This window comes from Zingiber officinale, chromosome 8A, assembly GCF_018446385.1.
Source record: "Zingiber officinale cultivar Zhangliang chromosome 8A, Zo_v1.1, whole genome shotgun sequence".
NCBI lineage: Eukaryota > Viridiplantae > Streptophyta > Magnoliopsida > Zingiberales > Zingiberaceae > Zingiber > Zingiber officinale.
In genome coordinates this window covers 43787847-43932025 of record NC_056000.1, presented here as the reverse complement: position 1 = coordinate 43932025, position 144179 = coordinate 43787847, and the positions used below count along the sequence as shown (strand labels likewise).

Below are 144179 nucleotides of genomic sequence, written 5' to 3'. Positions count from 1 at the left end.
TTCTGAAATTCGTAGGTTCAACAATGAGACAATAATCAAGAGGTCGCTGTGAAGTCTAACATTCTTCTACATCATTATGATGTAAGGTTTATCTCTTGATGCGTTGATTAAATTGCCATGTCTCTTTCACTTCATTTTATTAAATTCTGCTAAAGTATCTTCTTACCTCTTGTTTGTCCCCTCGACGGTGCATTTAGCAATAGAATAGTATAATTCAGAATAGATGTGCATCTTAGTAATGCTTTATGATTTTGGTGATCATTCTCACTGAATGGTTTATTTACACGGACATGTCATTGATCACTTACACGAGATGGTTAATTAATTTACTATCTTAAATTTCTGGACCTAAAGCAAACTTCAAAATGACAATGGTGAGGTTCTATTTCCTTAAATTTTATTTAAACGCCACAAATTTTGACAAAGCATAAATCAAGCTGAGCTCCTTTTCATCAAAAGCTTTTGTAAGCTTTTTTTTTTTTTTGTTGGTGTTTTTGTGCATTTATTTCCATCAAGTAGGTGAATTTTTTGCATGACATTTAAAGCAGAAAATTTACAATTGCATGTTTTGAAATTGTTACTTCAGCTAATGCAAGCAAGGCTCTTTATGATTTGGTTTGTTGCAATGGACATAAATGAATCAGGGATAATTTTGTACAGATATCATGTTGGTTTTGTTGCTCTATAATGTTCTACATATCATAGGCTTTGATTGAGAAACAATGGTTGAAATTGTACAGCCCGACACTTGATTGTTGTTGCTGACCTTATTAACATAGAATGCTTGGATATTTGTGTAGTGAACTTGAAAATTTTGTTACTTTCTCCCCTTTCTTTCTCCACTTATTCAGTTTTTAAAGGTTACTATCTTGGTTACTAGGCTGCTAGCAGCAAGATCCGATCTTCCACTGGCTAAGTGCTTTACACACGCATGTGCTCATGCACACATGCTGCTGCTTGCTTGCACGCACTGCTTGTTTCGGTCAATCACTTGCGCCTATGATCATCTGCGTGAAATTTTCTCCCATGTTCATGCCATTTCACATGAATTTCGTTGTCGTTTTCCATCATCCTATTTGTGGAGTAGTAACCATCATCTATTCCTCCTCTTAGTGTCAGCGCTCGCACACCGCTTGCACACTCATTGGTGCTATCTTCCTCTCCCTTCAAGAAAATTAAATCCACTTGTTAATCAGGTCAGGAGGTCCTGCAGACATTACTGCTGTGATTCTCCATTTGAAAATGTACAAATACAATAACTAAAAAACGCCATTATCATACCATGCTTGTAATCCAATCTCCTCCTTTTGCATGCTGCAAGGAATTCTAAGCTGTGTGAGCTTTGCTACTACCAGCCTCTTTGTGAGTCGACAATCTGTTGATGATTGCTACTACCAGCCTCTGCTCACATCAGCGATTGGTGCCTCACACAAATACAAACTTCGCCCTTTTAATTTGAACCTTTACTTGCTTCCTAACTTAACCATCCGCATGCTTTATAAATTATTTCTGGACCTTTGTTGATCTTAGGCATATGGAATCCTTGGATGCATGCTCATGAACCCTTTAAATTATATTTTGCTTGCATGTGAGTACTATTCTTTTTTTCATTATTTTTATTTCAAATCCTTATTTTTTACTTCTGTGAGTCAAGCTCATGTTACAAGCTAGACAAAATGTCTATGCTGGCGGGGGCCATTGTTACACTGTTATTGGTCTAATGTGTTCAGTCATGCATTAGTACTTCTAGCTCACAGTTTAATCACGAGTCTATATATTACACTCATGTAATGACTATTTGATTGACGCAATGGACTGTTCCCTTTCTCTTAATTTTACGGACTAGAAAGTATTCAAACGATATTCTCATTAGAAAAGTAAATTATTACACCTGTGTATATAGGATCCTTATAATACCTTTTACTTGAAAGCTAGACCAATAATTTGAGACTAAACTATATAATATGAATATTCTCCCTCAAATGGTAGTATAGTGTTTGATTGATGTCCAGCTTTTATATATCTATACATTCCTCCTCAAAATACTAGAGCCTTTGGATATATTCTCTCTTTGTTATGTAGACATTTCAGTCTGAATAGTTCTGATTTTCATAGACAATTAGAAACATTATAAACAAATGGAGGTCCATTATCTTCTCAGTCTAGTAACAAAAATGTAAAGATCCTGAAACATAATACCTACCAACTTGTGTCTGAAACATTGTAAGTTGCTTTGGAATATCTAATGTTCTAACAGGATAGTAGGTGTTCTTGAAAGAAGGTGTCCAATAATGTCACACTATTTTCAACATCTCTTTTGTGTTTACTAATTTTGACACTTTGCTTTATAGCTCCTGACAACAAAGAACATTTAGATTTCATACATCATGTCAAAAGACAGTACTTCTGCAATCACCATTTTTTACTGCTTGTTCATTTCCGATCCGAATTCTTGTCTGTTGCTGTGCTGCGATTATTGCCGGTTGAAAGAAAAGTAACTAATATGCTTCTGTTAGGCATTCGATTGTCTCCTGTCGCCAAGCACCCTGCCTCCATCAGTCAAACAAGAACCACCACTATGCCTGGAGACAGCAATGGGCGAGGAAGGTAATTCAGAAAAATAAAATGCACAGTTGCTTTTAAATTCATGTAATCATCAAACCTATCAAAACTATGTAAATAATCTCAAATTACTGTTTCCAAACGAAGTGAGCCATTCTCATGTAGGGTTCTTTCTGGCGTAATGGATGACACATTGGGCCACACGTTTTGTGCTTGCCGAGCATGTTGTCAACCAATGGACTTTCACTTCAGGAACAAGTGTTCCACTACCTATTCAAAAGTTTCAAGGTAATCGATGTTCCTAAATAGTTTTGATTCTCAGTTTCATATAAAAAAAAGTGTTCATGCCCGTTTGGTATTTAATTGATGTGTATTGATAATTTATATATTATTTAAATTTCCATTGTGATTTTATCCTTTTATTTTTATATTTATTTATATAAAAATACAATGTCTTCTAAAATCAACAAGTTTTATATTATTCATAAAACAATAAAAAAAAAGAAAATAATGATAGTATTGCTAATTGAGGTTGGTAATAATTGGAGTTTAATAAGAATTTTAACAAATGAGTAAGATAGATTGAGCATGAGTGTAACTGATTCAGTCGATCGTGCAAAGTGAGAGAGAGGTCTTATTGCCTTCATTTGCTCTTTTACTGATGTAGTTACTTGAGATGCATTGTCTTGTCCTATCTTGTGCCGATTGTCTATATAGATCATGTATACTTCACTTCTCTACATCTTTCTGTCGCACATTCATTTATTACCAGCAAACCTCATAGCTCTATTTACCATCTTAATGTGATATTCCTTTGAATCTAACTAATTCAATTAAATTAAATTCCTGCACTTCTATCTGAGAAAGATTGACTACATCTACGTAATGTTCTTCCAAATAATTTAAGCAATTAATTATGTGGATGCCTTAGACCTCCACCTAGTCATCTTCCAAGCTCAATATTAGAGCATCTACATCAGTATCCTCATGCAAAATCTAAAATTTAAGGTAAAAAAACTACTTTATTAAATTTAGATATTCATTTTTTACTACATAATACATCAGCTTCCCTATAATTTACCATATATTTATTTTTTTATTATTTTTTCTCTTTCCTTCATATTCTTTATTATTAGATGGAGGAGAGATGAAGGAGAGAGAGAAATTTTTTATTATTAAAGGGAGGAGAGAGAAATAATATTTTAATATTTAGGGAATGGAATCCATTCCCTAAATTTAAAGAACTACTATTCATGAAATGTATATTTAGGGAATGGGTAGGGTAGTTGATGCGGATGTTTTTTTAATGCAAAATGTAAAATTTAAGGTAAAAATTAAATTTAGAGTAATTGATGTGGATGCTCTTATTCACATCTATATCAAAATGTATTAAATAACTCTCTCTCTCTCTCTCTCTCTGCAAGCTTATCCACAAGCTGAATCCAAATGTTAAATTGTGGATGGTAAGTAATTTGAACTCTTGTAAGAGGAGAGAGAGAATCAACAAAATACTCAACTTTAACTGTTTGTATATTGTCTTTAAATCTTTATCCTCTTCTTTGTTTATTCTTTTGTGTTGCAATCATATATTTCTTCTCAAAATTTACTTTACATTAAAAACAAGAGCAACTCAAACTATAATCCCATAGATTTTACTTCTGGTGATTGCAATTGTATACATTTTGTTCTCGCATTACTAGTTACAAAAATAAAAATATAACTTTTCCAACATGCTGATTTTGATCTTCAAAAGTTATTTTTCATAAAAAAAAAAACTAAGGGGGTGCTTGATTCACATAAGGGAATGTGAATGAGAATGGGATTAATAGAAGTGGGGAATAGGAATGGGAGATTTCCCATTCCCCTCCTTTTGCTAGGGAATGGTTCATTCCCATGTTTGGGGTAATGAATCCGTGGGATTCACCATTAATCCTCCCAACTAAACATCCACTTTCAATCCCTTTCTCATTCCCTACTCTCATTCCCTCCAACCAAGCACCCCCTAAGATGTGATATGATATTATAGGACATATAATTAATAAAGGAGGGTAACAAATACCATTAGCAAGCACATTTCTTTTATTTTTTTTCTTAAAATATTATATTTGATATTGTTAATTCAAAATGATAATTTTTTATTATAATGATTTATATATGAATATGTTAATCCATTTTAAAATTTTAAAAACACATTATGTAATATTATACAATATGTTAAATTGAAAATATGCTATAAAACTGAAAGTGTAAACATGAATTATTAAAATTGGAGTTCTTGTTACATTTAGTCATCACCTCTTCCAAAAAAATAATATAAATTAACGGATGAAATTTCCACATTGAAAAAAAATCGTGTTCCAATAATTGCGGTTTCTGTTCTAATAATAATTGTAGGGCAATTGTTCATTCGAAACAAATACATTAATGAACTAGTATTTTTCATGAATTGCAACGTAAAATAATGCAATGCCTTGAATCTAGTGAAAACAATTTTTTTAATGTTTAAAATAATTGTGATGCTCTACTGTAATGGTGAAGTTGTCCAATATAATTGGAACTCAGACAAATGCCGAAGATCATACACGGACAAAAAGTTTGTCATCAAGGTTGTAACATGAAAATGTCCATGAACCATCTCTTTTCATCTTCCACCTTATAGGGATATTACAATAGAATAGAATTATCATGAGGCAATGATGTAATGGTTAAGTCTCCCAATAAACAATCAAGAGATTTAATATTTGAATCTCAATTACAATACACTGTAAAATATTTTTCTTCTGATGATGAATCTTTCATGATCTAGATTGATCGTTTTAGGATTAATCGGTTCGAAGGAGGTGGACATGAACATAGAAGAAGGGAACATCATCGGAATGATTGTGATTACCAAAATAGTTTAAATGTAGCATTGGGCTGGTAAGAAATTCAGTTCGTCATAACTAACTCGTACGTATTTGATTACCAAAATAGTTTAAATGTTGTATTCTGATCAATTAATTATCCATTCAAATCTCTAAACACTGTACAAAAGAAAACAAGATATGTTATTCTTTTTTAAAAAAATTATGATTATCATAAATCTCAATTCATCCTTCACAAAACTACTAGTAAAGAACACGGTAAATCGGTAATGTAGTGTATTTTAATAGATGAAAATAAATTTCTCGTAGTATTTAGAATTAAATCTGAGACTTAAATATTTAAGATTTAATTACTTTGTTAAGGTAAAGATCGCAGCTAATTTATTTTCAGGATTAATTATTTATGGCAAAGAATTTCTCTATATTAATAATTGACTAAAACACTTAGCGAGTGTTAGTTTGGTCGAATTTCTACAAAGTGCTTCCTAGATTCTAATTACATATAAATATTTTTGAGTGTTTAAGCTAATTTGATGTTTTTTATTATTTCTGTTTTTTTATAATCTAAAATTAAAAGTTAACATTGATGTCTTTAATAAATTTTTTATTTTACATAATTACTATCGCACTTTTAATCTAATTTCTCTACTCATTCACGCTACTTCTCAAATCATTTATAAAATTTTAATCATATTTTATTATAAATATTTACTTTTTAAATAATATTTTATATTTTATATAATTTGTATTGTGGTTGTTAAAATATGGGTCATAATTCATTTGGTCGTTAATTAAGTGCAAAATTTAATTCAATTGCTATTTCTATCCCCATTTAAGCATTTCCTTGTAGTTTGTAGTGTGAGAAGGGAGGGCCAAGACGTGCGTCACTGTGGCCCTCCATTACTCAAGTTAAAATTAGGAAAAAACAAAATCAAGATTGAGTTCTGCCCTGATTCGGCACCAAGTCCTTTCCCTGACTCGGTGCTTCAGTTTAGTCAAGGCCGAGTACTTCTCCTAGATATAAATGACAGAAGTCCTTTTCCTGACTCGTCGCTGGTATAAGAATTATTCTAATTTTTCTGAGTAATCTCACCTTAAGTAAATTAATCTTTACATTCTATCACGACGCCCATGATCACATAGATCAGATCTTCCTAGATATAAATGATTTGAATATTATATCTCTTGAATTATTTTACAAACCTCTTGACTTTGTCTACCTTATTTGATAAACTTTTTTTCCCTCTGTCTATTCTAATACTTTTTTACTTTCAATAATTTCTTTATCTATCCTCTTGCTAGTAGCATGCATGTCTACGATTTATTTCCTCTGCCCTCCCTTGTCTCGAACTCCATGAGAAGAATTACTTCATACGGATTAATGAACCAACTAAATTTGTTGAGACAATCTACCAAATCAAAACATGAAATAAGTAAGTTTAATAAATATAAAAACAAGCATTCAATGAGATAACTTATATCAAAAAAAAAAATGGCAACTTACCAACAATACAAATTTATATTATCTCCATTGAGATTTGGACCACAACCTAAGGAAGAAATTTTAGGGCAATTAACATGCAATGACATTAATTTTTTAGAAATCTATGCTTGTGTCATAATTCTAATATTCTTATAAATATGTCATCAATAACATTCAGATCGACAGATTATATTTTTAATTGATATCAATTTCGTTATCCTAACTGATTTTGCAAGTCTTGACTTATTTACCATCTTTGCAATCTTCAAAGCCCCTCAACAAAATGGGAAGCACTTTTCATCCCGAGAGTCCAAAATAACTCAAGAATATACATACACTTAGTCTTAGAAGAAAGTTACAAATTTTCCAATAGCTAAACCCTGGTCATCTTCTGATTGATGCACAACCAAACTTTCTTCATCATTATTTTTTGGTCTACTTGAAATGTTGTACTCATAAAAACAAGATCAGCTCAGACCAAATAATAATTTCTTTTGTCAATTATATTTACACTAGAAAAAAGAAATTCTTAGAGTTTGAATTTTGAACCAAATATAAATTACTTTGATAGAATTTCACAATAACAGTGAGTCATCAGATTTTTTTTTTTAATCAATTTTAGAGAACTATTGTCTTATTCACTAAGATTTTCCAATCAAAATATATGAAATTACACATGAAACACCAACCAACTCATCCCTCTTGATATTTGATAATATATTCTAATACAATCTACAAGATTTAGAATCATGGATATATTGTATCTCAATAAAACAATCTAACAAATTTAAAAAACATCATTTAGTATTTACCTTGCATTGCAATTGTCTAGCGTTGATAGGAGAGGAACCACTAAACCAATTCAATGACTTAACACGGAATGTCTGTCGCCTTTTATCTAATGAAAAGTAATTTCTTGATTAAGAAACAACATTGTCATGTACAATTTTTTCAACAACATATCTATAATGATTGATTCAAGTAATATGAAATTGAACTAACCATTAGCCATAAGTTATAGTTGAATCATGTAATGCAGTGAATATCAGAAAATAAGAGAGAAGCATTTCTATCATCGGTATAATGTTGATGCAACGATATGAGGCAACAGAGCAAGATATGTGCAATGGCAATATAACATACCCAGGTACACCAAGAAGCCACAGACCTTGGCGTTGACCAATAATGTAGAACCAAGTCTACGGTGCCTTCATAGGAAATCTCCAATTTCAACTACAACCAAAATTCATGCGAGGCGGCCGCCTTGAGTGCAAGGCAACGGTGCACGTCCATAGGCGGCCAAGCACAACCGTGACGACCTCGCGGACGCAAAAGGCGTGCGACCTCGCGGTCGCTAGAGGTGTGCGACCTCACGCCAACAAAAGGCGAGCGAGCGAGGAAATCCCCAAGAATGATGAAATTGCTATGACGAGAGAAAGAAAGGGAAGGGTTGATTTAAGATACGACGAGAGCTCAGGCAAAAAAAAAAACATATTAAGAAAAAAAATAAGGGCTAATAAATTTTAGAGGAAAAAATAGTCTATAGTATTTGTGAATATTGAGATAGATTTATAAATCCAAGTCTATTTTATCACAAATTTTATTAATTTAGAAACTATTTTTTTACCTCAATTTTTTTTATATTTTAAATGATATTTTAAAAAAAAAATTTTGAATCTATTATATTAATATTTTTTAAAAAATTATATAAAATTTTATTTCAAATCTATTTCATATTTCATCTCAAATTTCATTTTATACGTTATATTTTTAAAAATAAAATAAATTTATCTTCCTTAAATTTTAAATAAGTTTTTTTTAACAAAAATACGGTCTCACATTCTATTTATAATCTATATTATTTGTTTTTTTAATAAAAATTTATATATTATTTTGTCTTGAATTTGTTTTAAATTTTGGCTCAATTTTTTTAATATTATATTTTATTAAAGTAAGATAAATTAGTGATTTAGTAGAAAATCAATTTTGATTTATAAAATCAAACATATTTAATTTCTGTTTTAAATATTTGTTTTTAATCCGTATGTATTTTTGTTTATTAAAAATTATTGACAATTTAGTCTCAAATTCATTTTAAATTTTCTTTCAAATTTATTTTTGTATATTATATTTTATTTAATTAAAATAGATTAATAATTTCATAGAAAATCTGTTTCTGATTTACTAAAATTTGAAATAGATTTTAATTCGATTTTAGAAGTCTGTCTCTGAAATCCTGTTTTCTTGTAGTGGTAATGCATTAGGGTCCTTATGTTTGACCAAGTATGAAACCGATCATCCTCACCCCAAATGAACACCCTACTTTAGGATTGTTCGAGCAAGACTTGAGAACTTTACTAGAAGGCGATCAACAGAACCAAGCAATGATCACTCCTCTATCCTAACTCCGATAGTCACATTATCTTAATTTAGACCGTCTTATTATCTCCTGGATCTTTCAATTACTACCCCGTATCAACTATTTAAGCATTTTCTTGTAGTGTGTGGAAAGAGAGGGCTAAGAAATACGTTAGTGTGATCCTCCAATACCCAAGTTAAAATTAGGAGAAAAATCAAGGTTGAGTTCTGCACCAAGTCCTTTCTCTGACTAGGTGCTTCAGATTATACTTCTCCTAATTAACTGACATAATTGAATTGACTCAAATTCCTTGATGATCGAGTCCTTATTTAGATAGTGCGTGCATGTAATTATGAAGAAACTATTACAAATTAGTTTGATAATTTAAATTTTTAAGATTTGATTATTATTTTTTACGACTATTTTATGTTTAGAATTAATTATTTATGGCACGGAATTTATCTATATTAATAATTGGTTAAACGAATTATTCTTTCCATAAATAATTTATAGAAATATTTACCTAAATTATTTCTTTCTTAAAAAGAACTCGATGATAACTATATTAATCAGCAAACTCTTCCAATCAGAGGGAGCTAAGGTTGATCGATCGTTGGTGACCATGGAGACTGGCAGCCGATGTCGCTCTGCAGTGCCTCCTCCGTCTCCCCTTCTACTTCATCTCCGTTGCTCGGGGCATCTGTAGGCGATGGAAGCACGAACTCTCAGCGTCGTCGTCCTTCTATCACCTCCGTAAGGCTACCGGCCTCACTCGCCCGTCTTCATTATGCTCTTTAAGGGAATGCCTTCGTCCCCTCATTATAGGTGGCGTCTAGTCTTTTACGAGCCAGCCACGGATGCCTGGGGGATACGGTTGTGACGACGATAGCCTCCGCGGCAGGCAGCCCTGCTGGCATGTTGTGGTCGTCGGGGCGAGAGCTGGTGCTGGTCGGCTGGTGGGACGAGTCATTCTGGCAGGACGTCGCCGATGTCAACATCTACGATCTAGTCACCGGCGACTGACGTCCCGGGGCTCCAATTCCGCGCCCCCTACAAGATGACTGCCGCTATGCCGTCGGGCCACGAAACGTGTTCGTAACGTGCTCGAGGGATGATCCATTGTCGATGCTAGTTTACGACACGGCAACCGACGCGTGGATGGAGTACGACGTGGCGACCCAGTGGCTGAGGTCCTGCCCCAGGTCGGGGTTAATGTCGGCCGCCAAAGTCGCCGCCTACGAGGAGAGAATGATGTACGAGAAAGTGGAGGTGCTCACATGCATGGTGCAACGGCGACAAAGCGAACCTGTGGCGGAGCTTGGGATTGTCGCCGAACGACTTGACTGAATACATCCGAGATTTCTTTGTCTTCCAATTTTAAGTGTACTAGAGCTGTTTCTTGCAATATGTCTAATTTTTCATTTTTTTTGTTTTAAAATTATTCTAATTTTTTTTGTCAGTTTATTTTTTGTTTTTTTGATTCATTAAATTGTAAATTTACAGCCGTAATGGACAGAATTGTCAGCCAATAAATAAATAAATAATTTGGTAACTAAAGGAGTTATAATTTTATAATATAAAATTTAATACATAATTAATTATGATAGTAATTTAGTCTATCCAAGGTGTAATCGAGCCGAGTCGAACTCTTGAATATTTAAATTTGACTCATTTATAATCGAGTCGAGTTCGAATTTTATTGAACGAATATATTCATACCTCATGAGCTTATTCGAACTTTTATCGAGTCTAAACGAGCTTAATAAATATAAATTATAAATTTAAATATTCATTAAAAACTAAATTATATATTTAGAAAAATTATAATATTCTTATTAAAATTTATAATTTTATTCTAATAAATAAATTTAAAATATTTATCTATATTTTTCATAAGTAAAGTATAAAATCTATAAATTCAATATCAAATTTATTATTTTTTCATTTAAAAGTTGATTCATGAATTTACTAACGAATATGTTCATCAGCTAACAAGTCGAGTGATCTCGTCCGGAAGCTAAGTCAGATGAAGGCGAGCCTCGATGTGTTGGAGGTTAACGGAAAGTCGCTGTGGAGTCCGATCTACCTGGCACTCCCCGGAAGGGTTCACACGGACGAATGATGAAGGGTGGTGACCAGGATGATGACGCTAGGGCTCTGCGCACACTCAGACGAGCCCCCGAGTCGTCAGAGACCATAAACCAGGGAAATATCCCCGGGTCAGGCCCTCCGACGCTCAAGTCAGGTACTTTTTCTCCAAAAGCACAGACAAAGGACAAAAAGTAAAGATGAGTGAGAAATGACGAGTGAGCCTCCCTCCATAAGGGACAAAGCATTCCTTTTTATAGTGCAACGGATGTTTCTGGGGTCTGGTGGGTATCAGGGAATGTCGGTTGTCAGGCTGTCTGGCGGTGAATGACATGCGACACCTCCTCATATGCCGACGGCAGAACCAAAGGGGTAATGAGCCCCGACTGTTAGCATCTTCCCTGACACACTGATTATTCTCTGACAGACAATTACAATTCCCTTGCTTGCTTGTCCTGTAGTGTCTGGCATCCTCCGCTCGTGATTGCTACGCTGGGCCTTTACATTGGCTAACCCCGTTCTGATATCTTACTAACCCCGATCTGACATTGCCTCCTGACCTGTGCTTCTAACCTTGTCCTATGCATCTCCTATTGCAGACCCCGACCAGTCTTGTCTCCTATTGCCATTGCGTGTCGAGCCCTGTATACCTTGGTTCGGTTCTGTTTATCCCTACTCCCAAGCTGTACGTCTGACTTCGTTTATCCCGACCTGTATGCCTGCTTCCAACTTTGCTTATCTTGGACAATGAGGATATAAATTCTGACATGTATCCTTGGCTAGTACATCCCGACCTGTACGTTTTATCGATCTACATATCCTGAGTCATAAGGCTATAAATCCTGACCTGTGTGCATCGGTATGCTCCCATTAATCTTGAGTTCCGACCTGTGCTCTTTGATCCCTTTATCCCATGCCGTGAGGATGTAAGTCCAAACCTGTAAGCCAGATCTGTAAACCGACCTGCCTCTGTCCTCCATAATCCATGGTTTGTACATCCTGACCTGTACGCTAGGTCTGTATACCGACCTGCTTCTACTTGTTGTTATCCATGGTTTGTATGTTCCGACATGTACGCCAGGTCTGTATTCCGACCTGCTTCTGTCTATTGTTATCCATGGTTTGTACGTTCCAACCTGTACGCCAGGTCTGCATTCCGACCTGCTTCCGTTCTCTGTTATCCATGGATTGTATGCCCCGACTTATACGCCAGGTTTGTATTACGACCTGCTTCTGTTCTCTATTATCCATGGATTGTATGTCCCGACCTGTGTCAGGTCTGTATTCCGACCTGCTTCTGTCCTCTGTAATCCCTGGTTCGTATGTCCCGACCTGTACGCCAGGTCTGTATTCCGACCTGCTTCCGTCTACTGTTATCGATGGCTTGTACATTCCGACCTGTACGCCAGGCCTGTATTACGCCAGAGGTCTTCCTTTCCTAACCTTTACTTGGCCTGTGGGCTCAGTCCTTAGCTGTACCTGGCCTGTGGACCCAGTTCTCCGCTGTCCCTGGCCAGTGAGCCTAGTTCTTGATTGCTATCGAGGTTAGATCTTGTCCAACTTGTAGTCCTCTCCTTTGACTGCCCCATCAGCTGAGACTTTGGCCATGGCCACGCAGGCTTGACTTCTGACCTCCACGGGGGCTAGACTTCTGACCTCCACGTAAGCTTGACTTTTGACCTCCACGGGGACTGGACTTCTGACCTCCACGTAAGCTTGACTCCTGACCATCCTGTGGTCTTGACTCCTAACCACATCATCTTACTGGCCCCACAATCATGTACCGTATCACAAGTCTCCCCCTCAAGTCTAGTCGAAGGAGGCTCTACTCCGACTCACTAGACCCAAGCCCCTTTGTTGCCTGACCTGGTTCTCGCATCCTCTGTCGACCTGTTCTCCATCTATCTTCTTCAGAATTTCTCGTCGTCCTAGGAGATAAGCGGGATTGTTCTGTGTGTATATTAATTATTCAACTTTCGAGCCTACTTTTCTCCTATAAATGTTACACTGTTTTTCAAGCGTCAACTCAAGTTTCGAGGAAATCCCTTCAACTTCTCCTTCCTTATAAAAGGTCCGAGTATACCTTTCTCTTCTTTGCCTCAAGATATCCTCTTGTTAATAGAGCATTAAGCATCCATGGAATCTGCCACGGAATCCAGCGAACTTGCTTCTTTGCGTCAGCAAATTGCCCATCCGACGGAGTTATTGGCTCAGAAAGAAGAAACCTTGCTGGAGATGACTGCGAGCAGAGATCTTCAGGTGTCCCTTACTCATGAAATGGAAAACCTCTGGCTGACCGCCAAATCCAGAACCCGGGCCGAAATTGCTCTCAGACTTAAAGCTCAATCGGACTTCCAGAGTCAGGTTCACTATATCATCTATTTAAAGATGAAACGTGAGGACGAGGTGACCCTCTTGAAAGAGGAAGGACAGATCAAAGAGGAGACTGTCGACCAACTGAAGCGCGCCCTCGATCTCATTAAGGAAGATCTAACTAGAGCTCAAGCTCATCTGGCCAGGAAGGATCAAGCCTCTGGATCTGGTAGTAATGTAAACCCTTAAAAAATGTTCCCCTTGTTAACGAAATAAAATATGTTTCTTGGATTTTGTTCATAATGTAGCCCCCTGTCCTCTTGTTCTGGTATTGTTATGTTTCTATAAAACACCTACGTTTCTCTAACATTTTTAGCAAAAATAGCAAAAATAATAAGGCTAACCTGCTTACCCCACCTTCCTCTTACCTCACTACATATGATCCCCAGGCTTGAACAGCTAAGACACTTGAGAATATGCCTGTGAATTTTTATATTTATCAGAAACAATGAAAATATGGCTTACTGACCGGTTAGTCACGAGAACTTGGCTTGCTGTATTTTGCTTCGGTGAATATAAGGAGTGCTGACCGAAAAAAGAAGTCCTTGGGCGTGAGAGCTTAGCTCACTTATAACTCGCATTGGGGCGATAGTCTGGGACAACCGACCGGGAAGGTCGTTGGACGTGAGAGCCATGCTCACTTATAACTCGTACTGGGGTGAGAGTTTGGGACCCAACCTGGATGGTCGTTGGGCGTGAGAGCTTAGCTCACTTATAACTCGCTCTGAGACGAGAGTCTGGGGCCCGACCTGGACGGTCGTTGATCGTGAGAGCTTAGCTCACTTATAACTCACACTGAGGTGAGAGTATGGGACTCGACCTGGATAGTCATTGGGGGTGAGAGCTTAGCTCACTTATAACTCGCACTGAGGCGAGAGTTTGGGACCCGACCTAGATGGTCGTTGATCGTGAGAGCTTAGTTCACTGATAACCATGATTTTGGCTATATTATTTTGAATCATAATGCATGTTTTTATTGGTTTATTCATAGTTTAATCTCACATTAGCATCATATCTCAATATTGCATTTGATTTTGGACCTAATTACAAATTAGGTAATTTTCATGGTATTTGGTGCTAATATTTGATTCTTATTTTGTAGGCATCAAAAGGGTCATGGACCCGATCAGATCAGGCTGCATTTGGGCTCAAATCAAGGGCTAATCAAGTCGATCAAGCCTCGGAGCATTATAGGCCGTTCATCCAAGATTGAGCAGATCTGAGCCATCCGTTGAAGATCCGGCTCATCCAACCTAATGAGGGACAGATCTGAGCCATAGATGAGGATCCAGAGGTTTTGATCCAGATCTGAAGACATCACAGCCGTTGATCAAGCCAGAAACGACCTGGACTGTCCGATCAGATCTGAGGAGTTTAAAAGGCTTCGCGTGAGAAGCTACAGTTGAGCTCGGTCGTGATTTCTGTCTACAGTGTCTTCGTTCTCTCCGTGTGACGTTGACGCTCCCATTCCTCAATTCCAGATTCGATTCTTTTTCTTCTCCGACGACGGCGATTCTGAGCTGACGACGTCCATCTTCCGACGATCAGAGAGTGTTTGAGGGAGGTTTCTCGGTGCGCCGTGGGTCTGTTCATCGCCGTGATCCTGAGCAAGGGAGGTTTCTTATTCAGCAATTTTCACAGTCACCAGAGCTTGAGGGGAGGTTTCCGATAGCTTCTGATTATCTTTCCGATCGTCAACCCTCCATGATTTGAATTGGGATCACCTAGACTTGTGAACTCTGAATTTAAGTTCAGTTTTGAAAATATGCAATCCGATGTGCTGACTTCCTGGAGATTTCGGATAGTCAGGAATCTGAATTCAAAAGTTGGCACCGTTGCCGGGGAAACAACTAGCAATGTGTGTTTATTTTAGATTGATCATTGATTGATTTTATTTGTTAGCATATTGATTGGTTTGATTGCTTATTCTTTTTGTATTTTCATGTGGACTTGTTCTTGAATCTTTAAGTGCCTTTACTGTTCATGTTTTCATGAGATTGAAACTTTATGCTTTTGAATCTTCTAATTTTGTTTGCTAGTGTTGTAGTGAAGAACAGGAGATTTTTTTAGCATGGATCCATATTTTCATAATTTTAGAGGCGGAATGGAGAGTTATCAGTGTTTTCAACCTGAGTATCAATTTTACCCAAACATGGATCAACAAAATAGGTATGAGTCATTTAATAATGATTTTAATGCTAATTGAGTGGATACTTCATGTTTCAGGTATGAAAGTGCACGAGGACAATTTATTGAGTCATATCCAGCTTACCAAAGTTCATATGGGTTCTAAGAAGTTTCAACAAATTTTATGCCACAATATTTTCAACAAAATGACCCTCAGATGGATGAGTCAACATGGAAACTCAAGGAGATCATGCAACAAATGAGTGAGCATCAAGAGCAGCAATTCTCAAGGATACAGAATATACAGAATCAGTTAGATCAGATTGCATCATCCATTCATCAGTTGCAAACACAAAACGCCAGTGAAGAAATGGATTGTGGAGATCTTGTCAGGCCTGACACTGCATCTACTTCTTCATTAGATTCTTTAAGTACTTTTTATTGTTGTGATGATGTAGTTGAATATAATTTTGATTCTACTAATGATGTTGCTCTAGATGTTGTGAATAATGCAGGAAGTGAAAATTTAATTGTGGAAGATGATTTAAGTGTAGGGGAGTGCTTACTGGAAGCATTACCTCAAAAACCGCCAAGAATTGAAGATGTAAGTGTAGGGACTTGTGTTATGGAGCCAAGTACCCAAGAATCACTACATGAGAATGAACATTCACCATAACAAGAGCTTGAGCCATATCTTGATGAAGAGGAGGTAACAATCACCACTCCAGGTACCTTTCAAGATGACAAGGTTAGTGATTTTTGTGATTTATCAGAAAATTCCATAGAGGTACCATTTGTTAATTTCATTAGTTGTGATTCAATTTTTGATAAATTTTATACTCACACTAATATTCTCCTATTTCCTTTTTATCCCACATATGTGTGGGAGGTTGCTTCTTTTGATGATGTTGTAGGAGAATACAAGCTTCCGGAGTGGATGCTTGAACTGAACCGCCTCCGTCCTCAGAAAGAAGTTGCAATGGAAAAATGAAGAATAAAAAGGATATGATTGGAATCACAATTCCTCCACTCCCGAGATGGATTCTTGTTCTCAACCTATTTCAACCACCGGGAAATGAAAGGGGAGTTGGTTCCAATTTCATTTGCTTTTGCAATTTTGATTCATGCTTTGTTAATAAATTCTTTTTGTGCAACTTTCTTTAGTTTCATAATTTGCATTCCACACTTTACTTTCATACATTGCATTTTGTTTAGTATATAGCATTTCAATTGGAATAAATTCTCCCATAATTTTCTAAGTAATATTTTTAAGATGGTAAAAGCTTCTTAAATTTGATCATTAATTTTAGGTCATGTGACATGACTAATGCTTTTCTTGCATGATATTGGTTAATTTGGTGATGGATTCCAATTCGATCAATTAGGCATGATTGCATGAATATTACCTAGAGAGAACCACTTTAAGCCTATACACTATTATTTTCTTTGTGTGACATGTTCTCATAGCAATTGAAACTTTAGAACTTGCTTAGTTTCTTTTCAAAGTCACAATTGTTGGTTAATTCTAGGAAAACGTACCGGTTCCACTGTACAAAAATTTTTGTACAAGTGTCGAACCTTTCCTTAAATAACCTATTGTGTTCTTTAGAAGTTAAATTAGGAATCGCAGACGGAACTTAACATCATTGATTCCAAATTTAACTTATCTGTTCTTAATGGTTTAGATTTGAATCGCAAGCGGAACTTAACACTATTGATTCAAATCTACCTAGATTATTAATTCCATAAATATTAATTTCCAAAATTGGCTTCCAGGACTGCATGGCGAGGCACATGACCTTCTTGGATATGGGAGCAACCACCACCGCCTAGGCAAAGCCTTTTAAGGAAAGCTAATATTTATTTCCTTAAATAACTCTAGGTTAACCAAAAGGAACAATCGAAACACAAGTTCGAAAAAGAAGAAAACACAAACTCGAAAAACTAGATCTAATTGCCTCTTGTATTTAGAATTCTTACAAAAAGAAAAACTAGCATGATGCGGAAAACAATTACTAATTATACATTCTCTTTGTATGCTAATGACCTCGAGATCTTCTGTCGTATTCCTCGCCTAGCCTTGGACGTCGTGTGGGCGACGATCTTCCAAGATGAACACCACCCAAAAGAGCTTCTCCTCTTCTTCTAAAATCTGGCCACCACCACCAAGGAGAGAGAGCAAAAGGGAAAAGAGAAGGGAGAAAAAAGAGGGCCGGCCACTTGAGATATCCAAACCAAAGAATAAAAGTTGTGTCTCATGAAGCCCCCTTACCCCTTCTTTTATATTACTTGCCCAAGGCAAATAAGGAAAAACCTTTTACAAAAAATAAAATCATCCAAGAGTTTTTCCTTTTCCCTTTTTATTTTTCCTTTTCTTTTCTCTTGATTGAATCAATCACCAATCAATAGTTGTGATCAATCCTATTTGGTTTAGGATTGGGATTGGTTTAATCCTATTGACCGGCCCTTGCTTGGGCACCAAGCAAGGTGGCCGGCCACAATTAAAAGGAAAAGAAAAATAATTTTTTTAAAAATTTTACAAGAAGAAACTCTTATAAAATTTTACAAGCTCTCTTTCCTAAAGTAGGAGTTAAAAAAGGAAAGTTTCTAAAAATTAAAACCATGTTTTAAATTTAAAAACTCTCTTATAAAATTTCCTTTTTAACATGGTGATAGAAAATTTTAATTTTAAAACTTATCTCCCTTTTTTTTCTTAAACCATGAGGATGGTTAAAAAAGGAAAGTTTTAAAACTTTTAAAACACTCTATTAAAACATGTGGCCTAATTCAAATTAGGAAAGTTTTAAAAATTAAAATCTCTCTTTTAAAACTTATAGTTTTCTACAAAGAGAAGATTTAAAAAATTCAAAACACCCCTCCTATTTGAATTTATCTTGGCCGGCCCCTACAAGCTTGGTCACCAAGCTATAGGGCCGGCCCCTATAAGAGGATGTGGCCGGCCATTGCTTGGTCACCAAGCAATGGTCCGGCCCCCTTCTTGGACACCAAGAAAAGCCTTACATTTGAATGGACTTGAGGCTATAATGAGGCTACGACAGTGACCTAGAGGAGAAATTGGTTTTGGCCTTCCGATGAGCTTGAGTATCCCGTGCTCGCCCCGAACACACAACTCAAGTTCATCGATAACAACTCATTCCACTAAAGAGTTATTACCGTACTACCGCACCAATCCCAAATTACATTATGGGCTCCTTCTTATCATGAGTGTGTTAGTCTCCCTATGTTTAAGATTACGAATGTCCACTAATTAAGTAAATTACTGACAACTCACTTAATTAATATCTAGCTCCAAGAGTAGTACCACTCAACTTTATTGTCATGTCGGACTAGATCAACCTGTATGGTTTAACATGACAATCCTTATGAGCTCCTCTTGGGGACATTCTCAACCTAGATTACTAGGGCACAGATTCCTTCTATAATCAACAATACACACTATAAGTAATATCATTTCCCAACTTATCGGGCATATTGATTTATTGAGCTAAACCTCACCCTTTGATAAATCAAAGAAATAAATATTAAATATATGTGCTTGTTATTATATTAGGATTAAGAGCACACACTTCCATAATAACTAAGGTTTAGTTCTTTTACTAAGTCAGTACAAAAAGAACATACCTAAATGATCCTACTCAATACACTTAAAGTGTATTAGTGTAATTTATTAGTCAAGATAAACTAATACCTAATTACACTACGACTATACTGATAGTTTGTTCCTTTCTATCTTAGTCGCGAGCAACTGTTTATAATTTATAGAGAACCGACAACATGATCTTTTGAGTGTGACACCACACTCCATGTTATCTACTATATAAATTAATTGAACAATTACATTTAACAAATAAATGCAGATATTGACCAATGCGATTCTTTTATATCAACAAATAAATGTTTACAAAAACTAGGCTTTTAGTATACACTCTAACAACAATATCATAAGTATGCATGGAAATTGAGGATTTTATCAATTTTGTTCCCCATACATTCCAATTCCTTTCCTCATAATTTTCTTGAAACATTCTCATCTAGCATTCTTAATCTTAATTCTCTTTGCTTGTCATATTTCTTTTATTTCATTGAGAGTTTGGATGAATTGCTTGATGAGTAAGGATGTCCAAGATTTTAAGTGTGGGGGAAGGAATATAATTGAATTTAAAATGACAGAAATGGATCAATATTTGGAAAATGTTTGAGCAATGACTGATTTTAGGAGGTGTTTATGGTGCAAAATTCTAAAAATTCGTTTGTGAAAGAATGGCTCTAATGTTCTATGCTAAATGTGTCTATTTCTTGAGTCTTATCATGTCAAAAGCAAGCTATAGTTGTTTTAGATTTAGAGAGAGTTGATACTATATTGATACATTCAAAACTCTAGGAGACACATAATGGAAGAATATGTTGATTGATTAATTCTGCAGAGATGAGAAAGAAACTGAAATTGACAGAAGTTGATACTGTTATGGAGTTCTGAAATTGCTTGGCTAATTCAAGAACTTAAATTGAAGAAGAGAAACAGATTCAACTAGTGAAAAATCAATAAAGTGTGAAAAACTTAGAAGCAGTAGCAAGAGGAAGATGCAACATCAATGGTGTGCCAATATTTAGAACTAAATAAGAAACAGTTGTGGGAAGTTGTACATGGTTTTGAGCTAGGAAGTTAATTTCGTTTCATGATGGGAATTTTAGAGATAGGAATTGTACAGAATTGCAAGAGTTAAGAGCTGCCCAGTGGAGTTGAAATGAGGAATAAAAGGAAGGGCAAACCAGCACGCTGCTGTGAGCCGTAGTTGAGGCTGATAATGATGTATCAACTTGGTATTTCTGACATGTTAATCCATTAAAGAAGCAGTTGAAAGCACTGTTCTATAGGGAAGAAATTTTTAAGTGACAACATCAACACCAACACAAATGTGGAACAAATTAAGATGCAGATTGAATTTGATTCAGAAACTCTGGAATTCAAAAGTTTCATGAGTTAGAGTTCTGAATTTGGTGATTGAGTGCTGAACTTAATGTGTAGTGGAGTATTGGTTGCAAAGGCTAAGCAGTGGCAATTGGTACAAAGACAAGAATGTGCAGAAATGGCTAAGCAGAGGCTGTGTAGGAGAGAATTCAGATTGCTGAATTTTGAAATTATTCAACTTTGAGAAAACTGGAATTCTGATTTAAAAGAATGCAAAGAATTGAAATGGAATCCAGGTCATTTTTGCTGGATATGAAGTTGTAGTCCAGAGATCAGGTGGGATCAAATGTAGAAAAGAAATGGTGTTAAGTATGAAGCTGGAATTTCTACAAAGCAGAAATGCATGTAAGTTAATGTGCAGGGATGTACTAGAGTATGTAATGAACTCTTCGATTGGAAGGAATTGAAGGGCAAGCTAATTGTGATTGAATGCTATGAGGATAGTCTTTTGGAGGTTAAAGCTTTAATGTTTGGCCGGAATTTCCAAGTAGATCAGAAAAGAAGAAAATGCAGCAATTTCTGTACATGAAGAATTTCTGTGCAATTTTGAAATAAGAGTTATGACCAACTAGAGTTGATAAAATCTGGAAATCTTTGGAGGAAGAATTGATAAGGATCTTAAGAATCTAAATGAAAAGGAATTGAAATTTTTAATGGCTAAATGATGATTAGTTGACATGAAGTCAGGAAGCTGCACAGATAATTTGAAATCTGCACCTAACTGTGGTATTTGGAGGTTATGGGCAACTGTTCATTTAAAAATAATTGAAAGCTAGTTGTTTGAAGAGTCTTGTTACATGCTGATCTTGCTTCTCTATAGTTTACAAGATTTAAGACTGAGAATTGGATGAAAACAAAAACACGGAGCTGGAAACAAGTTGGAAATTGCAGAGAAGATTCTGAATTTAGAGTATTAATTGTGTGTCAAGTTCTTCTTGTAAACATCTGATCAATAAATGATGCAAATGAAGATCTTTATTCCTCATTGACAAATGGTATTCAAGTTTCAATAGTTGAAAATCTGGAAAATTCATGAATTGCATGGTTTAACTCCATTTCGGAGACCTTATAGCTGCTGAAGAGAACAACTTGAATCTAATTATGAGCATGTTAAATTGCTGAACTTGAATCCTTAGATCTTTGAATTTGTTTGCTGTAATTACAGAAGTAATTCAGAGACAGAACCTGGAATCGTCTAGTTGCACTGCAATGCACTAAATTAGTAGAATGAGTTTGACAAAGTGAAGGAACGAATGGAGCTGAATACTAGATGTAAAAAAATGCAAACAGACAGGTTATGTTTTGCTGGAAATGAAGTTGAAATTCTAGAGATCATGAGAGATTAAAATGCAGGAATTGTTAGTTGATGTGTGACGTATAAGAGCAGGACTTCTATTTGTTAAAGTTGTTTACAGAAACTAGAACAGAACAGAGAATATTATGCAATTTTGCTGTTTTCTGAATTTGAAGCTGCAGAATTTGAAGGGAGCAGGATTCGAGATTGATTGGGGGAGCATCATTTCACTTATGAGGCATTGGAAGGAAGTTTCATTTGATCTGAAAAGAAGGAAAGGAAAGGATTCCTTGAATTCCAGTTTCTGAAGCTGAAACTGAAATTTGTGAAGCTGATTCTTTTGTCCAAGTTTCTGATAAATGGGATTTCAAGGGAATTCTGTTAAGATGTGTTCTTTACTCCATGCTAAACCCTCCATGATTTGAATTGGGATCACCTAGACTTGTGAACTCTGAATTTAAGTTCAGTTTTGAAAATCTGCAATCTGATGTGCTGATTTCCTGGAGATTTTGGATAGTCATGAATCTGAATTCAAAAGTTGAATTTCATGTTTCTTTGAATTCTGAAACTGCAGTAATGTAGTTGTTATTGAGGAAGTTTAGAAATGGGAATTGTCTTTGAAATGAATTGAAGTCTTGAATTGCTGAATCCTACTGAAATCAAAATGCTGGAAGTCTTTGAGTTTAAATTTAAATATGAAACAATATTCTTTAATTCTTTTGAAGTTGATTTCTCTATCCGAATTTCTGATAGAAGCTGTATTGTTAATTTTTAAGTGGCAAACCTGTCATTATCAGAATTTGGAATTATCAGAATGCAGAATTAGTGTTGATAGATGCAGAATCTGGAATTTTCAGAATGCACAGCAGGGCTACTGAATTTGTAATATGATTAATGATAAGCCTTGGAATGTTAGTTGTAGTGCCTAGTATATTTGATGTTGGCAACCAATGAAGATTTTCTTGAGTATTAGTTATTCTATTTTGTTTAGTTTCTGAAGAATTACTACAGAAATAGAAAAAAATATATTATGCAGAGTGATCAGTAGCTGGAAATGGTGTATCTACTTGGATTGTACGATGTGTTCCATTGTCCGAGACGGCCAATGCTTTAAGTGTGGGGGAGGAAATTATTCTTCATGATTTAAGATTATTTTTGAGCTCCCAAATGATGGAATTGAAGTGTAAGAGCTGGAAAAACATAGTGAAAACAGAAAAAAAAAAATAGAGAAGAGGAAATGGCAAGACAAAAGAGTATCAAAGTTGGAGATTGAGTATCAAGATTCTTTGTTAGTCATCAAATTGAAGAAGAGGTTAGCTTGATGTTTTGAATTGGTAATAACAAATGGTATTCATCTATTTTCACATCAAAATGGTCAACTCATCAAGTATATTCCTCCAATACTCTCATTTTCTTATTTTCTTCATTAAATACTTTTCTTTTGTCATTTTTATTCACTTTCATTGTTCTTTTTGCTTCCATTTCAATTCTTGTTGATAAAATCCTTTTGATTCATGTATGCTATGTTTTATAGTGGTGGAGAATTAGAAAATAAGCAAGCTTATGGTAGCGAAATGTTGTGAGTGACATTGAGTGAGCTCCACTAATATGCATTTTTGAGTGTGAGGGATAGAATAGATAAATCCCTTGTGAGATTGCATTTTGCTTAATTTTTTCAATTGGATTGAAACCACCATACCTACTGATTATTGTTTGAATTGTATTCATGATTGTTTGTGATCTTTAGATGAACTTAGTTAATTACTTCTTACCATCTTCAAGGTATTGCTAGGGAATTTGTTTGGAGATGATTTTTAGTTTTCTTGACTTGAATGGGACGTCCAAGGCTAAGTGTGGGGATTTGATAACCATGATTTTGGCTATATTATTTTGAATCATAATGCATGTTTTTATTGGTTTATTCATAGTTTAATCTCACATTAGCATCATATCTCAATATTGCATTTGATTTTGGACCTAATTGTAAATTAGCTAATTTTCATGGTATTTGGTGCTAATATTTGATTCTTATTTTGTAGGCATCAAAAGGGTCATGGACCCGATCAGATCAGGCTGCATTTGAGCTCAAATCAAGGGTTAATCAAGTCGATCAAGCCTCGGAGCATTATAGGTCGTTCATCCAAGATTGAGCAGATCTGAGCCATCCGTTGAAGATCCGGCTCATCCAACCTAATGAGGGACAGATCTGAGCCATAGATGAGTATCCAGAGGTTTTGATCCAGATCTGAAGACATCACAGCCGTTGATCAAGCCAGAAACGACCTGGACCGTCCGATCAGATCTGAGGAGTTTAAAAGGCTTCGCGTGAGAAGCTATAGTTGAGCTCGGTCGCGATTTCTGTCTACAGTGCCTTCGTTCTCTCCGTGTGACGCCGACGCTCCCATTCCCGAATTCCAGATCTGAGACTCAAATTTCTTCGACGACGGCGATCTTAAGATTCCGGCGTCCATCTTCCGGTGATCAGAGAGCAGCCGAGGGAGGTTTCTCAGCCGCGATTTCGATTCTATTCCAACACCACATTCCTGATCGGGGAGGTTTCCGATCAGCGAATTCGTATCCACCAGAGCTTGAGGGGAGGTTTCCGAGAGTTTTTTATCCATTTCTGATCTCCATTCCGCAGCTAACTAGGGTCGATTTGGCCGACCGATCTGGTTTACGATTTCTAGAACTTGAGCTCTGTTCTTTGGCTGGTGGAATTATCAGATGGATGTGAGTTTGAGGGGAGATTTCCAACAGCTGTGAGTATCTTCTGGTGATAGTTGGGAGCTTAGTCGATTGTCTGTTGGATGTTTGAGGGGAGGTTTCCAAAGTCATATCTGTTGACAGCAGATTGGAGGAGTTTTAGTTCCGGATTTGGGGTTGTGGAATGCTTTAGGTTTAGGTTTACTTTGAATTGTTCATCACTTGGCTCAGATCTATTGATCTGATTACCTTTCTTTGCAATTTCTTCTTTGTTTCAGTTTTCTTATGCTATTTCAATTCTGAATTACCTCTGCAATTTCAATTCTGCTTAAGTTCTATAATCCAGATTGTGATGCATTCATTTGCAGTTCAGATTTGGATGAATTTCTGCAATCCAATCCATGTTACAGCTACCTAACTAGTTTGCAATAACTTCGGCTTTGATTGTTATCTTTGTTCAAGTTAATTTGTTTGGTGTTTGAATTTGATTGTTGAAATAGATTCAGATCATGAATGGGATGCTAGTTTGATTTCTATTAGTGTGTTCAAACTTTAGGAGTTACTTGGTATTGAGTTTGCGAATTGAAGATGAGCTAATTGGATTATTTGTTTTAATGGATGTAATGAAATCCAAATATGATTGAAGTTAGTTTGATAAAATGAAGTGGAAGATGTTTGGATGAGAATCACATTTCTTTGAGCCAATTTTAATTTGTTTTAGTGCATATCTAAGAATTGGATAAATTTAATGTGCAATGTGAACCAAATGGAAAAGTTTCATTGATCTTGTTAAGGTAAGAATTTAATTTGAATCAATTCTAGAGTTTTAATACATTAAGTAGTTAGCCTTGGAAAAATACGACTTGGGACTCCTTACTACGACACTTGTCTTAATTTTAATGAGTTTCCAATCTTTATTAATTTGATGCGCCTCGTGACATACAAAAAGGCCAACACCACTCACTTATAACTCGCACTGAGGCGAGAGTCTGGGACCCGACCTGGATGGTCGTTGGGCGTGAGAGCTTAACTCACTTATAACTTGCACTAAGGCGAGAGTCTGGGACCCGACCTGGACGGACATTGGGCGTGAGAGCTTAGCTCACTTATAACTCGCTCTGAGGCGAGAGTCTGGGACCCGACCTGGATGGTTGTTGGGCGTGAGAGCTTAGCTCACTTATAACTCGTACTGAGGCGAGAGTCTGGGACCCGACTTGGACAGTCGTTGGGCGTGAGAGCTTAACTCACTTATAACTCGCTCTGAGGCGAGAGTTTGGAACTCGACCTGGACGGTCGTTGGGTGTGAGAGCTTAGCTCACTTATAACTCGCTCTGAGGCGAGAGTCTGGGACTCGACCTAGACGGTCGTTGGGCGTGAGAGCTTAACTCACTTATAACTCGTACTGGGGTGAGAGTCTGGGAACCTGACTTGGACGGTCGTTGGGCGTGAGAGCTTAGCTCACTTATAACTCGCTCTAAGACGAGAGTCTGGAACCCGACCTGGACGGTCGTTGAGCGTGAGAGCTTAGCTCACTTATAACTAACTCTGAGGCGGGAGTTTGGGACCCGACCTGGACAGTCGTTGGGCGTGAGAGCTTAGCTCACTTATAACTCGCTCTGAGACGAGAGTCTGAGACCCGACCTGAACGGTCGTTGGGCATGAGAGCTTAGCTCACTTATAACTCGCTCTGAGGCGAGAGTTTGGGACCCGACCTGGATGCCATGAAAGACTCTTCTTGGTTGGTCTAGAGATCGAGCTGACAATTGCTAAATGGCCAATGAAGCTTTCTTGAAGTTCTTGCCTTGGTGATATACTCTGGATGGGCGACCAGCAATGTTATGCGTGTGATATCTCCTACACATATCTCAAGCAAACTCCAATTAGATAGGTATTTATTTATATCTTATCCGAGAAGGGCCAAATTCAAATTCTTGTCTTTTCGTCTTCCTTCCTCTTTCTCGAGGTAGCCTCCTACTCATGACGCATGGTCTTGCTTTTCCCAAGGCAACCGCATGGCTGCCTTTCTTGCTGACGTACGACCTACACGCGCCGACATGGTGCCATACAAAAATCCCTTTTGATGATTTCCTTTTCACATCTATCATTAAGACCTTTTTAATGTCTTTCCTAGAAAAGCGACACGTGTCCCAAGACCCTATAGCATTATTGTAGATGATGAGCGCCTTTTAGCACACTACCCTAGATCCAACAACTCCAGTTACAGTGTCCTCTTCCCTTCTTTCCATGCTTCCGAGGAGTCTCTCTTTATAAGCCCTAAAGGCTGTCCGTCGTTACCTTCACATCCCACTATCGTTCTCTGGTTCTGTCGCTTATTGTTCCCTCTCTTCAGCTCGTCCCTGATCGCTGTTCGATAACACTTCCACTCCCCGTCTTCATCTTCTTCCTTACTCTAGTTCCCAATGGCGGAAGGTAACATAGCACCTTGGTATACGTATTACATTTCCGACATAGATAATAGTGATTTGATGATGATTCGGGAAAGCCTGCATTTTCCCCATGAGTATCGACTGTGTGCTCCCAGATCGACAGAGCATCCTTCTTCCCCACCTCAGGGCTTTGTAACATTTTTCAAGGATAAACTTTTGGGAGGTCTTCGCTTTCCCATTCATCCGATTTTCTCTTCTTTGTATCAGTAGTTCCGGGTTCCTCTTTCCCAGTTCGCCCTAAATGCTATTCGCGTCATCTGTCGCATGGTCATCCTATGTAGAGTGTACCGAATTTCTTTGACTCTCGAGCTCTTTCATCATTTTTATTCGCTTAAGAGGTCTGAGCCTGGGATGCTTATGGTGCAATCCCGGTGGGATGCAAGTTCTTCTCCGATATGCCTTCCTCCAACAAAGGTTGGAAATCCCGCTTTTTCTTCATCAGACTACCCGAATTAGTGACTTGGCCAACCCAATGGCGCCCTGCTCTTCCTATTCCTTCAGAATTACCAGAGCATCGCCATCAGCCCGAGCGCCACACAGCCTACTCGCAACTGAAAAGAGTCAGCCTTCTCTTATCTATAATATTACGGGAAGGCTTTTTGTACTTCTTTGGACTCAGCCCAGTCCCTGCGGCCATAGGAGCTCCTCTTGGTAAGACACTACTTTTCCCTCCACCGGTCTTCACTAACTAAAGTATTTCCTTTTTGCTTTGCAGAGTCTGCTATGTTTCAGACCCACTCCAAAAGATCAGCTCGGGTACCCAGCAATCTCCTGCAGGCTATGGGTGCTAAGGTTGCAAGGAGCCTAGCTACTCCTTCTGCTACTCTTTCTCACGACCCATCAGAGGAAGAGCCTTCAGAGCATTTTGTCCCCTTGCCCTCGCCCGCAAGTCTTTCTGGGGTTGAACCCATAGCTTTGGCGCCCGTCGCTGAGGAACGGGCCCCTTCTCCTCCCCCGGACAAACGCCTACGACTCCAGCACAAACGCAAGAGAGTCGCTCCCTCAGTCCAGTCCTCTCCTTTGCTTCCACCCGAGCAAGCTTCTTCTCAGCCTCCCACAAATCAAAATCAGATAGCAAATTTTCCATACTTCTGAGGATAGTCATTGGGCAATACCGTAGTAGCCTTTTGTTTCTGGTAAGATCACAATCAACAATTGGATGTGCTTCTCTTCAATCCCTGATTGTTTAAATACTTCCATTGAGCTATCCTTAACGTCTCTCAAAGCAGCATCCAATTGATGAATATGAGCAAATTTGAAAGGGACAAAAGGTATTTGCGTGATAACCTTTAAAAATTTTATGTAAAATCAACTAGATTATATAAATGTTAATTAAGAGAAAATTATAGTGATTGACGTGAAGCATCCATACCATTCCAATGTCATTACACATGGCAATCAGCTTGTCACAAAAATTAACTACTTCATTTCGTTGACGTGATGAGAAACTCAAACATGTCCAATAATCAACAGAAGCACCATACACCAATTTCTGCGAAGCAACAACACCACCATGTTAAATAATTAGTCAACAGAGAGAAGTACCAGACCTATATATCAAAGTGCAGAAAAGAACAACTGAACAAGAAGTCACAAAAAAAAAAAAAAACCATGTTACCTTGTTTGTCATGTTCCACTGACCATTGGAAGGAATGAAATAGCTTTCTCTTCCAGAATCAATATATTTTAGCTGTAACATTCCAAACAAATCGATTAAAATAAGTTAACTCATAGCATTAGTAACTAGACAGAAACAATACATATCCGAGCCAAGAATTTCTACACAGGAGTAAAATATTTAGAGGGAAAATACCCTAGGAGCTGGTAAAATACGAGCTTCTACAGTAGTGGGCTCATTATTCTTCATCGTTAAGCCAAATTCCTTCGTGAATTCATCATTATTGTAGTCGTTTTGTAGAACCATCTGACAAAACACCGTCATGTAGAAGTTACACTAGCAAGCTATGGAAATCTTTAATGTAATTATATTAAAAGTCATCTAAAAGTTTTAATTTTACAATAGTACTTTGAGGAACAAGAACAATGCGCTTAGTATCACAAACCTCACAAATGCTCTGTATTCTTTCATAGGGCAACTCGCATGCGTTTCTCAATATTGCAGTAACTTGTTCCACATTCAGATTTTTGGAATAGTGTTGTCCCTCGACAATATTGCAAACCTGGACTTCCACAAATCATTCAGTGAAGAACATATCTTTGAGAAAATTAGCAGATCATATATGTACCTCCATTGGTAAGTAGGTTGGTTTACGCTCACTCCCAACCAATAGGAAAGGCCATGAAAGACGATTCAAATTGCAATCATACCGTTCCTTAAAGTATTGGACCACTGATACCTCTTTTTGTTTTCCTTTGGGGAGAAACCTAGGGAACAAATTCCCTCAATATAGAAACAATAAAGATGAACACAGTTTTCAAACAATCATGGAGACCGAGAATGTACATTAGTTGTTCTGCTGGCTCCCTTGTCAATCCACTAATCCTGTGTCGTATTTTTAAACCTTCTCTGTGATCTACCTCAACCGTTAAACCGATTAAGACTTGCTTGACCTGTCAATTTTTTGGAGTTCATATGAATGATAAAATGTGTAACATCAACCAAATAAGATTCCATTAGATATGTATTGATGATATCGATTAAGAAATCGATGAAAACGATTACAGAAACGAAAGTTTATGACAATTCATAATAGATTGGCATATGAAAACCTTAGCTATGTTTCGATCAGATAAGGGCGCAGCTGGCCGCTTAAGAAGCTTATTTACAAATTCATCAACTCTAATGGGCTCATAGAAAGATGTTGTAGAGATATCTGCAGAGAGAAACATGTTATCTCAAAAGCCAAGATAACCATGGTAATATGCATAACAAGGAAAAAATAAACCCATTAGGATCAATTAAATGTTAACACAAGGGATCATATCAAAAGACAGAATATATAAAAGCCTTTCATTCAAGTTTTGTTTTGACATTCTCCCAGACACTTAATCAACAAAAAAAAAACATGAAGTAATACAATTGATGACATGCAACTTAAAATTTTAGTCGCAATATTACAGCTCACCTTGTATAATGGAACACCCTAGATGAATTGATAGTTTCCTCAAACATTAAAAAAGAATAAACACGGTAATATAATCTTTCATAAGACATAAGAAATCACGAATCCTAGGATTAAATGTTGCAAAACAGATAAACCAAAGCACACTTCTAGTAAGACTTACCTATGTTCAAAGACAAGCCCATTTGTGTTGGTCGAAGGCTTTGATAGTAGCCCCTCCAGCATTCTAAACCGTATTCAATGGGTTCTGGATTCCTAAAACTCGGGGAAAAGAAGGAATGTCCTACTGAAGAATACCTGAACCAGAACTAGTTGCAATGAAAATAATAATAACTACTTGAGAAAATTGTACACGAAAAAAAGGAAACATGGAGTACTTTAAAAATGGCGTCTCCATTAGAACAATATTCAGAAATTGAAGGACTTCTTGATATGACTTAGTGTTGTGATCAACTAAAAAGTCGTTCATATTAGCTATGTTGTGGAGTCTTTATAATACTTTATGGTCACATTATATTCCCTTGGTGTCTTGAACCACACAAAACCACACCATTTTAGCAACGATAGCAAGCATATTAATTAGGGGTGGGAAAAAATACCGAAATTTCGGTATACCGTACATATCGTACCGACATTTATCGAACTATATCGATTTTACGGTATATCAAAAATTTCGGTACGGTAAAATATCGTATCAAAATTTTCGGTATCGGTATCGGTTTATGATTTTTAGTGAAATTTTCGGTATATCGTACCGATACCGAAAATTTACTCTAAATGGTATGAATATTAGAAATTCGATATACCGAAATTCGGTATACCAAAATTTTGGTACGATATCGGTATAAAAAAATTTTATACCGTATTTTTTGGTAGGTAACGGTATGGGAGTTGGTGGTTATGTATATCGTACCAAACCACCCCTGATATTAATTCAGATGAGAAATGGTACCTTCCATCTCCATGTAATAAAACCTTTATCTCATTTGAAATAAAAGGAAAAGCAACCGCTGTATATAGGAAGCTCCTTCCATCATAAATTATAATTCGATTTCTGGTGCTATCCTTGGACAAATACTTGACAATCTGAGAGATCATTTGCTTATTGATTGCAAAAGATTTCGACATGGGCTCCACACTCAATTAAAAATTTCACAACAGTTAAAACAGATACACACATTCAAAAGAGAAAAATAAAATAAAATCCTATGGTAAATAGATAGCCAACTTTTTTCTAGTCTACATCAAAACAAGTAGATTGTTTTGTTTAACATATTAAACTTTGTCATATGTTGTCTCATATTTGTGAACATAAACTTTGTTATGCTTAACATAAGCCATATTTGCCCAAATTATATTTGGAATCAACTAATTGCTAGATGTATGGCAATTTCAGTAGTAAATATTCAAATTAATATATTTTTGTGACAACTATTAACCACGGAATAGAGATCGAAAAAACTTACATTATACTGAAAAAACTTAGTATCCGCAACTGTACCGAGAAAATGGTTAGCATCAACTAAACATTTTCTTCCGACTATGCCTAAATCCGGGCGAGACGCAACATTTAGTAACTTCCTTACTGGAGGTTCCGCCAACGGCGGAGCTTGCTCCTTTGCGTCGATCGGGAGCTGTCGGAGTACTTCTATCGAGAAGTACGGCGGATCGCCCCGGCCAATGCCACGGTGTCCTCCTCGCTCACTAGACATCGAGACCAGGTTTAGGGTTTCGATTTAGGGAGGCTGGAGTTGATAGAGAAATGAGGCGAACGCAGGTATCGAGAGCAGCTCCTACGAACTGCAGAGGAGGCGCGCGGCAGAGGAAACTGCAGAGGAGGCGCCCGTTGTCTGTGTTCTAATATGAGCAAGCAGCCCGAAAATACAATTACTACATGCATATTTTAATTTAGTAACTTTTATAAAATATATTTTTTTGTCCCAACGGCAGCCAGTTGAATAAAAGACAAGACACAGATTTATAACAGAGCATGGATTAATTACCTAATTGAAATCCTAATTGAAATCATAGTGATAACATTCAAATTAACCACTACACTCCACAAATTAACATCTATTTCTAGGTAATTCACAATATAATTAGTAACACACTGGTACATACTTAGGACGCTAGCAAAATATAATTATAGCGATTAGTTAATTAATCATCATGATTAAGTTATGATAATTAATGTTATATATATAGTGCTTAAGCTAATTAAGAGTTGACTGCCTGGCAACTTTTGCGGACCTCGCCGGCGCTGCCCGCTGGCGGTGCCAGCCTCCCCCCATCGAGGCCACGAAGTCCTTGAAGAACAGCTAGCTGCTCGTCTGCGGCGTAGGCCTTAATTTGTGAGCACGCCCACCTCCCCTGCTTCCCCTGCCAGGGCCTGGTCCGACAGAAGCAGCCCCTCGCCGGCAAGCCCACATCGAGGTGGACCAACGACGAGGCTATCGTCGTCGTCCCATTCGACAACGTTGATCCAGAACAGAGATGATGCAGGGACTGAAAGAAGATGCGATCTCCGGCGCCGGCGAGGCGGAAGGCGAACGTGGAGCAGGGGGCCTTGCCGATGGTGCATGTGGGCGCCGGAGAGCGCGACCATGTCTGTGGCTGAGAGGCCGACGTTTCAAACTTTTGGAGCAGGGTGGCGACGCCGGGCACCGGAGATGGGAGGCTGGTGGTGGCCAAGGACCAGCTAGCCACGGTGTCGTCCTGCACCGGACATGTCGGTCCTCCTGACTGCGTGAATTTCATGATAAATTTCAAGTGCAAAATTTACAAAAATTTAAGGTGTAAAATTGACATATTCGGAAACTGCGAAGGCTTAAAGTGAAAATTTCGCGGATAGATAAATAAATACCAAAAGAACAGAGTCTCAGCAGCGATGGCGAGGAGATCGGCGCAGGAAACCGTCTCCGGGCAGGCCATCTCCAGCTCCTCCTTGATCTCCTCCGCCACGTACACGTCGAAGCCCCTCAGCAAGTTCGCGTTAGGCTTCACCGTCTTCTCCCCCACCATCTCCGCCGTGTCGTCCAGAAGCACCGACGCGTCGCAACCCTGAATCACCACACAGATCCAGACGCATTGATCAAATTACACGAGAAGATAAAAGAGAGAATTAAAGGAATGAATCTGCGATGACGAGGATGACATTGACTAAGCAGTCGTGAAAGTGGAGGCGGAGGGAGGCTGCCATGCGGGCGACGTCGGCCACAGCCCGCTGCACGTCGGAGAAGATGATGGCCTCCGCCAGCTAGCGGGCAACTGGTGAGGGTACACGTCGAAGTGCAAGGAACCATCACTGCCACCGCCACCGCCAATGCATTCTTTGGGAGCTAAGTCTTCAGGGCATGGAGAGGAGTGGGTAGAATGATACGACGCTCTCCACCGCCACCGCATTCTTTGGAAGTCTTCCAGGCATGGAGAGGCATATGTAGAATGATACGGCGCGTTGTGAGCCGCCCCAAAGGTAATGTGACAATCAAAATCAAGGTGATATGATAGTTAAAGTCAAGATGATATGATGGTCAAAGTTAAGATAAAGTGACAGTCAAAGTCAAGGAGTATATATCTGAATGAATCACTTTTAACGGGGATCAGCTTCCCATTCCTCGTGGCAGGGGCTCATAGAATAAGCTCGATCGGCCCTAGAGCTGGTCGGACCTCCAAGGCCCAGCTCCCCACTCATAAGCAGGGCTCCCAGCATAACCCTGATCGGCTTCATAACTGATTAGACCTTCTTGACTCAGCTCTCCACTCATAGATATGGCTCCCAACATAAAGCTTATCGATCCCAGAGTCAGTCGGACTTGCTCTAGGAGACAACATCGTCAGATAATCGTAACCACATGTCAGAGAATAATGAATACTCATCAGGGAATATTCTGCTACTCTAACATATAGCAGCAACGGAACCTTCCTCTGCCTAAGAGAGAGCTGTCATACATCCTTTATTACCGATATATTCTGACACCAGACATTCCCTGACGCCTCATTATTGCGCAGGTTATGAAAGATAGTATAAAAGGGGGGATCCTCTCCATCGGCTAGGTATGTGTACATGCGAGATTATGCAAAAAGAGTTCATTATTCATCACTACTGTTTATTACATTTTTTTCTCCTTCACCTGCTTGATTTAAGTATTGGAGTACCTACGCCGGGGACCTTTTTTCTAGCCCGGTTACTGATGTTTTTTCCCCTTTACTCTTGATATGCAGGATCTAGCGTGATAACAAGTTCGTTTCCTCTGAGTCGTCTCACAGTCAACATCGAAGCGGCATAGTCCGCCTCATCATCTTCTTCGATTTCAAACCAGATCAAATTTAGCATCATCTATGGAAATTTCACCTGAATCTAAAAAGAAAAGATGGAAGAAGTTTGACAACTCACGACCGTTACGTTGTCGTAAGAAGACCTGGAGTTACTTTTAACCACTCGAGCACAAAAGTTGAAACAATAGTAGCCAGCAGCCGCTAGATATCCTTTGTCGAATGATCATGCCATATTAATGACCAGACAACACATTGAGCGAAGGGCCCAAGTAGAAGGGCTAGCTGGTTTCCCAGCTGTGCCTCCCCCAGTAGGTTTCATGCAAGCGCCTACACAATCGGTCAACCTTTCACCCATGCCCCCATCCTCGCTCGTATACCACCGAGCATTATTTTACACGCCCTTCAATGATAGGGGTCGAGTGGATAATCCCTAAGACTTGAGACTGCCCTGTATAGCAGGTGCCCAAGTGGATCTCTCCTGCAACGAATCCTACTTGTCAAAACTGTTGGTGCGGGAAGTATCCGATGATCGAACCTCAGTTTTGATAATGACAAAGAGATTCAAAGTTAAGATTCCTTGTTATCTAACGTGGTTAAATAAGGTTTCAGGAAAGTCCTAACTGCGGTTAGGCAGGTGAAAATCCTAAGGGGTGGTAACCTTAGGTCCTAGGGGGCGGTAACCCTAGGTGAAGGAAAATCCTAAAGGGGGGGGTTAACCTTAGGTCCTAGGGGGCGGTAACCCTAGGTGGAGGAAAACCCTAAGGGGCGGCAACCTTAGGTCCTAGGGGGTGGTAACCCTAGGTGGAGGAAAATCCTAAGGGGAGGTAACCTTAGGTCCTAGGGGGTGGTAACCCTAAGGGGCGGTAACCCTAAGTCCTAGGAGTGGTAACCCTAGGCGGAAAGTCCAGTCGTCTGGAGGACCGGACTGGCATCAGGTAATCTCTCCTGAGGGGAGTAGGTGAGGACGCGTTCCCCGCAGAGCGAACAGTAGGCGTCGGGTCGACCTAGGGTTTCCGGTAGGAAATCCGAAGTCAGACCCGGACAATCCAATGACTGTCAAACTTCATATTTATGATATTATATATGCTAACTTTTGTTTTGCAGGATATGTTTATGTTTTGGGTCTAACATGTCTTGCAGGTACGAAAGAACAAGGTTAAGCCTCGGGTAAACAGTGTCTGAGGCGCCTCCATGGAGCTTGGAGATGCCTCGGGTGCAAAGCTGGAGCTGGCTGCGAAGCACTCTGGAGGCGCCTTTAAGGAGTCATAAGGCGCCTTGAACCAGTTGCTTAAGGCGCCTTGAATGAGGCATAAGGTGCCTTGAAGCAGATAAGTGCGACCTGGCTCGATGTAATCCATGCGGCTGACTCGGCTCGTTCAAGGCGCCTTGGATGGGCTTTAGGGCACCTTGAGCACTGTTTAAAAGGGGGTTTTCGAGCAGCACCTTCCATCAACTGATTCCAAGCAATCCTTCTGCGACTAAATGCTAATGAGACGATCCCGAAGTGCTGCAACGACCCCCCAATGATCCGAAGCTCCGAATCTTCAGTTTTTCATATTGTCGTCGTTATAATTTAATCATTCCTTATTGATTATTGTACTTCACTTGTAATTCTATTCGAGCTATTAGTTGTTGCCCACGGTAAGCGATCAAGGATCGCGGGCCTTCGAGTAGGAGTCAATTTAGGCTCCGAACGAAGTAAATTATTCTTGTGTTCTTTCTGTTTGTGTTGCTTTTCTCTTTTATTCCACTGCATTACTCAAGTGTTTAATCGAACGATTTACGATTCCGAATTAAGTGAAAGCCACGAGCGCTATTCACCCCCCTCTAACGCTTCTCGATCCAACAAAAACTAACTTTCTATAAAAATATTAATAAAAATGACGATAAAAACAAAGGAGCAATTTTTTTAATTTTCTTTACCATGAAGGTTGCGTTTATTTTATGTTTTTAATAAAAAGGCATTCATCCCACCGACCCCTTTAAAATGATTTGATTATTTTTGATACTATTATTTTCAATCGCATATATTATATATTATATAACCTGTTAGACAGGTAACAATTAGAGCTGTGCGACCTCACGCCAGCATGAGGCGATCGAGTGAGGAAATCCTCAAGAATGATGAAATTACTGTGACGAGAGAAAGAAAAGGAAAGGTTGATTTAACTTACGACTAGGGCTCAGGACAAAAAAAAAATAACATACTAAGAAATAAATAATAAGTGTTGGTGCAGGAAACATCCGACGATCGAACCTATGTTTAATTATGTCAAAGGGTTCAAAGTTAAGGTGTTTTGGTTTCTAATATGTTGAACAAATTTGCAGAAAAGTCCTAAGGTTTCTTAGGCAAAAGTCCTAGCTGCGGTTAGACAACTGGAAAACCCTAGGGGGTGGTAACCCTAGGTCATAGGGAGTGGTTACCCTATGCGGAAAGTCTTGGTGGGTCGAGGGCTACAGGCAAAAGTCCTGGGGGGTGGTAACCTAGGTGGAAAGTCCTGGTGTCGCGAATCAGGTAGAAGACTAGACGGGTCGGGGAGCGGGCGTCCAGCAGAAAGTCCGGAAGCATCGAGTGCCGAGCAAAAGTCCAATCGATCTGGAGGATCGTACTGGCAACGGGTAACTCTCCTGAGAGGAGTAGGTGAGGACGCGTTCCCCATAGAGAGAACAATAGGCGTCGGGTCAACCTAGGGTTTCCGGTCAGAAATCCGAAGTCAGACCCGGACAGTCCGATGACTATCAAACTTTATATTTATGATATTATATGTGCTAACTTTTGTATTGCAGGATATGCTTGTGTTTTGGGTTTAACATGTCTTGCAGGTACAAAAGAACAAGGATGAGCCTCAGATAAACAGTGTCCGAGGCGCCTTCATGGAGCTTGGAGGCGCCTCGGGTGCAAGGCAGAAGCTGGCTGCGTAGCAGGCTTGGAGGCGCCTCGGATGGAGCTGAAGGCGCCTCGGACCAGAGGTTGGAGGCGCCTTGGAGTGGCTTGGAGGCGCCTTCGAGTGGATGAGTTTCGACCAAGCCCGTTCTGATCCACGCGGCTGACTCGGCTTGTTGGAGGCGCCATGGATGGTGTTGTTGGCGCCCATGGTTCCTCCAGCAATATATAAAAGGAGGTCTCGAGCAGCAGTCTTCTACAACAAGTTCTAAAGCGATTCTTCATCAACTTACTACTCAAGAGACGCCCTGAAGTACTGTTGCAAGTCGCCGACGACCCGGAGCTCCAGTTTCAATATTTTCTGTTGTCGGTATAGCCTGTTAATTACTGTTTTGTAATTCATATCTGTAACCTCGCGCTTTGTTAGTGAATTGCTCAAAGTAAACGCTCAACGAGCGTGGGGCTTGGAGTAGAAGTCGCCCAAAGCTCTGAACCAAGTAAAACCACTTGGGTTCTTTTGTGTGTTTTAGTTTTCCGCTGCTTTTATTCTCTTTGATTTATGAATCCGAAACGAGTGAAAGCCACGAGCGCTATTCCCCCCCCCCCTCCTCCTCCTCCTCCTCCTCCTCTAGCGCTTCTCGATCCAACAATAAGTGCTAAAATTTTAAAGGAAAAAATAGTCTATGGTATTTGTAAATATTGAGATAAATTTATAAATCCCAATCTATTTCATTACAAATTTTATTAATTTATAAACTAATTTTTTATCTCAATTTTTTTATATTTAAATGATATTTTAAATATATTTTTAGAAAAATCTATTTATACTAATATAAAAAATTATAAAATTTATTTTTGTATATTATATTTTATTTAATTAAAATAGATTAGTAATTATGTAGAAAATCTATTTCTAATTTACTAAAATTTGAAACAGCAGTGTTAGAAGTTTGTTTCTAAAATCCTGTTATCTTGTAGTGGTAATGCACTAGAGTCCTTATGTCTAACCAGGTATGAAGTCCATCATCCTCACCCGGAACAAACACCCTTCTTTAGAATTGTTTCGAGCAAGATCTGAGAACTCTGTTAGTAGGCGATCAACAGAACCAAGCAATGATCACTCCACTACCCTAACTCCGACCACCACATTATCTTAATTTAGACCGTCTTGTTATCTTCTGAGTCTTTCAATTACTACACCGTATCAACTATTTATGCATTTTCTTGTAGTGTGTGAAAAGAGAAGGCTAAGAAATACGTTAGTGTGATCCTCCAATACCCAAGTTAAAATTAGGAGAAAAATCAAGGTTGAGATATGCACAAGTGCTTTCTCTGATTAGGCTCTTCGGCTTATACGTCTCATAATTAACTGACCAAATTGAATTGACTCAAATTCCTTGATGATCGAGTCAAACCATCCTGTCGAATCCTTATTTAGATAGTGTGTGCATCTAATTATGAAGAAATTATTACAAATTAGAATGATAATTTAAATTCTTATGATTTGATTATTTTTTTACGAACATTTTATGTTTAGAATTAATTATTTATGGCATGGAATTTATCTATATTAATAATTGGTTAGACGAATTATTCTTTCCATAAATAATTTATAGAAATATTTACCTAAATTATTTCTTTCTACGAACTCCATAAATAATTTATAGAAATATTTACCTGAATTATTTCTTTCTTAAAACAAACTCGATGATAACTATATTAATCATCAAACTCCTCCAATCGGAGGAAGCTAAGGTTTCTTAAAACGAACTCGATGATAACTATATTAATCAGCAAGCTCCTCCAATCGGAAGAAGGAAAGGTTGATCGATCGTCGGTGATCACCATGGAGACTGAGCTAATTCCAGGGTTGATCGATCGTCGGTGAAGCAAACTCCCCTTCTACTTCATCTCCATTGCTCGGGGCGTCTGCAGGTGGTGGAAGCACGAACTCAGCGTCATCGTCCATCCATCGGCTTCGTAAGGCGGCCGGCCCGTCTTTATTATGCTCTTTAAGGGAATGCCCTTGCCCCCCCCATTACAGGTGGTGTCTAGTCTTTTACGAGCCAACCACGGGCGCCAGGGGATGCGGCCGTTGACAGACGACCGCCTCCACGGTAGGCAGCCCTGCTGGCATGTTGTGGTCATCGGGGTAGAGCTGGTGCTGGTCGACGGGTGGGACGAGTCATTCTGGAAGGGCACCGCCGATGTCAACATCTACGATCTAGTCACCGGCGACTGGCGTCCTGGGGCTTCGATTCCATGCCCCCTACAAGATGACTGCCGCCATGCCGCGGGGCCACGGAACGTGTTCGTAACATGCTCGAGGGGTGATCCATCGTCGATGCTAGTTTATGACACGACAATCGACGCATGGATGGAGTACGACGTGGAGATCCAGTGGCCAAGGTCTTGGCTGAGGTCGCGCTCGAGGTCGGGGGGTTAATGTCGACCGTCGAAGTTGCCGCCCACGAGGAGAGAATGATGTATGAATGCTGGAAGAGAGATGAGGACGAGAAAGTGGAGGTGCTCACATGTTGCGACGGTGACAAAGTGAACTTATGGCGGAGCTTGGGATTGTCATCGGACGACTTGATTGAATAATCTTTTGTTGTCAGTTTATTTTTTATTTCTTGATTCATTAAATTGTGAATTTACGCCCATAATGGACAGAATTGTCCACCAATAAATAAATAAATAATTTGGTAACTAAAGGAGTTATAATTTTATAATATAAAATTTAATAAATAATTAATTATGACAGCAATTTTGGCCTATCAGGAATAAACATCTAAATATAGATATATATATTCGTGCCTTGCAGTGTTTTTTTTTTTTAAAAAAATTATCATTTTTATTTATTTATGTTTTTAAGCGCTTAATTATATGAATCAAATTTTATCTTTAAAAATTTAATGATGAATTATAATATTAAACATTAAATTTTTAATTTATTTTTAAAATGTACACGATGTATAAAGCATAAAATTTTTAAGATATCAAAATTCTATATATAATCAATATCTTATGAATAAGAATTTATTATTATTATTATTATTATTATTATTATTACTATTACTATTACTATTATGATGATGATTATTATTATATGAGTTGTTATGCTCGACGCGCAGTCATTGTAGCATCACCCAGTCACCGATAAATTTCTCTTGTTTTTCTAATTTTTTTTTAATTTTTTAATTTTAAAAAATTAACATTTTCTTATATAAATTCCTAATACATGAATATATCCCTTAAACATATTACAATATTCCCTAAATATTTAAATTTATTTTATTTTTAATTTTTCTTTTAACTAAACATTATAATCTAATTGAAAAATCTAAACCCTAAAAATAATATTTTTTTAAAAAATAACTTAAAAATTATAATCCAATTGGGAAGTCCGAACCTTAAAAATAAAATCTTAAAAATATATTTTAATTAATTTTTCAATTCAAAATTTAAAAAATTGAAAAACAATATCTATTATTTTTTAGATTTTGAATTAAATAAAATCAACATTTCCTGGTATAAATCCCTAATACATTAATATATACCCTAAATACATTAAAATACTCCATAAATATTTAAATATTAAAAAAAATATTTTAATTATTTTTTTAATTCAAAATTTAATAAGAAATTTAAAAAAAAAACAAAAACAGCTGCACAGTTAAGCACTCTAGCATCGCACATCATATATATATATATATATATATATATATATATATATATATATATATATATATATATATATATATATATATATTATTTTTTGAATTAAAAAAATAATTAAAATATTTTTTAAAAATTTTATTTCTAGGGTTCAGATTTTGGGTTATAGTATCAAAGCTATTTTTTTTTAGATTTTACCTTTATAGTATCAAAACAATTTAAGGTTCAGACTTTCGGCTATAGTATCAAAGCTTTTTTGTTTTAAATTTTACCTCTAGGGTTCATGCTTTGGGTTATAGTATTAAAATTATTTTTTTTTTAGATTTTACTTCTAGGGTTCAGACTTTGGGTTATAGTATCAAAGCTATTTTTTTTTTAGATTTTACCTCTAGGGTTCAGGCTTCCCAATTAGGTTATAGTATTTGGTTAAAAAAAATAATAATAAAAAAATTAATTTAAGTATTTATTGAGTATTGTAATATGTTGAGGGGATATGTTAATGTATTAAAAAATTATATAAGGATATGTTAATTTTTTTTTAATTTAAAATATTAAAAAAATCTATTAATTGATCTCCTGCGCGTCGCGACATATTAATCGGGCCCGCTCGAATTATTCCAGGTACCCCGACTCTCCTTTCTTTATTTTTTTAAAAAAATCAAAACTAAAAAATTCCTTAAAACATCTCAAATTTATATATTATATTCGGTGAGCATAAAAAATAATTTATCTTGAACACTATATCTCAAGATAAACTCTAGAGGAAAATCTTACTAGCTTAAATTCATTATAACACAACTCCTAAATTTTAAAATGTTAAACTCTATATACATATAATATACCCCGTGAGTATCTAATTTTTAATCTAGAACACTATAAACCAAAAGGGAAGCCTAGACCCCAAAGGAAAAATCTTATTGACTCAAATTTGTTATAACTCAATTCCTAAATTCTAAAATTTTAAACTCTAAATACATATAGTATATCCTAAAATAATAAAAAAAATTGTCGTCCCTATTACCTTTGTTCTCTTTATTATCATTTTTATACCATTATTATTGTGTCATTCCTTTTCGGCGAGTTATAATGTACACTTGTACACCTTGTTTTAAATAATTTATAGTCGTTGTTTATTAACTAAATATTTTTGACAAAATAAATTTAATTGATAATTTATTAGAGTTAAACTTGATAAAAATGCAGCTTGGTTCATGAAGGTTCTGCTAATATGGGATCCTAGGGAAGGGTCCATTTTATGTAGTGCTTATATCTATTACTCGAATCTATTAGATCTAAGTCACACAATAATAATTTTTACCGTTGCATTACGACCTTAATCGAAGTTGAAATTATTTAGTACTTTTTAAAAAAGATAGCAATACTATTCATTGTCAAATTAGTTAATATAAAATAATTTTCATTTTTTTAAGTTTACTAACAAAGAAGTGAGATTTGACACACGATAAAGTTATTACTATCTGACTTAGTTGATCACGCATTCTTATTGTATAAATCATCATGAGCAATATATAAAATTGTACTTTTAAATTTTACTAATAAAATAAAAATCTCTAATAACAATTTTAATATTTATCTTTGAAAAAAATATTAAAGTCTTTTTTTTTTTTCCACCGACTAGGTGCCCAAGTGAATCTCTCCTGCAACGAATCCTACTTGTCAAAACTAACTTTGTATAAAAATATTAATAAAAATGACGACAAAAACAAAGGAGCAATTTTTTTTTTTCTTTACCGTGAAGGTTGCGTTTATTTTTATGTTTTTAATAAAAAGGCATTCATCCCACCGACCCCTTTAAAATGATTTGATTATTTTTGATACTATTATTTTCAATCACATACATTATATATTATATATTATATATTATATAACCTGTTAGACAGGTAACAATTAGAGCTGTGCGACCTGACGCCAGCATGAGACGATGGATTGAGGAAATCCTCAAGAACAGTGAAATTACTGTGACGAGAGAAAGAAAAGGAAGGGTTGATTTAGCTTACGACGAGGGCTCAGGCTTTAAAAAAAATAACATACTAAGAAATAAATAATAAGGGCTAATAAATTTTAAGGAAAAAAATAGTCTATAGTATTTGTAAATATTGAGATAAATTTATAAATCTAAGTCTATTTCATTACAAATTTTATCAATTTATAAACTAATTTTTTATCCCAATTTTTTTTATATATTTAAATGATATTTTAAATAATTTTTTAAAAAAATCTATTTATACTAATATTTTTTTAAAAAAATTATAAAATTTATTTTTGTATATTATATTTTATTTAATTAAAATAGATTATGATTTACTAAAATTTGAGACAGCGATGTTAGAAGTCTGTTTCTAAAGTCCTATTTTCTGGTAATGATAATGCACTAGAGTCCTTATGTCTGACCAGATATGAAGTCCATCGTCCTCACCCCGAACAAACACCCCTACTTTTGAATTGTTTCGAGCAAGACCTGAGAACTCTGCTAGTAGGCGATCAACAGAACCAAGCAATGATCACTCCACTATATATACCCTAACTCCGACTGCCACATTATCTTAATTTAGACGGTCTTGTTATCTCCTAGGTCTTTCAATTACTACCCCGTATCAACTATTTAAGCATTTTCTTGTAGTGTGTGAAAAGAGAGGGCTAAGAAATACGTTAGTGTGATCCTCCAAAACCCAAGTTAAAATTAGGAGAAAAATCAAGGTTGAGATATGCACCAAGTGCTTTTTCTGATTAGGCGCTTCGGCTTATACGTCTCCTAATTAACTGACCAAATTAAATTGACTCAAATTCCTTGATGATCGAGTCAAACCATCCTGTCGAATCCTTATTTAGATAGTGTGTGCATCTAATTATGAAGAAATTATTACAAATTAGATTGATAATTTAAATTCTTATGATTTGATTATTTTTTTTACGACTATTTTATATTTAGAATTAATTATTTATGGCATGGAATTTATCTATATTAATAATTGGTTAGACGAATTATTCTTTCCATAAATAATTTATAGAAATATTTACCTGAATTATTTCTTTCTTAAAACGGAACTCGATGATAACTATATTAATCAGCAAACTCCTCCAATTGGAGGAAGCTAAGGTTGATTGATCGATGGCGATCACCATGGAGACTGAGCTAATTCTAGGGTTGTCAGACGATGTTGCTCTGCAGTGCCTTCTCCGCCTCCCCTTCTACTTCATCTCCATTGCTCGGGGCGTCTGCAGGCGGTGGAAGCGCGAACTCTCAGCGTCGTCGTCCTTCCATCGCCTCCGTAAGGCTGCCGGCCTCACTCGCCCCGTCTTTGTTATGCTCTTTAAGGGAATGCCCTTGTCCCCCCATTACAAGTGGTGTCTAGCCTTTTACGAGCCAACCACGGGCGCTTGGGGGATGCGGCTGTTGACAGACGACAGCCTCCGCGGTAGGCAGCCCTGCTGGCATGTTGTGGTCGTCGGGTTAGAGCTGGTGCTGGTCGGCGGGTGGGACGAGTCATTCTGGAATGACACCGCCGATGTCAACATCTACGATCTAGTCACCGGCGACTGGCGTCCTGGGGCTCCGATTCCGTGCCCCCTACAAGATGATTGGCGCTATACCGTCGGACCACGGAACGTGTTCGTAACATGCTCGAGGGGCGATCCATCGTCGATGCTAGTTTATGACACGACAATCGACGCGTGGATGGAGTACGATGTGGAGACCCAGTGGCCGAGGTCGTGGCGGAGGTCGCGCCCGAGGTCGGGGTTAATGTCGACCGTCGAAGTCGCCGCCCACGAGGAGAGAATGATGTACGAATGCCGGAAGAGAGATGAGGACGAGAAAGTGGAGGCGCTCACATGGTGCGATGATGACAAAGCAAACCTGTGGTGGTGCTTGGGATTGTCACCGGACGACTTGACTGAATACATTCGAGATTCTTTGTCTTCCAATTTTAAGTGTACTAGAGCTGTTTCTTGCAATATGCCTAATTTTTCAGTTTTTTTTGTTTTAAAATTATTCTAATTTTTTTTTTGTCAGTTTATTTTTTATTTTTTGATTCATTAAATTGTGAATTTACACCCATAATGGACAGAGTTGTCAACCTATCGATAAATAAATAAACAATTTGGTAACTAAAGGAGTTATAGTTTTATAATATAAAATTTAATAAATAATTAATTATGATAGCAATTTAGTCCTATCTAGTGGTGTAATCGAGCTGAGTCGAACTCTTGAATATTTGAATTTGGCTCATTTATAATCGAGTCATGTTCGAGTTTTATTTAACGAATATATTCATGGCTCATGAGCTTATTCAATCTTTTATCGTAGTTTATTATTCAATCTTTTATCGTGTTTAAACTAGTTCAATAAATATAAATTATAAATTTAAATATTCATTAAAAATTAAATTATATATTTAGAAAAAATTATAATATTCTTATTAAAATTTATAATTTTATTATAATAAATAAATTTAATATATTTATCTATATTTTTCATTAGTAAATAAAATTTATAAATTCAATATCAAAACTATTATTTTTTTCATTTAAAAATTGATTCATGAACTTACTAACGAACATGTTCATCAACTAACAAGTCGAGTATTGTGAATTTTGAGTTTGGTTTGTTTATCTTAATGAGTCTCTCATTAAACGAGCTTTTATCGAATCGAGTTTCGAATAACTCACTAATATCTTGATTTATTTACACCCCTAGGCCTATCAAGAATAAACATCTAAATATAGATATATATATTCGTGCCTAGCAGTTTGTTTTTAATTTTATTATTTTTATTTATTTATGTTTTTAAGCTCTTAATTATATGAATCAAATTTTATCTTTAAGATTTAATGTTGAATTATAATATTAAATATAAAAAAATTATTTTTTTTTAAATGTACACGATGTATACAGCCAAAAGTTGTTAACATATCAAAATTCTATATATAGTCAATATCTTATCAATAAGAATTGATTATTATTATACATAAAGTCATGCTACACTGGTGTACCTGTCGTGCACGCTTGAGAAGGAGAGGGTGCACCTGTCGAGCTTGCACTTTTCAATTCTAGTAATTTCTTGCATAGTTTGTGCACAGCATGCATGTAGTGTCTTGGAGAGCTTCCTTGCCCTTTCTTATAATCTGCTCTTTTGTTGTTCGAAGATCTTCAATAGGTTCATTCTGTTGAGAAGCTTCAACAACCAGTGCTTGTGGTGAGCTTGCGATAACGATCATTGTCAAAACATCTTGAGGCCTCATTCCATCAGCAACCTCCATCTGTTCGAAGCAATCTATATCTTTTTTTGAATCACCCCCTCCTTTGAGGGGGCCGGAGTTGAGGGACACCCCTCCTCCCTTTAACCATGTGTTACCAGTGACTGCTCTCCTACTACCGGATCAACCTATGAAGTCCCACTAATTTGTGTTGTCTCCGGGATAGTCTTCTCTTGCGGTTGAGACCCTCCGGCCCTTGCTATTTCACCATTGCCCTGAGCTATAGGTTGAGAAACATTTGTAGCACTTCTTGTTCTCACGGGAGTGGCCACCATAGTATGATTCCCAGTTGTCCATTGCTCCTTGCTTGCCATAAAAAAATCCAACTCCAAAGGATGCTTGCTTGTATAACACCAAATTTTTCGGGGAGATCTGCCCTTCTCGTGTGAGAAAATATCATCCAAAGAAGACTATCCTATAGCGCCGTCGAGATGTGACTGAAAGAAGACCATATATCATCCTCTTGATTAGAACATAACCCAATGAGTAAGAGTACTCTTATCGTCGTGGTCAGATTATTAGACCATCCACATCAACTTTTCTATCCAAAATGCATAATTTAGGATAAAAAATTACTTTATTAGATTTGGATATCCATTTTTCAATACATCATATATCAACTTCCCTATTTCTTCTCTCTCCTCTATAATGTTTAGGGAATGCAATCTATTCTTTAAATTTAGAGAAGTATTAATTTAGGGAATCGATAAAGTAGTTGATGTAAAGATTTTTTAGCTACCCTATTCAAAATTTAAGATAAAATTTTTGAATAGAGTATTTAATATGGATGCTCTTAGTGCCCTCTTGTTAAAGAGAAGGAGGAATTTCTCTCTCTAAATGTTACAAGTCAATCCTAGTCTATGATCTAGTTCGGTTTACAATATTTTGATAATGTTCTCCTAGAAATTATTGAAAATATGAGTGAAAATAAACAAGTATAAAATAATTGTAAGTTAGAAATTCAAAATAAATAGAATATTTTATATTAAATAACATCATTAAATATTATTGGATTAGAAATTCACTCTTACATCTTGATAAATTATTTATTTATTCAAACATCTAAAGACGGTGGAAGAGAAAATAAATATGTTTTTAAAAATTATGATTATCATAAATCTCAATTCACCCTTTAACAAAACTACTACTCCACATTCAAGAATATGTCTAATGCAATTTTTTATTTTTTATTTTATATTTAATTTATTTATGTGTTCTATATCTAGAAAAGAAAGCATTGTAACCTTTCTTTAACTTTATCTCCCTGGAATAGCTTCATTTTTTTATATTTCTATCGATTAAGGATATTACGAAATTTACATTATTAAATATTATTTATTCAAACATAAAATGAGATATTTTTATTATAAAGAATAGGGGTGCCAAAAAATGAACCATGACTGAGTTGATCCGAAAAAAATTAAATTTTTATTGGAGATTTTTGGATTCGAGTTGGAGGATTTTTGGATTAAAATTTTTTGGGTGGGATTTGGATTAGGATTTGGTACGGGTTAACTTGAAATTAGGATTTAATAGGTTTTCCAGAGTTAAATCAAATTATATATATATCTTTTGATCTAGTGATCCGCAAATAAATTCATCCGTTGTGGAGGGAGACATTCAGAGTCAACACACAAGTTTGTTGCATCACTTACAAATCAGTAATGAAGACCGTGAAATTTATTTACTAATCTCTCTCCCACTTAGTTATTTAAGGTGAGAATTTTAACCATGCAAGCACACATCACACATATCATAGTGAATAAAAGTAATAAATATGAAAATTAATTTTTCAACTATTATGACTTCTTTCATCACTGTCCTCCATGTGCTGCCAGCCCTTAAGTTCATATCGTCGGGTCCATCGAGCTTTCTTTTCTGTTGCGCCTCTGGTGCTCCAATAGTACCACGCAAGGATACGATCCGCGACAAAAATATAATTTTACATATATCGATCCTATGTTCCACAAGGGAATGTACATAAAGTCTAGATCGAACAAAAAGTAAAATCCTAAGACTAATACAGCTTCTGCTGTATTTAATAAATACAATCATGCACACACAAAATGCTCTTGACATGTCCAAGGGTCTAATCACACACAATCACATTTAAGTCATAATAGTTGGAGCCTGCAACAATTGGTATCAGAGTTAGGGTTTGCCTCTGTGTGTTTGGTTTTCAGTTTAATTATGCACATGTCATACATATTTTATGTAGGATAATAGTATGATATGCTAACTCTGTGGTTGCCACCACCATCTCCTCCAAACAAGGGAAGTTTTAAACACAAAATTAAAATTTCCTAATTTGTTTCCTGAAATTTTTAAATAAATTTTTATTCTTAAACATTAGCAAGGAATATAAGGAAGTTTTAATTATAAAACTTACCTTATTTGCCAAGACCAAGGAATATAAAAGAAGGGGTAGAAGTACCTCAAAACATAACATCTCTTCTATTCCTTGGTGGTGGCCGGTCCTCTCTTCCTCCTCTTCTCTTATTCTTCTTCCTTGTGTGGCCGTCGGCATCTTCATCTCAAGGAGCTTGGTGGTGGCCGGATCTTGTTAGAGGAAGAAAGAGAGATAGGAGGTTTTGTTTCTTAGCATTCCTTGGAGCTTGGTTGGTGGCCGAAGTTCTTCATCTCAAGGAGTTGTTAATTGGCCGAAACTTGCTTGGAGAAGAATGAGGCTTGGGTGGATTCTCGTCTCGGTAGATCGTCACTCACACAACGTCCGAGATAAGAAGAGGAATACGACAAAAGATCGTGAGGTCTATAAGCTACAAAAGATATAACTAGTTATTAGTTTCCGCATCATAACTAGTTCATCCTTTTGTTTAGATCTTGAAATACTAAACACAAGATGCTAATGAATCTAGGCTATCGATTTAATGTTTTCGATTTTTGTGTTTCTTTTGTTTTTCGAACTTGTGATTCGATTGTTCTTTTTGGTTAAACCTAGAGTTACTATAAGGAGATTAAATATTGAATTTCATTGAAAGACTTTGTTTAGGAAGTGGTGGATGATTTCATACCAAAGAAGCCTAGTGACTCACCATGTTTAACCTGGAAGCCAATCTATGAAATAAATATTTAATCGAATTTGTAACATGCGTGGATTTGAATCAATAATGTTAAACATCGTTTGCGATCCAAGTCTAAAACTCTAAGAACAGAAATTTGGAATCAATAATGTTAAGTTCTGTTTGTGATTCGAAATTTAATTTCTAAAGAACACAATAAGTTGTTAGGATTGGTTCAGGACTTGTACAAAATTTTTGTATAGGGAAATTGGTACGATATTCCCAGTGTATATATATATATATATATATATCAGATTATTTAGGTTAATTTAGATTGGTCAGATTCAGATTTAAATTGAGGGATTTTAAATAAAATTCAGATTCAAGTCAGAGATTTTCTTTTAAATGCCCTACCCCTACTGAAGAACACGGTAATGTAGTAGTGTATTTTATTAGATGGAGATAATATAGTATTTAGAATTTTGAGAGTTTAATTTTTATAAGATTTGATTATGTTTTTGAGATAAAGAAGGTGACTAATTTATTTTCAGGATTAATTATTTATGGCACGAAATTTCTCAATATTAATAATTGGCTAAAAGACTTATTCTATCCCTAAATAATTTATAGAAATTTATGCCGAAAACAACTGTTTCCTCAATCGAACTCAATCATAACTATATTTAATCACCAAACTCTCCAAATCGAGAAAGGTCGATCGATCGTCGGCGACCGAGACTGAGCTAATTTAGGTGTCGGACGACGTCGCTCTCCGGTGCCTCCTCACTCGCCTCGCCGTCCTTCTGCCGCCTCCGCAAGGCCACCGGCCTCGCGCGCCCGGTAGTCGCGTTGCTCCTCCGGAGCAGGCGCTCGTCGCATCTAGCCCTTATCGATTCAGCCACAGGTGCGCCCACGTCGCCGCCACGAGGAGAGAAGGATGTACCCGTTCCCGGAGAAATATGAGGGCGAGAAAGTACTGGAGTGGCTCACATGGAACGACGGCGAGAGCCTGTGGCTGAGCTTGGGACTGTCGCCGGACGACTTCTCTCGATACTTCCAGTCTTTCTTTATCTTCCAATTTTTGGAGTACGAAAGCTGTTTCTTGTGATACGTCGACTTTTTCCTTCTTTCTTTTCTTTTTAAACTTTATTCCAATCAACTACATGAATTCTATTATTTATCGTACGAATTCTGTTTCGAGGTGAAGCCATTGCATGACTTGAGTTTGTTTGAGGATGGTGAGCAAACAATTTAACTCGAATGAAACATATTAATGAAAAACATACCACAACATTGAAGCAAGGTTCACAAAGAACATTAGGAACTAAACAACCATTCATGAGTACAACAGAATTTACCTCGCTTCGGAATTCATCAATTGCGAAAATGCTTTGTCTATTGAAGCATCTGTATAGTCGCTCGTGACAGGGCCATTGGATTCCTGCGAAGATACATCTCCGGTGGGGTTGATACTTTGAACCATGGGCGAAAGTTCAGCAATGCGAATTTCGTTATTAGTCTTGGAGAGAAAGGCCTCGGACTCCTGAAGCTTCAGAGCATACTCCAGATTCCATAGTACATCGGCCATTGTGAGTCGGTCGGCACCGTAATCCTGCAGACAATGCTCGATCGTAGCCCCAAACTTTGTCAGGGATGCAGGTCTAATTGTCCCTGCGATTCGCGGGTCGACAATCTGTCCTAACTCCCCTTTCTTCAGCCACTTCATTCCCCATTCTGCCAAGTTCACTTGCTCATTTGGCAGTGTGGGATTGATGACTGGCCTCGCGCAAAGAACTTCGAGTAAAACAACACCGAAAGAGTAAACATCTGATTTTTCTGTTAGCTTTTGCCTTCTGAAATACTCGGGATCGAGATACCCAAAACTCCCTTTCACTGCAGTAGTGACATGCGTATGATCCAAATCAGGTCCAGTCTTTGACAATCCAAAGTCTGAGACTTTTGCCAATAGATTCTCATCGAGTAGAATGTTTGCAGACTTCACATCGCGGTGTATGATAGCCCTCGATGAACTTGTATGAAGGTAATGAAGTCCTTTCGCTGCTCCGATGCAGATTTCCAACCGCTGCTTCCAGGTAAGTGGAGGAAGACCCAATCCGTAAAGGTGCTTCTTGAGAGTTCCATTTTCCATGTACTCATAAACAAGAATCATCTCGTTCTTCTCGTCGCAGAAACCAATAAGGCACACTAGATGACGGTGTCGCAATTGCGATAACAGTTCAATTTCATTGCGGAACTCCTTGAGACCTTGTTTGTACACTGAATTCCCTCTCTTCACTGCTATTTTCATGTTATCTCTTAACACACCTTTGTAGACTTTTCCAAACCCTCCGAATCCAATCATCAAACTATTATCAAAGTTCTTTGTTGCTTCCTCTAGCACAACAAATGGAAAGCGGTAGCCGAATTGCCTATTTGTCTCTGACAAGGAAGCCGTTTCAATTGAATTCCGATCGGTTGCTCTTTCAAAACTCAAGTCATTCGTGGAGAAAGTCGTCAAACTCTCAACAGACTGTTTGCTACAAAGCTTCCTTCTCCTTAGAACCATGAAAAGAGTAATACTAACAACTAAAATTGCAATGAATCCAATGACTGAGCCAACCACAATCCCTATGCTCTTCTTTGAACCAGATGAAGACGGCAGCGGCACAACCATCACAGAGCCAACAGAGAAGTTCATCTTCAAAATCTCGAGCCCATTAAGGATGCCATTATGAGCAACTTGGAAACCTGAAGGAGTAATACTGATAGAAAGCTCATCGGGCATGTCACTAGCTTCTATAACAAAATCTACAAAATAAGGTGCAGCCAACTTCCGATATAAAATACTTGAAAGATCGAAATTAGTAAGTATGTGCCAGTTACCCACACTAACATTGAAGTATAGCTGATTAGCGGCGAGACTTACTATGTCACAGAAATGAAACCTCAGCAAGTAGCTGAAACTGGCATCAACGTTGAGCTTCCATGTCATATTGATCTTTGCATTCGAAGTATTGGTCAACACCAATTCCCTCGCTGTGGCATATACTATTTCGGGAGCGCTCTCTTCGGTAGCTCCTATCGGCAGATAATTCAGCCTGCCAGAGCTATTCAAGGTTTTAGATGAAGTAGCATCCATCAAGAATCTCAGATCAGCATCCCAAGTTCTCCACAAAAGATCACCCTCTGGAAGGACATCTTGACCACCCACATTGAGATGATAGATCGTCTCGAATGCTTGAGCCGATAAACCCCGGTAAGACTGCATCCGAACAGTTTGCGCATTGTCGGCAATTAGATTATCAGGCGCTGACACAACTTCTATAGCATTCACAAATGCCAGGGAACTGGTTCCTGATGGTGCAAACGAGAGGATGAGAGTGTCACGAGCAGTGTTTACTAGGAATTCCTTCATCGCTGACGAATTTGAGCGGAAATTGTGGAGAAGCACCAAATCTTGCGTCGACACAGTGAAAGTTGCAGCGGTGAGGTCGTAACTGCTGTACACAAATGGGAAGAAATAGAGACGGATGAAGTGCCGGCCTTGCGCCTTGATCGGAAAGGAGTAGGAGGAGGGTCCTGTGAAGATGCGGGCAGTTTGGTAGAGCTCCGAGGCGAAAGAGGCGGCGCCGGGGCTTAGAGTGGTGTTCGCCAAGATGTTCGTCGGGGTCGTCAGCGTGGAAGAAAGGAATAAATCGGCCACAAAGGTCCTGCTTCCGATGGCGGTGCTGGTCGGAGATCCGCAATCGATCAGGTACCTGTCGGCGGGGGTGAATGCACAGAAGCACCGCGGCAATGACGCCATCGAGGAGACGAGGAACACCAGCCCAAGGATCCAGATTCCCGAAGCAGCAGCCATAAAAAAAACAAAAGCTTTGTCGCCAAAATTCAATCTTTTTCTCCTAATTCAACAAATCAAGCAACAAAATCCATTTCTCCTGAAAACCTCAACACGGAATTCCAGTCTGAATCAACTAGAACTCGAAAAGGGATAAAAATAAACGCGACAAAAGAGAAACAGATACCCTAATTTGATACCACAGAGCGACACAAAGCAGCCGCTTCAGTCTATCTACCAGAAATTGGCAGACGAGGCGTCCAGGGTCCGGGCGACAAGGAGTAGATTTGGGAGCTGGAAGAGTGGAAAAGCCGGTACCTCGGTTTGTTGGATCACTGCGGAGTACAAGCAGACATTAATGTGTCCCCTGTCCATGAGCAGCGTTGCCAGAATCCTCCCCCATGGCTCCGTACTCGGTGGAAAGGCGGAGAGAGCGAGGAGGCTTCCCTTCAAACTCCATTGCCAGTTTGCCACAGCCGCAGAGAGAGAGACGTCTCCGTCTCCGCTCCAAGACTGCAGCATGCCACCATTAAGGATGAGAGAGGTCATCAGATGCATGGCCACGATCTGCCTGTTGCAATTTTCAATGTCGGTCCTACGAGTACCCGGCCGAGTATTGGGTGACCTAATAGGGTCCCAGTGGAAATCCAGGTAGTTGAGTAGAACCGGAGTGCAGTTGGGTAGGTTATGAGTAGTTATTGATAAGGTTGGGAGGAGGGCCCACACGGATTTTGAGCCCGTGAACTTAAATGCAACATGTTGCCGCATGGTTTACTTTTTCGTAACGCCCCTGACAGGATTCGTAAATCTCACTAATTTGATCCTGCAGAGCTTCGGTCAGACTGCTGAATACTGAAATTTTGATAATTATTGGAAGTATACGGAAAATTAAAGAAGAGTTTTGAATCAAAATGTAGCATGTCAAAATTTGAAATAAATATAAATAAAATCCAATCGGATTTCAGATGCATGCTCAATTTCTTTAATACCTTGAATCAAGTGGAGTGGAGTGGTGTCGATTTTCTTAAAATAGGACTCGATTTGACTCGTCTCTATCCCTAATGACTCAATCATTCACCAAATCAATTTTTAACAACATAATTTAATTTGATGACTAATTTGGTGAATGAGATTTGTGGGGGGAAAAAAGTTGGTACTTAGTTCTTTTCCATGTAATTTAATCTTTATTTTTATATTAATTTGTCTCGAGTGTCAAAACAATATTAGAGGGATAATTTAAATTAATATTTTATTTAAATTTATTAGAGAAGGAAGATACTCAATTGGCTCAATATTGTCTCAACAAACACTCAAATGTCACTTCACTGTACACTATCCCACCTAACAATATCCCACTAACTTAAACTTCGTCTCACATGCTGCCTATAATGCTAAATAAGCTTCGGTATTTTATCGATGTGGTTCGATATATTGTGGCATATGATGTTTGACACGAATGCATAGGGTTATTTACAGTTAAGGATGACAATAATGAATAACTCACTGTAACATTGTGCTTGAGTGAAGTACTTTCCTCAAATTTGAGACAGCCAGTGAGGGCATCAGAAATAAAATTCTTATTACCTGGAAAGTTGAGAAAGATCCACATTGTAACATGTAGGATTGCAGGGATACGGGCAGTCGATTTCTTTGGTTTCTTTACGATCGAAGAACCAGTCTCCAACAGCCTCAGCGATTGTCTGCTCAAAAGTTTAATACACCTAAAGTTAGTCATAGAGATTTGAAGTTTGATAGACACAAGAACCATCTGTTCTGCAAACAAAGTTTAGGACAAGTCTTGCCTTCTAGGCAATACTAGTTAGAATGCTAGTTTTTTCTAGGAAGAGATCTTCTAGGCGAGCAATCTAAATTATTAGATATTCATTGATTGATCAACATTACCACAATTGTGATTTTAAATTGTCCTAGAATCATCAAATGATTAGCCATATTTAATCAAGAACCACAAGTTTACCTTATTGTTAATGCGTGGAGAATTTGGCGAATGCCATGTATAACCGTCCATAGATTGACAGTGGGCAAAGCAGGAATCAATAAACATTCCTCCATTCTTCTTCTGCTTAAACTCACTCAAGGAACTAAGCATGGCATTCCTAAATCCTGTTTTGAATAAAGAAATCTTCTAAGCAATTTAGTCATGCGAGGAGCAGGAATTCAGATGCACGCAAGAATATGAGAGAAAATATACTAAATGCAGTGACCTTGCAGGGTTTGTAGCTGGTTGGAATCACAATGTTGAATACTCTGCTTGCATCTTAGCCATGCTTTTTCAGGATCTGATTCAGCTGGCACCAAGATGTATCGAATCTGTGATTTTTGCAAAATCAATGCAGCTGAAATTTCAACATGTTACATGTTGATGGCAAAGAAAGAATGCATGGTGAATATGGGCTACCTGCCAGAAGTCATATGCTGCGTTGAGGATGAAAAATGGTGTTGTCACACTCTTAATAATCTCTTCTGCGAAGAAACACTGCATGTAATGGAACAACAGAAGTTAAAAATGTATGAGACAAAGTCGTGGAATGGTAGATAATTACAATCACCTGCCTGAGATGGTTCCATCCTAGAGAGGCAGTCTGGAAATTTATTTCCTACATCCTGTAACAAGAAACATCAAATTTATGAATACAAGGAATGTAAAGGATCACTGCCTGCAAAATGGTAAAGCTATGGAACAGTTTGAGTGATCTGTAACTATAACATCCCTCATGTCTCTATTCTACCTACATATTTCAATGCATGAAATCCTGATGTTCATCTCTTTTTTCTAAAAAGTGACTTCAGGACACCTTAATCGTACAAGTATCTGAATATGGACCAACTGTTAGAATCTTCATTAATTGGACTACTAACAAAGGATGGGATTGCTGACAACGACACTCAACAATGGAATGATAACAACCATTGAGTTGTCTCTTTATTAGGCAATCGATAGATCTTAATTGCCATGATCCCATTATGTCTTAAGACACTTTTTTTTAAGAAAAAACATTGTAATGGCTAGAGAGAGAGAGAGACAGAGAAACTCTTCAAGTTAGAATGATAGTGCTTGGCAAAAAAAGAAAATGAATAAGGATATGCATACCAACAATACAATTTCCCTAAACTGAAGACCAAAGAAAACTTACAGTGAACAGATAAGATGCTCAAACTAGAAGAACAAACCTGAAGTTGGACCACATCACTATAGAGTGACTGAATGAACCTTTTCCCAGATATATCCTTCCTGCAACAAAATAAAACAACAAAATTGACATAGCTTCCTCTCAAAAAGGCTGTGCTTGATGCTTATGAACAGTACAAGATCGGCTTTTTACAAGCGTTAATCATCTTGAGCCAAGGTTGAACAAATTTATAGTAGATATTTGTCTCATCTTCAACCCATATGCAAGCATTGATCAACTTCAGCAAGATACTACTTAAATCTTTTCTTTCTCTATTTTTCAATATGGCATATAACTGAATAATAATGCCTTAACATGTAGCCATTACTAATCTTTATTTAAAAGGCCAAAATTGATCTTCTTTCCCAAGATGTATCTTGCAACCTTAACATTGTAGGTCTAGTGGCTAGCACATGAGGTGTTGCCATAATGAGGTCTGGGATTAGAATCTCGGCAAAGCCGAGGTAAATACCTCCCTTATGTGCTAGTCACTATTCCAAAGGCTAGTAGCCGCCCGTGATTTACCTCCTCAGTGTTGGCCATGAGACGGGTTGGCGGGGGCGCTGGGGGTGAGCGTATTGGCCTTTTGCCATAATCTTGCAGCTTTGTAACTCAAATTTCTTAGGATGCTGAGTACATGCAGCATCCTCATTCAGAGTTGAAGACCCACAATGAATAACAACACTCCAAACCCATGTTGAGTACCAACACTTCTAAACTGAGTCGCAGAATTGATACCCAATACCTTTACTGATCTTGTATAAAAACATTTCATAGAGATCAACTTCAGCTAAAGAGAACTTTTTAGCCAAAGATAACTTTTTCCTCAATTTAGAGTTTTAGCAACTAAATGTGTATAGGATTCTGAAAGTTTACCCAGATATTATAGATGGAATTATAAACATAACATACTCATTGAGGAAAAAACCAGCATCTGCAAAACATTTGACAGTAGCCACATTAGGAAGAAGGGCACGAAAATCATCACAATGAATGAAAGTAGCAAGACCGCCAGCAGAACATCCTGTGAGGAGAGCCTGCCAAGTGAAAAAGAATATCATAGCAATGTGTTATTCTGAAATATTCAAATGGTGTAAGAACATGGAAATTAACAAAACTAAATTCATCACAGAGCCTGAGTGTTTGTATGGAATAAATTGATAATGAAGTACGTGGCATATGTGAGATTATATATTTTTTCAACAAATAAACATTAGCTTAATTGAAATTGTAGCTCTATGACCTCTTTGGAATTTGCAAGTCCTTTCTGTAAGAGTTCACCCATTATTGCTTCCCATATACGTTGGCCTCTAAAGAAAAGTATTGTTCCATTCTGTAAAATAACTAAAAGTAAAAAACTAACAATATGCAAATATTTGAAATATATGTAGTTTTAACCCCCTATATCAGTAATGATATGTTTTGTATCGAATATACCTGCACCTCACTTTCTCTATACCCAGAAAATGATGCACCATCGCAATACCGTACCTTGACTTTGTTCCAGTTATAAAAATCTGAAACAGGCAAGCAGATTTAAGAAAGTCAAAAACTGAGTTGAATTTGAAGGCTGCAGAAGGTGAATGACCATCATCTTAAAGAAATATTAGAAGAAGGTGCCCCTACCTGTAGGGATCTTTTGCAAAGAAACAATAAACATATGTAGCGGAAAAATCAATCCCTCCAGAGATCCATGCGAGTACAGTATACAAAGTTTGATTGAGTTGTTACCTATGTTGTGTGAACAATACAATTCCGATAGCAACTTCGATTCAGCAAATCTCAGCATGATCAGAATGAACGGACCTCTATGGTATCACACGAACACGTTTCATGTTCGTTGCATGAACTCAAATTTGGAGAAGAACAACCTTTGTTGTGCTAGAAACAGCAAGGTGTTCGGCCAAGAGAAGAGGAAGAGGAAGAGGACTAGAAAAATCTCTACCAAAAAATGCATTATCAATGGCTTTTGTACTCATCCAATGAATACAAAAGGATTTTGCCTATTGGTCTCCCTTTTCATGAATGAATGCTTCATTAATCTCTATTAAAGGGCAGCCCGGTGCACGAAACTCCCACTATGCTGGGTCCCGGAGAAGGATCTATTGTACGCAACCTTACTTTTTGCAAGAGGCTGTTTCCAGGATTCGAACTCGTGACCTTTTGGTCACAAAGCAACAACTCTACCGTTGCGCCAAAGCTCCCCTTCCTCCATTAATCTCTATTAATGGACATTAATCCTCTTTAGTGGGTTAGATGTTAATATATTGGATTAACCATTTACCCAATAAGCCAATGAGTCTAACCCATTAATCCAATGAATCTAATCCGGATTCATTTGGATTAACCCACTACTCTTAAGGTTCATAGTATTTTAGTCAAACTAAAATAAACCTTCTCCAAATCAATATGTTATTTGTGTATGACCCAATAGGTTCTCGTAATGTTGGCAATGTCTTTAAAATAACATTTTAGATACATAAGCAATGAGTGACGTCTAGCAATGCATCATTGCTACCTGAGTAATGAGAATGTCAAGATCCGACTTAATCTTTTTGCATCTATTATCTTGTATAGCTTGGTCCTCTATCCTTGATATCTAGATTGATCTATGAAGCATAGATCGTGTCATTTTCGTATTAATTTTTGTGTTTCTTGAACTCCAAGTAGACTCACTTAACCAAATGAGCTCAATATCTCATATTGATTTATTTGAACATGATCATGTATTTTAGTAGTCCTACTTAATAAAAGGGTCCATAAATATCAATTCCGTCATATGAAAGGGATAGATCCTATCTACATCACTCATATCCCTCCGCATAACTTATTATATATCCAGTGATCGACTTTATAGGCCATCTTGTTATAGGTGACGTTTGTCGATACCAAAGTACACAACTCCTTATGTAGGGAAACGTAGTGACTTCAAGTCCAAGGACTATTCATACCAATAGTCACTATATGACTGTTTATGACACTCATATAACGATTCATGAAATATTCTGGCCAGTCAATTCAGTACATATTCTCTAATATATACTCATATGTCAACTTGATATCTTATATTCATGATATCATATATACATGACTTATGAGATTAAGTCATCAATTGACTTACATACTAGTCTCAATGCATTAATATAGTCTTTTTATATTAATGCTTGACTAAGAATAGTTAAGAGTAGTGTTCTATATATATCTACAACCTCCCACTATCAATTCAACCAATTGATATGTTGTAGACTAGAAAATACTATCCTAGGACATTATTATACTTATTCATTTGGCACAAATCTGAAGTAAATATAATAACCATAAACTTTGCCTTTATTAATTAAATATGATACAAAAGTTCCTTTGTCAATCATTTTATAATTGGCTCCAAGGGCTAATACTAACACTACCAAGTTGTTAAAGTCCTTGGAAGTTGTTGCCAAGGTATTGGGTAAGAAACCCACCTTCACCAAATGGGGGATTACCTCCACTAATATACAATATGCAGACAGGACATTGGCCTTACCTGTTCTCAAGAAACTAATGTAAATATTAGAAAGTGATCAACTGATTATTGACATAATGATTCATACAAGATATAACTATCTAAAATTTTCACATCATAAACAAAACATGCAATGTTAATACAATAAATAAATAAATGTACACACACACACCCTACACATCCTTTGTGGGCGACTCAGATAAGGCGAGGCTCCCGGAAGTGAGTTGGGGCACCCGAAAATGATCTGAGCGCCCGAAATTAGGACTGTAAATGAACCAAATGTTCATGAACAAGTTTGGTGTTCGGCTTGGTAAGAGCTTGTTTATGTTCATTCAATACACACAAAATCAATTAAATAAACAAGCTTAAACAACTAGTTAAACTAAATAAATAAGTTTGAACACATGTGTATTCGGCTCGTTAAGGTACGTAAATAACGTTCGTGAACAATGTTCGTGAGCCATGTTCATTAATAAAACTCTTATTAATATGCTAAATAACAAAAAAAACTTTTAAAATAAACAAACAAATTTGAATTATTAAACTCAATAACCAATCAAACAAGCAAAAATTTCAAATAGTCAAACAAGTTTGAATTGAGAGCTCGATAACATTTAAACGAACCAAACTCAAGCCAACCTTGAATTGAAAGCTCGATAACATCTAAACGAACCAAGCTCAAGTTCATCAAAAATAAACCAAGTCAAGCTTGAACAATCATTTTAAAAGCTTGGTTCATTTTAGGCTGGGCTTGACTCGGTTACCTTATCAAACAAGCTTGAACGCCCTAAAGCTTAGCTCAATTGGCTTGTTTACAACCCTATTGGAAATGATCCGGTCGCCCTACCTTATCTGAGTTGCCCATGGTGGGTGTGCAAGATATCAAACCTCTGTGTGTGTGTGTGTGTGTGTGTGTGTGTGTGTGTGTGTGTGTGTGTGCTATGGTAAAAAAAACAATGTGCAAATGTGATATTGTTCTTCAGGAAACATAATTAGTTCCTCATAATCATCATATCTTTCATTCTTTCCATCATACCAAATTTTAATCCATTAGTTTATATTAGGTAAAATATGGAGCTTATTTGAGATAGCGCATTAACTCTCAAAAGTTTTTAAAATTAAATCCCCCATCAAACCATATGTGATTAATTTGGTCTAATACACAATCAATTTCTTGACAATTATTCCATACTTTTCAGCAATTAAAACACTTCTATTCTCATTCTCTTACTTCTTTTTACTTGGATTTAATTAAAGCTACACCAAATGGATAATCTTGTAGTCTAGTCTAACCGTAAGGACATTAAATTAGGGATGGCAATTTCTTCCGAATCTGACAGAAGATCCAATATCCGACCTGAATGGAGGAGGGTATGAAGGGATTTTTAGACCCGATTAAATAATTGGATTATATATATATATAATTTTTGTAGGTATCAAAGAATTTTTTTTTCTCAAAACCCACTAACTATTTTTGTTGGTGTTTAATATGTAAAAGAATATGATTAAATTAGGAGAGGCTATAGATGTTTAATCTTATTTTTTTATTTTATTATTATTATTATTATTTTTGGATATGATGTTAATTCTAATATGATTTTGCTGAATAATGGTAGCTGGATGGAATGAAAAAAATTATTAGTATAGAGGATATTTGATCCTCTAATGGGTATAGGTATGAGGATGGATATCCAATCCTCACTAGGTATGGGGATGAAAATGAATGTTGAAATCCGATAGGGATGGGGATGAATATAATAAATAGGAATGGGGACAGAGGATATGGAATCCAACACAAACTCAATCCATTGTCATCCCTACATTAAATTGTACTGAACTATTAATTTAACAAAGGACCAAGATTAAATAAATAATATATGCATACACAACCATATCAGCATAAAAAATGTGGTGAGACAATGCATAATTCATATGCCGCTGCAAATGTTGCTGCATTGGTCACTTTTTTTACCAATGCTCACTAGTGGCATGCCAATAGTCAGCTTTCCCGACAATACACAATGCAGGGATGACCATTATATAATGAAGCACTCAATATATGCATCTATAAAAAAAATATTGTCGCTAAAAAAGTGGATTATCCTGCATATATGAAGTTACAAACATGAAGATAAAAAAATAGTGTTGATTAAATACACATATATTCATAAGATTCACCCATTCTTTTAAAGCCCAGTATTTACCAGGATTTTGTGATGGGATGCTACTCAGAATGCCAACAAAGGAAATCTGGCGTTCCATGTAGTTTGATGAACCTAATAGTGTAGATTTCCTATAAGAGCAAGAATCCAAAGATAGGCACCAACCTCCACCCTAGAGTTCAAGATTAATCTGAATAAGAAACCAAGTGAAAGACTAAACAAATAACTGAGGTTTAAATTTAAGAATATTTTGCAATTAAAACCATGATCATTGGCCCCTTTAACCAGCATTGAGAACGACTCTTACTCTATCTCATGTTAATGTTAAGTAGGGTAAAATATACACAATTTCAGACAGTTCAGTTTAAATAGAAAGATGGCCAAGATCATATTCACCAATTTTAGGATTGAAGGGCATGGATTCGCTTGGCAAGTTAATAATGCATGAGTTCATGTTAAATTAACTCAATGTTGAGTCAGAAATGCAGCATCCCTGATGGCAAATTAGCTGCTGCTACTTAGCATACCATGTAGCTCAAAACTGGTGTGTCTTATATTCGTATTGATTTCTCATGTCACACAGTTGGAATGCTTAAATTTGTACCAAACCAATCAGACGATTGCCTAAAGCAGTATCTGATGAAATCCAAATTACCAAAACCAAGAAGATTATATTTTGCCTAACTATATAGCACGTATTAAGAGTGAGAGAAATTATTGTTTTATTGATTGCATATATTAAAATATTTGCGAATGGTGACTGCATCTCTGTGACGAGGTTTAGACATTAAATCACAGTTGTGGCTATGTTCCTACATACGAATCCCACCTTCACGAAATGGTGCAGTTTATCCCATCTTTTCCCGTGAAAATAAATCACAACACATTTTTCATTCTTGGTTTAGAAGAACCACCGTGGGAAATTCGATATCAGAAATAGATTGATTACCTCCAAGTGCACGATCCATTTGTCTGACCCAGAGCCGAAACCTTTTGTGAGATGGTACGCGGCCGGGCTCCCATCCAAGCATACTGCAGAATCATCAGCAACCGCAGCTTGAGACGATAGACTTGAAAAAGGAACCATCAAGTTGGGATCGGAAAGTTTTAACATTACATGCACCCTTCGCCTCGGCGTCGTGAACTAGGGTGAGCTCGACGAGAGCTGGAGCCGAGGACGGATGCGCCGCCGGTTCGCTGAGAGCATTGTCGCCGACCCGGGAGCCAGCGGCGAGGAGGAGTACCACGAAGGCGGCGGCGAGGAGCCAGATGACGGTGGCGCGTCGTCTCTCCGCTCCCCACCGACGGCTCCACCAGAGCCAGAGCCGGTAGATCTCACCCCGGTGTATCTCACCTCCGGCCATGGAAGAGATATCCACCACCCAATCGAGTTCCAAGTACTGAACAATAACTAGCCAACGATACGGGTGGGATCCAATTTTGCGCTTTAGCCCTCAAGGACACGGTTAATTTTGTGAAAAGACCCATGTAATTATCCTAATTCATAAATGAGTGAAGTTTTCGTAAACTAATCAACGAACATAAATAAACTCTTTTCAAATTAAACACCAAATTTATTCAAAACAAATCTTTAATTGATTTTCGCATTGATTTTTTTTCTTTATTATAATTTAAATTTACTGATAAAATACAACTTCTATTCCCTTCGCACCAACATTTTTAATAGAATACACTTACAATAGCACATGATGACAATGCCACTCTAAAGGTTACAACATCCTGCTTATTCAAGAAAAAAACATCCATGCTAGAGCATCAGCATCGAAAAATATTGCTCAAATTCTTCATCGATCCGTGGTTTCCTTGTCCTTGATCGAGAATCTACAAGAAATAATTTCCTTGATATTCCATCCAAAATCACAATACAAAAGGAACAAGAGCAAATTAGTTACCTTGTCCATCTAGCAATCTTTGGGATGAAACTATGAAGGCATGTGGTGCGACATCATTAGAATAGATGAAGAAATCCTCGATTCCAGCATCGCCCTCAGGTTCAGGAAGCTGCCCCTCTATCCATCTGTAGACTGATTCAAGTTGTTTGGCAAAAGAATCGAGGTCGTTTGGGTCAATGTTCTTCAAACTAGACGTGGAGGGTGAATTCAAATTCATTCTCTCGGATGACTCCTCAGCTAAGTCAAGGTCTAGTGTCATGGTGGTGTGGCTAGTGTCATAGCCTTCGCTTACACTGTTACTATCGGGGTGAGATTCTTCAGGATCTTCTGATCCATCATCCCCAGTTCTTCAGTAGCCGTCACACAGATCCAGTTAGAGGCATCGTTTGTCTCATTGGTCCCTGCAGGATCACAGCTCCTACACCGATCTCCAAACTTGTGCTTAGGAAATGGCAAAGGTGAATTCTCAAGATCACTCGTTAGTTTTCTTCTCTTGTTTAGCTCGAAACGATCAGTGAAGATGCCCTTGCTGGAGTGGAGGTCGAAAAGGAACACAAGTAGTGTAACAAGGAAAAAATTCAGTATCTCATATCAAATGCACTAATGCCAGTAAGAAAATCCCAACTAAAATACCTTCCTTTGGGTATCTTAGACAGAATGCAAAGCGATAGAGTTTTCTCCGACTCATAAACACTAGTGACTTCAGTTTGAGACACCTAAACTTTAACCTCTCTTAACTCCATTTTTTAGTCTGATCGTTAATCAAGCACCCACACTCATCTCATTAAGCTGAATGAGCCCTAAAGCTTGGACAAACGGTAAGTAATCCGAGGTAATTTTAAAGTGATCAACCAAATTAAGTTAGGTGATGTTGTGATTTAACCCCTGTGTCTAAGTGTGTAGGAACTTAGAAGCGAAAGACGCAGCTAGTGAGAAGGACGACACGGGAGAGAGTGGGCAGGTTCGGTGCGTCCTAAAAACAAGGTGCTGTGGAAGAGTACACGGGCGAACGAGAAGGAGGCGCGTGGCATTTCCGAGAGACGAAAAATCGGAACGAAAGGTTGCTCGAGAAGGCCAGAAAATATGTTCGGATGAGCTCTATTTCGGATGGCCGAAATCACCCAAGCAAGTGGATTCGGAGCGGAAAATCCGGACCAATGTGAACAGAACCGGAGTAGAAGGTTGGGACCGAAAGTCAACAAAATGTTAACTTTTTCAGTCAGGTGCCCATACCTAATCCGGGGCGCTTGGACCCGCGGGACAGTCCAAGGGCGTCTCAGCCCTACGGAGTCACGGATGGCTGTGTCGCCCCGGTCCGAGTGCTCGGAACCTTTCGGGCCCCTAGACTAGAAACTTTATCAAAACACGATGTGGCACGATCCGTTACAACGGGAATAAAATTTTATCCTCCTCCAGGCGTCTAGAACCCTTCCAAGCACCCGAACCCTTCCAGACACCCTGATCATGGTTATAAATATAGCCCTGATCCCAATAGCTAGAAACAACTTGTAATCAATTTCTTTGTCTGTTTTACTACGGTGTGAGCTATCAACGCTGTAAGAGACTTCTCCGGCTGAAGGAGACTTTGATAGTGAGTTTTAACTGCCTTGGATTAGCAATCATCTAATTACAAACCAAGTAACATCTTTGTGCCTCTTCTTTCTTTCTTTCTAATCAATTTGTTAATTATTTTTTATACAAGTGTTAGTTTAATAAAGCTTTAAAGTTCGAGAAGAATTTTTGTTTCTTTTATTTTTGTACAGGCTTTTCACCCCCTCTAGCCGACCGCCAGGGGATCAACACAAACCCCACTAGACCTGACCTAACTTGCTCAAAATCCATCCTACTTGACTTCCTCAGTCATGTTTCCTATTGAGGTCAGAGTCAGTTCCCTGATAGCTGACAATCAATCACAATCTATGATAAAAATACTTCAACAGGGAACCTTAATGTTTTCATTCACTCAGAGAAAAAACCAGCAAGGCTACTTAGGTTTGTTTCTAAAATTCAGGGTGGAATAACATTGAGCAAACTAGAATCTAAGAATCATCTTTGCAAATCAGGATCCCTCCCCTCAACAATGACAAGATCGAAGGAAAGACTATTAAACAAAAATTTCACACACAAATGAATTAGCATTACGAGAAACCGTAGAAATCTCTTCTTGTTTCTCAGCTCTCAATATTTCAAGCAACTAGTCCTCCATGCCTCAGTTCTACAACTCATGCTACCGGACATTGCCGCTCTCTAGACTCCAGCTTCAATGTTTTGAATGAAGGCATCATCATCACTCAAATGCATAATTTATGAACAAAATGAATGGATTTGCAATTTGACTGGTCTACGTAGATTGTTCTAGCTAAGGCCACTTGATTGGGTCAATGTTTGAGTGGGCAAGCTGTCTGACCAATTGATCAAGAGTCTAACCATTGAACTAGTGATCTAGAAATCATCCGGTTGGATTTCTGATTAAGTTTCAAATTTTCAGAAAAAAGGAGAGATTTCACTTTCATTCCACTTTTCCAATATGCGAATATAAAAAAATGGATTCCATTTGTCGTTGAAAAGAAAATTACATTCAGCACCAAACACTCACGGAGCATCTGCATCAGATACCCTATTCAGATATTTTACCTTAAATTTTAGATAGGGTAGCTAAAAAATTTTTGCATCAACTTCCCTATCCATTTCCTAAATTATGCATTTATGAACCGTACTTCTCTAAATTTAGGGAATGGATTCCATTCCCTAAGCATTATAGAGGAGAGAGAAGAAATAGGGAAGCTGATATATGATGTTTTAAAAAGTGGATATCCAAATTTAATAAAGTAACTTTTTTACCCTAAATTATGTATTTTGGATAAGGAAGTTGGTGTGGATGCGCTCCTAACAAAAATGCTCATCGCGCATCTGATACGGCTGCAGATTTTACTAACCATTTGAATGTAAATCCATATTTTAACTATTCGATATTTGCAACCAGTCGAAGTCCAAAGCAGACTTCTTTTAGCAATTAGATCGTTGCAAAGAATGACCTAAAATACTGACAAAACTAAAATCTAGGCCAAAGTGTTTTCCCCAATTTTATAACAAGGAACAGATAGATCAATGAGAGTTGATCGATGCATAAAAAAAAAAAACAACTCGAGCAATCAAGCAAACGACAAACAAAACAATCAATCCAAAGAGCAACCTGAAGATCGGCGAGGGATTCGGCCGCTCATCCATCGACGACGATTCACGGAGGAGGAAGCGATCGGGTTGACAACCCTCCCATCACCCAGACAGCGACACGTGTGCAGGATGGGGCTGCCGAACCAGGACAAGCAGCGGGGCCCACCAAGCGGCATATCGGGGTTGGTTATTTAAAAACTAAATTCGGGGCCCAGCAAGCAACGGCCACTTTTCCTCTTTGCCCCTTCTTGTCCCACGGCCAAATGATTGGGTAAAAAATAATAGTAGAGTTAATTGTAAAAACACCATTAATTAAAAAATAATTTCAAGTAGAACCTTTCAAATATTCAAAGACAGAGAGATGATGCACCACCAAGAGAGAACTTATACTACTCGCAATTTGCAAAGAACAAAATAAAGAGGCCACTCAATAAAGAGAAATTGCATCCAATACTTTGACTGATCATGCAAGTTTGGCTCAAAGTTGAACACAATAATTTGCCAGCTACAGATCTACTTCTCTTTTTCTCTTTAATTAATTCTCCTGGTTGGGAACTCATGGTTCTCATGTTCTTCTGTCTACAAATATTTTAACTTAGATAATGTTGAAATGATCACTGAGAAGATCAGAATCAAGCTTTGAAAACCCTAATGCCTTACAGTGGTTTCTGACTTCCTGCAGCTTTCCTGGTCAACCATTGCTGCAAGCAAATAATGTTTTGAGTCTGAACTCTGAAGCTTGTCTCTCTGTTCAAACTGAATATTGTCCGATAAACTATCTTATTGTTTTTGAATGTTGATGTTTTAAGACTTTAAATCAGGCAACAATGGCCACCTTGTATCTTCTTCCACTAAGATTTTATTTGAATTAAATCACAGAATTTTCTGCAATCGATCGCTGAAGATGCCGACTTTGTATGGCATCACCAAACGATCGCACTGGAATTCTTACCCAAAATGGTGCTTCAATTTCGTGAATTCCTCCTGAAAATTGAGCTTCTGAGATGCCTACCGGAGGATGCTGGAGAAGCTTCCGAGCTCGGCCTCGATGGCCTGAAGAATGAGAGGAAGTTGCGGAGGGACCGGAAGATGCCCCCACTCTCCCTCGGCGTGCTGCGCCTTGAGGTCCATGAGATCCTTCTTGGTGCTCCGTCGTTGGTGAATCCACCGTCCATCTCAGTGTAAACAAGAGGGAATTCATGGTCCCCTGCTCGCCTGCCGCCGGCGAACCTCCCTACAGCGAAGCCTCCGCCGGGAAGCCTCCATATGGTTAGCCCGACGGTCTCTTCGTCGTTGCCGGATATCTCAGGCTGTTCGTCGAGTTCGTCCGCCGGCATCTCGTGCCGGCAAACGGGGCACGAGTTCCGCATCGAAAGCCAAGGCAAAATGCAATCTTGGTGATAGATGTGCTTGCAGGGCATCTCCCGGGCCTCAGCTCCGAGCTTGAAGGGGTCCATGCAGATGGCGCAATGGCAATCTTTCCCAATGTGATCATCGACGATCTCTACCGTAGGCATTGACTCTATGGCGGTCTTCGAGGCCGGCGGGTGCTCCCAAGGCCTCTCGCGACCTGTTCCGTTGATCTCGATCTGAGCAAGCTGCTGGAGGAGGCGGTCAAAGCCCGACCCCATCAGGAAATCAGAAATGCTTTCCGGCAAGGGGCGGAGACCGGAGCCGGAGCCATCGTCGTAGTACAGCTCGAAGCTGTTGGAGGCGGCGGCCGCGCCTTCTTCATCGTGACCGCCTTGGGAAGGACTGCGAAGGACGATGACGGGGTTGAAAGGGGACGACCGGTCCCCGGCCGATCCATGGCGGTTGCGGCGGAATCTGAGCTGGGAGGTCCGTGATGGCGGAGGAGCCGTAACGGAACCGTCTGTGCCAAGGCCTGGGGAGGGGATCTGTCGGCGACCGGGAGAGCCAGCGGGGGGGATGCGCGGAGGGGGAGATGAAACTTCCTCAAGGAACCCGCCGTCGCAGTCGGGGCAAACGATGACGTCCTCTCGCCGCACCCGGACAAAGCGGCTACAGCGGTAGCACCAATACGACGGCGTCGCCGCCCAGGAAGAAGGCATGAAATCGATGGAAAACAACGACAAAGATCCAATCTTTAACTCCAAGACGAACCAAAAATGGAAACAAAGCCTCCAAATTCCAAATCTGAAAGAAATGGATCGAACGAAGAACCACAAACTCTTCAAGAAAAAAGGGAAATGGACAATATTGCTAGCTGAATTCGCGATCGAAGAATTTCGAGGATGAAAGCAGAGCCAGAAATAGAGCTGGAGATGGATAGGGAGGTGGGATTTGGGGACGGTAAGAGAGAGGAATTGGGGCTTTTTATGGTGTGCTTAGAGAAGCATGAAGCATCAATGGCGGATCCTCGTGAACCAAGACCTACATTAGACGATTCCGTCGTCGACGTCGTTACCTATCGTATCTACGTGGCACGGTCCTATTCGAGAATAAAACTAAAGCCGTCAAGGTGACAAACGTTGACTTTATTCTATGGTCAAAGTCAAGACAAAGGAGCTGATGTCGCCTGTGGGTCCCACAATGTCTCCGCTTAGAATTAGGCCTGATTTAAAGAGTGATAATTCGAAGAAAAGGATAAAATTTTATAATTTAAAGAAGTTAAATTGCCGAGTTTTTGTGATTTGAATAAATGATTGATAGGCACGATCGATAAACAAATAGATTTGCAACATCTGGTGATTTGACTTGCAGATTGCGTGGTTGACTTCTCATTTAGGCACTGATCGATCCTCGCCGGCGGTGATCGTACCACGACATGCAGCTCAAGCCGACGAGCACCTCGACCACGGCCGCCTCCGTCTTGTCGCCGTCGGCGAAGTGCAGCGTCTGTAGCATCAGAGTCCGAGGCCGCGTGCAGAGCTGCTGCTCCCGCTCCATGCTACGCTGCTCCTGCCACCGCACCGTGTCGTGTGCCACAGGCGCTAGCCACTCTAGGATCGCCGCCACCGCCTCCTTCCACCCCTCCGCCAGCGAGTCATCCCCCGCCGCCGGCAACCCCGCGCCCTCCCTCCTCCAACAATCCCTCAGCTTCGTCCTCACCGCCGACCTCATCCCAGACGGCAGCATCTCGTACAATTCATCTCTCTCCGACTGCTCCGCCGCCGCTGACGCCACTCTGTTTCGTTCTTGATACAACTTCTCCGCGGCCAAGATCACGTTGGCGTACCGCAACGCGAGCCCCGACCCGCCGACGGTGGTCGGGCTCTCTTTGAGGAATTTCTTCAGACGGTCGAAGGGCGTTTCTTGTGCGCCGATTCCCGGCGGCGTGCTCAGGATCGGAGAAGAGTTCCGAAGAAACGGAAGGTGCTGCGGCACCACACGCCGCTCCAGCGGACCCGACGAGTGCTTGCAGGGGTTATTGGGATTGAATTGGCCGGAAGACGGCAAACCAAGAACGTACAAGCCGAAGACGGAGCAGATTCTGGCGAAGACGGTGATGACGGCGCGGAGCATGAGCTCAACAACCTTGTCGAAGGTCTTGTTCCATAAAGATTCCTCCTTTAGCCGGCGAATCATATGCTCATGCGACCGGAGCTTGAAGTGAACCGAGTCGGGCACCGGCATCGGTTTCTGGACGAGAATCGGACCGCTGTGCCGGCGCCACTGCTTCTGCGTGCGCTTCTCCTCCGCCTCCATCTCATTAAGAGCTTCCATCTCCGCGTACAGCCGCGACGTCGCCGCCACGTACCGCTCCATCCGCTTCACCTGTTTCTCCGTCCGCTTCGCGGTGGAGCCGAGGCCGAGGCGGTCGAGGTCGGCGGCAGCCCGAGCGTCGATGAGGAAAGAGAACACGCCGCCGGCCTTGAGGTTGGCGTAGAAGCGGTCGAAGGAGCGGAGCAGGGGGTCGCGGCAGCGTGGCGCGAGGCGGGAGACGGCGGCCGCGGCCAAGTCGAGGTCGCCTACAATCTCGGCGCAGGCGAGGCGGAGCAGAAAAATCTGATCTTTGGAGGTCAAGTAGGCGACGCCAGGGGAGCGCATGTCGGCGCGGAGGCGGCGGACTTCGTCCTCGGCTAGGGATCTGTGGAGGGATACGAGGCGAGACATGGCAGAGGCGGCCTCGAAGGCGAGGATTCCGACGACGGGGCGCTGCGGGCAGCGGAGCCGGAGGTCGGCGACCACCTTGGGAACGCCCATATTGTGCTTTCAGGCGAGGTGAAGCTTTATCGTAATGGATCGAAAATGAGTTTGTGGAAGATGGCGAATGGGAAAAGGGGGAGGGGTATAAGAGGGGAATGTGATGAAATGCCGGCCATGTCCATTTCCGGGAGCTTTCTCCTCGTGTGGAAGGCGGCGGACGCGCTTGCGAGATTTCAGACGAATCTTGCGGTTGCGGAGGAGGAAACATTTCATTTCAACCCTCCATTTGTAACTTTTCTCGCAATACTCCGCGGCATTTCAAATTAAATCAAAATTCTTTATATTTGAAAAATTGAAAGACAAAAAAAAAAAAGGGATATGAGATAATTATCATTGGAAAAAAAATTGAGTTATTGGACTGACATAATAAGCTAATAAGTAATAACTACCCCTACAACAACTTGATAAAAATTTATTTATTTATTCAATATATATAACATCAAATAAATAAGCTTAAATTTGAAACACATATTTATCAATATTTATAAATAAAATTTTAAATTGATCAAATAAATTTAAGTTTTAATAAATATTTTAAAACTTAGACGTTGTCATCGCCACTCAATGTTCCGAGACGAAATATCTACCCAAATCCTCTTGTCCGCTAAAAGCGGATCAGGTTCTAGTCCACTATACTGATTGAAGGGATTCAATGGTCCTTATCGGCTAAATAGATAGAAATAATTAAATCCTTCTAATAACTACTCCTGGTCCAAGGACGGACTAGGACAAGCAGATCACCTGGGCGGATGGACGTGTTGGTAAACTAATATAGTTAATTAGCTAGGGTCTTTATTAAGAGGTAGTTCAAGGTGGGCCAACCGTGAACCGACTCGACAAAGAAATCGGTCGACGTCAACCAATCGTTTGAAAACTTATTTTTATTTTTTTTAATATGTAAAATATATAAATTTTATTTTCTTATAGAAAAGAACATCAATCGATTTAGTTTTGACCATGGGAGTTGAAGCAGTGGTAAAAGGGGCATACCAAGGTTAAGTCAGAGGTAGAAAAGGTGGTCGATATGGAAGTCAAAGTTATGGCGATTAAAGTTAAGATGATCAATGTCAGGGAATCAACGGGCTCATCAAATTTAGCTGAGTGAAAGTCGACGTCAACTGCCAGTCAAGGGGCTCATCTGAGTAGATCACTTTTCTGGCCAGGATCATTATAGAAATAACATCAGATGCTCACAACTGACGAGGTGAATGCTAGGCCGACCAGAGCGCTTGTCCGGTCGGACAAGAAACAACCTACTGCACCGAGTGATTATGGAGAAGAGCCTTGAGCGACCGGACGAGGAATCCTAGCTGAGAGGCTCACCCACTCGACCAAAGCAGCGGGATCCTCACATATCTAGTAATATCCTTTTGGGAGGTAGTGCCGCTGACAACAGGGCATGGTCAATAGGCAAATCATACGACAGAGGCTTCTACTGTCATGTCAGAGATTTGCACACCCTGTTAAGATATGATGTCGGAGACACTTTCCTTATATGTATTTTCGTAGGATAGTTGGAAAATATGTTTGTGCCTTGAGAAGATGCACATCACTTACTGGAGCACTATATAAAGAGGAGGGGGGGGGGGGGGTGTCTATGCACCGGTGAAGGTATATGATATATGTTATTTGTGCTTGTGCTCTCATTGCTGCTACATTGCTCCACCATTTTTCTACTATTCTAGTGGCTGACTTAAGTGTCGAAGGGCCAACGCCGGGGACCCCTTCCCTAACCTGACACTGACGTTCATTGTGTTGCAGAGTGGAGAGAGTCTTCACGCGGTTAACCAAGGAGCCACATCCCCAGCCAACCATCCTTACCATTTTCGGATAGGATCATATTGGCATCATCTATGGGAAAGTAACCTGTATCCGAGATGTGGAGATGGAGGATGTTGGAGGACTGACGATTGTGACCTGACAAAAGAGGAGTTGGACATGCTGATACAAGCCCGAACTGGCAAGATGGTGGAGTAACAACAGTAGGCGATGGCCAAGGGCCAATTAAATGAACCCGCGATGTCAATAGCGAGATAGTAGGCCAGATATAGAGATCGACGAAGAATATATCCATTCGGGGACAAAACAAGAAGCCGACCGACACATACGGGGATACGCCAAATGCGTCGATTCCCTTTCATCGAGCGTTGTTCCACACTTCTTCAAAGGAACAAGGCCGAACGGATAGGGAGCAAAGATTCTCCTCGGACGACGTGCTCATCTGGGACAGACAGAAGGGAAAGGCACCAAGGATCGATAACTTTCCCGAATGGATCAACCGACAGTTTTCTCAGGGGATCCTAGATGACCCACTACCCCAACGTTATACTCCATTGACGATCGAGGAATACAATGGGACAACCGATCCAGAGGACCATCTGATCAGGTTTGACAACACGAACGCACTCCATCAGTACACTGATGGAGTGAAGTATCAAGTCTTCCTCACCATCCTCTTGGGATCAGCATAACGATGGTTTAGACAACTACCGATCGGATCAATTCACAACTTCAAGGATTTTGGAACAGTGTTCCTGCATCATTTTGTCAGCAGTCGCCACCACCAGAAGACGAGCATTAATTTGTTTACTGTGAAGCAAGGGCCCAAAGCGGTTCAACCAAGTGGTCATGGATATCCCATCGGTCACCCCCAGAGGTATTGGTAAATGTCTTCTCGCAGGGGCTTAATGAAGGGGAATTATTTAGTTCACTCATATGGAGGCTGCCAAAAGATTTCGATCACCTGCTCAGGCGCGCCACCGAATATATCAATGTGGAGGAGACCCAAGCGGCATGAAGGAAGAAAGTGCCCGCCGATTAGACTGCTCCCCATGAACGACGGCCGACCAATAACCATTAGCAACCAAAGGGTCCCCGATCAAGAGCAACACAGTCGCACCAGGAGCCCTAAGCCCATGCAGTGCAACATGTGGGAGCAGAGCGGCCGAAGGCTACAAAAGCAGGTCGTGGGCACCATTGTTTTGCTCATACCATCGCTCGGCGACACACAACACATGGGACTGCTATGACCTGAGGCCAGTTTTAAGCCGACCGATTCCTCTGGGATATTATCGTTATTCACCTTCTCCCGATCGGCATCATCGATGTCGATTAGATGGGTAAAGGGGAGAAGAGAGGCCGACAACTGAGCAGTGTCAACGTCAACCTCAACGAAAAGGAAATACAAGTCCTGCTCGTGCTCTTGCTTAGCGGGCTTGACCTTCGACCCGGGAGGAGGAAAACTGAAGCAATGCAGTTCGGGGCAAGATCATAATGATCATCGAAAGACCAACCGACGATGATTCCAACTGAGCAAGAAAGTCGCACGCCCAACGATTGGAGATACATGCTGTGGGATGCAACAAGGAGAAGGCCGGTGAACTAGATGTTGGACCCCGTGGTAGTTTTGATGTGATCAACTAAGTTGGTTAGGTCCTGCTGTGTTTGATCCCTATGTCTGAGTATGCAGGAGCTTAGGAGCACAGGAAGTCGAGCGGAAGACGCAGCTAGCGAGAAGGACGGCACGGGAAGGGAGCCGACGGGCTCGGTGCGTCCGAAGGACGAGAGAGCGGCGGAAGAGTACTCCGGTGGGCGTGAAGAGCGTGCGCGGCGTTCGAGGGACGTGAAGCCGGGACGGAAGGCTGCTCGAGGAGAAGGCCGGGAATTGGGTTCGGGTGAGCCCTATTCCGGTTGGCCGCAATCACCCAAAAGAACGGAGCTTCGGAAGCCAAAGCGAAGAAGAAAAGGAGTCAAAAGAGGCTGGAAATTACTGTAGCAGGAAGTTACTGTAGCTTGAAGGCGCCTTAAACAAGCTTGAAGGCGCCCTTGAAGGCACCTTCAAGCCTATTGAAGGCGCCTTCAACAGGTCAGTTTTGACCGTTTGCGTGCGGATAAAGTTTTATCCGCTGACCGAGCTGGAGGCGCCTTGAACCTTGTTGGAGGCGCCTTGGACCCTCGGGATAAACTTTCCAGGAGCTATAAAAAGGCCCCTGGAGCTAGGAATTCAACAACAACTCAAGCAATCAATCTGTACTCAATTCCTAGCAACTAAGTGAGCGTTCTAAGTGTAAAAAGGCTTCTCTGCCTACAGTAAAGGAGATTCTGATAGTAGAGCTTTTCATCGCCCTGGATTAACAAACTCCTTGGTTGTAACCAGGTAAAATTCTGTTTCTGTTTCTTTTTCTGTCTCCTTAATTTAGTTGTTATTTTATTGCTGATTTAAATTCTGAGTTGAAATCCGAGAAGGGTATAGTTTGTTTTTATTTTCAGTAATTCACCCCCCTCTTGCCGGTCTCCGCTGCACCAACAAGTGGTATCAGAGCCTGATCGCCTCAGAAGGACTAACCGCCAACTGAAGCACTACGATCAAGACGATGGCCGGAGCGAACATCCATCCCCCGAAGTTTGACGGAGACTTCGCCACTTGGAAGCACAAAATGGAGGTATTTTTTAAAACGGATTTTGATATTCTTATTACAATGAAATATGGTTTTGCAGCGCCGAAAGACAAAGAAGAAAATACATTGAGCAAGAAGGAGCAAGCCGATTTCGTCGCCAACGGAAAGGCAGAGTTCCACCTGCTCAGTGTGCTGCTGCCGCAGGAGGTAAATCGGATCGAAAGCTACGACTCAGCGAAAGATCTCTGGGAGAAATTCCTGGAGCTTCACGAAGGTACTTCCGAAGCGAAGCTAGCGAAGCGCGACATCCTCCGGAACCAGTTAACGAACCTCCGAATGAACACCGGCGAGAAGGTAGCGCAACTCCAAGCACGGATCAAGGAGCTGATAACGCAACTGACGAATCTCGGTGAAACGGTAGCGAACCGAGACTCCATCCGATACGCGCTCAACGCCTTCCCGAGGACTCCGGAATGGGCGTCCTTAGTAGATGCTTACTACATATCTAAGGACCTTGAGGTAAGTACCTTAGAAAGTTTGTTTTCTACCTTTGAACTTCACGAGTCTCAGATTGCAGAGCCTAAAGAAGTAGTGAAGTCAAACCTCGATGTCGCCCTACAAGCAAGGAGGGACGATCCCGATTCCGAAGCTTCGATCGACGAATCCGAAGCGACATTACTGGTAAGACGGTTTAATAGATTTGTAAATTCTAACAAATTTAGATTGCAGTCGAAAAAGCTCCAGCGAAAGAAAAGGGTGGTTCGTTGCTACAATTGTAACGAAGAAGGACATATCAAAGATGACTATCCAAAATTGAAGAGCAAAAGTAAGGAAAGGAGCAAGAAGCCCACTCGACCCAAACACAATCTAAAGGCCACGTGGGATGATTCGTCGTCCTCCGACTCCGAAGTCGAAGAATTCTCGGGACTAGCACTGATGGCCAACCATCAGCTAGAAGAAATGTCCAGCTCAGAAATGAGCATAGATGAAGGGGGAGGAACATCAGAAGGAGAAAGCAATGATGAAGGGGGAGCATCGCAAGATGAGGTAAGGTACGTTCCCTAAACTCTAAACAGTCTTTTGAGTTTATTAAAGCTGATCCGGCGGTTAGAATAGGGGACCCCCATTCTGAGGGGTCAATGTCACGCAGGAGTCAAAAGGCCAGGTGGCCGACCGGAGAAGGATGAGTCGACCTCCCGACCGGCCGACCGATGAACATCCGATAATAAAAAGGCGCCCTGACAAGGATCGGGGTTCCGACGCTCGATTGAACAGTAACGAAGGGCCGAGCGGACGTCATGATCGTTCGAAGGCAATGTAACATACTGCTAGTAGTCCCTATATAACATCTTACCGAAGATCTCCCCAGCAGGCCGATGAAGAGGAATGCTGACCGGATGGACGCCTCGTCCCGTCGGCCAGACGGACGCCCCGGCCTGTGGTCGGTAAAGAAGGACAAGAACATCTTATGACAGCTGTCAAGTCCTATGGCTAGGTCATACTCCAAGTCTGACAACGAGGTGTTCTGTTGTCCCATCGAAGACGTGCTTGGACTGTAGCATTCTGACAGACACATACCGAGGTATGGGCTACGGACACGTATGCGCCTCGGTGGACGTGTAGGAGCTCTTTCACCGCTCTATATAAAGAGCCTTATACTTCGCCGGAGGTACGCGTGGGATACCTTTGGAGCCACTTTTTTCATTACTTGCTTGCCTGACTTGAGCGTCGGAGGGTCGCCGCCGGGAACCCCTTCCCGGCCCGACTTCTGTGCAGGTTCGCCGGAAGTTCGTGCGACCCGTCGGAGATCTACGTCAGCGACTCGGAGAGTGCCACGTGCCCAGCGTCCGTTGATTCAGCTTTCGGACAGGATCAAATTGGCGCTGTCTGTGGGAACGCTCCTGCATCCGATCGGAAGAGACGGATGAAGCTGGACGACCACACATGGTGATGCTCTCCATGGAGAAACTCGACGCTCTGATAGAGGCAAGAGTAGCTAGGCTCGTGGAGCAACAGGAGCAAAAGGCTCAAGTAAAAGGATAATGCAGCAGGCCGCCTCCACCTCTGGGGGGGCCGAGCGGCCATGGAGGACCGACCGGGAAGTTTTGCCATCCTCCTGGCCTTGATAAAATTCGACGAGTACATTGTATCCACCTCACCCCACGGGTATTCGGGAGTTGAGAAATTGAGTCAGATCTTATGCTGATCGGCAGGTTAGTCTTTCAGATATAGTTTCTTTCGGGCATAGAATTCATCGTAATTTTCCGAAAGAAGGCCCGTGCCGTTAGGCCGGGCGTATATCATCGGAGCCAAAGGCTCTACAATGAAGGCCCCGAGCCGTTCGGCCGGAGGTATAGTATCCGAGCAAAAGCTCTCGACGAAGAAGGGTCCGAGCCGTTCGGCCGGAGGTATAATATCCGAGCCAAGCGCTCGACGAATGAAGGCCCCGAGCCGTTCGGCCGGAGGTATAATATCCGAGCCAAGCGCTCGATGCCGAAGGCCCCGAGCCGTTCGGCCGGAGGTATAATATTCGATCCAAGCGCTCGACAAAGAAGACCCCGAGCCGTTCGGCCGGAGGTATAATAACCGAGCCAAGCGCTCGATGACGAAGGCCCCGAGCCGTTCCGGCCGGAGGTATAATAACTGAGCCAAGCTCTCGACAAAGAAGGCCCCGAGCCGTTCGGCCGGAGGTATAATAACTGAGCCAAGCTCTCGACTATGAAGGCCCCGAGCCGTTCGGCCGGAGGTATAGTATCCGAGCCAAAGGCTCGACAATGAAGGCCCCGAGCCGTTCGGCCGGATGTATAGTATTCGAGCCAAGCGCTCGATGCCGAAGGCCAGGAGTACAGTATCTGAGCCCAGCGCTCGACAAAGAAGACCCCGAGCCGTTCGGCCGAGAGTATGTTATCCGAGCCAAGCGCTCGACGAAGAAGACCCCGAGCCGTTCGGCCTGGAGTGCGTTATCCGAGCTGGGTGAAAGGTGCGCTAAATGTAAATTTATATACATTTCAGTCGCCTATGTCCTTGTAATGCAGGAAGCAAATTTATAAAGATGGCAAATATCTTCGCCGACCGGCTGTGTTAAAAGTAGCCTTAAAGGCCGTCGAGCTCCGACGTTAAATATCGAGAGACGAGCCGGCGTCTATAAACGTCCAAGCGGAAGACCGTCGAGCTCCGACGTTAAATATTGAGAGACGAGTCGGCGTCTATAAACGTCCGAGCGGAAGATCGTCGAGCTCCGACGTTAAATATCGAGAGACGAGCCAGCGTCTATAAATCATCCGAGCGGAAGACCGTCGAGCTCCGACGTTAAATATCGAGAGACGTTCCGCTCGGCTTAGTACCCAAAGGTACATCAACATCAAGCAAACAACTTCTTTTGTCAAAGTAGGACATATTCGGCCAAGCGGAAAAGTCACGCAAAAATACTTCGTAAAAAATCCCTTGCAAAACGCAAGAGAGGTGGGATGAGAGGCGATTAACAAGAAGAAGGCGGCGGAGAGAGGGGGCCGCGAGATTTATAACGTTTGCCCCGTACGGCCTTAGCCGTCTGATTCAGGTCGTGAAGAACGAGGTCATCATCCAGCCGTTCATTTCAAACGGCGGCTGTCCCATCGGAGGTGACGCCACCGCCATACCCTGACAAAAGTAAGATTGCCACGTGTCAGCAAGATACAGGTTACATTTAATGAGCGCCCTGTATCGTACGCAACGCACGTGGTTGGCAGTAGAGAAGAGGATTCGGCATGAATTCAAAGGCAATACAAGGCACGAGCAAGATACCGCCGAACGGATGAGCATCCCTGATCCTGGCCGAGCAGACTAGTGTATCAGTTGTTACTCGGTCAGATCGGCAGTCCAGTCAGTCGGACTTCGCCTCCTTCGACTAGACTTGAGGGGGGAGGCAAGTGATCCGGCGGTTAGAACAGGGGACCCCCATTCTGAGGGGTCAATGCCACGCGGGAGTCAAAAGGCCAGGTGGCCGACCGGAGAAGGATGAGTCGGCCTCCCGACCGGCCGACCGATGAACATCCGATAATAAAAAGGCGCCCTGACAGGGATCGGGGTTCCTGCGCTCGATTGAACAATAACGAAGGGCCGAGCGGACGTCATGATCGTCCGAAGGCAATGTAACATACTGCTAGTAGTCCCTATATAACATCTTACCGAAGATCTCTCCAGCAGGCCGATGAAGAGGAATGCTGACCGGATGGACGCCTCGTCCCGCCGGCCAGACGGACGCCCCGGCCTGTGGTCGGTAAAGAAGGACAAGAACATCTTATGACAGCTGTCAAGTCCTATGGCTAGGTCATACTCCAAGTCTGACAACGAGGTGTTCTGTTGTCTCATCGAAGACGTGCTTGGACTGTAGCAGTATGACGTCAGGTAAGCTTTCTGACAGACACATACCGAGGTATGGGCTACGGACACGTATGCGCCTCGGTGGACGTGTAGGAGCTCTTTCACCGCTCTATATAAAGAGCCTTATACTTCGCCGGAGGTACGCGTGGGATACCTTTGGAGCCACTTTTTTCATTACTTGCTTGCCTGACTTGAGCGTCGGAGGGTCGCCGCCGGGAACCCCTTCCCGACCCGACTTCTGTGCAGGTTCGCCGGAAGTTCGTGCGACCCGTCGGAGATCTACGTCAGCGACTCGGAGAGCGCCACGTGCCCAGCGTCCGTTGATTCAGCTTTCGGACAGGATCAAAAGCTTTGTCTAAAGAATTAGATCAATTAGAAAAAGAAAATGAAAATTTAAAATCTGAAAATAAAAATCTAAAATTAGAAATTGAGAAGTTAAGAAATAATACATGTTTAAATAGATTTCCAAATTCAAAAATTAAAGTTTATGGAAAATTGAACTGGTACATTAGAAACCATCATGGTCAACTTAGAAAAATACCCAAAAATTATGTACCCCCTAAGTATCTGAATAACCCTGTAGGTAGGAACCTCTATTGGGTTCCTAAATCTGTGCTTAATTAATTTTTCAAAAATTAAAAGCTTACAGTGAGAAAATTAAACATTGAAATTCTTTATGGAAGCTTTGTCTAAGGAAGTGGTTGTTGCTCCAATAACCAAGAAGGCCTAGTGCCTCGCCACGACCTGGAAGCTAAAATATTGAAAGAAAATGTTTAATTAACTTTTTGAAAAAGCATTAAACAAGAATTAAATAATGTTTTGAAAGTTTATCAAATATTTGTTAAAATAAACAAAAATTCCTTAGAATTTTTTTAAAAAAATTCTAAATTTTTTTTGGTTAGAAATTTTCTTCTGGAAAATTCTAAAAATTCATTCACTTGACTTAGAAATTTGTTTTGGGAACATTTGAACATTGACTTAGGATTTTTTTACTTAGAATTTTTTTTAAAAAAATTCATTTTTAACTTAGCAATTTTTTCAAAAATTTATTTTTAAACTTAGAAAATTTTCAAAAACTTCAATCTTACTTGAAAATTCTTAAGACCCCATTTTTGCTGTGATCAAAGGGGGAGAAAGAAGTACAAGTTTAGGGGGAGTTAGAGAAAACTTAATTAAAAAAAAAAGTGTTGCAATTTTACTAATTGCAAAAATTATACTTAACTTGTTAGTTTAGTAATTTTTTCTTTAAAATTACTGTTTATGTCTATTTTTAACCCTAACTTGAACTTGGGTTGATGCACATCAAAAAGGGGGAGATTGTTGGACCTCGTGGTAGTTTTGATGTGATCAACCAAGTTGGTTAGGTCCTGCTGTGTTTGATCCCTGTGTCTGAGTGTGCAGGAGCTTAGGAGTACAGGAAGTCGAGCGGAAGACGCAGCTAGCGAGAAGGACGGCACGGGAAGGGAGCCGACGGGCTCGGTGCGTCCGAAGGACGAGAGAGCTGTGGAAGAGTACTCCGGTGGGCATGAAGAGCGTGCGCGGCGTTCGAGGGACGTGAAGCCGGGACGGAAGGCTGCTCGAGGAGAAGGCCGGGAATTGGGTTCGGGTGAGCCCTATTCCGGTTGGCCGCAATCACCCAAAAGAATGGAGCTTCGGAAGCTAAAGCGAAGAAGAAAAGGAGTCAAAAGAGGCTGGAAATTACTGTAGCAGGAAGTTACTATAGCAGAAGTTACTGTAGCTTGAAGGCGCCTTAAACAAGCTTGAAGGCGCCTTCAAGCCTGTTGAAGGCACCTTCAACTGGTCAGTTTTGACCATTTGCGTGCGGAGGCGCCTTGAACCTTGTTGGAGGCGCCTTGGACCCTCGGGATAGACTTTCCAGGAGCTATAAAAAGGCCCCTGGAGCTAGGAATTCAACAACAACTCAAGCAATCAATCTGTACTCAATTCCTAGCAACTAAGTGAGCGTTCTAAGTGTAAAAAGGCTTCTCTGCCTACAGTAAAGGAGATTATGATAGTAGAGCTTTTCATCGTCCTGGATTAACAACCTCCTTGGTTGTAACCAGGTTAAATTCTGTTTCTGTTTCTTTTTCTGTCTCCTTAATTTAGTTGTTATTTTATTGCTGATTTAAATTCTGAGTTGAAATCCGAGGTGGGTATAGTTTGTTTTTGTTTTCAGCAATTCACCCCCCTCTTGCCGGTCTTCGCTGCACCAACACTAGAGATCAATTTTAATCCTCGGGACCTAGAGGGAGTAGAGATCCCTCACGACGACACCTTAATCATCCGAGCGATAATGGCTAATTATACTATTCACTGAACTTTCGTGGATACATATAGTTCAGTGAATATCATTTTCAAAAAGGAGTTCGACTAGCTACAAATCGACCGAAGCGACTTACAGCCTATGACGACCCCGTTGTTGGTTGCTACTCGGAAAACCTAGAGGTTTCACTGTACAAAAATTTTGTACAAAAGGTCTGAACCTTTTCCTAGCTACCATGTGTTCTTTTAAATTATTTTTTGGATCGCCTGCGGAACTTAACACGTTTGATCCAAAATTTAATCTATTCGTTCTTTTAGGTTTTAACTCGGGTCTCCTGCGGAACTTAACACGTTAAACCCAAATCACCTTAAGTTATTAATTCCATTAAATTTTAATTTCCATAATTGGTTCCCAGTACTGACGTGTCGAGGCACATGACCTTCTTGGATATGGGAGCAACCACCACCGACTAGACAAAACCTTTTATAGAAAGCTAATATTTAATTTCCTAAAATAACTTTAGGTTAACCGAAAAGAACAATCAAATCACAAGAAAAAAAAAACAAACAAAAGAACACAACTTCGAAAAACATATTCGAAATACTAGAACGTAAGCCTCTTGTATTTGGTATTATTTCCATAAATAACTAGCATGATGCGGAAAGGGAAAATTACTAGTTATACATTCTAGAAAGACCTCTTGATCTTCTACCGTATTCCTCTTCTAACATCGGACGTTGTGTGGGCAACGATCTTCCGAGATGAGAAACCACCAACCACCTTCTTCTCCTCCTAGCTAGGTTCGGCCAACAATAAGGAAGCTTCACCAAGGAAGAAGATCAAAACATCAACCAAGCTCCAAGAGATGCTAGCTTTCTCTCCTTCTTCTTCTTCTTCTCCAAGTAGTATCCGGCCACCACAAGAGCTCCAAGGGGAGAGAGAGGTTCGGCCACCACAAGAGGAAGAGAGGGAGAGGATGATGGCCGGCCACACCAAGGAACAAAAGAGGGAGAGAAATAATAGAGGTTGTATCTCATGAAGGCACCCTCACCCCTTCTTTTATATTCCTTGGCCTAAGCAAATTAGGAAATTTAATTACAATAAAATTTCCTTAATTTCCTTGACATGATTTAATTAAGAAAAATAAAATAAAATTTTCCCAATTAAATTCTAATGGCCGGCCACATCATGAAATCAAATTAGACAAGTTTCAATCAACAATTAAAACTTCCTAATTTGTTTCCGGAAATTTTAAAATTAAAATTTCTCTTCAAAATCTCTTCATGGTTGATAAAAAGAAATTTCCATAATTTTAATTTTACAACATGTGAATAATTTTTAAAGAGAAAATAAAATATCTCACCAATCTACAAATAAGGAAAGAGTTCTAATCTCTTTCTTTAATCTTTTGTAGATCTTTTACAAGAGAGATAATTTAATTTTAATTCTCTTTAATAAATTATATCTTCCACATAATAAAAATTAAAATTAAAATTCTTTTTAATTTAATTTGGGCCGCCGTTCTAGCTAGGGCCGGCCACCCCAATTTATACCTAGGCCGGCCCTAGCTTGGTTCCCAAGCTAGCTTGGCCGACCCCCTTTAGGTGGGTATAGAAGGTGGGTATAGTACTCTATAAATAAGAGGCTACGATAGGGACCGAGAGGAGGAATTAGTTTTGGTCTCCCGATAAAATTAAGCATCCCGCGTTCGCCCTGAACACATGACTTAATTTTATCAATAATAATTCATTCTACTAGAGAACTATTATTGAACTACCGCAGCAATCCCAAATTATATTTTTGGGCTCCTTCTTATTATGAGTGTGTTATTCTCCCTGTGTTTAAGATATCGAATGTCCACTAATCAAGTGAGTTACTGACAACTCATTTAATTAATATCTTAGTCCAAGAGTAGTACCACTCAACCTTATCATCATGTTGGACTAAGTCCACCTGCAGGGTTTAACATGATAATCTTTATGAGCTCCTCTTGAGGACATTATCAACATAGTATCTCTAGGACACAGTTTCCTTCTATAATCAACAACACACACTATAAGTGATACCATTTCCCAACTTATCGGGCTTATTGATTTATCGAACTAAATCTCACCCATTGATAAATTAAAGAAATAAATATCAAATATATATGCTTGTTATTATATTAGGATTAAGAGCACACACTTCCATAATAACCGAGGTCTTTGTTTCTTTATAAAGCCAGTATAAAAGAAACGACCTCAAATGGTCCTACTCAATACACTCTAAGTGTACTAGTGTAATTATATAGTTAAGATAAACTAATTCCTAATTACACTACGACCTTCCAATGGTTTGTTCCTTTCCATTTTGGTCGTGAGCTACTGTTTATAATTTATAAGGTACTGATAACATCATCTTCTATATGTGACACCACATACTATGTTATCTACAATATAAATTAATTGAACAACTACAAACAAATGTAGATAAATTGACCAAATGTGATTCTTTATTTAACATAAATGTTTACAAAAGCTTAGGCTTTCAGTATACACTCCAACACCCGTTGTACGAATTCACAGACAATAAAGTATTGTTGATCGACCAGGCTCGGCTGACCATATCGCTTAGAGAGGAGCCTCTCAGGAGGACAATGACTACAAACTTCATCGTGGTGGATGTGTTGTCCGCCTACAATGTAATATTGGGCCAACCGACCCTAAACAAGTTCCGAGCTGTAGTGTCCACTTTCTGCCAGAAGATCAAGTTTTCGGTGGACAACTTGGTGGGCGAGGTCAAAGGTGACCAATTAGCCACTCGGTGATGCTATGTCGAGATGGTTAAATCCGAAGTGAAGGCTGCTCAAAAGACTCAGTGTTTGGAGGTAAATGCAATCATAAAGGAACCTCCTGCGTTGGTCTATGATGAAAAAGAGGAGGTTCAGATCCATCACAGCCGATCGAAAGCCATCACCTTTGTTGTCGCTGATCTGACAGATGATAGGAAGACAGAGCTGGTCGGCTGCCTTAGGTGAAACCACGATGTGTTCACCTGGTCAACTCACGAGCTCCCGGACATCTCACCGAGTGTGACTCAGCATGAGCTTCACATTCGACCGGATGTTGGGCCGGTGAAATAAAGGAAGAGGGATTTTAGCTCGAAGCATAATCAGATCATCCGAGAGGAGATAGGAAAATTGTTGGAAGTCGGTCACATCCACGAGATTCAATTTCTCAGCTAGCTAGCCAACGTCGTTCTGGTCTCCAAGTCGAGCAACAAGTGGCGAGTCTGTATCGACTTTTGTGATTTAAACAAAGCTTGCCTGAAGGACTTCTATCCTCTGCCTCGAATAGATCAAATGGTGGACTCCACTGTGGGTTGCGAGCTGATATGCATGCTTGATGCTTACCAAGACTACCATCAAATGCCGCTCGCCAAGGAAGATCAAGAGAAAGTCAGCTTCCTTATGGCTGATGGGACCTACTGTTACAACATTATGTCGTTCAGACTGAAGAATGTCGATGCCACTTATCAAAGACTGATAAACAAGATGTTCCAACGGCAGATCAACCAAAATATGGAGGTATATGTCAATGACATATTAATAAATCACTATGAGTCGTTGGCCTTTATGCAGATATTAAGAAACCTACCGAACTCTAAGGGCATACGGAATCAAGTTGAACCCAAGCAAGTGTCTGTTCGGGATAAAGAGTGGTCGCTTCATCAGATACATCATGACCGAGCGAGGAATAGAGACAAATCCGAGCAAGGCGATGGCGCTGCAGGACATGCCCCCACCCCAAAGCTTAAAGGAGACCCGACAGCTGATCGGACGGATCACTGTGTTATCAAGATTCATCTCCAAATCGTCCGACCGGAGTCATCCAATTTTCAAGATCCTATGGCGCGGGACAAAAATCAAGTGGGACGCGGAATGTAACAAGGCATTGGAGGAGCTTAAGAAATACCTTACCTCCCTACCTGAATTGACAAAGCCCAATGCCAGGGAGCTGTTCTGGATTTATTGGTCATTCACAGAGTATGTGGTTGGCTCAGCATTGGTGCAGCAGAACAACTCTAAACAACAACCGATGAATTTTCTAAGCCATATATTGAATGATGCATAATCCTGCTACACCAGTCTCGAAAAGTTTGCATACGTGCTAGTACTCGCTACTCGAAGGCTTCACCCATATTTTCTCTCACATCCCATCATGGTGATGACTAACAACATGCTAAGAAGAGTCCTCCTTAACCCAAAAGTATCTGAATGGCTGATCAAATGGACCACCGAGTTAAGTGACTTTGATATACAGTGTCAACCTCGAACGACAATCAAGGTCCAAGCCTTAGCTAATTTCATCAATGAGGTCTAGAACGTTGAGCCGGATGCGACCTGGAAGATATATATGGATGGTTCATCCACCCGGCAAGGAGTGGAATCAGCATCCTCTTAATATTGTCACGTGAGGATAGGATGCAGTTGTTTGTACGGTTGGATTATCAAGCTACGAATAACGAGGTAGAATATGAGGCCATAATAGCTGGCCTACAGACAGCTCTACATGTGGGAGCCACAAGAGTCCTCATTCATTCGGATTCTCAGCTGGTCACTTAGCAGCTATCAGCAGCTATCGGGACGTTCGAGATAAATAGCGTCTGGCTTAAGCTGTATGACGAAGCTTTCAAGAAATTGAAGATAAGTTTCCAAGAAGTGATTATGTAGAAGATCCTTTGGTTGGACAACCAGTATGCTGACGAGCTGGCTAAGGTAGAAAGCTCTTTATCGAACAGGTTTTATTGGTGACACACATTAACAGGGCAGCTGGAATGGCCTTCCTGAGTGTCTAGAGGACACCACTGATAGAGTTCCTCTGATCGAACTTCACACCGCCCGACACAGAGGAAGCCAGGTTGCTAAAAAGGAGGACCTCCCGATTCACATTGATTGGAGATCATTTATATAAGAGAGCTTTCTCGAGGCCACTGCTTATGTGCATCGGATCGAAGGGCTCCGGGCTTAGGGCTTATCCGCAGAGCAACGGCCAGGCGGAAGTCACTAATAGGGAAATCCTTAAAGGGCTTTGGGCTCAGTTCGACCATGTCGGGGGCAGCTAGGTCGATGAACTTCCAAGTATATTGTGGGCTTATCGCACCACACCTAGAGAGGCGACCAACATAATCCAGTTCCATCTAGTGTACGGGGGTAAGGTTGCAGTGCCGGTTGAAGTAGGAGTAGAATCTGACCGGGTACAGTTCTATGATGAAGGAAACGTCGATCGAAGGCTCATGGAGCTCGACTTAGTGGATGAAGTGCGAGATAAGGTTGTCGTTCGGCTTATGGCATAGCGATAGTTCATGAAGCAAAGTTATAATCGGAGGGTGATCCCAAGGCCATTCCAATTTGGCGACGTATATGGAAAAGAGTGAAGTCGATTGGTGACATCACTAATCTAGAAGCACCATGGGGAGGACCATATAAAGTTATTCAGTAGCTCTGTTTGGAAGTTTACTATTTACAAGATAAAGATGAGAGAAAGCTCGAGCGACTCTGAAGTGCAAGCCATCTTTAACCCTATAATGTCGGGTGAGAGGTGCGTGATTAAATTCAGATACACTTGTAAAGGCATATATTCTGTAAGTGCAAGGAAATAATGAATGAAAAACTCAAGTGTCCTAGTCTCTTGTGCCGATTGGCCAAGATAAAAGTCGAGCAGCGACTATAAACCTCGGTGCATCATTGTCAAAAAGTCGAATGACGACTATAAACCCCAATTCATTATTGTTAAAATGTCAAGTGGCGACTATAAACTCTTGTACTCCATCACCAAAAAGTAGAGTGGCGACTATAAACCCGGGAGTCGACAACAAACCCGAGAGTATCTACGCCAATTAAAGCCAAGCAGCGATTATAAACCCAAGAATCATAGAAAACAACAGCCAAGCGGTGGCTATAGATTCTATGTTAGTAAATAAACAACAGTCGAGCAGCGACTATAAACTTGGGAGTCGACGACAAAAAGCCGAGCAACAGCTATAAAATCGAGAGTGTATGCCAAATAAAATCGAGTGGCGACTATAAACGCTTGCACGTCATTATCAAAAGGTCGAGCAGTGACTATAAACCCGGAAGTTGACGACAACAAAGTCGAGCAACCACTATAAATCTGGGAGTCTAAGACAACAAAGCCGAGCGGTGGTTATAAACCCGAGTGTCTACACTAACTAAAGTCGAGCAACGACTATAAATCCTAGAGTTGATGATAACAAAGTCGAGCGGTGACTATAAACTCCGGAGTCGACGACAACCATGTCAAGCGGTGGCTATAAACTCGAGAGTCTAAGTTAACTAAAGCCGAGCAGCGGCTATAAATCCAAGAGCCAACGATAACAACAACCAAGCGATGACTATAAAACAAGCAAAATGTTATTAGAAAGTCGAGCTGCGACTATAAAACCTCGAACCTCGATACTACACGAGTTAAGTGGCGACTATAAATCCTAGTTCAACGGTCGAATGATAGATATAAAACTTAGAAGGTGTTATTGAGATTTTCAATTAAAAAGGCAAACAGGCTGTCGAGCTATGCTGAAATGATCAGTCAGATGTCTTAGCAAATAATTACTTAGAAGAACGGAAGCGCAATGATTCACAATTGGAAGATTTTCATAAGTATTACAAGATTGTAAGAGGGGAATCGAACAACCTTATGGAGTCGAGCAGGGATGCATGGAAGGATACTTGGAATATTTAACAATACCCTACAACAAAAGCTGGAAATCGTCGAACAGACGCACTTTCATTGATACTTAGAAATTTTTATAAAATATCAGGGGGGAGTACAAGAGGCAACCTAAAAATTTAAAGAGAAGACTACTTGAGGTCGTAGAGCACATCATCTAGTAGCGACTTAGTGAACTTCTCCCTGTTTATAATCTTGTTGGTCAACACTGAAGAGAGATAACTGTCATCCTTCAACTATTGGATGGTCCCATCAATGTCGTAGTTAAAGAGGTGAAGAGCTCAATCTGTGAGCTTGTCGTTGAAGGGGTTAGAACAGAGATAGTTACGCTTGAAGACTTCTATCTGGGCTCTTCCGCTTGGTACATCTTGAAGGTTGCTCGAGGCGACTCTAATGCAGCTTTCGGTGAAGCCAGCTTGGTGTCTTTGGCGTAGAGTTGGAGTTTCATAGTTGTTTGCTCTGCAGATCAGCAATCCCATTCGAACGCTAAAGCAACCTCTGCCTCCTTGAGGTTTTGGGCCAAAATCCGAGCCTCTTTGTTTTTTATGTCTAAGTCTTCGATGGCTCAGAGCTTTCTAGCGTTGACGGAGTTAATCTGACTCAAAGTATGAGCCTGCTTGGTGAGCCGGTCGAGTTGGAGGGTCTGCTCATCATTCTTGCCCCTCTCGGCATTGAGCGCCCGCTTTGAGTCTATTAGCTCCTCAGAGCTCGTTTGCAGGTCGACCTTCAATTGTGTCACCTCCGCGGTCAGCTGCTCAAGGTGCGCGTGGGAGGTTTTTGATTGTCTGCTTGAAGCATGCGACTACTACAATTCGTGCTCCAAGAATGCCAACGTCTAGCACATGGCTAGGCTTTTGACCCAGAACTGTAGTGAAAATAGGTTAATGAGTGTCGGTCCGGAAATACAAAAGTAAATAAGGATAATATATATATACCCCGATGGACTTCTAAGTATGTTCGCCCGTGAGCTCTCCACGTGAAATGGTCACCGCCCGGGCTCGGGCATCAGCCCAGACTTGTGCCAATGGTCCTTGAATCTTGATTTGGTGTTCGGGGGAGCGTGACTCGGCGTCGTTAGGATGTCACCACTCATTCGTTAGTAGGTGAATGATGGCCATTATGTACCTACGACCGCTCAGACCTGATGGCTCGGAAGTGGCCTGTCCTTTGGATTTGGTCGTAGGGGAGGAGCGGATAGTAGATACTTGGGTGGCTGGCAGGGATGACTAGGGTAGCATGTACATGATTGGCTGCGCGCATATGGTCCCCTAAGGTGGCGTAGACAGTGAGGGTATTTGGTCATATGACATAAGAGTGGAAACCGCAGTTGTCCCTCGCTCAGGAATGATGGGATATGAGGTCTCCCTCGCTCGGATGGCGGACTCGGCAGTAGGTGCAAAAATTTTGGGTAGAGGAATGACGGGATATGAGGTAGCCGAGCGAGGCGAAGCTTCCCCTCGATGTCTCTTGCATCAAATTAATAGCTCACCTAAGGTGGCTGACTTCGAGGGCACCGCGATTAGCGCCATTAATGGTCGCTCGGGATGGAGTTCTGCTATGGTAGCCGCGACATCGCTAATCACCGTCTAGCTTCCTCCTGCTTCGCTAGCTGCCATGTGGCTTCCTCATGCTTCATTTGTCGGATCGTCAAATTAGTTGGCCGGTAGTAGGCCACGGCTTTCCAGCTCGGCAACTCTCTTGGCGTTAATTTCAACGTCAATGAGCTTGTATTTGCCGCTCAGTCGTGCCCTCAACATGATTTGAGCTGCAAGAAAGGAAAATAAATTAGTAAGATTCAAAGATGGGGAGAAGAAAGGGCATACCTAGGGTAACGGGCAACCGCGTTCGAATCGGGCTCAATCCAAACACATATAAGACACTCTCCAATAACAGCTGGTGTATGTGATATATTTCTGACCGACTAGACTAGAGGTTGCTTGGAGGTAGTTCGATCGACTTCGATATCTTCTGAGCGATGGAGCCTTCATCACTTCCATCTGCCAGTCGATCAGAAAGTTGGGCCGAATGGGAAAATGAACAAAAAAATAATGCTCCTTCCAGTGCTTATTAGAAGATGACATTTTATCAAAAAAGACAGCACCTACTTGGGCTTGGAATAGAAAGGTTCTCGGCTCAGACAATTTGGGATAATAAAATTAATGAAACACCCGAGGTACTAAAGGGATGTCATATAGATGGAATAGCATGACCACTTCGCACAGCAGCTTAAAGGAGTGGGGCACTAGTTAGTGCAGAGAAATGTGGAAATATCTACACACTTCTAAGTGTTGGTACTCCAAGGTTATTTTTGGTGTGATCAACCAAGTTATGTTAGGTCCTGTTATGTTTGATCCCTGTGTCTAAGTGTGCAGGAGCTTAAGAGCACAGGAAGTCGAGTGGAAGACGCGGCTAGCGAGAAGGATGACACGGGAGAGAGCCGACGGGCTCGGTGCGTTCAAGGGACGAGATGCTGCGGAAGAGTACATCGATGGACGAGAAGGACGTGTGTGACATTCGATGGACGAGAAGCCGGAGCGAAAGCCTACTTGAGGAGAAGGTCGAAAATTGAATTTGGATGAGCCCTATTCTGATTGACCGAAATCACTAAGGCGATTGGAGCAGCGGAAGAGCTAATTGTAGGGTTGAAAAGAATTTAGATATCTCCACAATGGCATGATATTGTCCACTTTGGGCCTAAGCCCTTATGGTTTTGCTCTTGGGCTCTCCCCAAAAGGCCTCATTCCAATGGAGATATCTTTTTTCTTATAAACTCATGATCTTTTCCATGTGTTTCCAATATAGGACTATGTTTGCAACCTTGCAACCCCAATAATCCCCCCTCAAACAAAGGACCATAGGCTTCCCACATCCGATCTTCGACCCACCAGGTCTTCCTGCCCCTCGGTCCACCCGACCTACTAGGATTTCCTTGCCTAGTCGCAACTAGGACTTCCTGCCTGGTGTCTGGTCCTCTTGATCCAAACATAGGAGCCCCCACTTTCTTTGTTTGAGGTCAATATTGTACCCACATGGTTCAATCAGACCATAACTCTTGTGCACAGCCGGCGATTAAACCTTCTGGCAGTCCGGGCTCTGATACCAATTGTAGAATCGAAAAGAATTTAGATATCTCCACAATGGCATGATATTGTCCATTTTGGGACTAAGTCCTCATGGTTTTGCTCTTGGGATCTACCCAAAAGGTCTCATTCCAATGGAGATATCTTTTCTCTTATAAGCACATGATCTTTCTCATGTGTTTCCAATATGGGACTATGTTTGCAACCTTGCAACCCCAACACTAAAGTGGAGCTATGGAGCTGCTAGAGGCATCTTCAACAGGAGTTGAAGGGGCCTCCGTGACTTTCAGGCAGAAGACGCCTTCAATGGCTAAAGGCGCCTTCAATGGTTGAACGCGCTTTTAACCAGCCATGGAAGGCGTCTTCGACCAGGCAATTTTGGTCGTTGCGGAAAGGATAAAGTTTTATCCTTTGGCCTCACTGGAGGCACCTTCCAACCCTATGGAAGGCGCCTTTAGCCTTCGGATAAGTTTTTCCAGGATCTATAAAAAGACCCCTGGACCTAGGAAAGATGTAATAACTTCAGTATTCAGTTTTCTAGTCATTTCTGAGCTTTCACTGTGTGCAAAAGGCTTCTCCGCCTTCAGCGAAGGAGATTCTTATTGAGCTTTCATCCGCCTTGGATTAACAACTATCTAGGTTATAACCATGTAAATGGTGACCTTTTACTCATTTCTTTTAAGTTATTAATTTTATTTTAATTACTTTATTAATCTGAGTTGAAAGTCGAAAAAGGTATTTTATTTTAGTGTTTCAGGCAATTCAACCCTCTCCAGCTGGCCTACCCAGACCAACACTAAGAAGAAATGGTGAATGGGAAAACGAAGGTCGGCACAGAACTGGCCCTTAAAAAAGGGCAAAAAATCATCGGTAAGCAAATGGGGTCGGTCATAAGCAGAGGTGATGGTGATTTGATAATCAGTGGGAAAACGATAGGTAAGTCTCATCTGATCAATTTTGTTGCCGTTAAACTCAAATCGAGTAGAAGTATACCACAGCTCGGGGATGGACTCAGAGGCTGAGGAGACGCGACCATAGAAAACAAAGAGGGAAGAAGATCAAGGACTCGAGGAGAGAAAGAAAGAAAAAGCTTACTGAGAAATGTCGTCGACGATGACGAGGAAGGAGAGAATCAGCAGGGAGGATGTGCAAGAGAGAAAGGGCGATGAAGTAGGAGAATGACAATGTGTAAGGGCTTATAAACCCTGGGGGCGATCGCTCTGAGCCATTCAATTGAGGGTTACAGAAAACGAAGCCAAGATCTGGTCGTAAAATTCAAAATGGCGCTTGTCATATCAACCACGAATATCTGCCTGTCACATCGAGCGTGCGGCGATAAAGAGTGGGACATGTGGCGGCTGACAACAGGGAAGCATTAATGAGGCTTAATTAAAAGGCATGGGTGGCATGCTCGACAATAATGACCTGGTATTAGCACAGTCTTCTAGAAATTGGAAGGACATCAGCGACCATTAAAAGGCACACATCCGAGGAAACAGTGAGAAGTGGAAAAATCGCTAAGTGTCGTTGCCAACCATCCCGACTAGCAAAAATCTCTAACTAAGAAGCGGTTGAGTGGTGACAATGTTAACATTCATCATAGCCGAGCGGCAGCTCTAAACCCAGGTCAGTAATTGATAGCCAATCGACGATTCTAAACCTAAGTCATTAATTGATAGCCGAGCGACGATTCTAAGTCCATGTCAACAAGATATAGCCGAGTGGCGACTCTAAACCCATGTTAGCAAGATATAACCAAGCGACAACTCTAAACCCAGGTCAACAAGATATAGCCGAGTGACAGCTCTAAACCCATGTCAACAAGGTATAGCTGAGTGGCGGCTCTAAACCTATGGGAGAAAACAACTTCAACGTCCTTTGTAGCCAAGCGGTGGCTCTAAACCCGAGTAACTGGAAAACAGTCAAGCGGTGGCTCTAAACTCAAGTCGGCAAGATAAAGTCGAGCAACGACTATAAAGACGATGTGAGTTGATCGGTAGCTCTAGAATAGAGAATGACCGATCAGGCAGAATAGTCACTGAAGATATTGCTCGTCCAGTTAGTCGGACTTATAGCCTCCTTCGACTAGACTTGAGTGGAAGACTTGTGATGCGATGGTAGGGCAAACCAAGGATGAGCTAGAGGCGAAAAAGGTGGTCGACGTGGAGGTCAAAGTCAAGGCAGTCAAAGTCAAGGTGGTCAATGCTAGGGAACCAACGAACTCACCAAAGTTGGTCGAGCGGAAGTCGACGCCAATTGTCGGTGAGGAGGCTCATCTGAGCAGATCACTTTTTTGGCCGGGATCACTACAGAAAGAACATCAGATGTTCACAACTGACCAGGTGAATGCTAGGTCGACCGGAGCGCCTGTCTGGTTGGGTAAGAAACAACCTACTGCATCGAGTGATTACGGAGAAGAGCCTTGAGTGACCGGGCGAGAAATCCTAGCCGAGAGGCTCACCCACTTGACCAAACAGCGGGACCCTCACATATTTCGTAATATCTTTCTGGGAGGTAGTGTCGCTAACAACAGGACATGATCAACAGACAAATCGTACGACAAAGGCTTTTACTGTCATATTAGCTAGGATTTGTATGCCCTGTTAAGATATGATATGGGAGATACTTTTCTGATATGTATTTTCATATGACAGTTGGGAAAGCGTGTCTATACCTTGGGAAACATGCACATTATCATAAGTATTTCATATATATATATATATATATATATAAAGGTTTATGTATCGATATGTGACATATGTTATCTATATTTGTGCTTTTATTGTTGTTATATTACTTTATTATTATATATATATATATATATATATATATATATATATATATATATATATATATATATATATATATATATATATATATATATAGGTATATATTATATATATATATATATATATATATATGGTTTATATAAATATGTGATATATGTTATCTATATTTGTACTTTTATTGTTGTTATATTACTTTATTATTATTTACTTAAATATGAGAGAATTATTATCAGGACCCTTTCCTGATTAATACTGGCGTCCTGTATATTATAAAATAAAATAAATTCTTCACAGGATCAATCGAGAAATTATATTTTCAGTCAACCGTTTTCATCATTTTCAGACAGCAGTGAAACACGAAGGCTGTTGGTAACTCCCCGTGCATTTACTGAACGCCCCCTCAGCGTTCTTCTTGCCCTCTCTCCCTAATTAGCATCGATCCAAATCAAATATAATGAACGTGTTGATGGGTGCACGTCGACCAAATCTTAGCGTGTTGGTGAATGCATGGACCTGTACGAAGCTGCCATCTGTCTTAGTGGTTGATATGTTGAACTTTGAATTGACTACCATTGTCATGGTAAGTTGGTCAAAGGGAGACAGATTCTTCCGATCGTGTCGGACGGATGGAACGTTAGGCGTTGATATCATGGCACGTATTACACGCTCAAAATTCTCGCAACTTGAATTCGTAATCAAGATCACAAGATAATAATATTACCATTACGTCAAGAGTCAGTGTGATCGACACGTATACTGAACAGATGATCTCACTCCATCTTAATTTATTTCCAAACGTAGATGATATAAAAAATACGGATAGACGAATTTTAAAATCATTACAGATCAAATTTAATTTATCATACTGTGTATAAAAATCGGATTCGATAAGATCGTATAATTAGAAGAAAAGGGGATATGATAGCTAAGAATAATCCAAAATTAAAGGGATATGATGATTAGAAGTTAAAAAGATGTGACAGACTAACAGTCAATAGGTAAGAGAAAGGAGTTAGATCGTCTCATATCATAAGTTACATAATTCTGACTGAGTACAGATAGAAAAGGGCCTCAGATCTAAGACATGAGACGTAATCTGGAGTAGTGTCTAACCTGTCCTGACTGGTCGGGTTTTCTAAGCTCGGGTCGCGTATCTCATATTGATTTATTTGAACATGATCATGTATTTTAGTAGTCCTACTTAATAAAAGGGTCCATAAATATCAATTCCGTCATATGAAAGGGATAGATCCTATCTACATCACTCATATCCCTCCGCATAACTTATTATATATCCAGTGATCGACTTTATAGGCCATCTTGTTATAGGTGACGTTTGTCGATACCAAAGTACACAACTCCTTATGTAGGGAAACGTAGTGACTTCAAGTCCAAGGACTATTCATACCAATAGTCACTATATGACTGTTTATGACACTCATATAACGATTCATGAAATATTCTGGCCAGTCAATTCAGTACATATTCTCTAATATATACTCATATGTCAACTTGATATCTTATATTCATGATATCATATATACATGACTTATGAGATTAAGTCATCAATTGACTTACATACTAGTCTCAATGCATTAATATAGTCTTTTTATATTAATGCTTGACTAAGAATAGTTAAGAGTAGTGTTCTATATATATCTACAACCTCCCACTATCAATTCAACCAATTGATATGTTGTAGACTAGAAAATACTATCCTAGGACATTATTATACTTATTCATTTGGCACAAATCTGAAGTAAATATAATAACCATAAACTTTGCCTTTATTAATTAAATATGATACAAAAGTTCCTTTGTCAATCATTTTATAATTGGCTCCAAGGGCTAATACTAACACTACCAAGTTGTTAAAGTCCTTGGAAGTTGTTGCCAAGGTATTGGGTAAGAAACCCACCTTCACCAAATGGGGGATTACCTCCACTAATATACAATATGCAGACAGGACATTGGCCTTACCTGTTCTCAAGAAACTAATGTAAATATTAGAAAGTGATCAACTGATTATTGACATAATGATTCATACAAGATATAACTATCTAAAATTTTCACATCATAAACAAAACATGCAATGTTAATACAATAAATAAATAAATGTACACACACACACCCTACACATCCTTTGTGGGCGACTCAGATAAGGCGAGGCTCCCGGAAGTGAGTTGGGGCACCCGAAAATGATCTGAGCGCCCGAAATTAGGACTGTAAATGAACCAAATGTTCATGAACAAGTTTGGTGTTCGGCTTGGTAAGAGCTTGTTTATGTTCATTCAATACACACAAAATCAATTAAATAAACAAGCTTAAACAACTAGTTAAACTAAATAAATAAGTTTGAACACATGTGTATTCGGCTCGTTAAGGTACGTAAATAACGTTCGTGAACAATGTTCGTGAGCCATGTTCATTAATAAAACTCTTATTAATATGCTAAATAACAAAAAAAACTTTTAAAATAAACAAACAAATTTGAATTATTAAACTCAATAACCAATCAAACAAGCAAAAATTTCAAATAGTCAAACAAGTTTGAATTGAGAGCTCGATAACATTTAAACGAACCAAACTCAAGCCAACCTTGAATTGAAAGCTCGATAACATCTAAACGAACCAAGCTCAAGTTCATCAAAAATAAACCAAGTCAAGCTTGAACAATCATTTTAAAAGCTTGGTTCATTTTAGGCTGGGCTTGACTCGGTTACCTTATCAAACAAGCTTGAACGCCCTAAAGCTTAGCTCAATTGGCTTGTTTACAACCCTATTGGAAATGATCCGGTCGCCCTACCTTATCTGAGTTGCCCATGGTGGGTGTGCAAGATATCAAACCTCTGTGTGTGTGTGTGTGTGTGTGTGTGTGTGTGTGTGTGTGTGTGTGTGCTATGGTAAAAAAAACAATGTGCAAATGTGATATTGTTCTTCAGGAAACATAATTAGTTCCTCATAATCATCATATCTTTCATTCTTTCCATCATACCAAATTTTAATCCATTAGTTTATATTAGGTAAAATATGGAGCTTATTTGAGATAGCGCATTAACTCTCAAAAGTTTTTAAAATTAAATCCCCCATCAAACCATATGTGATTAATTTGGTCTAATACACAATCAATTTCTTGACAATTATTCCATACTTTTCAGCAATTAAAACACTTCTATTCTCATTCTCTTACTTCTTTTTACTTGGATTTAATTAAAGCTACACCAAATGGATAATCTTGTAGTCTAGTCTAACCGTAAGGACATTAAATTAGGGATGGCAATTTCTTCCGAATCTGACAGAAGATCCAATATCCGACCTGAATGGAGGAGGGTATGAAGGGATTTTTAGACCCGATTAAATAATTGGATTATATATATATATAATTTTTGTAGGTATCAAAGAATTTTTTTTTCTCAAAACCCACTAACTATTTTTGTTGGTGTTTAATATGTAAAAGAATATGATTAAATTAGGAGAGGCTATAGATGTTTAATCTTATTTTTTTATTTTATTATTATTATTATTATTTTTGGATATGATGTTAATTCTAATATGATTTTGCTGAATAATGGTAGCTGGATGGAATGAAAAAAATTATTAGTATAGAGGATATTTGATCCTCTAATGGGTATAGGTATGAGGATGGATATCCAATCCTCACTAGGTATGGGGATGAAAATGAATGTTGAAATCCGATAGGGATGGGGATGAATATAATAAATAGGAATGGGGACAGAGGATATGGAATCCAACACAAACTCAATCCATTGTCATCCCTACATTAAATTGTACTGAACTATTAATTTAACAAAGGACCAAGATTAAATAAATAATATATGCATACACAACCATATCAGCATAAAAAATGTGGTGAGACAATGCATAATTCATATGCCGCTGCAAATGTTGCTGCATTGGTCACTTTTTTTACCAATGCTCACTAGTGGCATGCCAATAGTCAGCTTTCCCGACAATACACAATGCAGGGATGACCATTATATAATGAAGCACTCAATATATGCATCTATAAAAAAAATATTGTCGCTAAAAAAGTGGATTATCCTGCATATATGAAGTTACAAACATGAAGATAAAAAAATAGTGTTGATTAAATACACATATATTCATAAGATTCACCCATTCTTTTAAAGCCCAGTATTTACCAGGATTTTGTGATGGGATGCTACTCAGAATGCCAACAAAGGAAATCTGGCGTTCCATGTAGTTTGATGAACCTAATAGTGTAGATTTCCTATAAGAGCAAGAATCCAAAGATAGGCACCAACCTCCACCCTAGAGTTCAAGATTAATCTGAATAAGAAACCAAGTGAAAGACTAAACAAATAACTGAGGTTTAAATTTAAGAATATTTTGCAATTAAAACCATGATCATTGGCCCCTTTAACCAGCATTGAGAACGACTCTTACTCTATCTCATGTTAATGTTAAGTAGGGTAAAATATACACAATTTCAGACAGTTCAGTTTAAATAGAAAGATGGCCAAGATCATATTCACCAATTTTAGGATTGAAGGGCATGGATTCGTTTGGCAAGTTAATAATGCATGAGTTCATGTTAAATTAACTCAATGTTGAGTCAGAAATGCAGCATCCCTGATGGCAAATTAGCTGCTGCTACTTAGCATACCATGTAGCTCAAAACTGGTGTCTTATATTCGTATTGATTTCTCATGTCACACAGTTGGAATGCTTAAATTTGTACCAAACCAATCAGACGATTGCCTAAAGCAGTATCTGATGAAATCCAAATTACCAAAACCAAGAAGATTATATTTTGCCTAACTATATAGCACGTATTAAGAGTGAGAGAAATTATTGTTTTATTGATTGCATATATTAAAATATTTGCGAATGGTGACTGCATCTCTGTGACGAGGTTTAGACATTAAATCACAGTTGTGGCTATGTTCCTACATACGAATCCCACCTTCACGAAATGGTGCAGTTTATCCCATCTTTTCCCGTGAAAATAAATCACAACACATTTTTCATTCTTGGTTTAGAAGAACCACCGTGGGAAATTCGATATCAGAAATAGATTGATTACCTCCAAGTGCACGATCCATTTGTCTGACCCAGAGCCGAAACCTTTTGTGAGATGGTACGCGGCCGGGCTCCCATCCAAGCATACTGCAGAATCATCAGCAACCGCAGCTTGAGACGATAGACTTGAAAAAGGAACCATCAAGTTGGGATCGGAAAGTTTTAACATTACATGCACCCTTCGCCTCGGCGTCGTGAACTAGGGTGAGCTCGACGAGAGCTGGAGCCGAGGACGGATGCGCCGCCGGTTCGCTGAGAGCATTGTCGCCGACCCGGGAGCCAGCGGCGAGGAGGAGTACCACGAAGGCGGCGGCGAGGAGCCAGATGACGGTGGCGCGTCGTCTCTCCGCTCCCCACCGACGGCTCCACCAGAGCCAGAGCCGGTAGATCTCACCCCGGTGTATCTCACCTCCGGCCATGGAAGAGATATCCACCACCCAATCGAGTTCCAAGTACTGAACAATAACTAGCCAACGATACGGGTGGGATCCAATTTTGCGCTTTAGCCCTCAAGGACACGGTTAATTTTGTGAAAAGACCCATGTAATTATCCTAATTCATAAATGAGTGAAGTTTTCGTAAACTAATCAACGAACATAAATAAACTCTTTTCAAATTAAACACCAAATTTATTCAAAACAAATCTTTAATTGATTTTCGCATTGATTTTTTTTCTTTATTATAATTTAAATTTACTGATAAAATACAACTTCTATTCCCTTCGCACCAACATTTTTAATAGAATACACTTACAATAGCACATGATGACAATGCCACTCTAAAGGTTACAACATCCTGCTTATTCAAGAAAAAAACATCCATGCTAGAGCATCAGCATCGAAAAATATTGCTCAAATTCTTCATCGATCCGTGGTTTCCTTGTCCTTGATCGAGAATCTACAAGAAATAATTTCCTTGATATTCCATCCAAAATCACAATACAAAAGGAACAAGAGCAAATTAGTTACCTTGTCCATCTAGCAATCTTTGGGATGAAACTATGAAGGCATGTGGTGCGACATCATTAGAATAGATGAAGAAATCCTCGATTCCAGCATCGCCCTCAGGTTCAGGAAGCTGCCCCTCTATCCATCTGTAGACTGATTCAAGTTGTTTGGCAAAAGAATCGAGGTCGTTTGGGTCAATGTTCTTCAAACTAGACGTGGAGGGTGAATTCAAATTCATTCTCTCGGATGACTCCTCAGCTAAGTCAAGGTCTAGTGTCATGGTGGTGTGGCTAGTGTCATAGCCTTCGCTTACACTGTTACTATCGGGGTGAGATTCTTCAGGATCTTCTGATCCATCATCCCCCGGTTCTTCAGTAGCCGTCACACAGATCCAGTTAGAGGCATCGTTTGTCTCATTGGTCCCTGCAGGATCACAGCTCCTACACCGATCTCCAAACTTGTGCTTAGGAAATGGCAAAGGTGAATTCTCAAGATCACTCGTTAGTTTTCTTCTCTTGTTTAGCTCGAAACGATCAGTGAAGATGCCCTTGCTGGAGTGGAGGTCGAAAAGGAACACAAGTAGTGTAACAAGGAAAAAATTCAGTATCTCATATCAAATGCACTAATGCCAGTAAGAAAATCCCTAACTAAAATACCTTCCTTTGGGTATCTTAGACAGAATGCAAAGCGATAGAGTTTTCTCCGACTCATAAACACTAGTGACTTCAGTTTGAGACACCTAAACTTTAACCTCTCTTAACTCCATTTTTTAGTCTGATCGTTAATCAAGCACCCACACTCATCTCATTAAGCTGAATGAGCCCTAAAGCTTGGACAAACGGTAAGTAATCCGAGGTAATTTTAAAGTGATCAACCAAATTAAGTTAGGTGATGTTGTGATTTAACCCCTGTGTCTAAGTGTGTAGGAACTTAGAAGCGAAAGACGCAGCTAGTGAGAAGGACGACACGGGAGAGAGTGGGCAGGTTCGGTGCGTCCTAAAAACAAGGTGCTGTGGAAGAGTACACGGGCGAACGAGAAGGAGGCGCGTGGCATTTCCGAGAGACGAAAAATCGGAACGAAAGGTTGCTCGAGAAGGCCAGAAAATATGTTCGGATGAGCTCTATTTCGGATGGCCGAAATCACCCAAGCAAGTGGATTCGGAGCGGAAAATCCGGACCAATGTGAACAGAACCGGAGTAGAAGGTTGGGACCGAAAGTCAACAAAATGTTAACTTTTTCAGTCAGGTGCCCATACCTAATCCGGGGCGCTTGGACCCGCGGGACAGTCCAAGGGCGTCTCAGCCCTACGGAGTCACGGATGGCTGTGTCGCCCCGGTCCGAGTGCTCGGAACCTTTCGGGCCCCTAGACTAGAAACTTTATCAAAACACGATGTGGCACGATCCGTTACAACGGGAATAAAATTTTATCCTCCTCCAGGCGTCTAGAACCCTTCCAAGCACCCGAACCCTTCCAGACACCCTGATCATGGTTATAAATATAGCCCTGATCCCAATAGCTAGAAACAACTTGTAATCAATTTCTTTGTCTGTTTTACTACGGTGTGAGCTATCAACGCTGTAAGAGACTTCTCCGGCTGAAGGAGACTTTGATAGTGAGTTTTAACTGCCTTGGATTAGCAATCATCTAATTACAAACCAAGTAACATCTTTGTGCCTCTTCTTTCTTTCTTTCTAATCAATTTGTTAATTATTTTTTATACAAGTGTTAGTTTAATAAAGCTTTAAAGTTCGAGAAGAATTTTTGTTTCTTTTATTTTTGTACAGGCTTTTCACCCCCTCTAGCCGACCGCCAGGGGATCAACACAAACCCCACTAGACCTGACCTAACTTGCTCAAAATCCATCCTACTTGACTTCCTCAGTCATGTTTCCTATTGAGGTCAGAGTCAGTTCCCTGATAGCTGACAATCAATCACAATCTATGATAAAAATACTTCAACAGGGAACCTTAATGTTTTCATTCACTCAGAGAAAAAACCAGCAAGGCTACTTAGGTTTGTTTCTAAAATTCAGGGTGGAATAACATTGAGCAAACTAGAATCTAAGAATCATCTTTGCAAATCAGGATCCCTCCCCTCAACAATGACAAGATCGAAGGAAAGACTATTAAACAAAAATTTCACACACAAATGAATTAGCATTACGAGAAACCGTAGAAATCTCTTCTTGTTTCTCAGCTCTCAATATTTCAAGCAACTAGTCCTCCATGCCTCAGTTCTACAACTCATGCTACCGGACATTGCCGCTCTCTAGACTCCAGCTTCAATGTTTTGAATGAAGGCATCATCATCACTCAAATGCATAATTTATGAACAAAATGAATGGATTTGCAATTTGACTGGTCTACGTAGATTGTTCTAGCTAAGGCCACTTGATTGGGTCAATGTTTGAGTGGGCAAGCTGTCTGACCAATTGATCAAGAGTCTAACCATTGAACTAGTGATCTAGAAATCATCCGGTTGGATTTCTGATTAAGTTTCAAATTTTCAGAAAAAAGGAGAGATTTCACTTTCATTCCACTTTTCCAATATGCGAATATAAAAAAATGGATTCCATTTGTCGTTGAAAAGAAAATTACATTCAGCACCAAACACTCACGGAGCATCTGCATCAGATACCCTATTCAGATATTTTACCTTAAATTTTAGATAGGGTAGCTAAAAAATTTTTGCATCAACTTCCCTATCCATTTCCTAAATTATGCATTTATGAACCGTACTTCTCTAAATTTAGGGAATGGATTCCATTCCCTAAGCATTATAGAGGAGAGAGAAGAAATAGGGAAGCTGATATATGATGTTTTAAAAAGTGGATATCCAAATTTAATAAAGTAACTTTTTTACCCTAAATTATGTATTTTGGATAAGGAAGTTGGTGTGGATGCGCTCCTAACAAAAATGCTCATCGCGCATCTGATACGGCTGCAGATTTTACTAACCATTTGAATGTAAATCCATATTTTAACTATTCGATATTTGCAACCAGTCGAAGTCCAAAGCAGACTTCTTTTAGCAATTAGATCGTTGCAAAGAATGACCTAAAATACTGACAAAACTAAAATCTAGGCCAAAGTGTTTTCCCCAATTTTATAACAAGGAACAGATAGATCAATGAGAGTTGATCGATGCATAAAAAAAAAACAACTCGAGCAATCAAGCAAACGACAAAAAAAACAATCAATCCAAAGAGCAACCTGAAGATCGGCGAGGGATTCGGCCGCTCATCCATCGACGACGATTCACGGAGGAGGAAGCGATCGGGTTGACAACCCTCCCATCACCCAGACAGCGACACGTGTGCAGGATGGGGCTGCCGAACCAGGACAAGCAGCGGGGCCCACCAAGCGGCATATCGGGGTTGGTTATTTAAAAACTAAATTCGGGGCCCAGCAAGCAACGGCCACTTTTCCTCTTTGCCCCTTCTTGTCCCACGGCCAAATGATTGGGTAAAAAATAATAGTAGAGTTAATTGTAAAAACACCATTAATTAAAAAATAATTTCAAGTAGAACCTTTCAAATATTCAAAGACAGAGAGATGATGCACCACCAAGAGAGAACTTATACTACTCGCAATTTGCAAAGAACAAAATAAAGAGGCCACTCAATAAAGAGAAATTGCATCCAATACTTTGACTGATCATGCAAGTTTGGCTCAAAGTTGAACACAATAATTTGCCAGCTACAGATCTACTTCTCTTTTTTCTCTTTAATTAATTCTCCTGGTTGGGAACTCATGGTTCTCATGTTCTTCTGTCTACAAATATTTTAACTTAGATAATGTTGAAATGATCACTGAGAAGATCAGAATCAAGCTTTGAAAACCCTAATGCCTTACAGTGGTTTCTGACTTCCTGCCGCTTTCCTGGTCAACCATTGCTGCAAGCAAATAATGTTTTGAGTCTGAACTCTGAAGCTTGTCTCTCTGTTCAAACTGAATATTGTCCGATAAACTATCTTATTGTTTTTGAATGTTGATGTTTTAAGACTTTAAATCAGGCAACAATGGCCACCTTGTATCTTCTTCCACTAAGATTTTATTTGAATTAAATCACAGAATTTTCTGCAATCGATCGCTGAAGATGCCGACTTTGTATGGAATCACCAAACGATCGCACTGGAATTCTTACCCAAAATGGTGCTTCAATTTCGTGAATTCCTCCTGAAAATTGAGCTTCTGAGATGCCTACCGGAGGATGCTGGAGAAGCTTCCGAGCTCGGCCTCGATGGCCTGAAGAATGAGAGGAAGTTGCGGAGGGACCGGAAGATGCCCCCACTCTCCCTCGGCGTGCTGCGCCTTGAGGTCCATGAGATCCTTCTTGGTGCTCCGTCGTTGGTGAATCCACCGTCCATCTCAGTGTAAACAAGAGGGAATTCATGGTCCCCTGCTCGCCTGCCGCCGGCGAACCTCCCTACAGCGAAGCCTCCGCCGGGAAGCCTCCATATGGTTAGCCCGACGGTCTCTTCGTCGTTGCCGGATATCTCAGGCTGTTCGTCGAGTTCGTCCGCCGGCATCTCGTGCCGGCAAACGGGGCACGAGTTCCGCATCGAAAGCCAAGGCAAAATGCAATCTTGGTGATAGATGTGCTTGCAGGGCATCTCCCGGGCCTCAGCTCCGAGCTTGAAGGGGTCCATGCAGATGGCGCAATGGCAATCTTTCCCAATGTGATCATCGACGATCTCTACCGTAGGCATTGACTCTATGGCGGTCTTCGAGGCCGGCGGGTGCTCCCAAGGCCTCTCGCGACCTGTTCCGTTGATCTCGATCTGAGCAAGCTGCTGGAGGAGGCGGTCAAAGCCCGACCCCATCAGGAAATCAGAAATGCTTTCCGGCAAGGGGCGGAGACCGGAGCCGGAGCCATCGTCGTAGTACAGCTCGAAGCTGTTGGAGGCGGCGGCCGCGCCTTCTTCATCGTGACCGCCTTGGGAAGGACTGCGAAGGACGATGACGGGGTTGAAAGGGGACGACCGGTCCCCGGCCGATCCATGGCGGTTGCGGCGGAATCTGAGCTGGGAGGTCCGTGATGGCGGAGGAGCCGTAACGGAACCGTCTGTGCCAAGGCCTGGGGAGGGGATCTGTCGGCGACCGGGAGAGCCAGCGGGGGGGATGCGCGGAGGGGGAGATGAAACTTCCTCAAGGAACCCGCCGTCGCAGTCGGGGCAAACGATGACGTCCTCTCGCCGCACCCGGACAAAGCGGCTACAGCGGTAGCACCAATACGACGGCGTCGCCGCCCAGGAAGAAGGCATGAAATCGATGGAAAACAACGACAAAGATCCAATCTTTAACTCCAAGACGAACCAAAAATGGAAACAAAGCCTCCAAATTCCAAATCTGAAAGAAATGGATCGAACGAAGAACCACAAACTCTTCAAGAAAAAAGGGAAATGGACAATATTGCTAGCTGAATTCGCGATCGAAGAATTTCGAGGATGAAAGCAGAGCCAGAAATAGAGCTGGAGATGGATAGGGAGGTGGGATTTGGGGACGGTAAGAGAGAGGAATTGGGGCTTTTTATGGTGTGCTTAGAGAAGCATGAAGCATCAATGGCGGATCCTCGTGAACCAAGACCTACATTAGACGATTCCGTCGTCGACGTCGTTACCTATCGTATCTACGTGGCACGGTCCTATTCGAGAATAAAACTAAAGCCGTCAAGGTGACAAACGTTGACTTTATTCTATGGTCAAAGTCAAGACAAAGGAGCTGATGTCGCCTGTGGGTCCCACAATGTCTCCGCTTAGAATTAGGCCTGATTTAAAGAGTGATAATTCGAAGAAAAGGATAAAATTTTATAATTTAAAGAAGTTAAATTGCCGAGTTTTTGTGATTTGAATAAATGATTGATAGGCACGATCGATAAACAAATAGATTTGCAACATCTGGTGATTTGACTTGCAGATTGCGTGGTTGACTTCTCATTTAGGCACTGATCGATCCTCGCCGGCGGTGATCGTACCACGACATGCAGCTCAAGCCGACGAGCACCTCGACCACGGCCGCCTCCGTCTTGTCGCCGTCGGCGAAGTGCAGCGTCTGTAGCATCAGAGTCCGAGGCCGCGTGCAGAGCTGCTGCTCCCGCTCCATGCTACGCTGCTCCTGCCACCGCACCGTGTCGTGTGCCACAGGCGCTAGCCACTCTAGGATCGCCGCCACCGCCTCCTTCCACCCCTCCGCCAGCGAGTCATCCCCCGCCGCCGGCAACCCCGCGCCCTCCCTCCTCCAACAATCCCTCAGCTTCGTCCTCACCGCCGACCTCATCCCAGACGGCAGCATCTCGTACAATTCATCTCTCTCCGACTGCTCCGCCGCCGCTGACGCCACTCTGTTTCGTTCTTGATACAACTTCTCCGCGGCCAAGATCACGTTGGCGTACCGCAACGCGAGCCCCGACCCGCCGACGGTGGTCGGGCTCTCTTTGAGGAATTTCTTCAGACGGTCGAAGGGCGTTTCTTGTGCGCCGATTCCCGGCGGCGTGCTCAGGATCGGAGAAGAGTTCCGAAGAAACGGAAGGTGCTGCGGCACCACACGCCGCTCCAGCGGACCCGACGAGTGCTTGCAGGGGTTATTGGGATTGAATTGGCCGGAAGACGGCAAACCAAGAACGTACAAGCCGAAGACGGAGCAGATTCTGGCGAAGACGGTGATGACGGCGCGGAGCATGAGCTCAACAACCTTGTCGAAGGTCTTGTTCCATAAAGATTCCTCCTTTAGCCGGCGAATCATATGCTCATGCGACCGGAGCTTGAAGTGAACCGAGTCGGGCACCGGCATCGGTTTCTGGACGAGAATCGGACCGCTGTGCCGGCGCCACTGCTTCTGCGTGCGCTTCTCCTCCGCCTCCATCTCATTAAGAGCTTCCATCTCCGCGTACAGCCGCGACGTCGCCGCCACGTACCGCTCCATCCGCTTCACCCGTTTCTCCGTCCGCTTCGCGGTGGAGCCGAGGCCGAGGCGGTCGAGGTCGGCGGCAGCCCGAGCGTCGATGAGGAAAGAGAACACGCCGCCGGCCTTGAGGTTGGCGTAGAAGCGGTCGAAGGAGCGGAGCAGGGGGTCGCGGCAGCGTGGCGCGAGGCGGGAGACGGCGGCCGCGGCCAAGTCGAGGTCGCCTACAATCTCGGCGCAGGCGAGGCGGAGCAGAAAAATCTGATCTTTGGAGGTCAAGTAGGCGACGCCAGGGGAGCGCATGTCGGCGCGGAGGCGGCGGACTTCGTCCTCGGCTAGGGATCTGTGGAGGGATACGAGGCGAGACATGGCAGAGGCGGCCTCGAAGGCGAGGATTCCGACGACGGGGCGCTGCGGGCAGCGGAGCCGGAGGTCGGCGACCACCTTGGGAACGCCCATATTGTGCTTTCAGGCGAGGTGAAGCTTTATCGTAATGGATCGAAAATGAGTTTGTGGAAGATGGCGAATGGGAAAAGGGGGAGGGGTATAAGAGGGGAATGTGATGAAATGCCGGCCATGTCCATTTCCGGGAGCTTTCTCCTCGTGTGGAAGGCGGCGGACGCGCTTGCGAGATTTCAGACGAATCTTGCGGTTGCGGAGGAGGAAACATTTCATTTCAACCCTCCATTTGTAACTTTTCTCGCAATACTCCGCGGCATTTCAAATTAAATCAAAATTCTTTATATTTGAAAAATTGAAAGACAAAAAAAAAAAAGGGATATGAGATAATTATCATTGGAAAAAAAATTGAGTTATTGGACTGACATAATAAGCTAATAAGTAATAACTACCCCTACAACAACTTGATAAAAATTTATTTATTTATTCAATATATATAACATCAAATAAATAAGCTTAAATTTGAAACACATATTTATCAATATTTATAAATAAAATTTTAAATTGATCAAATAAATTTAAGTTTTAATAAATATTTTAAAACTTAGACGTTGTCATCGCCACTCAATGTTCCGAGACGAAATATCTACCCAAATCCTCTTGTCCGCTAAAAGCGGATCAGGTTCTAGTCCACTATACTGATTGAAGGGATTCAATGGTCCTTATCGGCTAAATAGATAGAAATAATTAAATCCTTCTAATAACTACTCCTGGTCCAAGGACGGACTAGGACAAGCAGATCACCTGGGCGGATGGACGTGTTGGTAAACTAATATAGTTAATTAGCTAGGGTCTTTATTAAGAGGTAGTTCAAGGTGGGCCAACCGTGAACCGACTCGACAAAGAAATCGGTCGACGTCAACCAATCGTTTGAAAACTTATTTTTATTTTTTTTAATATGTAAAATATATAAATTTTATTTTCTTATAGAAAAGAACATCAATCGATTTAGTTTTGACCATGGGAGTTGAAGCAGTGGTAAAAGGGGCATACCAAGGTTAAGTCAGAGGTAGAAAAGGTGGTCGATATGGAAGTCAAAGTTATGGCGATTAAAGTTAAGATGATCAATGTCAGGGAATCAACGGGCTCATCAAATTTAGCTGAGTGAAAGTCGACGTCAACTGCCAGTCAAGGGGCTCATCTGAGTAGATCACTTTTCTGGCCAGGATCATTATAGAAATAACATCAGATGCTCACAACTGACGAGGTGAATGCTAGGCCGACCAGAGCGCTTGTCCGGTCGGACAAGAAACAACCTACTGCACCGAGTGATTATGGAGAAGAGCCTTGAGCGACCGGACGAGGAATCCTAGCTGAGAGGCTCACCCACTCGACCAAAGCAGCGGGATCCTCACATATCTAGTAATATCCTTTTGGGAGGTAGTGCCGCTGACAACAGGGCATGGTCAATAGGCAAATCATACGACAGAGGCTTCTACTGTCATGTCAGAGATTTGCACACCCTGTTAAGATATGATGTCGGAGACACTTTCCTTATATGTATTTTCGTAGGATAGTTGGAAAATATGTTTGTGCCTTGAGAAGATGCACATCACTTACTGGAGCACTATATAAAGAGGAGGGTGTCATGCCGGTGAAGGTATATGATATATGTTATTTGTGCTTGTGCTCTCATTGCTGCTACATTGCTCCACCATTTTTCTACTATTCTAGTGGCTGACTTAAGTGTCGAAGGGCCAACGCCGGGGACCCCTTCCCTAACCTGACACTGACGTTCATTGTGTTGCAGAGTGGAGAGAGTCTTCACGCGGTTAACCAAGGAGCCACATCCCCAGCCAACCATCCTTACCATTTTCGGATAGGATCATATTGGCATCATCTATGGGAAAGTAACCTGTATCCGAGATGTGGAGATGGAGGATGTTGGAGGACTGACGATTGTGACCTGACAAAAGAGGAGTTGGACATGCTGATACAAGCCCGAACTGGCAAGATGGTGGAGTAACAACAGTAGGCGATGGCCAAGGGCCAATTAAATGAACCCGCGATGTCAATAGCGAGATAGTAGGCCAGATATAGAGATCGACGAAGAATATATCCATTCGGGGACAAAACAAGAAGCCGACCGACACATACGGGGATACGCCAAATGCGTCGATTCCCTTTCATCGAGCGTTGTTCCACACTTCTTCAAAGGAACAAGGCCGAACGGATAGGGAGCAAAGATTCTCCTCGGACGACGTGCTCATCTGGGACAGACAGAAGGGAAAGGCACCAAGGATCGATAACTTTCCCGAATGGATCAACCGACAGTTTTCTCAGGGGATCCTAGATGACCCACTACCCCAACGTTATACTCCATTGACGATCGAGGAATACAATGGGACAACCGATCCAGAGGACCATCTGATCAGGTTTGACAACACGAACGCACTCCATCAGTACACTGATGGAGTGAAGTATCAAGTCTTCCTCACCATCCTCTTGGGATCAGCATAACGATGGTTTAGACAACTACCGATCGGATCAATTCACAACTTCAAGGATTTTGGAACAGTGTTCCTGCATCATTTTGTCAGCAGTCGCCACCACCAGAAGACGAGCATTAATTTGTTTACTGTGAAGCAAGGGCCCAAAGCGGTTCAACCAAGTGGTCATGGATATCCCATCGGTCACCCCCAGAGGTATTGGTAAATGTCTTCTCGCAGGGGCTTAATGAAGGGGAATTATTTAGTTCACTCATATGGAGGCTGCCAAAAGATTTCGATCACCTGCTCAGGCGCGCCACCGAATATATCAATGTGGAGGAGACCCAAGCGGCATGAAGGAAGAAAGTGCCCGCCGATTAGACTGCTCCCCATGAACGACGGCCGACCAATAACCATTAGCAACCAAAGGGTCCCCGATCAAGAGCAACACAGTCGCACCAGGAGCCCTAAGCCCATGCAGTGCAACATGTGGGAGCAGAGCGGCCGAAGGCTACAAAAGCAGGTCGTGGGCACCATTGTTTTGCTCATACCATCGCTCGGCGACACACAACACATGGGACTGCTATGACCTGAGGCCAGTTTTAAGCCGACCGATTCCTCTGGGATATTATCGTTATTCACCTTCTCCCGATCGGCATCATCGATGTCGATTAGATGGGTAAAGGGGAGAAGAGAGGCCGACAACTGAGCAGTGTCAACGTCAACCTCAACGAAAAGGAAATACAAGTCCTGCTCGTGCTCTTGCTTAGCGGGCTTGACCTTCGACCCGGGAGGAGGAAAACTGAAGCAATGCAGTTCGGGGCAAGATCATAATGATCATCGAAAGACCAACCGACGATGATTCCAACTGAGCAAGAAAGTCGCACGCCCAACGATTGGAGATACATGCTGTGGGATGCAACAAGGAGAAGGCCGGTGAACTAGATGTTGGACCCCGTGGTAGTTTTGATGTGATCAACTAAGTTGGTTAGGTCCTGCTGTGTTTGATCCCTATGTCTGAGTATGCAGGAGCTTAGGAGCACAGTGAGTCGAGCGGAAGGCGCAGCTGACGAGAAGGGGCCGACGGGCTCAGTGCGTCCGAAGGGCGAGAGGCTGCGGAAGAGTACTCGGTGGGCGTGAAGGCGTCGCGGCGTTCGAGGGGCGTGAGCCGGACGGAAGGCGCTCGAGGAGGGAATTGGGTTGGGTGAGCCTATTCGGTTGGCCGCAATCACCCAAAAGAACGGAGCTTCGGAAAAGAGAAGAAGAAATTTATTGTGGCAGAAGTTACGAGCTTGAAGGCGCCTTAAACAAGCTTGAAGGCGCCCTTGAAGGCACCTTCAAGCCTATTAGGCCTTCCAGGTCGATTTGACCGTTTGCGTGCGGATAAAGTTTTATCCGGACAAAGCTGAGCGCCTTGAACCTTGTTGGGCGCCTTGGACCTCGGGATAAACTTTCAGGAGCTATAAAAGGCCCCTGGAGCTAGGAATTCAACAACAACTCAAGCAATCAATGACTCAATTCCTAGCAACATTTTAGTGAAGAGGTGAAGGTAAACGGAGATGCGATAAACTGTGAATAAGGACTTGGACATAGCACCCTAGGGGGTTCTGAACCAGGTAAATGATCACGTCTCTTTTTTTATGTTTACTTTTATTTTTGTTTAATGTGTGTGTCCTTGTTAAGTCATTAACAAGAGAAATAGTTTGTTTTATTTTCAGATACGTCATTCACCCCTCCCCTCTATTGGTCCGAACAATTGCTCAGCACCAACAAGTGGTATCATGTGTGACCGCTCAGAAGGACTAACCGCCAACTCAAACTTGATCGAGGATGGTTGGGTAACATCCATCCCCAAGTTTGAGGAGACTTCGCTTTGGAAGCACAAAATGGAGGTATTTTTAAAGCGGATTTTGATATTCTTATTACAATGAAATATGGTTTTAAGAAGCCCAAAGACAATTGAGCAAGAAGGAGCAAGCGTTTACAAAGAAGCAGGAGTTCACACACCTGGGCTCTTCTTGTACAGGAGGTAATCGGATCGAAAGCTACGACTCGTGAAAGATCTACGGGAGAAATTCACAGGCTTCACGAAGGTACTCGAAGCTAGCGAAGCGCGACATCCTCGGAACCCGTTAACGAACCTCCGAATGAACACCGGCGAGAAGGTAGCGCAACTCCAAGCACGGATCAAGGAGCTGATAACGCAACTGACGAATCTCGGTGAAACGGTAACGAACCGAGACTCCATCCGATACGCGCTCAACGCCTTCCCGAGGACTCCGGAATGGGCGTCCTTAGTAGATGCTTACTACATCTCTAAGGACCTTGAGGTAAGTACCTTAGAAAGTTTGTTTTCTACCTTTGAACTTCACGAGTCTCGGATTGCAGAGCCTAAAGAAGTAGTGAAGTCAAACCTCGACGTCGCCCTACAAGCAAAGAGGGACGATCCCGATTCCTAAGCTTCGATCGACGAATCCGAAGCGGCACTACTGGTAAGACGGTTTAATAAATTTGTAAATTCTAACAAATTTAGATTGCAGTTGAAAAAGCTCCAGCGAAAGAAAAGGGTGGTTTGTTGCTACAATTGCAACGAAGAAGGACATATCAAAGATGACTGTCCAAAACTGAAGAGCAAAAGTAAGGAAAGGAGCAAGAAGCCCACTCGACCCAAACACAATCTAAAGGCCACGTGGGATGATTCGTCGTCCTCCGACTCCGAAGTCGAAGAATTCTCGGGACTATCACTGATGGCCAACCATCAGCTAGAAGAAATGTCCAGCTCAGAAATGAGCATAGATGAAGGGGGAGGAACATCAGAAGGAGAAAACAATGATGAAGGGGGAGCATCGCAAGATGAGGTAAGTAAGGTACGTTCCCTAAACTCTAAACAGTCTTTTGAGTTTATTAAAGCCGATCCGTGGTTAGAATAGGGGACCCCCATTACGAGGGGTCAATGTCACGCAGAGTCAAAGGCCGGTGGCCGACCGGAGAAGGATGAGTCGGCCTCCCGACCGGTCGACCGATGAACATCCGATAATAAAAAGGCGCCCTGACAGGGATCGGGGTTCCGACGCTCGATTGAACAGTAACGAAGGGCCGAGCGGACGTCATGATCGTCCGAAGGCAATGTAACATACTGCTAGTAGTCCCTATATAACATCTTACCGAAGATTTCCCCAGCAGGCCGATGAAGAGGAATGCTGGCCGGACGGACGCCTCGTCCCGCCGGCCAGACGGACGCCCTGGCCTGTGGTCGGTAAAGAAGGACAAGAACATCTTATGACAGCTGTCAAGTCCTATGGCTAGGCCATACTCCAAGTCTGACAACGAGGTGTTCTGTTGTCCCATCGAAGACGTGCTTGGACTGTAGCAGTATGACGTCAGGTAAGCTTTCTGACAGACACATACCGAGGTATGGGCTGCGGACACGTATGCGCCTCGGTGGACGTGCAGGAGCTCTTTCACCGCTCTATATAAAGAGCCTTATACTTCGCCGGAGGTACGCGTTGGACACCTTTGGAGCCACTTTTTTCACTACTTGCTTGCCTGACTTGAGCGTCGGAGGGTCGCCGCCGGGAACCCCTTCCCGGCCCGACTTCTGTGCAGGTTCGCCGGAAGTTCGTGCGACCCGTCGGAGATCTACGTCAGCGACTCGGAGAGTGCCACGTGCCCAGCGTCCGTTGATTCAGCTTTCGGACAGGATCAAATTGGCGCTGTCTGTGGGAACGCTCCTGCATCCGATCGGAAGAGACGGATGAAGCTGGACGACCACACATGGTGATGCTCTCCGTGGAGAAACTTGACGCTCTGATAGAGGCAAGAGTAGCTAGGCTCGTGGAGCAATAGGAGCAGAGGGCTCAAGTAAAAGGATAACGCAGCAGGCCGCCTCCACCTCTGGGGGGGCCGAGCGGCCATGGAGGACCGACCGGGAAGTTTCGCCATCCTCCTAGCCTTGATAAATTTCGACGAGTACATTGTATTCACCTCGCTCCACGGGTATTCGGGAGCTGAGAAATTGAGTCAGATCTTATGCTAATCGGCAGGTTAGTCTTTCAGATATAGTTTCTTTCGGGCATAGAATTCATCGTAATTTTCCGAAAGAAGGCCCGTGCCGATCGGCCGGGCGTATATCATCGGAGCCAAGCGCTCGACAATGAAGGCCCCGAGCCATTCGACCGGAGGTATAATATCCGAGCCAAGCGCTCGATAACGAAGGCCCTGAGCCGTTCGGCCGAAGGTATAGTATCCGAGCCAAAGGCTCGACAATGAAGGCCCCGAGCCATTCGGCCGGAGGTATAATATCCGAGCCAAGCGCTCGACGAAGAAGGCCCCGAGCCGTTCGGCCGGAGGTATAATATCCGAGCCAAGCGCTCGATGACGAAGGCCCCGAGCCGTTCGGCCGGAGGTATAATAACCGAGCCAAGCGCTCGATGACGAAGGCCCCGAGCCGTTCCGGCCGGAGGTATAATAACTGAGCCAAGCTCTCGACAAAGAAGGCCCCGAGCCGTTCGGCCGGAGGTATAATAACTGAGCCAAGCTCTCGACTATGAAGGCCCCGAGCCGTTCGGCCGGAGGTATAGTATCCGAGCCAAAGGCTCGACAATGAAGGCCCCGAGCCGTTCGGCCGGATGTATAGTATTCGAGCCAAGCGCTCGATGCCGAAGGCCAGGAGTACAGTATCTGAGCCCAGCGCTCGACAAAGAAGACCCCGAGCCGTTCGGCCGAGAGTATGTTATCCGAGCCAAGCGCTCGACGAAGAAGACCCCGAGCCGTTCGGCCGGGAGTACGTTATCCGAGCTGGGTGAAAGGTGCGCTAAATGTAAATTTATATACATTTCGGTCGCCTATGTCCTTGTAATGCAGGAAGCAAAATTATAAAGATGGCAAATATCTTCGCCGACCGGCTGTGTTAAAAGTAGCCTTAAAGGCCGTCGAGCTCCGACGTTAAATATCGAGAGACGAGCCGGCGTCTATAAACGTCCGAGCGGAAGACCGTCGAGCTCCGACGTTAAATATCGAGAGACGAGCCGGCGTCTATAAACGTCCGAGCGGAAGATCGTCGAGCTCCGACGTTAAATATCGAGAGACGAGCCAGCGTCTATAAATCATCCGAGTGGAAGACCGTCGAGCTCCGACGTTAAATATCGAGAGACGTTCCGCTCGGCTTAGTACCCAAAGGTACATCAACATCAAGCAAACAACTTCTTTTGTCAAAGTAGGACATATTCGGCCAAGCGGAAAAGTCACGCAAAAATACTTCGTAAAAAATCCCTTGCAAAACGCAAGAGAGGTGGGATGAGAGGCGATTAACAAGAAGAAGGTGGCGGAGAGAGGGGGCCGTGAGATTTATAACGTTTGCCCCGTACGGCCTTAGCCGTTCGATTCAGGTCGGGAAGAACGAGGTCATCATCCAACCGTTCATTTCAAACGGCGGTTGTCCCATCGGAGGTGACGCCACCGCCATACCCTGACAAAAGTAAGATTACCACGTGTCAGCAAGATACGGGTTACATTTAATGAGCGCCCTGTATCGCACGCAACGCACGTGGTTGGCAGTAGAGAAGAGGATTCGGCATGAAGTCCAAGGCAATACAAGGCACGGGCAAGATATCGCCGAACGGATGAGCATCCCTGATCCTGGCCGAGCGGACTAATGTATCAGTCGTTACTCGGTCAGATCGGCAGTCCAGTCAGTCGGACTTCGCCTCCTTCGACTAGACTTGAGGGGAAGGCAAGTGATCCGGCGGTTAGAACACGGGACCGGACTCATGAGAAAAGGGGCAGACCGACCGGTCGACCGGGAGAAGGATGAGTCGGCCTCCCGACCGGCCGACCGATGAACATCCGATAATAAAAGGGCGCCGTGACAGGGATCGGGGTTCCAGCGCTCGATTGAATAGTAACGAAGGGCCGAGCGGACGTCATGATCGTCCGAAGACAATGTAACATACTGCTAGTAGTCCCTATATAACATCTTACCGAAGATCTCCCCAGCAGGCCGATGAAGAGGAATGCTGACCGGATGGACGCCTCGTCCCGTCGGCCAGACGGACGCCCCGGCCTGTGGTCGGTAAAGAAGGACAAGAACATCTTATGACAGCTGTCAAGTCCTATGGCTAGGTCATACTCCAAGTCTGACAACGAGGTGTTCTGTTGTCCCATCGAAGACGTGCTTGGACTGTAGCAGTATGACGTCAGGTAAGCTTTCTGACAGACACATACCGAGGTATGGGCTACGGACACGTATGCGCCTCGGTGGACGTGTAGGAGCTCTTTCACCGCTCTATATAAAGAGCCTTATACTTCGCCGGAGGTACGCGTGGGATACCTTTGGAGCCACTTTTTTCATTACTTGCTTGCCTGACTTGAGCGTCGGAGGGTCGCCGCCGGGAACCCCTTCCCGGCCCGACTTCTGTGCAGGTTCGCCGGAAGTTCGTGCGACCCGTCGGAGATCTACGTCAGCGACTCGGAGAGCGCCACGTGCCCAGCGTCCGTTGATTCAGCTTTCGGACAGGATCAAAAGCTTTGTCTAAAGAATTAGATCAATTAGAAAAAGAAAATGAAAATTTAAAATCTGAAAATAAAAATCTAAAATTAGAAATTGAGAAGTTAAGAAATAATACATGTTTAAATAGATTTCCAAATTCAAAAATTAAAGTTTATGGAAAATTGAACTGGTACATTAGAAACCATCATGGTCAACTTAGAAAAATACCCAAAAATTATGTACCCCCTAAGTATCTGAATAACCCTGTAGGTAGGAACCTCTATTGGGTTCCTAAATCTGTGCTTAATTAATTTTTCAAAAATTAAAAGCTTACAGTGAGAAAATTAAACATTGAAATTCTTTATGGAAGCTTTGTCTAAGGAAGTGGTTGTTGCTCCAATAACCAAGAAGGCCTAGTGCCTCGCCACGACCTGGAAGCTAAAATATTGAAAGAAAATGTTTAATTAACTTTTTGAAAAAGCATTAAACAAGAATTAAATAATGTTTTGAAAGTTTATCAAATATTTGTTAAAATAAACAAAAATTCCTTAGAATTTTTTTAAAAAAATTCTAAATTTTTTTTGGTTAGAAATTTTCTTCTGGAAAATTCTAAAAATTCATTCACTTGACTTAGAAATTTGTTTTGGGAACATTTGAACATTGACTTAGGATTTTTTTACTTAGAATTTTTTTTAAAAAAATTCATTTTTAACTTAGCAATTTTTTCAAAAATTTATTTTTAAACTTAGAAAATTTTCAAAAACTTCAATCTTACTTGAAAATTCTTAAGACCCCATTTTTGCTGTGATCAAAGGGGGAGAAAGAAGTACAAGTTTAGGGGGAGTTAGAGAAAACTTAATTAAAAAAAAAAGTGTTGCAATTTTACTAATTGCAAAAATTATACTTAACTTGTTAGTTTAGTAATTTTTTCTTTAAAATTACTGTTTATGTCTATTTTTAACCCTAACTTGAACTTGGGTTGATGCACATCAAAAAGGGGGAGATTGTTGGACCTCGTGGTAGTTTTGATGTGATCAACCAAGTTGGTTAGGTCCTGCTTGTTTGATCCACGTGTCCGAGTGTGCAGGAGCTTAGGAGTCTGGAAGTCGAGGGAAGCAGCTAGCGAGAAGGGCGGCACGGGAAGGGAGTCGACGGGCTCGGTGCGTCCGAAGGATGAGAAAGCTATGGAAGAGTACTCCGGTGGGCGTGAAGAGCGTGCACGGCGTTCGAGGGACGTTAAGCCGGGACGGAAGACTGCTCGAGGAGAAGGCCGGGAATTGGGTTCGGGTGAGCCCTATTCCGGTTGGCCGTAATCACCCAAAAGAACGGAGCTTCGGAAGCCAAAGCGAAGAAGAAAAGGAGTCAAAAGAGGCTAGAAATTACTATAGCAGGAAGTTACTGTAGCAGAAGTTACTGTAGCTTGAAGGCACCTTAAACAAGCTTGAAGGCGCCTTCAAGCCTGTTGAAGGTGCCTTCAACAGGTCAGTTTTGACCATTTGCGTGCGGAGGCGCCTTGAACCTTGTTGGAGGTGCCTTGGACCCTCGGGATAGACTTTCCAGGAGCTATAAAAAGGCCCCTGGAGCTAGGAATTCAACAACAACTCAAGCAATCAATCTGTACTCAATTCCTAGCAACTAAGTGAGCGTTCTAAGTGTAAAAAGGCTTCTCTGCCTACAGTAAAGGAGATTATGATAGTAGAGCTTTTCATCGTCCTGGATTAACAACCTCCTTGGTTGTAACCAGGTTAAATTCTGTTTCTGTTTCTTTTTCTGTCTCCTTAATTTAGTTGTTATTTTATTGCTGATTTAAATTACGAGTTGAAATCCGAGGTGGGTATAGTTTGTTTTTGTTTTCAGCAATTCACCCCCCTCTTGCCGGTCTTCGCTGCACCAACACTAGAGATCAATTTTAATCCTCGGGACCTAGAGGGAGTAGAGATCCCTCACGACGACACCTTAATCATCCGAGCGATAATGGCTAATTATACTATTCACTGAACTTTCGTGGATACATATAGTTCAGTGAATATCATTTTCAAAAAGGAGTTCGACTAGCTACAAATCGACCGAAGCGACTTACAGCCTATGACGACCCCGTTGTTGGTTGCTACTCGGAAAACCTAGAGGTTTCACTGTACAAAAATTTTGTACAAAGGTCTGAACCTTTTCCTAGCTACCATGTGTTCTTTTAAATTATTTTTTGGATCGCCTGCGGAACTTAACACGTTTGATCCAAAATTTAATCTATTCGTTCTTTTAGGTTTTAACTCGGGTCTCCTGCGGAACTTAACACGTTAAACCCAAATCACCTTAAGTTATTAATTCCATTAAATTTTAATTTCCATAATTGGTTCCCGATCTTGACGTGTCGAGGCACATGACCTTCTTGGATATGGGAGCAACCACCACCGACTAGACAAAACCTTTTATAGAAAGCTAATATTTAATTTCCTAAAATAACTTTAGGTTAACCGAAAAGAACAATCAAATCACAAGAAAAAAAAAACAAACAAAAGAACACAACTTCGAAAAACATATTCGAAATACTAGAACGTAAGCCTCTTGTATTTGGTATTATTTCCATAAATAACTAGCATGATGCGGAAAGAAAAAATTACTAGTTATACATTCTAGAAAGATCTCTTGATCTTCTACCGTATTCCTCTTCTAACCTCGGACGTTGTGTGGGCAACGATCTTCCGAGATGAGAAACCACCAACCACCTTCTTCTCCTCCTAGCTAGGTTCGGCCAGCAATAAGGAAGCTTCACCAAGGAAGAAGATCAAAACACCAACCAAGCTCCAAGAGATGCTAGCTTTCTCTCCTTCTTCTTCTTCTTCTCCAAGTAGTATCCGGCCACCACAAGAGCTCCAAGGGAGAGAGAGGTTCGGCCACCACAAGAGGAAGAGAGGGAGAGGATGATGGTCGGCCACACCAAGGAACAAAAGAGGGAGAAAAATAATAGAGGTTCTATCTCATGAAGGCACCCTCACCCCTTCTTTTATATTCCTTGGCCTAAGCAAATTAGGAAATTTAATTACAATAAAATTTCCTTAATTTCCTTGACATGATTTAATTGAGAAAAATAAAATAAAATTTTCCCAATTAAATTCTAATGGCCGGCCACATCATGAAATCAAATTAGACAAGTTTCAATCAACAATTAAAACTTCCTAATTTGTTTCCGGAAATTTTAAAATTAAAATTTCTCTTCAAAATCTCTTCATGGTTGATAAAAAGAAATTTCCATAATTTTAATTTTACAACATGTGAATAATTTTTAAAGAGAAAATAAAATATCTCACCAATCTACAAATAAGGAAAGAGTTCTAATCTCTTTCTTTAATCTTTTGTAGATCTTTTACAAGAGAGATAATTTAATTTTAATTCTCTTTAATAAATTATATCTTCCACATAATAAAAATTAAAATTAAAATTCTTTTTAAATTTAATTTGGCCGACCCCTCTAGCTTGGGTTCAAGCTAGGGCCGGCCACCCCCAATTTATACCTAGGCCGGCCCTAGCTTGGTTCCCAAGCTAACTTGGCTGGCCCCCTTTAGGTGGGTATAGAAGGTGGGTATAGTACTCTATAAATAAGAGGCTACGATAGGGACCGAGAGGAGGAATTAGTTTTGGTCTCCCGATAAAATTAAGCATCCCGCGTTCGCCCTGAACACATGACTTAATTTTATCAATAATAATTCATTCTACTAGAGAACTATTATTGAACTACCGCAGCAATCCCAAATTATATTTTTGGGCTCCTTCTTATTATGAGTGTGTTATTCTCCCTGTGTTTAAGATATCGAATGTCCACTAATCAAGTGAGTTACTGACAACTCATTTAATTAATATCTTAGTCCAAGAGTAGTACCACTCAACCTTATCATCATGTTGGACTAAGTCCACCTGCAGGGTTTAACATGATAATCTTTATGAGCTCCTCTTGAGGACATTATCAACATAGTATCTCTAGGACACAGTTTCCTTCTATAATCAACAACACACACTATAAGTGATACCATTTCCCAACTTATCGGGCTTATTGATTTATCGAACTAAATCTCACCCATTGATAAATTAAAGAAATAAATATCAAATATATATGCTTGTTATTATATTAGGATTAAGAGCACACACTTCCATAATAACCGAGGTCTTTGTTTCTTTATAAAGTCAGTATAAAAAGAACGACCTCAAATGGTCCTACTCAATACACTCTAAGTGTACTAGTGTAATTATATAGTTAAGATAAACTAATTCCTAATTACACTACGACCTTCCAATGGTTTGTTCCTTTCCATTTTGGTCGTGAGCTACTGTTTATAATTTATAAGGTACTGATAACATCATCTTCTATATGTGACACCACATACTATGTTATCTACAATATAAATTAATTGAACAACTACAAACAAATGTAGATAAATTGACCAAATGTGATTCTTTATTTAACATAAATGTTTACAAAAGCTTAGGCTTTCAGTATACACTCCAACACCCGTTGTACGAATTCACAGACAATAAAGTATTGTTGATCGACCAGGCTCGGCTGACCATATCGCTTAGAGAGGAGCCTCTCAGGAGGACAATGACTACAAACTTCATCGTGGTGGATGTGTTGTCCGCCTACAATGTAATATTGGGCCAACCGACCCTAAACAAGTTCCGAGCTGTAGTGTCCACTTTCTGCCAGAAGATCAAGTTTTCGGTGGACAACTTGGTGGGCGAGGTCAAAGGTGACCAATTAGCCACTCGGTGATGCTATGTCGAGATGGTTAAATCCGAAGTGAAGGCTGCTCAAAAGACTCAGTGTTTGGAGGTAAATGCAATCATAAAGGAACCTCCTGCGTTGGTCTATGATGAAAAAGAGGAGGTTCAGATCCATCACAGCCGATCGAAAGCCATCACCTTTGTTGTCGCTGATCTGACAGATGATAGGAAGACAGAGCTGGTCGGCTGCCTTAGGTGAAACCACGATGTGTTCACCTGGTCAACTCACGAGCTCCCGGACATCTCACCGAGTGTGACTCAGCATGAGCTTCACATTCGACCGGATGTTGGGCCGGTGAAATAAAGGAAGAGGGATTTTAGCTCGAAGCATAATCAGATCATCCGAGAGGAGATAGGAAAATTGTTGGAAGTCGGTCACATCCACGAGATTCAATTTCTCAGCTAGCTAGCCAACGTCGTTCTGGTCTCCAAGTCGAGCAACAAGTGGCGAGTCTGTATCGACTTTTGTGATTTAAACAAAGCTTGCCTGAAGGACTTCTATCCTCTGCCTCGAATAGATCAAATGGTGGACTCCACTGTGGGTTGCGAGCTGATATGCATGCTTGATGCTTACCAAGACTACCATCAAATGCCGCTCGCCAAGGAAGATCAAGAGAAAGTCAGCTTCCTTATGGCTGATGGGACCTACTGTTACAACATTATGTCGTTCAGACTGAAGAATGTCGATGCCACTTATCAAAGACTGATAAACAAGATGTTCCAACGGCAGATCAACCAAAATATGGAGGTATATGTCAATGACATATTAATAAATCACTATGAGTCGTTGGCCTTTATGCAGATATTAAGAAACCTACCGAACTCTAAGGGCATACGGAATCAAGTTGAACCCAAGCAAGTGTCTGTTCGGGATAAAGAGTGGTCGCTTCATCAGATACATCATGACCGAGCGAGGAATAGAGACAAATCCGAGCAAGGCGATGGCGCTGCAGGACATGCCCCCACCCCAAAGCTTAAAGGAGACCCGACAGCTGATCGGACGGATCACTGTGTTATCAAGATTCATCTCCAAATCGTCCGACCGGAGTCATCCAATTTTCAAGATCCTATGGCGCGGGACAAAAATCAAGTGGGACGCGGAATGTAACAAGGCATTGGAGGAGCTTAAGAAATACCTTACCTCCCTACCTGAATTGACAAAGCCCAATGCCAGGGAGCTGTTCTGGATTTATTGGTCATTCACAGAGTATGTGGTTGGCTCAGCATTGGTGCAGCAGAACAACTCTAAACAACAACCGATGAATTTTCTAAGCCATATATTGAATGATGCATAATCCTGCTACACCAGTCTCGAAAAGTTTGCATACGTGCTAGTACTCGCTACTCGAAGGCTTCACCCATATTTTCTCTCACATCCCATCATGGTGATGACTAACAACATGCTAAGAAGAGTCCTCCTTAACCCAAAAGTATCTGAATGGCTGATCAAATGGACCACCGAGTTAAGTGACTTTGATATACAGTGTCAACCTCGAACGACAATCAAGGTCCAAGCCTTAGCTAATTTCATCAATGAGGTCTAGAACGTTGAGCCGGATGCGACCTGGAAGATATATATGGATGGTTCATCCACCCGGCAAGGAGTGGAATCAGCATCCTCTTAATATTGTCACGTGAGGATAGGATGCAGTTGTTTGTACGGTTGGATTATCAAGCTACGAATAACGAGGTAGAATATGAGGCCATAATAGCTGGCCTACAGACAGCTCTACATGTGGGAGCCACAAGAGTCCTCATTCATTCGGATTCTCAGCTGGTCACTTAGCAGCTATCAGCAGCTATCGGGACGTTCGAGATAAATAGCGTCTGGCTTAAGCTGTATGACGAAGCTTTCAAGAAATTGAAGATAAGTTTCCAAGAAGTGATTATGTAGAAGATCCTTTGGTTGGACAACCAGTATGCTGACGAGCTGGCTAAGGTAGAAAGCTCTTTATCGAACAGGTTTTATTGGTGACACACATTAACAGGGCAGCTGGAATGGCCTTCCTGAGTGTCTAGAGGACACCACTGATAGAGTTCCTCTGATCGAACTTCACACCGCCCGACACAGAGGAAGCCAGGTTGCTAAAAAGGAGGACCTCCCGATTCACATTGATTGGAGATCATTTATATAAGAGAGCTTTCTCGAGGCCACTGCTTATGTGCATCGGATCGAAGGGCTCCGGGCTTAGGGCTTATCCGCAGAGCAACGGCCAGGCGGAAGTCACTAATAGGGAAATCCTTAAAGGGCTTTGGGCTCAGTTCGACCATGTCGGGGGCAGCTAGGTCGATGAACTTCCAAGTATATTGTGGGCTTATCGCACCACACCTAGAGAGGCGACCAACATAATCCAGTTCCATCTAGTGTACGGGGGTAAGGTTGCAGTGCCGGTTGAAGTAGGAGTAGAATCTGACCGGGTACAGTTCTATGATGAAGGAAACGTCGATCGAAGGCTCATGGAGCTCGACTTAGTGGATGAAGTGCGAGATAAGGTTGTCGTTCGGCTTATGGCATAGCGATAGTTCATGAAGCAAAGTTATAATCGGAGGGTGATCCCAAGGCCATTCCAATTTGGCGACGTATATGGAAAAGAGTGAAGTCGATTGGTGACATCACTAATCTAGAAGCACCATGGGGAGGACCATATAAAGTTATTCAGTAGCTCTGTTTGGAAGTTTACTATTTACAAGATAAAGATGAGAGAAAGCTCGAGCGACTCTGAAGTGCAAGCCATCTTTAACCCTATAATGTCGGGTGAGAGGTGCGTGATTAAATTCAGATACACTTGTAAAGGCATATATTCTGTAAGTGCAAGGAAATAATGAATGAAAAACTCAAGTGTCCTAGTCTCTTGTGCCGATTGGCCAAGATAAAAGTCGAGCAGCGACTATAAACCTCGGTGCATCATTGTCAAAAAGTCGAATGACGACTATAAACCCCAATTCATTATTGTTAAAATGTCAAGTGGCGACTATAAACTCTTGTACTCCATCACCAAAAAGTAGAGTGGCGACTATAAACCCGGGAGTCGACAACAAACCCGAGAGTATCTACGCCAATTAAAGCCAAGCAGCGATTATAAACCCAAGAATCATAGAAAACAACAGCCAAGCGGTGGCTATAGATTCTATGTTAGTAAATAAACAACAGTCGAGCAGCGACTATAAACTTGGGAGTCGACGACAAAAAGCCGAGCAACAGCTATAAAATCGAGAGTGTATGCCAAATAAAATCGAGTGGCGACTATAAACGCTTGCACGTCATTATCAAAAGGTCGAGCAGTGACTATAAACCCGGAAGTTGACGACAACAAAGTCGAGCAACCACTATAAATCTGGGAGTCTAAGACAACAAAGCCGAGCGGTGGTTATAAACCCGAGTGTCTACACTAACTAAAGTCGAGCAACGACTATAAATCCTAGAGTTGATGATAACAAAGTCGAGCGGTGACTATAAACTCCGGAGTCGACGACAACCATGTCAAGCGGTGGCTATAAACTCGAGAGTCTAAGTTAACTAAAGCCGAGCAGCGGCTATAAATCCAAGAGCCAACGATAACAACAACCAAGCGATGACTATAAAACAAGCAAAATGTTATTAGAAAGTCGAGCTGCGACTATAAAACCTCGAACCTCGATACTACACGAGTTAAGTGGCGACTATAAATCCTAGTTCAACGGTCGAATGATAGATATAAAACTTAGAAGGTGTTATTGAGATTTTCAATTAAAAAGGCAAACAGGCTGTCGAGCTATGCTGAAATGATCAGTCAGATGTCTTAGCAAATAATTACTTAGAAGAACGGAAGCGCAATGATTCACAATTGGAAGATTTTCATAAGTATTACAAGATTGTAAGAGGGGAATCGAACAACCTTATGGAGTCGAGCAGGGATGCATGGAAGGATACTTGGAATATTTAACAATACCCTACAACAAAAGCTGGAAATCGTCGAACAGACGCACTTTCATTGATACTTAGAAATTTTTATAAAATATCAGGGGGGAGTACAAGAGGCAACCTAAAAATTTAAAGAGAAGACTACTTGAGGTCGTAGAGCACATCATCTAGTAGCGACTTAGTGAACTTCTCCCTGTTTATAATCTTGTTGGTCAACACTGAAGAGAGATAACTGTCATCCTTCAACTATTGGATGGTCCCATCAATGTCGTAGTTAAAGAGGTGAAGAGCTCAATCTGTGAGCTTGTCGTTGAAGGGGTTAGAACAGAGATAGTTACGCTTGAAGACTTCTATCTGGGCTCTTCTGCTTGGTACATCTTGAAGGTTGCTCGAGGCGACTCTAATGCAGCTTTCAGTGAAGCCAGCTTGGTGTCTTTGGCGTAGAGTTGGAGTTTCATAGTTGTTTGCTCTGCAGATCAGCAATCCCATTCGAACGCTAAAGCAACCTCTGCCTCCTTGAGGTTTTGGGCCAAAATCCGAGCCTCTTTGTTTTTTATGTCTAAGTCTTCGATGGCTCAGAGCTTTCTAGCGTTGACGGAGTTAATCTGACTCAAAGTATGAGCCTGCTTGGTGAGCCGGTCGAGTTGGAGGGTCTGCTCATCATTCTTGCCCCTCTCAGCATTGAGCGCCCGCTTTGAGTCTATTAGCTCCTCAGAGCTCGTTTGCAGGTCGACCTTCAATTGTGTCACCTCCGCGGTCAGCTGCTCAAGGTGCGCGTGGGAGGTTTTTGATTGTCTGCTTGAAGCATGCGACTACTACAATTCGTGCTCCAAGAATGCCAACGTCTAGCACATGGCTAGGCTTTTGACCCAGAACTGTAGTGAAAATAGGTTAATGAGTGTCGGTCCGGAAATACAAAAGTAAATAAGGATAATATATATATACCCCGATGGACTTCTAAGTATGTTCGCCCGTGAGCTCTCCACGTGAAATGGTCACCGCCCGGGCTCGGGCATCAGCCCAGACTTGTGCCAATGGTCCTTGAATCTTGATTTGGTGTTCGGGGGAGCGTGACTCGGCGTCGTTAGGATGTCACCACTCATTCGTTAGTAGGTGAATGATGGCCATTATGTACCTACGACCGCTCAGACCTGATGGCTCGGAAGTGGCCTGTCCTTTGGATTTGGTCGTAGGGGAGGAGCGGATAGTAGATACTTGGGTGGCTGGCAGGGATGACTAGGGTAGCATGTACATGATTGGCTGCGCGCATATGGTCCCCTAAGGTAGCGTAGACAGTGAGGGTATTTGGTCATATGACATAAGAGTGGAAACCGCAGCCGTCCCTCGCTCAGGAATGATGGGATATGAGGTCTCCCTCGCTCGGATGGCGGACTCGAGGCAGTAGGTGCAAAAATTTTCTGGGTAGAGGAATGACGGGATATGAGGTAGCCGAACGAGACGAAGCTTCCCCTCGATGTCTCTTGCATCAAATTAATAGCTCACCTAAGGTGGCTGACTTCGAGGGCACCGCGATTAGCGCCATTAATGGTCGCTCGGGATGGAGTTCTGCTATGGTAGCCGCGACATCGCTAATCACCGTCTAGCTTCCTCCTGCTTCGCTAGCTGCCATGTGGCTTCCTCATGCTTCATTTGTCGGATCGTCAAATTAGTTGGCCGGTAGTAGGCCACGGCTTTCCAGCTCGGCAACTCTCTTGGCGTTAATTTCAACGTCAATGAGCTTGTATTTGCCGCTCAGTCGTGCCCTCAACATGATTTGAGCTGCAAGAAAGGAAAATAAATTAGTAAGATTCAAAGATGGGGAGAAGAAAGGGCATACCTAGGGTAACGGGCAACCGCGTTCGAATCGGGCTCAATCCAAACACATATAAGACACTCTCCAATAACAGCTGGTGTATGTGATATATTTCTGACCGACTAGACTAGAGGTTGCTTGGAGGTAGTTCGATCGACTTCGATATCTTCTGAGCGATGGAGCCTTCATCACTTCCATCTGCCAGTCGATCAGAAAGTTGGGCCGAATGGGAAAATGAACAAAAAAATAATGCTCCTTCCAGTGCTTATTAGAAGATGACATTTTATCAAAAAAGACAGCACCTACTTGGGCTTGGAATAGAAAGGTTCTCGGCTCAGACAATTTGGGATAATAAAATTAATGAAACACCCGAGGTACTAAAGGGATGTCATATAGATGGAATAGCATGACCACTTCGCACAGCAGCTTAAAGGAGTGGGGCACTAGTTAGTGCAGAGAAATGTGGAAATATCTACACACTTCTAAGTGTTGGTACTCCAAGGTTATTTTTGGTGTGATCAACCAAGTTATGTTAGGTCCTGTTATGTTTGATCCCTGTGTCTAAGTGTGCAGGAGCTTAAGAGCACAGGAAGTCGAGTGGAAGACGCGGCTAGCGAGAAGGATGACACGGGAGAGAGCCGACGGGCTCGGTGCGTTCAAGGGACGAGATGCTGCGGAAGAGTACATCGATGGACGAGAAGGACGTGTGTGACATTCGATGGACGAGAAGCCGGAGCGAAAGCCTACTTGAGGAGAAGGTCGAAAATTGAATTTGGATGAGCCCTATTCTGATTGACCGAAATCACTAAGGCGATTGGAGCAGCGGAAGAGCTAATTGTAGGGTTGAAAAGAATTTAGATATCTCCACAATGGCATGATATTGTCCACTTTGGGCCTAAGCCCTTATGGTTTTGCTCTTGGGCTCTCCCCAAAAGGCCTCATTCCAATGGAGATATCTTTTTTCTTATAAACTCATGATCTTTTCCATGTGTTTCCAATATAGGACTATGTTTGCAACCTTGCAACCCCAATAATCCCCCCTCAAACAAAGGACCATAGGCTTCCCACATCCGATCTTCGACCCACCAGGTCTTCCTGCCCCTCGGTCCACCCGACCTACTAGGATTTCCTTGCCTAGTCGCAACTAGGACTTCCTGCCTGGTGTCTGGTCCTCTTGATCCAAACATAGGAGCCCCCACTTTCTTTGTTTGAGGTCAATATTGTACCCACATGGTTCAATCAGACCATAACTCTTGTGCACAGCCGGCGATTAAACCTTCTGGCAGTCCGGGCTCTGATACCAATTGTAGAATCGAAAAGAATTTAGATATCTCCACAATGGCATGATATTGTCCATTTTGGGACTAAGTCCTCATGGTTTTGCTCTTGGGATCTACCCAAAAGGTCTCATTCCAATGGAGATATCTTTTCTCTTATAAGCACATGATCTTTCTCATGTGTTTCCAATATGGGACTATGTTTGCAACCTTGCAACCCCAACACTAAAGTGGAGCTATGGAGCTGCTAGAGGCATCTTCAACAGGAGTTGAAGGGGCCTCCGTGACTTTCAGGCAGAAGACGCCTTCAATGGCTAAAGGCGCCTTCAATGGTTGAACGCGCTTTTAACCAGCCATGGAAGGCGTCTTCGACCAGGCAATTTTGGTCGTTGCGGAAAGGATAAAGTTTTATCCTTTGGCCTCACTGGAGGCACCTTCCAACCCTATGGAAGGCGCCTTTAGCCTTCGGATAAGTTTTTCCAGGATCTATAAAAAGACCCCTGGACCTAGGAAAGATGTAATAACTTCAGTATTCAGTTTTCTAGTCATTTCTGAGCTTTCACTGTGTGCAAAAGGCTTCTCCGCCTTCAGCGAAGGAGATTCTTATTGAGCTTTCATCCGCCTTGGATTAACAACTATCTAGGTTATAACCATGTAAATGGTGACCTTTTACTCATTTCTTTTAAGTTATTAATTTTATTTTAATTACTTTATTAATCTGAGTTGAAAGTCGAAAAAGGTATTTTATTTTAGTGTTTCAGGCAATTCAACCCTCTCCAGCTGGCCTACCCAGACCAACACTAAGAAGAAATGGTGAATGGGAAAACGAAGGTCGGCACAGAACTGGCCCTTAAAAAAGGGCAAAAAATCATCGGTAAGCAAATGGGGTCGGTCATAAGCAGAGGTGATGGTGATTTGATAATCAGTGGGAAAACGATAGGTAAGTCTCATCTGATCAATTTTGTTGCCGTTAAACTCAAATCGAGTAGAAGTATACCACAGCTCGGGGATGGACTCAGAGGCTGAGGAGACGCGACCATAGAAAACAAAGAGGGAAGAAGATCAAGGACTCGAGGAGAGAAAGAAAGAAAAAGCTTACTGAGAAATGTCGTCGACGATGACGAGGAAGGAGAGAATCAGCAGGGAGGATGTGCAAGAGAGAAAGGGCGATGAAGTAGGAGAATGACAATGTGTAAGGGCTTATAAACCCTGGGGGCGATCGCTCTGAGCCATTCAATTGAGGGTTACAGAAAACGAAGCCAAGATCTGGTCGTAAAATTCAAAATGGCGCTTGTCATATCAACCACGAATATCTGCCTGTCACATCGAGCGTGCGGCGATAAAGAGTGGGACATGTGGCGGCTGACAACAGGGAAGCATTAATGAGGCTTAATTAAAAGGCATGGGTGGCATGCTCGACAATAATGACCTGGTATTAGCACAGTCTTCTAGAAATTGGAAGGACATCAGCGACCATTAAAAGGCACACATCCGAGGAAACAGTGAGAAGTGGAAAAATCGCTAAGTGTCGTTGCCAACCATCCCGACTAGCAAAAATCTCTAACTAAGAAGCGGTTGAGTGGTGACAATGTTAACATTCATCATAGCCGAGCGGCAGCTCTAAACCCAGGTCAGTAATTGATAGCCAATCGACGATTCTAAACCTAAGTCATTAATTGATAGCCGAGCGACGATTCTAAGTCCATGTCAACAAGATATAGCCGAGTGGCGACTCTAAACCCATGTTAGCAAGATATAACCAAGCGACAACTCTAAACCCAGGTCAACAAGATATAGCCGAGTGACAGCTCTAAACCCATGTCAACAAGGTATAGCTGAGTGGCGGCTCTAAACCTATGGGAGAAAACAACTTCAACGTCCTTTGTAGCCAAGCGGTGGCTCTAAACCCGAGTAACTGGAAAACAGTCAAGCGGTGGCTCTAAACTCAAGTCGGCAAGATAAAGTCGAGCAACGACTATAAAGACGATGTGAGTTGATCGGTAGCTCTAGAATAGAGAATGACCGATCAGGCAGAATAGTCACTGAAGATATTGCTCGTCCAGTTAGTCGGACTTATAGCCTCCTTCGACTAGACTTGAGTGGAAGACTTGTGATGCGATGGTAGGGCAAACCAAGGATGAGCTAGAGGCGAAAAAGGTGGTCGACGTGGAGGTCAAAGTCAAGGCAGTCAAAGTCAAGGTGGTCAATGCTAGGGAACCAACGAACTCACCAAAGTTGGTCGAGCGGAAGTCGACGCCAATTGTCGGTGAGGAGGCTCATCTGAGCAGATCACTTTTTTGGCCGGGATCACTACAGAAAGAACATCAGATGTTCACAACTGACCAGGTGAATGCTAGGTCGACCGGAGCGCCTGTCTGGTTGGGTAAGAAACAACCTACTGCATCGAGTGATTACGGAGAAGAGCCTTGAGTGACCGGGCGAGAAATCCTAGCCGAGAGGCTCACCCACTTGACCAAACAGCGGGACCCTCACATATTTCGTAATATCTTTCTGGGAGGTAGTGTCGCTAACAACAGGACATGATCAACAGACAAATCGTACGACAAAGGCTTTTACTGTCATATTAGCTAGGATTTGTATGCCCTGTTAAGATATGATATGGGAGATACTTTTCTGATATGTATTTTCATATGTATCGGTATGGGATACATGTTATCATTTATTATTATCATATATATATATATATATATATATATAAAGGTTTATGTATCGATATGTGACATATGTTATCTATATTTGTGCTTTTATTGTTGTTATATTACTTTATTATTATATATATATATATATATATATATATATATATATATATATATATATATATATATATATATATATATATATATAAAGGTTTATGTATTATATATATATATATATATATATATATATATATATAAAGGTTTATGTATCGATATGTGATATATGTTATCTATATTTGTACTTTTATTGTTGTTATATTACTTTATTATTATTTACTTAAATATGAGAGAATTATTATCAGGACCCTTTCCTGATTAATACTGGCGTCCTGTATATTATAAAATAAAATAAATTCTTCACAGGATCAATCGAGAAATTATATTTTCAGTCAACCGTTTTCATCATTTTCAGACAGCAGTGAAACACGAAGGCTGTTGGTAACTCCCCGTGCATTTACTGAACGCCCCCTCAGCGTTCTTCTTGCCCTCTCTCCCTAATTAGCATCGATCCAAATCAAATATAATGAACGTGTTGATGGGTGCACGTCGACCAAATCTTAGCGTGTTGGTGAATGCATGGACCTGTACGAAGCTGCCATCTGTCTTAGTGGTTGATATGTTGAACTTTGAATTGACTACCATTGTCATGGTAAGTTGGTCAAAGGGAGACAGATTCTTCCGATCGTGTCGGACGGATGGAACGTTAGGCGTTGATATCATGGCACGTATTACACGCTCAAAATTCTCACAACTTGAATTCGTAATAAGATCACAAGATAATAATATTACCATTACGTCAAGAGTCAGTGTGATCGACACGTATACTGAACAGATGATCTCACTCCATCTTAATTTATTTCCAAACGTAGATGATATAAAAAATACGGATAGACGAATTTTAAAATCATTACAGATCAAATTTAATTTATCATACTGTGTATAAAAATCGGATTCGATAAGATCGTATAATTAGAAGAAAAGGGGATATGATAGCTAAGAATAATCCAAAATTAAAGGGATATGATGATTAGAAGTTAAAAAGATGTGACAGACTAACAGTCAATAGGTAAGAGAAAGGAGTTAGATCGTCTCATATCATAAGTTACATAATTCTGACTGAGTACAGATAGAAAAGGGCCTCAGATCTAAGACATGAGACGTAATCTGGAGTAGTGTCTAACCTGTCCTGACTGGTCGGGTTTTCTAAGCTCGGGTCGCGTAGCCAGACCTGGTACTTTCAATAAGACAACTCCTGATCGGCCCTTCAGCGATCCAAGTTTGAAAGATGGGGCCCTCACCACAGCTCATCTCCCTCATCAAGATTCAAGTCAAGGGCACACTCGAACAGTCATCCCAAGCTGTCCATAGCTAAATTCGGGTAGGACAGAAAGCGCTAAGCGACAAATAATGTCAGGGAATCGTAATATCCTGTCAGAGAATAACTATTATATTTCAGGGAATATTCTAGTGGTCTGCTATCGTCTGCGAATGGAACTTTCCTTCCACTGATAGGAGGCAACCGTACACCCTCTCTCACCCGACAGGTCATAACACCTGACATTCTCTAACAACATGTAGACTCTGATGGTGCGCAGCGTTATATAAAAAAGGAGATGTTCTCTCCCTTAACTAGATACGCGCTCATACGCACTCTTCTTCTACAATTCTTTTTTTCCTTCGTACACTATTTTTTTTGGAGAAAAAGTACCCGACTTGAGCATCGGAGGGTTTGCGCCAGGTACTTTTTCCCTCGTTTCTGGTCTCTAACGCTCCGTGTACTTGTTTGAGTGTACGCAGAGCCAAAGTACCGCTGATTTCGTTGCCACTGTCCAGGAGTACCACGTGGGGGGGGGGGGGGGTTTGTTTTTCCGATGCACATACGCTAGGTGTGCCCAAGTCACCTCTCCATCAACGCCAGCACCATTTCAGCTGGCATTCGTCTGATTCAGATTCTGGACAGGATCAATTTGGCACCGTCTGTGGGAATCTCCTTCACCTGTTCCGGAACGTGACGATGGAGGACACTAGCAAGATCAATGTCACCATGACGACCGGAGAGTACGAGCTGTTCAAGGAAGCCAAAAGACGAGCGGCTTCCAAAAGGCATATCACCGCTTCACAACCGCACAAGATGCACACTGTTTCAAAAAAACCAGACCCACGCTTCAAATAGGGGATCTAAAAGAAAGCAGCCGGAGGATTTCCCCCAAGCTTTCTATCGCGGCCTCTGCCCGGAGTATTACCACAAAAAAGAGCAACACCAGGCCTCCACGACCGAGAGTTCACCGCCCAAAGATTCGAAGAAGGGGAAAGCTATAGTCCTCCGGGACGAGCCGAGGGAGATGCCTGAGGATCAAGTGGTTTTCTCTCGAAGAGATGCTATCGAAGGGGTACAAGCTCTTAGCTATTGGAGAATATGATGGTAGCAAGGACCTAGAGGATCATCTCCGAAAATTTTAGAACGTTGTGCTACTACACCAATACAGCGACGCCATCAAGTGTCGAATGTTCTTAAACACTCTGTCTTGCTCGGCACAAAAGTGGTTCGATGGATTGCCGAACAGATCCATCACCTGCTTTCGGGATTTCAAGAACGCTTTTCTACACCATTTCGCTAGTAGCAAGAAATATCATAAAACAGACCACTATCTCTTCTCCCTCAAGCAAGGGTCTGCAGAGCCCTTGAGAAGTTATATAAAGCGCTTCAACCAAGTAGCTCATGATGTCCTATCCGCCACCTCCGAGATCTTGATAAGCGCCTTCTCTCACGACCTGGTGGAAGTAGAGTTCTTTCGAGCCCTTATTCGAGAGCTTGTAAAGAACTTTGATGAGATGCTGAGAAAGGCAGCAAGCTACATTAATGTAGAAGAAGCTCAGATTGCCCGGAGGAAAGCAGACAAGATGCCTGCTCATGCCAACACTCCTGCCAACAAGTCGAAGAGAAGACTGCCTTAAGCTCCAGCTCGACCCTTTCCCCGCTCCAAGGATGCCCGACTAGGATTTCCAGCTGGTCAGGAATCTAGGGCGGCGCAACGAGTCGAAGCTGTTCAAGCCCCTGGACTTGGTCAGTGGGGGCCCCGCTATTGCACTTACCATAGGTCCCACACCCATTCCACGGGAGACTGCGTCCAGTTCACCTATGACTCTCGGTGTGCAGCTGAACTAGGCCTGCCTCCGCCCGAGATTGCGCCCAAGCTTCAGAAGTTGTTGGCCAACTCATATACTGTCGTAGGGCAGTCAAGTAAATCCTTGCCAGAAAGCAGAGGCCAGGGAGCTCAGCAACCAGGTTGGGGCAAAGAGCTGGTGGAATCCCCTAAGGAAGCAAATAGGGGAAATATCGCAATCCAGGAGATTGGCATAATCTCCTGGGCCCACCGTGTAACGCCCCGCCCCTCCTGCTAAGACGACGGGGGTTACTTACACATACATATACATACTTATTACAGCGGAAGTCTTATTTATAGAAGTTAAAAACTACTTTTCTTTTCTTTAAAATCAACATGACTAATCACCTGAACATATAACACCACATAGCATACTTAATATGATTTTTAATTCAAAATGCCCAAACACCAAATTAAATGTCATGGAGTCATAAAGTAGTAACATAACTAGGCATAGTTCTTATTAAACAAAAGCAGGTCTTTCTCCTTTAACCAAGGCACTACCACACACATCCTTCTAGCCCCTCCTACTGCTCCCCTAGTTCATCCATTCCTTGCCTTTATCTGTGGTACAAGAAAGTAAGCTGTGAGCACTCATGGCTCAGTAAGTTCCTTTCTTACTCACAAAAACCGTATAACATTCAAAAATCACAAGACATAACACATGGAGGAAATTCATTATATCATGCAGCATATCATGGCATATCATAACATAAGCGTAAGGTATCATGGCATAACATAACATAATCATCAATTGCACCTTGACATATCATAACATCATCATAAATATCATGGCATAATCATAAGGTACATGCAAGGTGAATTCATAAACATGTATCATGAAAAATATATGCAATATGTCCTTTGAAAACTTATAATATACATACTTAAACATAATCTTAACATGATTAGGGCCCCGGCTTGTACCACATACATAAATGCGCGCATCCTATGTAGGTCCAAGGTAGCAAGTCTTGAACCCTACAAGGCATACTTACTAGGCCCGTTTCTTAGTCCATCGACCTAGGGGCACTTAGGAGCTCATCCCTAACGAGGCCCGTTTCTTAGTCCATCGACCCTGGGGCGCTTATGGAGCCCACCCTTGGTACAAGCCATACATAAAGTAAAATAGCATGTTTTTACATATCATGGTCCTTATCTTTTCTTGTACATCGTGTCACTTATCATATCATACCATATAGACTTTTAGGCACACAGCTCATCATAATGGTATGTAAAGATTTGGGCACACAACACATCATATATTTTATGCATAAATTGGGCACACAGCACATCATATATTTCATGCATAAATTGGGCACACAGCTCATCACATATATCATGGATAAATTTGCACATAGCTTCATCATAAATAATACACACCATAGCATAAGGGTCTCCATCATGTATAGATCATAAGTGTGCATAATTTAAACATAGAAGCATAGAAATCTCAAAATCATGGCATATAAGATACATGGAAAACATAATTCGATTTCTAACCCTAATGTCTTTTAGTGGTCGAACCATATAGGTTGGGTTTTGGTAAAACTTCATACCAACATGTGAACCCTAAGTAAGCATCATTTCTTATACCATAAGAACTATCATGAGTAAGTTTAGATAGAGTTCTAGGTTACTTAAGCTTACAACTTATCATGGCCGAAACTTATCAAGCATACATTGGGTTAAAAACTATCATTCAAGCTTGTGAACCCTAAACAACTTTCATAGCAAAAATATCAAGGAATAACATGAGCATAGTTGAGTTAGGTTCTAAGTTTCCTAAGCCCTAAATCATGAAGTGGCCGAAACTTGTAGGGCTTAAAATTAGGGTTTAAGTGCCCTAAAAGCATGAGAACCTTAAACAACTTTCATAGCCAATATATCAAGGAATAACATGAGCATGGTTGAGTTAGGTTCTAAGTTTCCTAAGTCATTCATCATGTAATGGCCGAATGTTATAGGACTTAAAATTTAGGTTCAAGTGTCCTAAAAGCATGAGAACCTTAAACAACTTTCATAGCAAAAATATCAAGGAATAACATGAGCATAGTTGAGTTAGGTTCTAAGTTTCCTAAGCCATAAATCATGAAGTGGTCGAAACTTGTAGGGCTTAAAGTTAGGGTTTAAGTGCCCTAAAAGCATGAGAACCTTAAACAACTTTCATAGCCAATATATCAAGGAATAACATGAGCATGGTTGAGTTAGGTTCTAAGTTTCCTAAGTCCTTCATCATGTAATGGCCGAATGTTATAGGACTTAAAATTTAGGTTCAAGTGTCCTAAAAGCATGAGAACCTTAAACAACCTTCATAGCAAATATATCAAGGAATAACATGAGCATAGTTGAGTTGGGTTCTAAGTTTCCTAAGCCCTAAATCATGAAGTGGCCGAAACTTGTAGGGCTTAAAATTAGGGTTCAAGTGCCCTAAAAACATGAGAACCTTAAACAACTTTCTTAGCAAACATTTCAAGGAATAACATGAGCATGATTGAATTAGGTTCTAAGTTTCCTAAGTTCTAAATCATGAAGTGGCCGAATGTTATAGAGCATGAATTTAATTTCCATACAACAATAAACATAAGCACATTAGATTAGCTACATAACATTTCATCAAGGAGATCATGAGCATCTTAGATTTGCTTTAAATTCTCCTAGGCTTTAAGAAAATCCAAACATAGCCGAACCTTCATGGACATGAAATAGAGTTCAACTTAACATATAATCATGGGCATATCATAATAGTTTCATATCTTATCTTAAGGAGATCTTGGCATACTTAGTTTTAAATTAAAGCTCTCCTAGGCCCTTAGTTCTACCATGGCCGAATACTCATGAATCTAAGTTCTACCAAACATTTTAACATAGATAAATCCTTACCATAAAATACATGCTACAAGAGAAATATCAAGCATATTAATTTTAGATCCTTTTATTCTCTAGGTCCTTCCTTTGGTCTTATCTTGGTTAGAATTTCTTCATGATGTTTTCTTAGCTTTTTCATGTGACTGAATCTTCATAGAAAAATAAGAGCTATCGTACCACAGGTGAGGGGAACTTACATCCTTTCGCTCGTGGTTTTCCTTAGAGAGAAAAGTGTTCTAGGTGATAAGGAAGGTGGAAGCTTCTTCGTCTTGTACCTCCTTTTGTTTCCTTTGCTTGTAAGGGCTAGAACTTGAAGTTTTCTTCTCGGAAATCAGCTTTCTTGGAGAAGAACTTAACTTAGAAATTGGTATGAGGAGAGGAAAGGGGTTCCTTGGCTCGGTGAGAATGAAGAAGGGAGAAGGAGGAAGAAGAAAATGAATTAAATCCTTTGTTTTTCTTCTCTAACCCTTTTTATCCCTTTGCCAAATGAAACATGTTCCCATTCATTCCCTCAACTCCTCTTTTCCTCCACTCCTTTAATTCCCATGAAAATAGAGAGAGGGAGGGAAGTAGAAAATTCCTCTTTTGCTTGCTCCTTTTCTTAACCAAGAGGGAAAAGAAAGTAAACAACTTGGTTTTCTCTTGTTCTTTTTGCTTAGTTTTCTTTTCTCCTTTAACTAAATTTTTCATTCCTTTCTATCCAATTATTTCTCCTTATCCTAATGGTTATCATTCATCAATTTATCTCTCCATCAATTGTGGGAGGTTCAAGGTTCAATCCTTGACCTCTCCTTTTCTTGTTCTAGATATTCTTTTGTTTTTCATTTTCCTTTTTCTCTTATTCTTTTCATTTCTATGCTCCAAGGAAAATAATATTCATATACCTATCTTATAATTTTGTGGGTGTTACACACCGATGGGGACTCCACCAAAGCCCGAAAGTCCCATGAGCACCGCTTGGAGATACATACGGTGGGGTGCAGCCGGGAACAAGCTGTCGGGTCTGTAATCAACTTCAGGTCGCAAGACCTGGAGGGGGTGGAGCACCTTCATGATGATGTCCTCATAATCAGAGCTGTCATTGCCAACAGCCGCGTGGCCAGAGTTTTCATTAACACCAAAAGCTCTGTCACAGGTTCATTGGCAATGAGGTATGACCAATGGGTCAAATTATGCTAACCATATCTTTGGGTAGCGAACCATTGGCGAGGACACGAAGGAGCACCTTCATCGTTGTGGATTCTCCATCCTCCTATAACGTCATCCTGGGAAGATCCGCACTATACGAGTTCCGAGCGGCAGTCTCTACATTTCATCAAAAGATTAAATTTCCTGTGAGAGATCAGGTCGGGGAAGTCAGAGGCGAGCAACTGGTCTCTCGCAGGTGTTATAACGACATGGTGAAGGTTGAGGCCCGCAAGGCTCAGAGAACCCAGGATGGAAGAACCCACGTCATCCAAGAGGAGCCTCTTCTTATATCCAAAGAACTCATCCCTTGGGAAGAGGTCCAGCTCTATCCTGAGCGTCCGGAGAGCATCACCCGCATATCAAGCGACCTACCAATCAAAATAAAGACAGATTTGGTCGAATGTCTGAGGCGCAACAGGGACGTCTTCGCCTGGTCCCCCAAGGAGCTACCAGGAGTCAAGCCCAAGGAAGCTGAGCACAAACTGCACCTCTTGCCTAATTCCCGGTTGATCAAGAAAAAGAAGTGTAACTTCTTGACCGAACAAAATAAGATTATCCGAGCTGAAGTTGATCAGCTTTTGAAAGTAGGACATGTTAGGGAAGTACAATTTCCGCCCTGGCTCTCTTGTGATCCTGATGTCCAAACCTAACAATAAGTGGAGGGTCTGCATCGACTTTCGAGACCTCAATCGAGCTAGTCTTAAGGACTGCTACCCGCTACTAAGGATCGATCAGATGGTGGACTCAACCTCGGGCTGCGAAATAATTTACATACTCAACACTTACCAGGGATACCATCAGATCCCTCTCACCCAAGAAGATCAAGAGAAAGTTAGCTTCATCACAACCAACAATACTTTCTATTATACGGGTATGTCATTTGGGTTGCGGAATGCTGGAGCTACTTATTAGCGGATGATGGACAAGATCTTTTGAGAGCAAATCGGGCAGAACGTAGCAGTCTATGTGGATGACATCCTCATCAAGTCTACTACAGCAATAAACCTTATTTCTGATGTGGAGGAGACTTGTGGCACGCTGTGGCAGTATGAGCTAAAGTTGAATCCACTAAAGTGCTTATTTGGAGCTCGAGGAGGAAAATTCCTAGGATACCTCATTATCGAGTGGGGAATTGAAGCTAACCCGGAGAAGGTTCAGGCACTCCGAGATATGCAGGCGCCTCAGAATCTGAAAAAAGCCTAGAAGCTGGTGGGCAAAATCACGGTACTCTCCAGGTTCATTTCCCGATCAGCAGACCGAGCGCTCCCCTTCTTTAAGGTACTCCAAAGAGCTACAAAGTTTTAGTGGGACGAAGAGTGCAGCAAAGTTTTTGAGGAATTGAAGCAGCACCTGGAGACCTTGCTTTCATTGTTTCAACCTATTGCTGGGAGCCACTCTCGGTGTACTTGTCAGTTACCCTTAAGGCCATGGGGGCAGTTTTGGTGAAACAGCAAGACGATGTACAACGTCTAATGTATTTCTTCAGCCATTTATTGAAAGGGGCCGAGTCTCGAAACACGGCCCTGGAAAAGTTGGTTTACGGGTTGGTTCTCATGGCTCACCGCCTAAGACCTTATTTTCTAGCACACCAATTATTATCCTGACCAATAGTACCATAGAAAAGACCCTTACCAACATGGAGATAACTTGTCGTCTCATCAAGTGGGCAACCGATTTGGGAGAATATGATATACAGTATCAACCCCGAACAACGATCAAAGCACAAGCCCTAGCCGGCTTCCTGATGGAGATCCATCAATGTGATGCTGAGGAAACATGGAAGATATATGTAGATGGGTCGTTCACTCAGCAAGAAAGTGGAGTGGAGATACTCCTTATATCCCCTCAAGAAGGCATTATGCAACTAGCTGTTAGGCTAAACTTCAAAGCTATCAACAACAAGGCAGAGTATGAGGCATTACTGGCTGGATTGCAGGCAGCTCGACATATAGGAGCAACTCGGGTAATCATTCACTCTGATTCCCAATTGATGGCTCAGCAGGTGGCCGATAACTTTGAAGTCAACAATGAGAAGCTATAGCTATATAAAGAAGCATATGAGAAAATGAAAGAGGACTTCAAGGAAGTTACAGTGACCAAGATTCCCTGAACGGACAACCAAAGAGCAGATGAATTAGCCAAAATGGCTAGCTCTTTGACCACTTGGGTTCTGGATAAATCGATAGCCCAGAGTTTTCTAATAGTTCAAATCGACCTACACAACAACATGGAAGAACCAATCGACTGGAGAACTCCAATGATCATTTATCTATAACAAGGTATCTTACCTCCTGCCGATGCTGAAGCAGCCAGATCGATTAGAAAAAGAGCTCATGCATATATACTGATTGGGGAGCAATTATACAAGCGGGCATTCTCTCGACCACTGCTCAAATGCTTAGGTCCAGACGAAACAGAGTATGCCCTGCAAGAAGTTCACCATGGATGTTGTGGTAGTCACGTTGGAGGAAGGATGCTAGCCCGAAAAGTACTGTTGGCCGGGTATTTTTGGCCTACTTTGTAGAGAAATGCCCAACGGTTGGTGGACACTTGCCTCTCTTGTGAAAAGCATCAAAACCTGACCCATTGGCTGACCGAGATTTTGAAACCTCAATAGTCTCTTGTCCTTTTGACCAATGGGTTATGGACATCGTGGGACCTTTCCCCATGGCTCCCGGGTAGCGACACTTTTTACTTGTGGCGGTGGATTACTTCTCTAAGTGGGTAGAGGCAGAAGCATTGGCCAGGATAACGGAATGAGCTATCATCCAGTTCTTATGAAAGAACATCTTATGCTAATTCGAAATCCCTCACAAGTTAGTCTACGACAATGGTCAATAATTCCAAGGTCACAAGATCCAGGAATGGTGCCGAGGGTTTGGCATCACCCATGCCTTCACTTCCGTAGCTTATCCGCAAAATAATAGACAGACCGAGGTCACTAACAGAGAGATAGCTCACGGGTTGAAAGTCAAATTGGACCATGTGGGTGGTAATTGGGTGAAAGAGCTTCCCAGTGTCCTTTGGGCATACCGAACGACGACTCCATGAGAGAGTACAGGACTCACTCCCTTTCACCTCGTTTACAGCAACGAAACAGTCGTGCTGATAGAGGTTGGGGTTCCATCCGTCCGGCGGTTCCTGTATGGCCCGGAGAATACCTAGTAGCGACTTTCAGAGCTGGATCTTATCAGTGAGACCCGCTAGAGGATGACCACCCGGTTAACCGTGTACCAACAACGGATGCGGCAAACCTATGATAAGAAGGTAATCCCTCGCTTCTTCGGAGAAGGGGATTTAGTATGGAAAAGTATCAGATCGATCAGTGAGATAACTAAGTTAGCACCTCAGTGGGACAACCCTTATAAGGTTATTAAGAAACTAGCGTCCGGTGCCTATTACCTATAGGATGCTCAGGGTAGAAAGTTAGACAACCCATGGAGTGCTAATTACCTTCAGCCTTATCGTGTCTGAAAATGTTACTCTTTGTACTAATATTTGTTTAAGAGAAGGAGCCCAAGTCAGGAAGTAAGCACTACTAGCATGGGCACTAATTGCCCGGTCGGATAACCCAGCCTGGATTATGCTTAAATCTTCTAAGAAGTCACGAAAACTGAGTCCTTAAGGATCCTAGTACCCCTCTTCTAGTGGGAGTCGTCAGCTGGATTCCTCCAGACCTGGATCAACAGATCGAGGCCTAGTCGAGTAGAGATCTAAAAATCTCACTCGCAAGTAACCCGGGTAACTCTTAGTATAATAAACGAGCTTTCATAAGATAAGTAATGTACAGACAATCATTTAAACTCTGAAAAATATCATTGGCCATTTCTTTGATAATCTGATGATGGTCCAAAAAATCTTTAGGAGGGTTGGACGACAGATACTCTCCCTCTTGGAGTTGTTAGATTGCGCATATTGCTCCATAGGTGAGTGACAAACGAAGCGGTTGTTGAATCAAAAAGCGCTAGAGGGGAGGGAGTGAATAACGCTCATGACTTTCACTTTTCATTTAAGAAATCTTAGAATAAACACAGCGGAAATCAAAACACAGAGACACAAGCAAACACGGGGATTTACTTGGTTCGGAGCCTGTGGCGACTCCTACTCCAAGGCCCACACTTTTTGAGCATTTACTTTGGGCAACAACTATAAGCTCGCAAATATTACAAAAGATTATTACAATAAAACTGTACTGAAAAACTATACCGATAATAAGAAATTGAAACTTCACAGCTTCGGGTCATCGGGGTCATGTTATAGCTCAGCCGGATCGTCTCGTTAGCAGCGCACACCTGAAGGATTACTTGGAATATGTTGTCTCAAGTTGTTGGTCGAGACTGGCTGATATAGGCCGTTGAGGGCGCCTTCAAGGCCCTTGAGGGTGCCTCCATCATTGGCGGATTTGCAGAGCGGATAAGCTCTGCTTCGCCTACTGCTTATCCTCTTAAGGGCGCCTCCGATGCCCTTGAGGGCGCCTCCAAGTCCGTCTGAGGTGCCTCAGCACTTCAGGAGGGCGCCGTCAACCCGACTTTCTGCGCAACTTCTACCAAAGCATCCGAGGCGCCTCCAAGCTCCATGGAGGCGCCCCAGACACTGTTCATCCGTGGATTTGAGTTCTTTTTACGTCCTACAAGATATGCTAGTCTACAAAACAACAACATATCCAGTAAAACATACTATAAACATGATAATAGAAGTATTTGACAGTCTCTGGACTGTCCGATTCTAACTTTGGATTTTCGACTAAAAACCATAGGTCGAACCGACGCCTACTGTTCCCTCAGTGGGGAACGTGTCCTCACCTACTCCACTCAGGAGAGTATATCTGTTGCCAGTTCTATCCTCCCGATCAACTGGACTTTTGCTCAGCGCCCGAGTCTTCAGGTCTTTCTGTTGGACGTTCGCTCCACGACTTGCCCAGACTTTCCACCCGATCCGCGACACCGGGATTTTCACCTAGAGTTTCCGACTCTAGAACTTTTTCCCGAAGACCTCGACCTACCAAGGCTTTCCGCCTAGGGTTACCACCCCCTAGGACCTAGGGTTATCACCCCTTAGGGTTTTCTGCCTGCCTAACCGCAGCTAGGACTTTTGCCTAAGATACCTTAGGACTTT

General features: G+C 41.3%; 10 protein-coding genes and 1 pseudogene across 15 annotated transcripts in view; 1 reads left to right on the top strand and 10 right to left on the bottom strand.

Moving 5' to 3' along the window:
• LOC122008736 (protein argonaute 10-like) overlaps positions 1-2976 on the top strand; it is a 6392-nt gene extending 3416 nt beyond the window's left edge. For both annotated transcript variants that reach the window (XM_042564574.1, XM_042564573.1), the window contains 3 exons: positions 1-81; positions 2517-2607; positions 2728-2976. The exon at positions 1-81 is cut by the window's left edge and continues 674 nt beyond it. The gene's annotated coding sequence lies outside the window, so the exon portion shown is untranslated. The remainder of the gene's footprint in view (positions 82-2516; positions 2608-2727) is intronic.
• A 29614-nt stretch (positions 2977-32590) lies between these two features.
• Positions 32591-34709, bottom strand: LOC122010740 (annotated as a pseudogene).
• Positions 34710-50757: 16048 nt separating this feature from the next.
• Positions 50758-53870, bottom strand: LOC122008734 (receptor-like protein kinase HERK 1). 4 transcript variants are annotated; one of them, XM_042564566.1, is made up of 2 exons: positions 53533-53870; positions 50758-53445 (listed from the first exon to the last, which is right to left on the bottom strand). In XM_042564566.1, exon 2 carries the CDS (start codon positions 53364-53366, stop codon positions 50862-50864), a length of 2505 nt encoding a protein of 834 aa, XP_042420500.1. In that variant the 5' UTR covers positions 53367-53445; positions 53533-53870; the 3' UTR covers positions 50758-50861. The 4 variants fall into 4 exon arrangements, with proteins under 4 accessions (XP_042420500.1, XP_042420501.1, XP_042420503.1 ...); XM_042564567.1 differs by having other exon boundaries at positions 50758-53409; XM_042564569.1 differs by having other exon boundaries at positions 53664-53800.
• Positions 53532-63597, bottom strand: LOC122008735 (pectin acetylesterase 5-like). 2 transcript variants are annotated; one of them, XM_042564571.1, is made up of 12 exons: positions 63315-63597; positions 63147-63229; positions 62240-62369; positions 57971-58050; positions 57777-57866; positions 57446-57570; positions 56535-56595; positions 55917-55967; positions 55762-55839; positions 55568-55673; positions 55321-55466; positions 53532-55045 (listed from the first exon to the last, which is right to left on the bottom strand). In XM_042564571.1, the coding sequence occupies exons 1-12, from the start codon at positions 63559-63561 to the stop codon at positions 54926-54928; spliced, it is 1317 nt and encodes a 438-aa protein (XP_042420505.1). In that variant the 5' UTR covers positions 63562-63597; the 3' UTR covers positions 53532-54925. The 2 variants fall into 2 exon arrangements, with proteins under 2 accessions (XP_042420505.1, XP_042420506.1); XM_042564572.1 differs by lacking the exon at positions 62240-62369 and having other exon boundaries at positions 63315-63451.
• Positions 63598-63901: 304 nt separating this feature from the next.
• Positions 63902-64439, bottom strand: LOC122008312. Its single transcript, XM_042564011.1, has 2 exons — positions 64111-64439; positions 63902-64039 (listed from the first exon to the last, which is right to left on the bottom strand). The coding sequence occupies exons 1-2, from the start codon at positions 64367-64369 to the stop codon at positions 63966-63968; spliced, it is 333 nt and encodes a 110-aa protein (XP_042419945.1). The 5' UTR covers positions 64370-64439; the 3' UTR covers positions 63902-63965.
• Positions 64440-67715: 3276 nt separating this feature from the next.
• LOC122008733 (probable E3 ubiquitin-protein ligase RHC2A) lies at positions 67716-69655 on the bottom strand. Its single transcript, XM_042564565.1, has one exon. The coding sequence runs from the start codon at positions 69354-69356 to the stop codon at positions 68250-68252; it is 1107 nt and encodes a 368-aa protein (XP_042420499.1). The 5' UTR covers positions 69357-69655; the 3' UTR covers positions 67716-68249.
• A 374-nt stretch (positions 69656-70029) lies between these two features.
• Positions 70030-71451, bottom strand: LOC122010739 (protein PSK SIMULATOR 1-like). The gene has a single exon (XM_042567231.1). It carries the CDS (start codon positions 71449-71451, stop codon positions 70030-70032), a length of 1422 nt encoding a protein of 473 aa, XP_042423165.1.
• Positions 71452-99102: 27651 nt separating this feature from the next.
• On the bottom strand, positions 99103-100592 carry LOC122011614 (pectin acetylesterase 5-like). The gene is made up of 3 exons (XM_042567993.1): positions 100310-100592; positions 100142-100224; positions 99103-99366 (listed from the first exon to the last, which is right to left on the bottom strand). Exons 1-3 carry the CDS (start codon positions 100554-100556, stop codon positions 99118-99120), a joined length of 579 nt encoding a protein of 192 aa, XP_042423927.1. The 5' UTR covers positions 100557-100592; the 3' UTR covers positions 99103-99117.
• Positions 100593-100896: 304 nt separating this feature from the next.
• On the bottom strand, positions 100897-104577 carry LOC122008730. The gene is made up of 3 exons (XM_042564564.1): positions 104299-104577; positions 101106-101635; positions 100897-101034 (listed from the first exon to the last, which is right to left on the bottom strand). Exons 1-3 carry the CDS (start codon positions 104331-104333, stop codon positions 100961-100963), a joined length of 639 nt encoding a protein of 212 aa, XP_042420498.1. The 5' UTR covers positions 104334-104577; the 3' UTR covers positions 100897-100960.
• Positions 104578-104710: 133 nt separating this feature from the next.
• LOC122008729 (probable E3 ubiquitin-protein ligase RHC2A) lies at positions 104711-106642 on the bottom strand. The gene has a single exon (XM_042564563.1). The coding sequence runs from the start codon at positions 106350-106352 to the stop codon at positions 105246-105248; it is 1107 nt and encodes a 368-aa protein (XP_042420497.1). The 5' UTR covers positions 106353-106642; the 3' UTR covers positions 104711-105245.
• Positions 106643-107025: 383 nt separating this feature from the next.
• Positions 107026-108447, bottom strand: LOC122010738 (protein PSK SIMULATOR 1-like). The gene has a single exon (XM_042567230.1). The coding sequence runs from the start codon at positions 108445-108447 to the stop codon at positions 107026-107028; it is 1422 nt and encodes a 473-aa protein (XP_042423164.1).
• Between the last annotated feature and the right edge of the window lie 35732 nt (positions 108448-144179).

Bases quoted from the DNA above. Each gene is read 5' to 3' on its own strand.
- LOC122010738 (XM_042567230.1), bottom strand. From the start codon at position 108,447: ATGGGCGTTCCCAAGGTGGTCGCCGACCTCCGGCTCCGCTGCCCGCAG.
- LOC122008735 (XM_042564571.1), bottom strand. From the start codon at position 63,561: ATGGCCGGAGGTGAGATACACCGGGGTGAGATCTACCGGCTCTGGCTC. The intron at 55,840-55,916 runs GCAGGTGATTGT...CATTACATGCAG, and splicing joins CTAGGATGGAACCATCTCAG to TGTTTCTTCGCAGAAGAGAT. The intron at 55,467-55,567 runs GTCACTGCATTT...TATTCAAAACAG, and splicing joins CCAGCTACAAACCCTGCAAG to GATTTAGGAATGCCATGCTT.
- LOC122008734 (XM_042564566.1), bottom strand. From the start codon at position 53,366: ATGGCTGCTGCTTCGGGAATCTGGATCCTTGGGCTGGTGTTCCTCGTC.
- LOC122008312 (XM_042564011.1), bottom strand. From the start codon at position 64,369: ATGACACTAGACCTTGACTTAGCTGAGGAGTCATCCGAGAGAATGAAT. The intron at 64,040-64,110 runs GTAACTAATTTG...TATTTCTTGTAG, and splicing joins AAGATTGCTAGATGGACAAG to ATTCTCGATCAAGGACAAGG.
- LOC122008733 (XM_042564565.1), bottom strand. From the start codon at position 69,356: ATGCCTTCTTCCTGGGCGGCGACGCCGTCGTATTGGTGCTACCGCTGT.
- LOC122008729 (XM_042564563.1), bottom strand. From the start codon at position 106,352: ATGCCTTCTTCCTGGGCGGCGACGCCGTCGTATTGGTGCTACCGCTGT.
- LOC122011614 (XM_042567993.1), bottom strand. From the start codon at position 100,556: ATGGCCGGAGGTGAGATACACCGGGGTGAGATCTACCGGCTCTGGCTC. The intron at 100,225-100,309 runs GTAATGTTAAAA...ATGATTCTGCAG, and splicing joins CGCCGAGGCGAAGGGTGCAT to TATGCTTGGATGGGAGCCCG. The intron at 99,367-100,141 runs GTAATCAATCTA...CTTGAACTCTAG, and splicing joins AATGGATCGTGCACTTGGAG to GGTGGAGGTTGGTGCCTATC.
- LOC122010739 (XM_042567231.1), bottom strand. From the start codon at position 71,451: ATGGGCGTTCCCAAGGTGGTCGCCGACCTCCGGCTCCGCTGCCCGCAG.
- LOC122008730 (XM_042564564.1), bottom strand. From the start codon at position 104,333: ATGGATGAGCGGCCGAATCCCTCGCCGATCTTCAG. The intron at 101,636-104,298 runs GTTGCTCTTTGG...CCTCCACTCCAG, and splicing joins AATCCCTCGCCGATCTTCAG to CAAGGGCATCTTCACTGATC. The intron at 101,035-101,105 runs GTAACTAATTTG...TATTTCTTGTAG, and splicing joins AAGATTGCTAGATGGACAAG to ATTCTCGATCAAGGACAAGG.